The following is a 115,019-nucleotide window of genomic DNA, read 5'->3' on the forward strand; positions in this document are numbered from 1 at the left end:
CTCGTGAAACCTAGATGCACTCGTTGCGGCATTGGTTTATCTTCTCTGAAATGGAGAATGACAGATCTCAGAGGGCGTGATTCTACCGCTCCATCTTCTTGGCGATTGTAGCGTGCCTGACGACGGGCAGATGTCACGCCAAAGTCCTTCAGGAAGTCAACCAGTTGTTCTTCTGTATACTCAACTGGCACATGGCGTATCTTGCCGACATTCTTGGTATAAGATGCCGGAATGAATGGCTTGACTCCCAAACCAGCCACTTCGCTCATCGACAGAAGATGTCTTGCAGATGAGACTGAAGTAACGTTGACAGCAAAACTTCCATCTCTGTTCACGCGGAATGACTGTACTTTTTCCTTTGCCGCGGAGACAATTTCCGACGCAGCGCGGTTCGGATTCACTTGCCAGAAGTTGCGCCCTTCCTGTGAGGGTCGAAAAACAACTGGAATTCCCTCAGGCCGCTTCTTTTTATACGATACCAAGGAGAACGGTGTGTCATCGCAGTCTATGTCTTCATCTTCACTTAGCTCATAGGTAGATGTCTTGTCGTCGTCAACCCGTGGTTTCTTGGCCTCACTTTCGCTTGTCTCAGCCATATTCACTGAAGGTGTGCTGGAAGGTAGGGCAGCGTTGAAAACTAGCGTCGCCGGCTTGATGACATTAGGCGCGTGGTGTGGCCCTTCCGAGTGCGGCGCCGATTCTGCGGCACTCATGCGCCTAGGAATGCGCTGTCGGACATATGGCTCGTGCCGGTGTTCTTTGCCGCCCACCGCCGTGGCAGGCGTAGATGGGCTGCGGAGCGCAGCAAAACCACGCGATACTGTGCGCGATCTCCAGCACACAGGTATCCCACGGGATGTTCGTTCTCTCTGGACAACAGCGAAGTCTCAACACAGCACTAATTCTTGAAGAAAACAGAAAACAATATCTCACCGAAGAAGCAGCGGCCGCTCGGAGGGACTTCTTCTTATCTCCGCGAAGGAGGTTTCTTGGTGGTGCTTTTACGCATACTTCACAATGCTTGTCCTATCCACTTTTTGCTGCTACGTCAGTATTCACCCCGGACCTCGCGCACCTGCTGACTTCGACAGAATATGGCTGATATACCTAAACTATCGTTTTGTGAACTCGACCATAAGTTGTACGCGTACTTTTGATAGCCGTGGCAGACAATTCTGCAGGGTGTCCCAGCTAACCTTGGCGGAGCTCTTAAAAATAAACTACTGGATGCAGGAGGACACAACCAATGGTATTCTGTCAGCAGTGATGTAGCGCACCCGAAGGATCTTTTTTTTTCATAATTGAAGTCTCGATAATTAAATAAGTATCACATTGTATCAAGTTTTCATTTTGCGTGTCTGTTTGGTTGTGCTTTGAAATGTTGTCCTATCCTGCTAACTTGGGATTATATTTATGTATTAGGGTGTGTTGTACCGTTTCACTATGTTTTCTTGTGTTTGTGTTTTTTTAATGTTTTTCTTTGTCAACTGCTTTTGTTACGCCCCCCTGCTTGGTCTTTCGACCGCAGTATTTTGTAAATAAATAAATAAAATAATTAATGAACCTTTTTATTACTGAATCGAGGGAGCAAATTTGGATAGAAAAGCAATAATTTTGTTTTAAAACACTCGACTCAGTTGTTTTCGGTGTGCTATGTCTCGCGCAATTATTTTCCCTCGTTCTAAAAAAATCGCGCGAAATATGAAAATAGCCCCATCATTGCGCCTCCACGTGCGGTGACACCAGCGGTCCCAGGCGTTACTCGGAAGAATTAACTCGGCTCAATACCTTTGCCCTCCTCCTCAATGCCGCTGGGCACTCCATTGGCTGCGCGCTTCACGAGGGAAAGGTAGCTCGCAGTTTGTGGTGACCAACGCCAAAACGATGCCACACCACTTACACGTGGCAGCTGAGCCAGGCCCCCTCATGGGGGCTTAGTGCCTGGATCAGCTTGTGTGCTCATAATGAGGAAGCGCACCACAACAAAGTAACACCTTCGTCTTACCTCGCACGGCGCGTCCGCTATAATTTGTAATAATGCTATTCTAGCAAATGCAGGACCACTTGCTCCGTTTTACCATTGGCACGACTATTTTTACGTAGCCGAAACATTTTCGCTAGCGCTAATCAAGTGGCCCATCCACATTAAATTGCATTGTTCGCTATTTTAATAAGATCCTTCGCCGCCTGAAGGTACATGCGCGAATGTAGAAAGATTGACAAACAAAAGCAGCTCTCACAGGGCAGCACACATGTCTCTGTATCACCCTTCCTTCAAAAAATGAAACTTCGCATTTAACTGAACGAGCTACTTTGACGGAGTAAATAGATACTCACAAGAGTAACTTGGTCTTTCTAACGTGACCATGCTGCCTCTAATTACTTATATTAAATTTTTTAATCCCCTCTATAGCTTTGAGATAATATGGTGCCCAGTACACTCTGTCCATTCAGGACGCGGAAACAACCAAATAAAGCTCACTCACTCACTCACTCACTCACTCACTCACTCACTCACTCACTCACTCACTCACTCACTCACTCACTCACTCACTCACTCACTCACTCACTCACTCACTCACTCAGATTACTTGTCAGCACATCAAAACCGGTTCATTTTTGCGGTGTACTGTAATTATCAATGGTGAAACGCATACCCTTTGTCATTATGAAGATTATTTCTGCTTTGCAAAACATGTCAGTAAATGCTGCTCCTTGCCGTGGAGTATTGCACAGGAAGAATGATTACATTAAAGGCTCCAGCTGTCTCTGGCGATATTAGCTGCTATTCAATTTATTGCAGAGTGAATGTAGCCATCACCTGCTTCAACGCAGTACAGATAGTTTCGTTCTCTTATCCACGCACAAGACTCCGTTTCCCTTTTCATTTGTGTAGCTTAATGAACCATGTTTATAGGCTATCATGGCCATTCGGACCTCTTCCGCTTAATGTCATTATTTGTGAATGAGTAATTGACACAAGTTAAAAAAATATATTTTTATTTCCTTTCCACAAGCGGTGTTTCTTTGGCTAAGTACGTCGATTCAGAAGTAAGCCTACATTTTTCAAACGACCACCTTTGTCTTGACCCCAGAGCTATGGCTTGAGGCTTCTGAGCCGGCGGCCTGCTTGTTGAAGGCGCTTCCGTGGCTACCCTGACCTCGAGCACGGTTCAAACCTTCATTGGAGCTCAGGCCGAAGCTCTTCGAGTCACCATAAGAACTGCTGTGGCCGTACGAGTTGCTGTCTGAGCCACCCACATTGTAGGCGAAGCTTCCCTGCCCAGCTTTGTGCCCACCGGCCTTGTTGGCGAATCCGGAGCCAGTCTGAAAGCCCGAGTAGCCGGAAGCCGCTGACTGATGGCCAGCCCCAGTGCCAGCCCCGATGCCTGGACCAGGGACGACAGGAGTTCCAACGACGCCAGCACCCCCTACGGGTCCAACCGCAGGTCCTGCGCCTACTCCTGCCCCAGCTCCAACGACTTTAGAACCTACGCCAGCGCCAGGAGTGAGCACGGGGCTGGACCCGCCGATGAGACCAATTCCTGCGTCTCCGAGGCCACCTGATGCATCGCCGGCTTCTGGAGTAATGCTGACACCGTGGGTTCCTCTGGCTGCTCCGTGCTGAAGTCCGAGCCCGGAACCGGCGCTTACTCCTGCAGCTCCATGACCGGCCTCGACACCATGACCAAGCCCTGCTACTCCGGCCGCGGGACCGTCTCCGAGACCAGAACCGAGACCTACTGCTCCGACTCCGTGGCCGACGCCGGCACCAGAGCCTAAGGCAACTCCTGAACCAAGGCCTGCAGCAGGTCCGGCCCCCTGACCGAGACCAACACTATAGCCGCCAAGACCTGCCAAGCCTCCGGTACCGCCACCGTACCCGCACGGGCATGGTGGACAGCCAGGGAATCCATTGTTGCTACCCAAGAAGAGGCCTCGCCCTTCCACTGCGGTCTCGTTTTTCTTCGCTGCCTTTTTGCTGTCTTCAGCCAGCGCTGAACAGGCCAGTACTGCAAACACAATAAACTGCACAGAGAATATGCCCGTTATTATTTAGGATTTTACAGACCAAATAAAATACATATTTCGTTTAAGTGAATAAAATGGGGTTACACGATTGTACAGAAGCACAATGAAGGAGAAAGGCACATAAGCTTGTAGCCGCTGTAGCTTCAAGTCTGCTGGATAACCAGTTTGTCTTGATCCATTCTGAAGAAAGCACACCTTACATATTTTACCAGCCTCATTACGCTTGATCTTCTATTGAAATCGTTACACAGTAAGCATATCTCGAAACCTAGCATTTCCACTGGCCTGTTGTTTCCAAAACTTTCTGGTGGCCTGGTATAAACCACATTAGTGTAAATAAACTGTTTTTAAGGACACAGTACCGGGGGCACTAAAGAACAGCACTAGCGAGAACATTTTTCGAACGTAGGATCTAAGACTCACTGCGGTCTTCATGGTTGCTCCTGTCTGGTGGCTGGTGCTATCTGAGCTGCTTCCCATTCGGTCCTTAAATATACAACCCGTCTTATACGTGCTTCTTGGTTGCGGTCAGTCTTCTAGCATTGTGTTTCACTTTCAATTCGTAGAACGATTACTGCTGGTTTCGTGCGCCATTGCGCGGCAATACCCTAGCTTATGTACACATTTCTGGCTCTGCATGCACACGAACGCCGCGTTTCGAAACCTTTGCTCGGCAACGCTTCTCTCGTCCATCGGACGTGTAAAGCGGAGCGGAGGAGACGTCAGCCGGAATTTAGATGAGGCTGCGTAGGAAGAAATAATGGAGGCGGATGCGTAGCATAGGTTTCAGCCTTTGAAACAAACACAAGCTCCACGAACTGATATTCCATTCAATTGCGCGCAAGCGTTTCTTCCCCACATATTCCGTGAATTGGCTTTCTTCGCTACTAAGGGCGCAGCTGTGTTTTTTTAATTATTATTCTTAAAGAAACGCTTCGGTGATAATTGCTGGTGTGATATGTCAGACTTAACCATCCTGAGGCAACGTCACCACCCCTACAGAATTGATCTCGTTATAATTGCTGATTTGTTCTCAGCAGAGGGGGATAAGGGATATGGGTTTTTCTGGAATCTTATGTCAGTGGCAACGCCAAAGTTCTGCAAGTTATCCCGCTAAAAAAACACAAGAAACACAGGACCACTCTTACCGAACGACCAATTATTTGCACTCTTCCGTTATTGCCATTGCAATAATGCGCTACTTTATTGTTTTTGTCGCGATGCCTTCTTGTTTAGGTTTTTCCATTTTCTGATTGAGCATTGGTGAGTAAAATGACAAATGAGCTTGCAAAGGATGAAGAAAGCAGCTTAAGGCGGAACTTATCCAATTCATAGAAGAACTAAAGACAACGCGGAAATCATTGGAGAGAGGTTTGTTAAGCAATATTCGCTATCTGTGTAACGATAAAAAAAAAATGACACATGGCATTGATTGTCCACACGGTGCTAAAAAGATCTTGAAAAGGAGAGCGGAAATGACTTTTGCAAAAAAATTCGAAGTTTATAAACGAGAATAAGGCTTTTCAAAAAATTGTCCAAACCTTGAAAAAGCTTGCTAATGATCTCAAGAAATGCGCCAGTTATCTAGAGCAGCGTTATAAAAACTAATATATAAATATATTAAGGCACTGAGAAGTGCTAGAGCGAATGCGTCGTCTATATTCTTTCACAGATTGGTGCTGCCATCGACGACCAAGAATCGCAACAAAAAAAAAAGGGTGAATAAAAAACGTTAGCGAAAATTCTCTATACCAAAAGCGTACACACATTGCTACGTGATGTCGCAACGCACTTTAATCGACAGTACATAAATGTGAATCCCGAAAACTGCTGCATGATGTGTTCGCACACTATATTTGAACTCAATAGGATCTCTACACGTGCTACAATAACGTGTGTGTGTGCGCGCCCTCATATCCTTCCCTACACTTTCGGTGGGCTCGAGTTGGTATCAGGCGAGTCAATCTATTGCTTAAAAATTCACCTTCCGGCCCCCCGGTGACGTGCAGTCTGAAAGAATAGAGATTCAAAATACTGGGATTACTTTCGCTGCTTGGTCAATACGTGGCGAACAGCGATATTCACCGCCATGATAAGACTTATAAACGTTAAATAACTCCTATGATGCAAGAAGTGACATCACTGTGCTCGACCAATCGGTGAAATTAAGCTGAACCGTGGCGAAGAACTATACATGAGCGGCGTCGAAATTGAACCGTAGAACTGACATTCAAAAAAACCTTGCTTCATTGCTACAACTGCGGGTAGGAAAACGCTGGAGCCGCATCTAGACTGTGGAAATTTCTAGGCTTGGGCGAGTTTAAATCTTCATATCCGTTATATTGTACAAGCCAGCAAAAATGCCTTCCGGGAATAATTTTTTTTTTTACTTCACCGATACGCTGTTCGCACATCCGCAATAAAAAAGGCAAGTCGTTAAACTATTCATAAACACTTCTACATTCTAATCTATGGCTTAAATTTCTTTGAAGTCACCTTTTCCTGTGCAGAATTGAGTAATTTCTGCATTCGCCCAGTTCAAGCTGCATTTTTGTTTTGTCAAATTGTCTTGCTAAAGAAAAGAGAAAAAAAACGAAGCAGTAGATCAACATGCATGGTTAGTCGGCTGGGAATGTAGAATCAATGTATGCTCTGGTAGGTTTCAGTTTTGTTACTGTGTAATTAGACATTCTCAAAAAAATGCATTTCAGCGTCTGTGGCCAGCTCTTGGCCTCTAGAGGTGGTATTCATGTGCAAATTTCTGTTTATGAATTAGGAAAAAAAGTTCTTTATGGTTCGCCACTCGAGCGCCTATCCAAGACCCGACCGGGCAGACACGTGCTCGAAAAGCTCGGCATCACATACCACTCGCAGCATGGCATCAAAGTAGAAATTCCAAGAACCATACTGCGAGCAACGTTGCCTCGCAATATGCACCCCCAGCACCACACGGGAAGACAGACGTAAAGCCAGGCCACAACACATGAACCAAAGTTGCTCCAACGACAAGGAGGCGGTCTTCACCGACGCAGCCCGTTATCGAGAACGGAAGAGTTTCATGGCGGCAGTTACTAGCCACCAAGGCAACCACCTCACGAGCGTCACCGTGAACACGGCACATGCCGAAGCGACAGAGGAAGGGGCCATAGCACTGGCCCTCACACAAACCAAAGCTACATACGTGATGTGCGATTCGCAAACGGCAATTCAGAATTTTGCAAATGGCCGCATCTCGCAAGAGGCGTATCCACACTCCAGCGACTTCCCATACACCAGGGAGAGGCCGACTTCGATAACCGAAGGCATTTGCTATGGATCCCGGCACACACTGGATTGAGCACCCCCAAGAGAAGCGGCTCAGCGCGTTGCTCGAGGCCTCACTCACCGAGCATCATCGGAGAGCCCTCGCGGGGTACTGCAAATGTCTGGGCGTGTGAGGACTGTATGACCAGGTTCCACGACATCGCGACACACTACCAGTTACAAAGACGCGTATACCCATTCCCTCACGCTAGGTTAAACAGGACGCAAGCAGTACACTACAGACAATTACAATCGGATTCTTACAGAAACCCCAGACTCATGCACGCCATGTACCCAGACATGTACACTACAAACAGATGCACATCGTGTGGCGAGGTTGCCACACTTAATCACATGTTATGGAAGCGTCGGGACTTAGCAAACAAGTCGGGCAGTGCCGAACCCTCTGTCGCTTCCACCGCCAGCCTCCGCTCGCGCTGGAACACCGTACTGCTCAGCTGGAACCTGACAGCACAACTCTGGGCCGTCCAGCGAGCCTAGGAAACAGCTTCGAGACAAGGTCTCGGAACCGCGTCCGCGGCGGGTGCCAAGGCCCACTACAAAGACGCCGGACTCAAATCATTGATTTGAAAATAAAGTTTACGTTCTTCTTCTTCGCCACTCCCCATGGTTGGTGGACCTAGTGAAATGCATTTGACAGCGCCATAGTTAAGAAAAAGCGCGAAACAAAATGCCGATGGCAATCTTTATTATTGTGATCATATTATTTGCGATTTTTTTTCAGCAACAAATGAAAGCTTCACAGGGGAAAGGCCTCCATTTGTTAACTTAGGTTCTGAATGAGCACAGCCTGCCGCAGGTCGCATAAAGTGCACCAACACTCCGCACACACAAAAAAAAAAGAAAAAAAAGAAAAGAACGCAAACGACAATGCCGGGCTTTGTATTATGCCAATCCTAATAATTTTAGTTTTGTTCGTTACGTCCAGCTCATAATCTGATTGTCTCTAAAGGTTATTTTTATTATGTGGATGACTTCATTACGCGATTCTCTAGAAATATTGCGCTGCTTTTAAAGAGTTCAAATAGCTTAGGAAGGTAGGATTGTGACTTCTGGCTTCTTAAAATGATTGCTGAGGCGGTTGCCGTAATTAAAATTGAATGTATTTTTAAATTGTTTCCACCGCTGATCAGCGGCGAATTGGCGAACACTGAAAAGACTACCAGCAGGCTTGAGTTTCGGCACGAATATATCAAAATAATTAGAGGTGTACACGCAGCCGGTTAGCAAAATACTGCCCGAGTAGGGCACAGGTGGCCTCAGATGTTACACGACATAATTTCGACATCAACGACGTAAATGAAAGCTTTAGTCACAGTTGTGTGTTATCACGAGCTTTTGTGGACAGCTTTTGCTGGGAAGACCATTCAAGTAAACCAGCGAAGGACGCGGCGAAGAACGGAACTGGTGCAAGAAATGTTCCCTTCGTATCCTGTCATCGAGTGCTTAAGATGAAACTTCACCTTGTATCTAAATAGACTGAAAGGAAAAAGATGTTTCGCTCAGCATACACTGCACCTAATTTGATAAGGTTTGTTGCATTTAACAGAAAAGGAGATAAAATATACGGATTGTAGGGAGCGGATAATCTTATTTAGGTCGTCCATTTGTTTTTACCAGAACACCTGAAAATTGCCGCGCGCGCGCGCGCGCGCGCGCGCGCGCGCGCGCACACGCACACACACACACACACACACACATACACACACACACACACACACACACACACACACACACACACACACACACACACACACACACACACACACACACACACACACACACACACACACACACACGCGCACACACACACACACACACACACACACACACACACACACACACACACACACACACACACACACACACACACACACTGCATCGAGTTTACGTTTCGGTAACTCGGCAATAAAAGAAACGATATAATTTCGTAAACTGCTTCGTTTGGGGAATGCATTCAGAGATAGCTTGTGAGCGATGGAATGCATAAACAGCAACAGCAAAACAAGTACTGGCCTGCGCGGTGCATGCGCAAACATTGTTTTAAATTTGTTTGTATGGGATGAAAATAAACAAAACTGTAGCATCGCATTTAGTTTTCGCCGCTTAACCATTTCACATAGATTTCAACACGTTCGTCGGGTCTGCATTTCTTTTACCACGAAGAAACAGACAGACCAACATCTTCAGCAGGTACTAGGTTGGCAATCCCATAAATGGTTGTCACCACTAAAATAAAACCATGCGTGTGACTCTTTAATGCTTCGCGCTATGATGGTACACTGGCGTTTTTGGGCATTCAGTTTAAGGAAAGCAGTGCGTGCCCCCCACCAGGATACTGGATCGTGAACTGGAACGATTGCGTCCAAGAGTTGTGTGCCCACGTCGAGACCTGGCACTCTGTGACACGCATACGATGATCTGCCATGACCATCTTCGGATGATACAGCTATCCGTTCATAGCCACTTGTGTTACTGCCCACCAGCAGCTCTCGGACACCTTTACTGCCGGCACTTGCGTTCTTCTAGGCGCGAGATGGTCAAGTCCTTGCTTGTTGCCCCATCTGTGAGTAAGGAACCAGGGGCCCTATAACGTAAAACTATTCCAATATGTTTCTATTCCAATCTCCTGACGTCAAATTTGCGTAACCACCAACGCAAGCACCGGGCAGTCACCCGCAGGGTTGTCTGAACAGACCAATCAAACGCTCTCCTCGTTCATAGGAGGTCACTTTTGTTTGCTTGAAAAACGAATAACATTCCCTACACTGAGCGGCTTGTCGTATCTAATTGGCTGACAAGAGGCGAGGAGAACGCTCAAGTGGAGAGGGATTCGATGGGGCCGAGCCACTGCACTGAAAGTCGATAACAGGATGAAGAGGATGGTGCCGGCGTCTACGATTGGTCGGCTTTCCCTTACTTAGCTTGCGGTGGCTGGTCGAAAATCGCGGCGGCATGCAACGGAAGCTCAAGAATGACGCTAAAACGGACCCTCAGCAAAGAGTTGGCAGACGAGAGGGTAAACGTGCCGAAAGTGCTCGAAAACGTTACACAGCCACGCAAGAAGTTTTATTATACGCAAATACACCCATGCTCTCCGGCAGGTGCGAGTAGCCAGCGTCTGAGCGATCGGCGGCAGCCATCTTCTATTCCTTTCGGAACGGGGCAGCCTGCGGCTATTCCGAAGAAAATTCAGTTTTGTTCGGCATATTAATGCATCTGTATTGCGTACACGTCACTTTGACGCGGTGAGTTCTTGCGGTTTTGTGACGTCGCGTGACAGGCAGGTGAAGTGGGTGCAGCCGGAAAACTTTTTACCAATAGCCGAGGGCTAATGGCGAAAAGGGGTCGAATCAGAAATAACTGTTTTTCTTTTTTCTGTCAAATCATGCATAATCAGTGGGTACACATCATATCAGATGGGGAGGTATCGCGGTTTTCGTGACGTCGCGTGACAGACAGGTGAAGTGGGGGTGGTCGAAAAAAGTTTTTGACCAATCGTGGAGGGCTGATAGCAGAATTGGAATAGAAAAGTTTGGAATAGTTTTACGTTATAGCGCCCCTGAGCTTGGTACAAACTTTAACAACGTGATTTATACGAATAAGCAAACGAATGTTCGCTTTCTTTTATCATGCCCTACGCGTGTAAAGGCACAGATGGACGTACAACTGATCTCACAAGTGTGTCCATGGTAGCGCACATTAATAAAAGCTGTCGGCGAAGTCCATAAAGTTATCAGTGGCACTATTAACCAATATTACAATGTGGACACACTTACTTAGCGACGTTTATAATAAACTGTGTTTAGAACTTTTTAGAAAGGTGCTTTTTAACAATAATTTTGGACCCCGAACCACAAAAATATGCACAGCTTCAAAATTAAAAAAAAATCATCGCATCAAGTGTCCAGTGTATACGTTCCTCGGCGACCACCACATATTACTCATATTTTCAGACTAAGCGTGGTAGTCGGAAGGAAAATAAACTTTTTTGCTGGAAAAACATTTGCAGGTAAGCTGCACATGCACTCTAACACTCTAAAGCGACGCCACAATGTTAAAAACTGGAGGCGAGAGAAGGCGTTTACTTCCAACCCGTATTTTACTTAATATGGCGCGTGGGCATCAGTATTTGAGGTATGCGTACGCCAACCAAAAGCGATATTATGCATAAGAGCTGAATTTCATCCATATATATATATATATATATATCATAGAAATGAAATTCAGTTTATGATTGGCATGCAGCAGTCTTTGATGTGATGCCGCATAATGATTTTTTCTTTTGCGTAATACGCTGTTTTGCAAAATAGCCATGCCAGAAGTAATACGGGAGGAAAGATAGGCCTGTTAAGCAATCTGATCCTGGTTTGCTACCTTGAATATGGGAAAGGAAGAGAGGGAGGAATAAAGGTGAGAATAAGGATGCTCGAAATAGGTAGTTCACAGGGAATGAGCGGGACAAATAAAGTGATGATGATTTATTTACCATAAAATGCTCTCTGGACAACGTCCACTCATGAAGATTATTCGAACATTGTTTCGCTACAAGCCGAGAATTCAAAGTAAAGATACGTCACAAAGTACTATTCTCCAGCATAATTTAAAAAAAAATTTGTTTCAGCGTGAAAAATGATTATATTGCTATGGGTGATTGTGTGTTTCTTTACAGACGAAGGCTGGTAGAGCCATTGAAAATGCTGCCGCTTGCCCCATGGACCTTCGTCGTCCTCTTCTTTTTCAACCTCTTTTTCTCGCCATGTGACATTCCCGTTTCGCAGACGAAGCCCACTGGGAGAGTAATTGTTCAGTGACGGAATAATAGCAGCACTTCAGACACTCAGCATGTGCACATTGGGCTTTGCTATAGCGCTGCCCTGTAGACAAGGGGCGTGCAACCAGCTGGGTCAATCAAGCGCTCTAAAACGGCGAACGGGACACTAAAGTGACAGAAACTTGCGGCACAAGCCTCGCCTGCACTGACTGGTCCAAAGTCATAGTAAATCATCTTCTTCAAAAGAAACTGGTTGATGAGTGCTGTAGTACCGCTGGTTCGAGCGGATTTGCGATACGACCGGGCGAAAACGCGCTGTCCAGTCGGCTTCTTCGCCAAAGAAGAGGGTCTTGGTGATTGAATCTTCGGTATACAGAGAACACGGTAGGATGGTGTCAAGGAAGATCTGTGGTGATCGAGCATAAAGAAGGTAGAAAGGGTTGTAGTCAATTGTTTCATGATTTGCTGTGTTGTAGACACATGCGATGAATGGTGAGACGTCATCACAGTTCTTGTGGTCAGAGGACACGTGTATGGCCAGCATGTTCGTTAGCGTTCGGTTCGTCCGTTCAACAAGATTGTTGGTATGTCGACAATACGACGTTTAATGCCGGATATGTGCACTACACAGACGAAGCAAGTCTTCTACAGCGTCGGCGACGAGCTGCCGACCACGGTCACTTATGATCACGCGAGCTGAGCCATGAGGTAGAATAACGAAACGCAACAATAAATCTGCAACGCAAGCAGCGGTGGGCGAGGGTATTGCTGCTGTTTCTGCGTACGGAGTACTACGGGCGACATAGACGATGACCCATCAGTTGTTCGATAATCGCAGAAAGAGGCCCAGGAAGTCGATACCAATTTGTTGAAAGGGTGTATGCGGAGGAATCAGTGGGTGGAGGATGCCTTATGGTACGCTTAAATGTCCCTTGTGGCATTGAAATTGATCGCAGCTGACCACGTATTGCTTTGTTGTGTGACGCCGCTGTGGCCAGTAAAAGCGCTCCTGGAAACGCTGCAGCGTAGTGGCGATTCCCAGATGACTGTAGCAACGGCACGTAGCACGTCACTTAGTAGACTTTCTCGCACAACAATATATAGAAATTGTTGTACTTTGAATAGAACTTTACCTGATACCACCGCCCTTCTCTGAAAGTCTTCAGAGAAGGGCGGTGGTATGAGATCTTGCGTGATGTCTGCAATAATTGTGTGATAGTTTTGTTGCTATACGTGGAGCACATCTGTTCTTGACATTGAGGATGCGTAGAAAACATCTTAGGTATGTTGAAAATATTGTTTATTTTCAAAAACACTCAATTGAGGGGACTCGCTTTGAGTTGTGGAAGCTTCACGTTCATGTGGGGACCAAAGCACCATTACGAAATAAAAGTAAAACTGATATTTTAACAGAACTTTCCATAACACCACAGCAAAACACAAGCTTGCTGGATGCATTCACCAAGGGTTAGTGGAAAAATGTTTTTAAAAACGTGGATTTCACGTATACCTTGGCAACTCCAAGAGCTTCGAAAAAGGAAGACTCTATGATGTGCTTAGAGTCTGCCGATGAGAAAGACTGTACTCATGTGGTGAGTGCACTATTCATATCAAAACAATCTGTCAGAGGGGGCCACCCGAACTTTTGTTTTCAGCTTTCTAGAAGATATTGTTTTAGAAGTTGGGCTGCGAGGGACCTAGAAAGAAGACTGACACCGAAATGAATGGATGGAGTGGTGGTATGTGGCCATGGCAAAGCAGTTCCCACAGTCCGAAAATGTAGCGGCGAAATTCTGCCATCACTGTGTTTTTTTACTGCGAAAGCTGCTAATGTGATGAAAACGTGTCTAATATGCTAAACAATTATTCAGGTCCAACGCACATGTTGGAATCTCTGTGACGCGAAGCTTTAGTGAAGCTGTTAATTAAGTGCTAGAAAACGAATGGCCATATACACCATTGTGCTCATTTTCATGCTATGCAAAGTGTGACTTCATGCAATGTTTATTTTTATCCACCATATAGGTCACAACTTTATTCTCGTGTATTTTGTATCTTTATGTTCGAACCTACTCGCAAGCTATGCAGAAATGCAAACATCAAATCAGGTGGATGCACACTGTCACACATCCCTGCAGTCGTATCACGAGGACGAAGGAAATGCATGCGGCTTGTCAATCGGGAAATATGGCGGTGACAGGCATATGCACAAAGAAGCACGTACATATCTAGCTGCATTTAAGGATTCTGCACCTCTTGTGTCTCAGTGGCATATAACTATTCTGGATGATTCGCAAAAGAATCTGCATTCACCCAGTGTCCGCTTACGAATCAATATATTGTCACGGTGCCACGAGAGCGACAAAGACAACGATCACCAACAAGACGAAAGAGACGATGTAGTGGGACTAACCTAACGTTCAGCCATACTGCTTCTACCGGCCATATCTTCTGCAGAGTAAACACGGTCCCATTTAACCTTATATCTCTGCCCGTTTCATTTTTGGTGGAGGTGCTGGGTATTGCCCAAGACGGAACTCCGCAGCGGGCTCGTCCTCGGCAGTCCTACCATGTGCTGACAGACAACCAGGCCACTGGGTTAAGCACGGCGTCAGCACCTGACGCACCCGGGCCATCAGCATCCACGACACCGAAACCGTCAGTCGTCTTGACACATCCGAGCGACCCCGGCACCTTCTCTAGTAACGGCACCGACAAAGTCGACATCGAAGAATGGCTTGGCATATGCGAACGCGTCGCTGCACACAACCGATGGGACCCGACAGTGATGCTCGAAAATCTTGTCTTCTACCTCCAGGTTCCAGCACGCACCTAGTATGACACACAAAGAATAGTTGACCAGCTGGGACGTATGCGAGCAAAAACTTCGCGACTTCTTCGGCAAGCTCTCTGGTCGCAAATGCGCTGCTGTGAAAGACCTATCCTGTCGGGCTCAGACTGCTACCGAGTCGTACGTTGCGTACATCCTTGATGTCCTAGCTCTTTGCCGCCGCGTTGATGCCAGTATGCCCGAGGCTGACAAACTCAGGCACATATTGAAAGGCATCGCTGATGATGCGTTTACCTTGCTCGTTTTTAAAGATTGCTCAACGGTAGACGAAATTATCTGTGAGTGCGGACGTTTCGAAGACGCAAAGAGCCGTCGCATTGCAGGACAGTTCGTACGGCTTCCCAACACCGCCGCTACGTCATCGTGCGAAAACGCTCATTCGGCTCTTCAATCGTCCACTACAGATGGCGTTGTCCGAATTGTGCGGCACGAAATCGAGCCTGCATCACCATCTTTATTCATGCACCCTTCTGAGGATACGCAAGCGACGATCTCCCTCATCCATGCAGTTGTCCGCGAAGAACTGGTCAACGCAGGAATTCAACCCGTGTGCTTTATCACAGACCCTCCGGTTAGCCCTGCCCCTCTTGATGGACCTCCACCGACGTTACGACGCTATTGAGATCCAGCCCAATGGCGAACGCCGGATGACAAGCCCATATGCTTCCATTGTAGTGGCGTGGGGCACATTTCTCACTATTGCCGTTATCGTCAGCCCTCGTTTTCACGCTCCTCGTTCTCCTACCGCCACAATGACAACCAGCGCCAGCCATTCCATGCTCCAAATGACTCGACATACCATGACCGCGGCATTTCTGCGTCCCTGAGACGCTCGAGCCGTTCGCCCTCGCCGCACGATTGTCGGTCACGCTCGCCCTTGCCCCGTCGTCGTTCATCGGCTCACCCTTCTGTACGCTCATCCCCAGAAAACTGACAGATGCAGCTCCCGGAGGTGACGCTGCATTGGACTCTCGACCTGCAAATCCTCTCCTTACTTTGCCGACAGATCAGAACCTAATCGCCGTGGAAGTTGATGCCCTACCTGTCACTGCCCTGATCGACACCGGCGCGCACATCTCAGTCATTAGCGCTCATCTCGGGAAGCGGCTCAACAAATTGCTCACTCCTGCCGAATCCCGCGTCGTACGAGTCGCTGATGGGGGAACTCGCCGCTTTGCTGGGAATGTGTGCCGCTCGCGTCAGCGTCGCCGGTCGCCACACATCTATATTGTTCCCTATACTTGAACATTGCCCTCACGACGTGATCCTTGGCCTTGATTTTTTTATCTGCCCATTCAGCTATAATTGACTGCACGGCTGGTGTAGTCCAACTTGATTTCCCTGATGTTACCGACCTTAACGACACTGTAGTGATCCAGCTCTGTTACGCCGACTTTGTTCGTCTATCTCCGCAGGGACTGACCTGTATCACTGCTGTGCCCAACCCCCGTGTGTCGGATGGTGACTATGTCGTCACTTCCTGTGTCAGTGGTTTACTTTCGCACGGCGTATCGTTTCCTCACGCCGTAGTGACCGTATCGGTTAACAAAACTTACCTTCCGCTCCTGAATTTTAGGTTCTGCCCTCAGGCACTCCCCAAAGGGATCTCTCTCGCCACACTGTCGCCGTCGCACGAGTACGACCTTTCTTCCCTCTCGCCTCTTCCGCCACCTGCAATTCTCGTTCTGCCACGTCGCCTCCAGCACACGAACAACATTACCAAGATGATAGCCCTGGAACTTACCCCCACACAAACCGACGATCTTCGTCATCTGGTCACATCTTATTCCGACATTTTTGGCCTTGACGGTCGGCCTTTGGAACAAACCTCCCTATTTCGGCATCGCATACATACCGGTGATGCACCGCCTATTCAGAGACGGCCCTATCGCGTGTCGCACGCCGAGCGCCGAGTAATACAACAGGAGGTTAATAAGACGCTTACCAATGGCATTATTGAACCATTGTCGAGCCCGTGGGCTTCTCCTGTTGTCTTGATAAAGAAGGACAACTGGCGATTCTGCGTAGATTACCGTCATCTAAACTAAATAACAAAGAAAAATGTCTATGCACTGCCACGCATAGACGACGCATTGGGTTGCCTACACGGTGCGACGTATTTTTCATCGATAGACCTGCGCTCCGGTTACTGGCAGATTGCCGTCGATGACATGGACCGTGAGAAGACCGCATTTGTTACGCCAGATGGCCTTTACCAGTTTCGAGTCATGCCATTCGGCTTGTGCAACGCTCCAGCCACCTTCGAGCGTATAATGGACATGCTCTTGCATAGCTTTAAGTGGTCTATGTGCCTTTGTTACCTCGACGACGTCGTCGTGCTCTCGCCGACCTTCACGACACACCTGGAACGCATTTCGTCTATTCTTTTCGTCTTCCGCGCTGCTGGACTAAATTAAATTCTTCGAAGTGCCACTTTGGTCACCACCAAATTACTATCCTAGCTCATCTCGTCTACTCACTGGCGTCCGCCCCGATCTCGCAAAAGTTCGTGCTGTTCTCAATTTTCCTGGGCCGACCTGTGCCAAAAACGCCCGCAGCTTTGTAGGCTTATGCTCTTGTTTCCGCCAATTTGTCCGAAGTTTTCCGTACATTGCTCGGCCTCTGACTGAACTTCAGAAGACAGACGCCTCCTTTCGATAGGGTCCTCCCCAAGCTGCTGCCTTCTACAGCCTTATCACCCTGCTCACTACTTCGCCAATTCTTGCTCAGAATCGCTCATCTGCCCCTACAGAGGTCCGTGGCTATGAATTTGGCACGGTTTTATCTCAGTGTCAACGTGGGCGTGACAAAGTTATTGCGTACGCAAGTCGCCTGCTTTCCCACGCTTAACGCAGTTACTCCATTACAGAGCGCGAGTGCCTCGCACTTGTATGGACAGTGAGCAAATTCCGGCCGTACTTATACGGTCGACCTTTCACTGTTACAACGGACCATCATGCTCTCTGTTGGCTCTCGACACTTAAGGATCCGACAGGTCGTCTAGGTCGCTGGGAACTACGTCTTCAAGAATTCACCCACAAAGTTCGTTACAAGTCCGATAGGCTACACCAGCATGCCGATTGTTCGTCTCGGGACCGCGTCGACGCTCCTGACTCCAGTGATGCAACTGCTGGAATATTCACTCTCTCTGCCTTCCACCACAACGGCGAGGAGCAAGCACGTGATACATATCTGCGCGACCTCATCAGCCGCCTGAGTTCTGACCCGTCAGACCCCTCACTTAGCTTGTTCCCACCGAAATATGCGCACAGAAGGACATGAACTGCTGATAGTCGTTCCTTCTCATCTCCGGGCAACTGTACTCGCGAAACTCCATGATGTCCCCACCGCTGGCCACATGGGTGTTTCCAGGACCATGTCCGGCGACAATTTTCCTGGCCTGGACTCTACCGTACCGTGCGACGTTATGTCGCTGCTTGCGAACAATGCTAACGTCGTAAGAAGCCTGCTTTGCTTCCGGCTGGAAGCCTCCAGCCACTTGATATACCTACCGAACCGTTTTATCGTTTTGGCCTCGACCTGTTGGGCCCTTTGCCTACCTCCAGAGCTTGCAATAAGTACATCGCCGTTGCAACGGATAATTCAGCCCTCTATGCCGTCACACGAACCATCCAGACCAGTTATGCTACCGACGTCGCAAACTTCTGCTCCAAGACGTCATCTTACACCACGGAGCTCCTCGCCAGCTTCTCACAGGCAGGGGCCGCTACTTTTTATCTCGGGTTATTGAAGATCTACTTCGCTCTTGTGCCTCGAAACACAAGTTCACGACAGCATACCACCCTCAAAGGAACGGCCTCACTGAACGCCTGAACCGAACCCTTATGGATACGCTCTCGATGTATGCCTCCTCACATCATCGTGACTTGGACACCGTGCTTCCATTTGTGACGTTTGCGTACAACTCGTCACGCCACGACACCGCTCTCTACTCCCCCTTCTATCTCCTCTTTGGTCGTGACCCAACATTGCATTTCGACACACTCCTGCCAACTGCTCTCGAGTCCCTGTCTGAGTACGCTCGCGACGCTATAGCTGCAGCCGCCCAGGCAGGCCAGATTGCCCACCGTCGCCTTTGTGAGTCGCCGGCAATACAGAAGTCTCTTTATGACAACCATCATCGGGATGTCCGGTTCTCTGCCGGCGACCCCGTCCTCCTTTGGACTGAGTTCTTCGTGGCGTGTGGCCCTATTGGAAAAACTGCTCTCCCGGTATTCTGGCCCTTACCGTGTCGTCCAACAGCTCAGTGATGTGACTTATGAAGTAGGTCCACCCGATGCTTCCCCGTCGTCCACGTCAGCTGATATCCTTCACGTGGGTCGTCTCAAGCCCTATCATGAGTCCGCCATCTAGAAGGCGCCGGGTCGGCGCTTTCGCCGCCGGGGGTTATGTCATGGTGCCACGAGAGGGACAAAGACGACGATCACAAACAGGACGAAAGAGACGACGCAGTGGGGCTAACATGACGTTCGGCCATACTGGTTATACCGGCCATATCTTGTGCAGAGTAAACACGGTTCATTTAACCTCATGTCTCTGCCGGTTTCGATATCAAAGAAAATCAAGTAAATGACAAATTCTGTTGAATATGATTTGATGTTGAATTAACAGGTCGGTGCTCTTTATAGATACCTATGAGCCGACATTATACCTTCAGGTTTTATGTAGGACTTTTTTTTACTACGAAAAACAGAGGTGCATTTAGTGGGGCTACTTTATTGGGCAGCGTAAAGGGGTTACATAAGCCCATCTGCTGGCACTTGCATTCGGCGCACATACAACCTGCGTATATATCATCATCATCATCATAATCATCAGCCTGTCTACGCCCACTGCAGGGCAAAGACCTCACCCATACTTCTCCAACTACCCCGGTCATGTGCTAATTGTGGCCATGTTGTCCCTTCAAACTTCTTAATCTCATCCGCCCACCTAACTTTTTTGCCACCCCCCCCCCTGCTACGCTTCTCTTCTCTTGGAACCTAGTCGGTAACCCTCAATGACCATCGGTTATCTTCCCTCCTCATTACATGCCCTGATCATGCCCATTTCTTTTTCTTGATTTCAACTAAGATGTCATTAACTCGCGTTTGTTCCCTCAGCCAATCTGCTCTCTTCTTATTTGATTTGATTTGATTTATTGATTTCCATTTACACACACACATGTACAGAGGAGTGGTAAATGGAGGTGGATGAGGGAAAAAAGCCGCACAGACGCGGCTTGAGGTAACCTCACCCCCTTAGGTACAATATGGCTGCATGGGGTAACACATCAAGCGCCATATAAATTACATTTATCTAGTGGCCATAAAACATTGCAGTTATACAATATATGAAAGAACAGTGAAATATTTCCACAATAACAATGCAAAACACACTGCGGCATTGAAATAAATAAATGATATACACTTGGTAACATAGACAAAAAAGAGGAACATAACACACATTATTAATCATTAACAAACGTGCTCTAAAGAAGTGAAAGCAATGGAGTTTTAAATTCTGACAGTGATAAATCCTGTAAATTGAAGCCTGCTCTGTCGTATAAGTTCAGTAATCTTGGAAGGTTGTTACACAACATTTGACAACCGTAGTTAGTTCTAGAGCGCGGAACCTTCCAGACTTCAGGTGTACGAGTTGAATAACGGTATGAATTGACGGATAGATTTGCAAGTTCTACAAGTAAAGTATTGTTACGTTTGGTATTAAAGTAATACTCGCGTAATAATCTGCAGTCATAGATCTTATGGGCTGTCGCAATGTTGTATTTCTTGAACAGGTTTTCAGTATGGGCGGCAAACGGTACATTAGCGATGACACGTATTATTTTCTTCTGCATACGAAATAATTTACTCAAGTTACATTCAGTTGTGGTGCCCCATACAAGATGCCCATAATGTATGTGAGACACGAATAAGGCATTATACATTAATAATTTTACAGAGACGGGTAAGGTATATCTGTAGCGATTTAAAACACCTGTTATGCGGCTAAGTTTTTGGAGTACAAAGCTTACATGGTCGTCCCATTGCATGGTACTCGTGAAGTGTACCCCTAACACCTTTGCAGAAAGAGTGAGTTCTATATTTGTGCATCTATACACTAATGTTAGATCTGGAGGAAGAAGACTCATGCCTTTGGTATGAAAAATTACGGCCTTTGTTTTCGCCGTATTTACTTTTAGACAGTTCTCAGTGGACGAATAGGATAGGCTGCGCAAGAAGTCATTTGCCATACTAATTAAATTGGTACAAGAAACGGACGAGATGAAGACACTTGTGTCATCTGCGTAAATTATAAATTTCGCCTTTTCGTAGATAGAAGTAATATCGTTAGCATATAAGTTAAACAGCAACGGGCCCAAAATGCTACATTGTGGGACGCCACAAAGTATTTCTTTGGTTACCGATGTATTGTGGCCTACAGAAACAAACTGGCGTCTGTTATTAAGATAAGATTTTAATAATTGAAGTGGAATGCCTCTAATCCCATATTTCTCTAGTTTGTAGAATAAAATGTTGTGAATAATATGATCAAATGCCTGTGTAAAGTCGACAAATATGCCTATTGTTAATAGCTTATGTTCGAAATTCTGCAATATAAATTCCTTTTGATCGAGAAGAGCTAATTCAGTCGACCTGTTTTTACGGAAACCGTATTGAGCATTTGAAATTATCTTGTACTTTTCACAGAACGAAGACAACTGACTTAGAATAATTTTTTCAAGACCTTTTGAAAAAACAGGGAGGATCGAGATCGGGCGATAATTTTTTATATCTAATTTATTTCCCTTTTTAAATAATACTACTACCTTAGCAACCTTCATATTTTCTGGAAATACGCCTGTGGAAATGTACAAATTATAAATATGTGTCAAAATAGGGGCTATATGATATATAACAAATTTTATGGGTAGAATCTGAAGACCATCGGCATCGCAGCTGCGAGATGTCTTGAGTCTTAGGTACACAGAACAAACATCCGAAGGCATGAGTGGCTGAAAAAATATTGTGTTTGCGTTTGGAGTAATGTGCACATAGTGCGGCATGGGATGATTGAGGTCAACGTCTCTGTGTACAAAATAATCATTGAAAGCGTTTGCCAAATCCTCTTTTACCAACAATCTACCGTTTAAACTAATTTGTTCAATTGGATCACTCCTCTGATTTCTGTTCATAAGAGCATTTAGTCTATTCCATAGTTTCTTTGAGTCATTCATACAAGACGAAAACATCTGCAGAAAATAAGCATCATGTGCTTTCCGTAGCTCCTTGCTTAATTTGTTACGAAACATTTTAAATGTTTTTAAATCCAGAGGCTCTCGAGTTTTGATGAATTTAGCATATAGTTTGTCACGCTTCTTCATTCTTTTACAAAGAGCATTCGTTAACCATGGCTTTCTGAGGCATTTTTTTCTCCTGCTAACTTTGTAAACAAAATGCTTTTTATACACGGTAACAAACCTGCTAAGAAAAATATTGTACGCTAATTCAGCATCATGTTCCTGTAAAACGTCATCCCAGTTAATTTGCTTCAGCTCTGTTTGAAAAGATGTTAGGGTATCCTCGGTTACTTTCTGGAAGGTTCCGCTTGTGTCTCTGTGCGAGGTGCTAGCTATTCTAGTTTTGACAAACATGCAAATAGGCATATGGTCACTTATAGCACTACTCAAAACAGCACTTACGATACACTGAGGAGAGTAATTCGTTATAAACAAATCAAGCGTAGTTTCCGTATTTTCTGTTATTCTAGTGCTAGAGTGAATTGTATTTAAACAACCATTTGAAATTAATACCCTTTCAAAATCGGACCGGCGTACTGTATCCGTGCCAATGTTTACATTAAAATCTCCTCCAATAATTATGTTTAGGCGGTTTTCATTAGCAAATGATAACAGATCATCAAAAAAATCAAGAAAATGGGCAAGAACACCATCAGGAGGGCGGTAGCATACAGCAAAAAGGTCTTTCTCTGAATGAACACATAACACTTCGTAATCACTCGTTGTACGCGAAAAATTAGGAAGTATATCACAAGGTATAAGGTCAGACATTAATAGGGACACACCACCCCCGCGTCTTGTTAATCTGTTAAGGTAAAATGTTTTCATGTGCGGAAGTTCTAAAATGTGACTGTCATTCGTATACCAGGTTTCGCTTATCATAACAACGTCACACAGCTTATCTATCCCCACAAAAAAGCTTTCCAGTTCTTCTATTTTGCTAGAAACGGATTGAGCGTTAATATGAACACAACTAATTCCCTTTTGTTCAGCTTCTATGTGGGCAAACCATTCTTGTTTAGAAACCGACCCTAAGTGATTCATGGTGCTGAAAAAGAAATAAGATCAACAGCAAGGAACATTAGCAAGAAATACTAAGTAAGAGTCGAAAGCTCATCCTCGTGCTTAATGACAACAGCCTGGGCACCATTTTCTTTGCGTACAAGCACATGCCCATTCGCGTGCCATGCATACTTATACCCGGAATGTTTTGCCCATTCCTTAGCGGCAGCCAGAAGCTTTCTAGATCAAGTTGTCATGTTCTCGGCAATAAAAATTTTCATGGAACTATCTCTGAGTGATTGTTTCTTAGCCAGCCAGGCATTTCGCAGTTCCTGACGCGCGAAGCGCACAATTATGCCACGGGTCCTGCCCGACCTAGCTGGCAGCCTGTGTATAGCCACAACGTCCTGCTCCGATAGACATTCGATGTTAAGTTGTTGTGCTATTTCGTTCACCTGAGATAACAAGTTCTCACCCTCAGTCTCAGGAACTTCATGAATTTCAAGGTTCAAGCGCCTGCTGTGCCATTCAAGGGCGTCAATGCCATCCCTAAGTTTAATAAGGTCCTCAAGGGCTCGAGCACCTTCCATCTTTTCCACCCTACGCTTTACATTGCTGATGTCTTTTTCGTGACAGTCCAGACGTCTCTTAATTTCATCAAATTGGTCAGACAGCATTTGGATAGAGTGCTCAATGCCACTTACTTTACTTGGCAAGTCCAAAAGCAAATTAAGCTTCTTATCCAATTCTACCAGCTTCATGATTTCCGGATCTTTTACCTGACCCTGTACAGGCGCAACATTTTTGCTTCCTTTCCCTTGACATGTCTCACACTTCCAATTTTTCTTGAAGGCTCCTCGTTTGGCCTCATTCACGCCCGAACACTGACCAATATGAAAAAGAAATCCGCAGTCGGAGCACGTCAGAACTGAGTCATGCTCGCCGATAACTAAACGGCACGTGCAACATCGGGACATTGTAGGCAGCTTTTACGTACAACCACAATCACCAGCACATGTAAGAAATGGTAGAGCTACAGTGGCTAAAACGCATTAAGGATCAACGCAGACAATCAGTTTGGCAGCAGACACAGACAAGCAGTTTGGCAGCGGCAGCGGCGGAGCGCAAAAATAGGAAGGTTCAAATTACAGAGATAGACCAACCTGTAAAACAGAAGACCGTTCAGGCTTTCGTGCACGATGCGCTCCACCGCTGCAGCCGAAATGACGCGAGACGCCCCCCGCTGAGCTGGCCGTGTTATCCCCCCCCCCTTAACGCTACACCCATCATTCTTTCCATAGCTCGTTGCGCCGTCCTCAATTTAAGTAGAACCCTTTTCGTAAGCCTCCAGGTTTCTGCCCCGTAAGTGACCTGCCGTTCATTATCTGAGAATGCCTACCAAACGCACGTATATATATATACATATATATATCGATATATATACATACATACATACATATATATATATATATATATATATATATATATATATATATATATATATATATATATATATATATATATATATATATATATATATATATATATATATATATATATATATATATATATGTACGCTCGCTTAGGAAGGTATAGGCCAAGAAAGCTTCGCTTTAATACAAGCGTGAGTGTTGAAAGCGCCCAACGATTGTGAAGTGAACAGTGGGTCTTGCTTACAATCATGTGCACTAGAATTTACAACCGATATTAGTGAGTGTCAAGGAGCCTGCACGGTGATATTAAAAGGAGAAAGTTCCCACTTGCCCTGCTACTATAACCTTTTCATGAACATGTATGTATTTACCTGGGGGTACGTTTCAGGATATCTACTATGAAACCACCATTTTTTTCTTTTGCTTTTTTGCCCTACCGCGCCATTCGAACACCAGCACCAGCAGCATACCGGGAGCAGGTACGCCCGGGGTGGTCGCTGCCGCTTTGCCTTGCGCACAGGTTTCCTAAAAGTACACAAATATTCGAAGTTTTCTTTTTTTTCAAAAATATTTATTATGTCATGCAGGAGGTTTCTTTGGCTATGTTGTTTCTGACTTTCCAGAAATAAGATAATGCTCAACTTTTCAGCCGACAACTTTAGTGTTGGTCCCAGAGCTGTGGCTGGACGATTGATCCCGCTGCCTGCTTGTTAAACGCACTTCCGTGACTTCCTTGTCTCTGAGCGTGGCTAGAACCCTCGCTTGCACTCCCCCCGAAGTTCTTGGAGTCACCATACGAACTTCTGTGGCCGAGCGAACTGCTGTCTGAGTCACCGACATTGTAGGCGAAGCTAGCTTGGCCTGCTTTATGACCTCCGGCCTTGTTGACGAATCCAGAGGCAGTTTGGGAACCAGAGTGACCGGTAGCTACTGCGGCTTGACTAGCGCCGACGCCAGCTCCGATGCCCGGAGTGCTAACAATGGAAATACCCAACAAGCCGGCGCCTCCACCAGTGACTAGACCTTTACCCCCGACGGCGCCTGGAGCAACGTGACGTATCTCGGGAGTAACGCTTGCACCACACGCTACAACCGGCGTTCCGTGTCCAACGTTCAAACCAGATTCGAGCCCATGGTTATGCAAAACTGCACCAGAAATACCAGTGCCAGAAGTGTGTACAGCTGTGTCTGACAGACCACCAGCTTTCTCGCCGTGCTCTTGACCTGCACCGGAGCCCAGAACGGCCCCACTGCCTATCGCTGGGCCTACTGTGTTGACACCAATGCTGCCGTAACCACATGGACAAGGCGGGCAGCTGCCAATGCCGCTGATGGCGCTAAGCGGAAAGCTGCGCCCTTCAATATTTGTGCCATTCTTCTTGACCACGTTGTTCTCAGTCGAGGGGGTGGCTGAGCAGAGCGCCAGAGCAGCGATGAAGGTGACCTGTAAGAGCGCGAAAATGTGTATACTCTGAATGCCGCCACCATTTCAAAGCTAGGAATACTCGTATTTTCTGCAGTGGGCATTCGATGCTTTCGTGTCTCTGACCGAATTGAAAGGTTATGAAGGTGAAAGGTTATGGATTCAACGTTGCCACTGATAGAAAGCGATAGCAAAAAGAAAAAAAGAAAGAAACATTTGGATTCATGCTGTTTTCCTTTTCGGAGAAATAAAGAGCGTTTGAAAGAAACTGTTTTCCAATTCGTGCAGCAGGAGCAGTCCCAACAAATATTTTTATCCAACACGGCACGTAAATATATAAAGAAATGTCTCGCGCAAAGGTAGGGGCTCCTGGTTAATATTATTTGTTGAGTCTTTAGAAACAACTGTAATGTTAAAGTGAAGCAACAGGAAGAATTGTGCTTACATAAGCAAAATTATTCTGAATTCTTTTACATGAATAACTTGGCCTAACACTGGCAAGTTGCGTGATATTTTCGCGATTGAAAGACATGCTGTAAACTAAGTAAAATGAACAGTATTCGAACATGGGGTGAATTGGTGCCCCATACAAACGTTTTCAGCCATTCTGAAAAGTGCAGATAACTTTTTTTTTAAATTTTTTTGGTAACATATGTGAAACTGATGAACAGAGATATAAACTTCATGCGCGCTGGCTGTCACAGATGTTCATGTGCCTGTTTTATAAAGGTAGGATTCCTATAACTAGGCCTCGTCACATGATCTATGCACAGTCAGAAAATTATTAACAGGTTTTGAGCAGAAGCGCCTACGCTGAATTAGATTGACCGGTGATCATAAGTGCATGTATTCAATAATAAATGGCGAAGAACTCGGCGTAACAATAACTATAATGCGTCGCCAAAGTGATTAAAAGTGTACTTACGAAAATGTGCATCTTTCCACTGCACGAAGGGGTAACTATGGCTGTTCACTGTTTTATTGGGTTTATATAGCGAAATGCTGCTCTGCGTCTATAGCCTTTGCGAGCGGTTGCAAAGAGCAGTGAATCTATTTTGTTGGTTTCCTTCTCAGAACCTGCACTCTTTCCCATTCCAGATATTTATCGGTGTGCCCGATTGCAATTAGTCGCTGTGCCATGAGATATTTCAAATGTCTTCTTATTGAGGGCCGCGTGCTTCGCAAGAAGTGGCGAGAATTTATTTCATACGGCAGCAGCGCGTGGTGCAACGTTTGCTGGTGTACTATGGTTCATGGAAAATGCTGTACATGACCAGACTGCGACGGCGGTCCACATTTCTCTCAGGCTGCGGCATTTACGTTAACGAACGCAAGACTTCCGCGTGGGAAAAGGCTATTACTTTGCTTGCTTACGTGGTGGCGCATGGTGGCGGTGTGTGTGTGGGCGCGCGTTTCTGTGCGTGGGTGTGTGCGCGTGTGCGCGCGTGCATATGTGTGTGTGCGTGTGTGTGTGTGTGCGTGTGTATGCGTGCGCGCGCCCTTGTGTTTGCATTCGGTGGCGTGACTTGTTATGCCTCAGCCATTTACCTTAGAGACGTAGGTAAACGTACTCCCTCAGACACTCTAGAGGCTGACTGGCGATCCTGAATACTTGTTCCTTTGCCCGGCTATTCATCGTTATCTTTGTGTTCTGCATATTAATCTTCAATCCCACCCTTACACTCTCTCTGTTAAGGCCCTCAATCATTTGTTGTAACTCGTCTGCGTTGTTTCTGAATAGAACAATGTCATCGGCAAACCAAAGGTTGCTTAGATTGCTTAGATATTCGCCGTCGATCCTTACTCCCAAGGCCTTCCCAGTTTAATAGCTTGAATACTTCTTCCAAGGACGCAGTGAATAGCATTGGAGAGATTGTGTCTGCTTGTGTGACCCCTTTGTTTATAGGGATCTTCCTGCTTTTCATGTGTAGAATTAAGGTAGCTGTAGAACGTCTGTAGATATTTTCCAAGTTATTTACGTATGCTTTCTGTACTCCTTGATTATGTAATGCCGCTATGACTGCGGGTATCTCTACTGAATCAAATACCTTTTCGGAATCTATGGAAGCCATACAGAGAGGCTTATTGTACTCTGCGGATTTCTCGATAACCTGAATAGTGACATGACTGTGATCCATTGTAGAGTATCCCTTCCTGAATCCAGCCTGTTCCCTTGGTTGACTAAAGTCCAGTATTGCCCTTATTGTATTGGAGATTATTTTGGTAAATATTTTATATAATATTGGGAGGAAGCTAATGGGCCTATAATTTTTCAATTCCTTAACGTCTCCCATTTTGTTGATTAGTATAATGTTTGCATTCTTCCAGTTTTCTGGGACCCTTGCAGCCGATAGACACTTCATATAGAGACTCGCCAGTTTTCCAATCATTGTCTCCACCATCTTTGATTAAATCGACTGTTATTCCATCTTCCCCTGCCGCTCTTCCTTGTTTCATGTCTTGCGAGGCCGTTCTGACCTCATCACTAGTTAGAGGAGGAGTTTCTGTATCCTGTTCATTACTGTTTCTAACGGAAGTATCCTGACTCCTCTGGGTAATGTACAGGTCAGTATAGAATTCTTCCGGTTCTTTTACTATATCTTAGAGATTGCTGACGACATTACCCTGCTTATATTTCAGCGCATACATCTTGGTTTGTCCTATGCCTAGTTTATCTTTTCCCCACTTTTGCATTGAAGTCGCCTATTATTACAGTATACTGAGTTTGCACTTTTGTCATCGCTATTTATTACGTGACAAGTATTGTCGCTATGATTTGGAGTGACATTAAACTACCTTTATTTATGCAACCAGAAACATAATGATGTACTTTAATCGAGTTATTCAACTCACAACTGATGCTTACTCTTATAATTGCGCTTCCTCATAACGCAAGAGCAGGACACTTTGCAGAGTCTGCAGTCCACGGACTTAAGCTCAGCTGCATCAATGCAGACATTTCTGACACATATTGCATCTCTTCTCGCTGTACGAATAGAGTAGCCACTTTCTTTAACGTTGCTTTAGCTTGTGCGTTTTGGAAATGTTCCTCGTTTAGTCCTATTTGTTCCGAGGAAGATGATACCTAAATAGTGATGTTGTGTTTTGAACGTTCACACGAGGATGATGGTGAGTGAGTAGATTGAGTCAGTCTTTTTTTTTTCAGAGGTGGGTGTCGCCTTCAGCTCTGCTCATTATCTTAATAGAGTTAATAAAGAAAATACAATGATATAATTTTTTCAGGACACAGGCATTAAATGATGCGTCAACAATTAATTTTTGGTTCACAAATAGCTACAGCAGAAGTTGCCTGTTCGCAGAATATCTTTGAACCGTCGTCGATCTGTGTGGCTGAGCAATTTTCAGAAGCCTGACTTTTCACGATATACGTTCGCTGATTTCTTTCTACACGAGGCGCTCAAAGCTGTCCTGAAATTGTTGTCAACTTCGTCGCCTCGCATGAATAGCCCAGGGAGCCGTAAATGCCATTCAGGACCCTTTTACAACGCTCGGCGTATCACTATCAGCAGGGAAACCATCATTCATACATCTTCTGGCATTAAAAGATCTACACCATTGAAGCTGAATTTTTACGGGTACCAGGTTCGACAAGTCACCAACGTCCGATTTCTGGCATTACTTTGGACTACTGTTGGACCACTGGACCGCTGTTGACCACGTTGTAGCGTCATCGTCACGGAGGCTTCATGGGCTCAAGCGAGTCGCTGGCATACGCTGGGGAAACCACCCGACATCGATGCTAGGGCTACATACAGCGTTGGTTACAAATTGGATTCTATACCAGCTGCCTCTGATGTCACCCTCAGATAGCCCATACGAGCGCTTAGAAAGTATACACAAAAAATGTCTTCGGCTGTGCTTGGGAGTCCCTCAGCTGGCATCGAACAAAATAATGCTGTACGAAGCTCAGTCACGACCTCTGCGACATCAGGCTTCCCATACTCTCATGCCGCTGCTACTACGCTTGAGTGAGTCTTCGCCCTGCAAAGCCATCTTAAGACGTGTAGTAACAAGGCCGCGCTCATATTTTTATGGCGCACTGAACACGTTTCGAGTCTTTGTATTGCGCTGCTCGAAACAGAGGGCAAAGGGTAAACCCACCCTGGATATTCGAAGATATCGCATGCAACTTAAATGTACCTCGACTTAAGTCATAAAGCGGCATTCCAGCTGCAGAAGCGAAGTCACTAGTTCTGGAACATTTGAAGACGACTTACTAGAATTACCTCCAAGCAGTCCAGCAGTCCTTGGTATAGTTATTCTGGCGGCTAGCTTCCCACGCTATGCGTGCCGCCATCGCACCTGGTTAAGCTTTTCCTAGACGCTAGAGTTATGCTTTGTCCGCGCAACCTTGAGCGATCGGAAAGCGCGTTTTCCCCTCTTGGCCGGCGGAGAGAAGAGGCTTCGTTCCGGCCGCGAAGCTCTCCACATCTCTGTAAGGTGCCTTGTAATGGTCTCGTGCTGACGATGCCCTCTCGGTGAGCGCATATTTCCCCCCTCATCTTTTAAGAGGTTCAATACATACAAGCATTTGTCTCGCAAACCAGATTTTTGTCAAGGGAATTTTCCACGTCTCAGTAATTTCTCTCGTCGTATTCGAGTGCTGATTGCCGTGTTATAGTTTGTTAACGAAGCTTTCCCTCAAGTCTAAATATTTTAAGGCAGTTTTCCTAGCCTCTAAAGCCGCTCGAGTTCGCTCTTCTCCTCGAGCGGCCATTTTTCCTAGAAAGTATGCCTTCCAACCACTCCAGTCTCTTTCCACGTAAGTGTGAGGCTCGGAGCAGGAGCTGTGGCGCTTGAAAGTAGCCTTGGGCCTGACGAACCAACCGACTGAGCTATCTTTCCGGGCAACATCGAAGGGTCACGAGTTCAAATCACCTGTTATGTTCTTTTTTTTTTTTCGCCCCTTTTTCTTTCTTTTTTTTTCTTTCTTTTAATGTCTTTTCCTTTATTTTATCACTGTACGGGAACCCTCCTAAAAAAAAAAGAAAGAAAGATATATATCTTCAAATATGTATGGCCTCACATGTGCAGGTCATAAATACCAGGTTCTCTAGCCGAGTGCCATCCATGCGGTATAACCGAGCTCAGATTGGTCCACCTTGACTGATCAAATAGGGCACCGCTGTAGGTTAAATGAGGCGTACAACTCCTGCGGGACCCGCCGTGGTTGCTCAGTGGTTATGGTGTTAGACTGCTGAGCACGAGGTCGCGGGATCGGACCCCGACCACGGCGGCCGCATTTCGATGGGGGCGAAATGCGAAAACACCCGTGTACTTAGAATTAGGTGCACGTTAAAGAACCCCAGGTGGTCGAAATTTTCGGAGTCCTCCACTACGGCGTGCATAATCAGAAAGTGGTTTTGTCACGTAAAACCCCATAAATTAATTTTTAATTTAACTCCTACGGGGACGGTAGAGTATCCGTCTCCAGTGCAAGAGGACCGTGATCCAAATCCCGGTGCCGCGCAATTCTCCACCGGAAAATACAAAAAAAAAAAACCGTGTGTTGAGAAAATTGCACAAACAGGCCTGAGTGCGGCCTGATCCCGGTGACCAGAACCGGTAACGCACTCTCTCACCAGAGCAGGATTGGCCACCCTGGTGCAGTACTTGGCCACAACCTCCTATATGAATACAACAATCGAACCCCGGCCCTCAGTCCCCAGCAGCCGCGAAGCAACTGACCACGGCGGCGGTCAGATCTGTGACGCTGCAGAGGGTGCTAAGAATACCTGGCTCCGGACAGGCCGCCATTGGAATCTGAACCTGGCAACGTTTAACGTTAGAACGCTATCTAGTGAGGCGAGTCTAGCAGTGTTATTGGAGGAATTAGAGGGTAGTAAATGGGATATAATAGGGCTCAGTGAGGTTAGGAGGACAAAAGAAGCATATACAGTGCTAAAAAGCGGGCATGTACTGTGTTACCGGGGCTTAGCGGAGAGACGAGAACTAGGAGTCGGATTCCTGATTAATAAGGAAATAGCTGGTAACATACAGGAATTCTATAGCATTAACGAGAGGGTGGCATGTCTTGTTGTGAAACTTAATAAGAGGTACAAAATGAAGGTTGTACAGGTCTACGCTCCTACATCTAGTCATGATGACCAGGAAGTCGAAAGCTTTTATGAAGACGTAGAATCGGCGATGGGTAAAGTCAAAACAAAATACACTATACTGATGGGCGACTTCAATGCCAGGGTAGGCAAGAAGCAGGCTGGAGACAAGTCAGTGGGGGAATATGGCATAGGCTCTAGGAATAGCAGAGGAGAATTATTAGTAGAGTTTGCAGAACAGAATAATATGCGGATAATGAATACCTTTTTCCGCAAGCGGGTTAGTCGAAAGTGGACGTGGAGGAGCCCGAATGGTGAGACTAGAAATGAAATCGACTTCATACTCTGCGCGAACCCTGGCATCATTCAAGATGTAGACGTGCTCGGCAAGGTACGCTGCAGTGACCACAGGATGGTAAGAACTCGAATTAGCCTAGACTTGAGCAGGGAACGAAAGAAACTGGTACACAAGAAGCCAATCAATGAGTTAGCGGTAAGAGGGAAACTAGAGGAATTCCGGATCAAACTACAGAACAGGTATTCGGCTTTAACTCAGGAAGAGGACCTTAGTGTTGAAGCAATGAACGACAATCTCATGGGCATCATTAAGGAGTGCGCAATAGAAGTCGGTGGTAACGCCGTTAGACAGGAAACCAGTAAGCTATCGCAGGAGACGAAAGATCTGATCAAGAAACGCCAATGTATGAAAGCCTCTAATCCTACCGCTAGAATAGAACTGGCGGAACTTTCTAAGTTAATCAACAAGCGTAAGACAGCGGACATCAGAAACTATAATATGGATAGAATTGAACAGGCTCTCAGGAACGGAGGAAGCCTAAAAACAGTGAAGAAGAAACTAGGAATAGGCAAGAATCAGATGTGTGCGTTAAAAGACAAAGCCAGCAATATCGTTACTAATATGGATGAGATAGTTCAAGTGGCTGAGGAGTTCTATAGAGATTTATACAGTACCAGTGGCACCCACGACGATAGTGGAAGAGAGAATAGCCTAGAGGAATTCGAAATCCCACAGGTAACGCCAGAAGAAGTAAAGAAAGCCTTAGGAGCTATGCAAAGGGGGAAGGCAGCTGGGGAGGATCAGGCAACAGCAGATTTGTTGAAGGATGGTGGTCAGATTGTTCTAGAGAAACTGGCCACCCTGTATACGCAATGCCTCATAACCTCGAGCGTACCGGAATCTTGGAAGAACGCTAACATAATCCTAATCCATAAGAAAGGGGACGCCAAAGACTTGAAAAATTATAGACCGATCAGCTTACTGTCCATTGCCTACAAAGTATTTACTAAGGTAATCGCAAATAGAATCAGGAACACCTTAGACTTCTGTCAACCAAAGGACCAGGCAGGATTCCGTAAAGGCTACTCAACAATAGACCATATTCACACTATCGATCAAGTGATAGAGAAATGTGCAGAATATAACCAACCCTTATATATAGCTTTCATTGATTACGAGAAAGCGTTTGATTCAGTCGAAACCTCAGCAGTCATGGAGGCATTACGGAATCAGGGTGTAGATGAGCCATATGTAAAAATACTGGAAGATATCTATAGCGGCTCCACAGCCACCGTAGTCTTCCACAAAGAAAGCAACAAAATCCCTATAAAGAAAGGCGTCAGACAGGGAGATACGATATCTCCAATGCTATTCACAGCATGTTTACAGGAGGTATTCAGAGGCCTGGAGTGGGAAGAATTGGGGATAAAAGTTGATGGAGAATACCTTAACAACTTGCGATTCGCTGATGATATTGCCTTGCTTAGTAATTCAGGAGACCAATTGCAATGCATGCTCACTGACCTGGAGAGGAAAAGCAGAAGGGTGGGTCTGAAAATTAATCTGCAGAAAACTAAAGTATTGTTTAACAGTCTCAGAAGAGAACAGCAGTTTACGATAGGTAGCGAAGCACTGGAAGTGGTAAGGGAATACATCTACTTAGGGCAGGTAGTGACCACGGATCCGGATCATGAGACTGAAATAACCAGAAGAATAAGAATGGGTTGGGGTGCGTTTGGCAGGCATTCTCAAATCATGAACAGCAGGTTGCCACTATCCCTCAAAAGGAAAGTGTACAACAGCTGTGTGTTACCAGTACTCACATATGGGGCAGAAACCTGGAGGCTTACGAAAAGGGTCCTGCTGAAATTGAGGACGACGCAACGAGCTATGGAAAGAAGAATGATGGGTGTAACGTTAAGGGATAAGAAAAGAGCAGATTGGGTGAGGCAACAAACGCGGCTAAACGACATCTTAGTTGAAATCAAGAAAAAGAAATGGGCATGGGCCGGACATGTAATGAGGAGGGAAGATAACCGATGGTCACTAAGAGTTACGGACTGGATTCCAAGGGAAGGGAAGCGTAGCAGGGGGCGGCAGAAAGTTAGGTGGGCGGATGACATTAAGACGTTTGCAGGGACAACATGGCCACAATTAGTACATGACCGGGGTAGTTGGAGAAGTATGGGAGAGGCCTTTGCCCTGCAGTGGGCGCAACTAGGCTGATGATGATGATGATGCACAGATGGCTCTGTCAAAGTAGACGGAGATCGCTGCGCCGCGGCATTGTATATTCCCTCTCTGAGATATGCATGGTCTGGCCATCTGTACTGTATAGCTTCGTCGACAGTGGTGGAAGGCGTGGCAATAGCTACTGTTCTGCTCAAACTAAAGACACAGCCTTCACAGAACGTGGTCCTCCTTACGGACTCAAAGGCCGTGTTGCAACAACTATACCGTGGCCTACCATCCATCAAGTTCCCACAGAAATAACTCGCCCTCGTAAAAGGACTTGATAAGAAAGGCTTCACAGTAAAGTTTCAATGGATTCGCTCCCACGCTGGCATTGCTGGCAAAGAAAAAGCTGATGCTCTTGCATTCGCAGTGCTCCTTCATCCTCCCAAAGTCAAGGGCCCAAAGAGTAATCAAGTTAAGAAATCTGACATTCGAAATCACTTTGGGTCACTTTGGCTTCCACCACATATGTCATGCGTAAGGAAAATATTTCGTCAAGAGGAAGCCTCGCTTCTATATTGAATATGGACAGGATCTGCTAGTACACCAGCATGGTTATTTAAGCTGTGGCGCACTAATTCTCCGAACTGTGCGACATGCGACGAGACAGGAGACATTTAACACTTTCTGTGGTCGTGCCCAAAATTCCAGAAGGAAGGGGCGCTCTCCTGGAAAATCTGCAACAAAAGGACCTTCCGCATACGTGCCTGCAACACCTTGTGTTTCCCGAAGGACCAATTATAGCCGGCAGAGAAACTTCCCGCCTCCTTATCGCATTCTTAAGAGAGGCTGATCTGATGGACATGTGTTCAAACATCACAGTTATTCTATAAGAGATGCTCGGGCGAACCAATTGCCGGCCTTACTCGCCAGGCTAAACGAAGCTTTTGCTATAACTCACGACCACTACCACCGCGGCACTTCGATTTTGTCTGTAAAGCTCATGCTGCATTTGTGTCAACCGTAATGAGCTACCTGTTCGCCCTGGCTCGTCCCTTTCTTTATTCCTGCTCTTCAAGCGGGTGGGCGTGTCAGACTCGGAAAGCAATTGCTGGTCTGCTTCTACGCTTCTCTGTGAGGTGTTTATGCATTTATTATTACTATTAATACTAATACTACTGCTACTACTACTAATAATAATTATCAGTCGATCTACCGATTGATTATTTAACGTGCCCAGTAACAACCCTAAGGTCTGAATACTGGCGCAGGGGTACAGGAACACAAAAATTGAATCTGACAACTTCAAGATAATGTAAAAAACAACGAGAGCAAACTTACTGGGAAAACAAAAACGAGCAAAAAATTTAAGCATGTGAAAAAATTCACCGATGATTACGATACTCCCTAATTCGAAAGTATAGCGCAGCTATATACGTGTTTTGATTTAGCGATGTAAAGGCTGGCGTGGGCAATCTGGCTCGTGCGGCACGCTGCAAACGGAGAGAAGTGGGGCGCGACTTCATTGTTAATCGGGAGATCGCGAGAGGCAGCGCATGGGTGACGTGTGGGTGCGATTTACAGCAGCCGCCGCAGACAGCCATCCTCTCATGCAGCGCTTCGTTTCCATATATGGTATCGGTGGATGCGCTCGCCGCATGCCATCGGTTGTCGTCGCAGAGTCGCAGCGGTTGTCGTCGCAGAGTCCGTCTTGCGCGGCACCATGCTCTTCATCTCACGCTTTCGCCAAACCCTCCTCCTCCGCTTTCCGCCTCATGGTTCTGTTGCACCCGTCTCCTCCGGTTCCTCGTCGCGCTGTCTTCGCTATCGCCGTCTTTCATCTCCCGCGGCCTCTCCGCGTTTGCTGTTTGGTCCTTCGCTGTGAACATCCCTCTGTTACGCAGAGGGACGACACCGACGCACAGCGCAGGAACCGGAGCCTAAGAGCCGCTATCTAAAATATTAAAAGTTACAGAACATTAATGAAAGGCCACTGATAACATTCAGCTGAGCGGAAGGAAGATTCACAACAAGAAGACGCAGGAAAAGCTTTTTATGTTCTCAGGAAATAATTATATACAACGCAACAATACGAAAGTGCGAACAAATAATTTCTGTCGTTTTAAAATCATGATATGATTACCAAGCACGTCGCAGTGGAGGACTCCAGATTTAGCTTTGCCTGCGCTACCTGTGTCTCGTTGTTTCTTTTGTCCACGTCTCTTAATCGCATTTACACGTTGGCAATGTTAAGGGAAAACAACCAACTAGCTTGGCTGACTAATTATGAGCAGCCGGGGTTCTTTTACGTGCACATATAGACTAACTACAAGAGCGTCCTTGCATTCCGCCCCCATCGAGACGCGGCCGCCGCGGCTTTAATCGATCTCGGGACCTCGAGCTCGGCAGGGCAACGCCATAGCCGCTAAGCGGGCTAAGCCACCACGGCGGGTGGAACAGGGGAAAAAAAAACAACCGCAGCAACATATGGAAACTATGTGATCATCGCAATAAGTGTTATACAGACTTTGCGTTCTATAGTATGGGCAGGTGAGCGTCGGCTATGACAGGCAACAAAGCGCGAGAGGGGTTGAGCCGAGAAGGATGGCGGCTTGGTGGTCTTCCCGCTCGCCCAGAGCTGTGCGTGAAGGGGAGGGGGGATGTTAGCGGGCTTCAATGTGGATGAAGCGAAGCAGAAGAGCAGGCTATCATGTCCGTGCTGCTCGGGGCGGCCACGCAAGGCCTATCTAACGAAGCTATCTAACCAAGCCAATCTATCGAAGCCACCAGCCATCTCGGCTACAAGAGCCGAGATGGCTTGTGGCTTCGTGTGCGCTACGTTCTGGAGTACCTATTGTTGGAGAGCGCGTAATTACAAGTTTCGAAGAGGCGTTGAAACTAAAGAGAGCACGAAGCGTTTCGCAGGCTGCTGCGGCCTGTTAAGAATGGCGAACTGCAAGGAAAAATTGCCACCCAATTACGACTGGGGGACAAGGCGCGCATCCCCCACTCTTCTCCTTTCTCCTTCCCGTTCTTCCCAAAGAGAAGAACGGGAAGGAGAAAGAGAAGAACGGGAAAGAGGAGAACGGAACAGGGAGAGAGAGCAACGCGATAAAGATCGCGAGTTAACAAAAATGCAACTTGAACTTGAAAGCAAACGTTTGGAGTTGTCTCAAGGAAGTGAAGGCGCTCTGGGACGATCAAGTGAGGCAGAATCGTACCGCATGGACAGGCTATTAAAGCTATTTGAGGTCGGGACCGACATAGGCTTGTTCCTAAGCAATTTTGAAAGGACTTGCGAGAAGATGAACTTCGGCCCGAATACATGGCCACAGCGGTTGCTGTCTATGTTGCCGTGTGAGGCGGCGGAAGTAATCGCCAGATTGAGTGCACAGGATGCATATGATTATGCAAAAGTTAAGGCGAGTCTCCTGAAGAAATACCGCCTTTCAGCCGAAGCTTTTCGGCAAAGGTTTAGGAGCACAGGCAAGAAAGATAGCGAGGGATATCCGGAGTTTGCATATAGCTTAAAGGCCAACCTAGTCGAGTGGCTTAAAAGCGCGGAAGCGTATGACAGCAGAGACATGATCATTGAATGCATGTGTCTAGAACAGTTTTACAAAACCATCCCCCAAGCTGTGAAACTGTGGGTGCAAGACAGAGGTAATGTAAACACTGTGGAAAGGGCGGCTGAATTAGCCGAAGAGTACGCAACCCGTAGAAAGTTGAACGCCGAGGAGGGAAACTGGGACGGTCGAAATGGACCGCGGAAACCATTTCCGTTCAAAAAGGGTGCGCAGACTAGACGATCGGAGCCTGTAGACATGGCGGAAAAGCCCGCAGAAAAGAGCGAGGAGAAACTTAACGGAGAAACCGCACAAAAAGAACAGAAAAGAAAATTCGAATCTTTTAGACCAATGCGCTGTTACAAATGCCACAAACTGGGACATATAGCTGTAAACTGCGAGAAGTCTAGCGTAGTTTTCTCCTACGTGGAGGAAAAAGATGAGAATATGGAACTTTTAAGTCCATATCTTCACGACCTGCAAGTTAATGGAAAACCATGCCGAGTGCTAAGAGACAGTGCCGCCACGATGGACATTGTCCATCCGTCTTACGTGACGGTAGATGACTTCACCGGAGAAGTAGCATGGATAAAACAGGTTGTAGAAGAACACAGCGTGTGTCTGCCCATGGCCAAAGTCAAAATCAATGGACCATTCGGGGAGCTAGAGACTGAGGCTGCAGTTTCCAAATCTTTGTCACTGCAGTATCCTTACATCTTTTCGAATCGTTCGAATCAGTTACTGTGTGACAAAGGGCTCAAACTGGGAGAGGGCATAGTACAAGCATTGACCCGAGGCCAAGCTCGTAAGATCGCGGCGCTTTCGGTGGAAAATGCACACGCTCCTCCAGCGGAAGCAGAAAAGGGGATAACTTCAATACCCGAATCCGAGCTAGGCCCGAGGGACAAAAGAACAGTTTAGGAGAGCCTGCCAGCTGACCAGCTCAATGAGAGCGTAGCACTTGAGTGTCAAAGTTCTAGCCTGCAGGAAGAGCAAGCTGACGCACTCACAAGCGAGACAGGGTCGTTATTATCACCGGCCTCAAAGAACTTTGATCAGCTCTTACGTGTGGATAAAGAGTCACTGGCAGCTGAGCAAAAGAATGATGAGAGCTTAGCTAAATTACATGCCACAGCTAAAGAAGGCATTCCTAGGCGAAATGTGACGATACATGAGAGAGGAGGTTTGTTGTATCGGCACTACAGAGATCGAAAGGGTAGGATTTTAGATCAGTTAGTCGTACCTACTAAGTATAGGGAGGACCTTTTGAGTCTCTGTCATGGAAATGGGTGGTCCGGCCACCTAGGCATAAACAAATCAAAGGAAAGATTGCTTATGGAATACTACTGGCCTGGCTGTTTCAAAGACGTAGAAAACTTTGTAAGATCATGCGACGCCTGCCAGCGTTCGGGTAAACCAGGAGAGACATGGAAAGCTCCACTGAAGGTAGTGCCCTTAATAACAGAGCCTTTCAGACGACTTGTAATAGACACGGTAGGGCCTCTTCCAAAAACAAAATCGGGCTACAGCTACTTGTTTACCATGCTGTGTCCGGCTACCAAGTTTCCAGAAGCAATCCCTTTGAAAGAGCTCAGTTCCACCGAAGTAGTAGACGCGCTTTTAACAGTGTTTGCACGAGTTGGGTTTCCAGCCGAAATTCAGGCAGATCAAGGGTCAGTATTCACGAGCGCACTGACTTCCACATTCTTGCAAAAGTGCGGGGTAAAGTTAATACACAGTTCTGTCTATCACCCTCAGTCAAACAGTGTAGAGAGGTGGCATTCGGTGCTTAAGCGAGTTTTGCGTGCGCTCTGTTACGAGCATAAGGAGGACTGGGAGAACTGTCTGCCGGCAACTTTGTTTGCTTTGCGAACGGTTCCACATGAAGCGACAGGGTTCTCACCAGCAGAACTAGTGTATGGGAGGACACTCCGTTCTCCACTCAGAATGTTAAGAGAGATGTGGGAGGAAAGAGGTGAGAGTCCAACAGTGGTTGAATACGTGCTAACTTTACTGGAACGGCTAAGCGCAACCCAAGAACTAGTCGGAAAGAACATGGGAGTAGCTCAAAAGAACGCCAAATTCTATTACGACAAGAATGCGAGGCTTCGTACGTTTAACGCCGGAGACCAGGTAATGATCCTCAAACCTTCAAGAAAGAACAAGCTTGAAGTTCACTGGGACGGGCCCGTTAAAGTGTTGCACAAACTTTCAGATACTAACTATGCTGTGAGAATGCCCGGTCGCAGGAAGGAAGTGAGGATATATCACTGTAATTTGATGAAGCCGTATGTAGAGCGGAGTCGTTAACTATACCATCAAAGAGCCGGATGGCATTGATACCAAGTTTAAGGAGTATAGGGCGACCTCCAACTCTGAAATCGGTCTAGAAGAAGTAGTCGAGCACTCGGTAAGCTCGCACGCTCTAAGACCCGAGCAGCTAGATGAGCTAAAAGAGGTGTTAGGGGAATATCTCGACAGATTCAGCGATCGGCCGGGTAGAACCGAACTGATAACGCATGAAATTGAGCTGACATCAACCGAACCAGTAAGATCAAAGCCTTACAGGGTGTCTCCAAGACAGAGAGAGATTATGGAGGCAGAGATACAGCGCATGCTAGAGTTGGGAGTTATTGAGCCCGCTGAGAGTGACTACACGTCACCGCTAATACTGGTAGAAACCCCTAACAAGGACCCTCGTCCGTGTGTTGACTACAGGAAGTTAAATGCCATCACTAGGGATCAGCTGTACCCGATACCCAAAATTGAGGAACGAATTGAAAGAGTTAGCGCTGCTAAATACATTTCAACTATAGATCTCGTGCGGGGGTACTGGCAAGTTCCCCTTTCAGAAAGTGCCAGCCGCTATGCAGCATTCATCTCGCCTGTAGGCACTTTTCGCCCTCTCGCACTCAGCTTCGGGCTGAAGAACGCGCCGTTTAGCTTCTCTAAGTTAATGGATATTGTCCTAAAAGACTTGCAGGAGTTCGCCTTGGCCTATCTTGATGATGTGGCAATTTTTTCGGACAGCTGGGAACAACACGTATCGCACCTCAAACAGGTGTTGAGGGAAGCCGGCTTGACGATGAAAGCGGAAAAGTGTAGGTTTGGTTGTTCGCAGGTTACTTATCTGGGCCATGTTGTCGGTCAGGGCATGAGACGGCCGGCGGAGCTGAAAATAGCTACGATTGGAGGATTTTCTCAGCCGCGCACGAAAACGGACCTTCGTTCATTTTTGGGACTTGTGGGGTACTATCAACGGTACATTCCGAATTACTCGCAAATGGCAAGTCCATTAACAGACGCCCTCCGAAAGGGAGCACCGAGTAACGTACACTGGGGTAAGGACAAAGAGAACGCTTTCCAAAGTTTGAAAACGCTATTGGTTTCTCGCCCTGTGCTTCGCGCGCCAGACTACACAAAGGAATTCATAGTTCAGTGCGACGCAAGCGACAGAGGTATAGGCAGGTTGCGAACGTAGTTCCCGCGCCTACTAGAGCGCCCCACGCGGCGGCGAGCGCGGAACCGGCAGGATACGACCGGCCCGCTTGCGTTCGGAAAGCCTGTATGTGCACTGTTTAGCGCGTAGCTGTTGCCTTTTCTGAGCAATGCCGAAGTGCAACCCGAGCTGTTGAGTAGTGGGCTGCAACAGCACGTACACCAACTCATGAGGAACAAAGTTTTACAGGTTTCCAAGCCGACCGTATGAAGCAGAACGGCGTCAACACTGGATAGCGCTCGTCCGACGGCATAAGCTGTTTTATGTTCCGGCGTTATGCCAAGTGTGTTATAACGCCTAATTCTTTGCTTTTACAGCAATGATGGCAGCAACGGGACACCTGCAGTCAGTGGCGTAGCAAGGTCGTCTGGCACCCGGGGCCCATAGGTCTTCTGTCCCCCCCCCTCCCCCGGGTTTATTTGAGGAAGGCGAGGATATTAACAATTTCCGTGTGTCTCCAGACGTATATGACCCCCCCCCCCCCACTGGCCCCTTGCACCCGGAGCCCACGCCCCCCCCCCCCCCCCCCCTTTGCTACGCCACTGCCTGCAGTGCGTACCAGGATATGCAGCAAACAAAGTAGTTTCTTCCCACACTGTACCGCAGTAAAACTGTGGAACTCTTTCCCAATCCTCTCCCATTCAAACAGCGCTAGGGCTTGCTGAGAGATTTGAGGAGGGGTTGCAGCCGGCTGAGCTGGCATACACCCTTCTGCGCCCAGCATATCAACAAAGGGGCAGTTGAGATCACCAAAATTTTTGACAACGTGGTTTATTGGAACCTCCTTTGTACGCACTAAAAAATCGCAACATAACAGTATCGCACTTCCAGTAACTTGGGCTAAAATATTTTCCCAGCGAAGTCTAACACAACTGGTAAGTTCATCCCCTTTTTTTGTGTTTGGGGAGAGCAACGTTCGAATACCTCTGGTAGGTCTTACGAGTCGTTCGTACGCCCCACGTTCTTGGATGAGATGTTTTGGATTCGTATTTGGCGTCCTGTATATACAGGGAAACTACCGCGGCGTCCTTGCACTTTCCTGCGATGCCAGTACGGCAATCGCAGCTCCTCGCTAGGATTTGTCTGCTGTCGCCGATCTTCAAGAATCAATGTCGCCTATAATTTCATGCGTCCACACCGTAGATAATGAAGTAACTTACGCATCTCGCTGGTGCATTATTTTTCGTTTGCGGAATAAACCTAGCAGTCACTTCCGATCAGTGCGAGTTCAACACTTCCCACACGTCGTGGACGTGCCCCACTTCAAATAGACGACTTCCTTTCTCTAAATTCTTTTCACGAAAAAAGCTATGAATATCTTGTAATTCCCGAAACCCGGTTAAAATTAATATCGGCACGCTGTTTCGCGCCATCGCTACCGTTTGACAGGACGCCAAACACGCAGCGCGGGCAGCTGACGCCGTGAGTAATCCTACCACATTCGCGCAACTACTCGTCAGATGGCGCTAGGGGTCGGAAAGACAGGGCGCCGCCTAGCACTTGCAACGTGCCCATGGGCGTGGTACTTAGTCAGGTCGGCGACGATAACGAGGAGCATCCTATCCTCTATGCCAGCCGTAAACTAAATGTAAGAGAGGAAGCCTACAGCGCTTCAGAGAAGGAATGTGCTTGTTTAGTTTGGGCCGCACAGAAGTTGTCGTGTTACTTGTACGGAGCGAAGTTCATCTTCGAGACCGACCACTGTCCTCTGACATGGCTCAATCAAATGTCACACAAAAATGGCCGCTTGCTCCGATGGAGCCTCACTCTCCAAGAGTACAACTTCTCCGTTAAATATAAGAAGGGAAAGTTGCATAGCAATGCGGATGGTTTGAGCAGGCTAATTTGAATTCTGCGTTTGAGGGTCCCGCCTAAATTTTAGTGTTACTAGTGCTAATTTTATTAAGCGAAGAAGATCCCCTCTCATTTAGCAGGATTCCCTCCATGATTGCTGAATTCGTCAGCAGGAATTTGCTTCAGAAATTGGCATAGCGAAATGCAGCATTTTTTGTTTCTGCACTTCTGTTGTTTTTTTTGAAGCCTAGCTAGTCTAAAGTGAGAGCCAATGCACGTCATCTCGGCGCAGAGCCGTGTTGTGGGGTTCATTTTGCAGTTGCCTGTCCTTGTTGGATGTTTTGGGGCGGTGACATCAATACACAAGTGGTCGCTGCCAGCCAAGACATCAATCCCCCCCTGACCACCTGCCGTTCTCTTCCTGCCTAGCGGTTGTCAGCGCTAGACAGTCGAGATTTTTCGGGCCATGGAGGCGCTGTTAAGAATGGCGAACTGCAAGGAAAAATTGCCACCCAATTACGACTGGGGGACAAGGCGCGCATCCCCCCCTCTCCGTCGCTGCAGCAAGACTGCGTTCGAAGAAGCGGGCTTTGTGCTGAAAACCGCCCCCATCCACGAGCCCCATCTCCGTTGTGACGAAACGGGTTCGACGGACGAACTATTGTGCCCGAGGTCCCCCAGCGCGAACCTGATTTTGCTACGCATGAGCAAGCCGCGGCGGGACAACGAGCTACCCAGAATGTCTCCGAGCTTCCCGGAACGACTCCCCTCTGTCGTCGGCTCCAGTCCTTCGCACCTGTGTGTTTGCGTGTGTGTGTGCGTCACCTTGTCGCGGGAGGCGGCTAGTTTTGCGATGACGAAACCAACATTTGCTGCCTTGTATCGCCGAAGGACCGAGCGTTTAAAAACGGCTGTTGGGCGGAGGCTCGACACACTTCTCTCGTGCAGTCAGGTTGGACTGACACACTTCTCTCGTGCAGTCAGGTTGGACTGACACTCTTTTCTTAAGCAGTCATGTTAGACTGATTTAATTTCTGTAAATAAACCCATTTTCCTCGTTCTCGATGAGAAGCAGTTCTTCCCATCATCAACGTCCTCAGCGTGTTTAAGTTGGACGACGGCATGGGCCAGCTACCTTCGAATTCATGCCGGACTCCAATCTTGGCAACGGATCTCGAGCGATAGGATTGAGCCCCCAATCCTGACAGGCCACACTTCATCACGCCAGCGTTCTGACAGCGAGTGGCCAGAGCGATTGAATGAAATCGGTTCAGGTTTGTCTGTGAGTGCACGGCACAATGCTTGTTAATTCAGTTAGTAAGCGCGTTCTTGCTGCAATTTATACAGCCAATAAAGCTACTATTCTCACTTCGTACAGCTATTTAATGATTTCCTTTCTCAATCAAAGCTCCGCCTTTTCGGCGAAACTGAGACTTTTTTTACAGCACTGATTTTCTGATTGTATTATTCCAAAAGCCCATGATTTTAACGGCTTATCACTTAAAACAACAAGGTATCTTTTGAACACGTTCAGGACAGTTATACCATGCGTGCCATGTTACCATGTGTACCATGTGTTACCATGTAACCATGTTACCATGTGTACCATGCGTACGAGCGTCAAATATTTTAAAACATCCCCTTGCCTGTGTGCCTTAAAAGAACTACAGTTGGAAATGTTTCATTACTGTATTTTATTTCATTGGAAACAGGTAGCACGTAATTATTACACTTAAGTGGAATTTGACGTCTTTTTACATTATAGTTGATGAATATGCTCTGTACAGTGTTGAAGGAAGTTGGCTGTAGAGGTAAATGTAGGATGGCCCTGGTTCACCGGTACAAGCCTTAGGACGCCTTGGATTTTCAGTCCTGGGTAGGAAAAAATGAAAACAGGGAGATAATGAGTATATGTATATGAAGCCCAATTTTTGGAGGTGATTCAGTGCAGGAAGACTTCTAAACGTGTCTTCCAAGCGTCTAGTTCATATTCAGTTATGAATATCATATTCATTTTAAGCCTCATTGCATACATGGGTTATTCAGTGCTAATTTTTGTTGCTTTTTTAATTAAAATTAAAGTATGGGGTTTTACGTGCCGAAACCACTTTATGATTATGAGGCACACCGTAGTGGGGGACTCCGGAAATTTAGACCACCTGGGGTTCTTTAACGTGCACCTAAATCTAAGTACACGGGTGTTTTCGCATTTCGCCCCCATCGAAATGCGGCCGCCGTGGCCGGGATTTGATCCCGCGACCTCGTGCTCGGCAGCCCAACACCATAGCTTTTTTTTTCAATTTTGTGCAGCTTAATTCTAGTTACATATCTTTTACTGAAAATATTGCTTCGAGAAAAAGCTAACTGCAACATGACGTGTTCACATTGCGATGAAAAGGAATACGACTAGTCAACTTAAAAAAAGCTTGCTTGGAAATTTGAACATGCGTCCCGCTAACTGTCAATGTAACACTGATGGTTCTACAAATATTATAACTATGATTTCAGGTGTCCATAACTCACAGGAGTGGCTAGCATTGAAAATGGTGTGGTAAACGCGAAGGAGGCTTTAATAAACTAGTTTTTCTGCAATTAACGTTTAATTATCGAGTTGGAATGTCAATAGAAATCTACATTCTAAGTTGACATTGGAATGGTCGAAATAATGGTTGAAATCATGACATGTCTACTCAGCAGACATAATGACATAAATGCAGACAATAAACTCTTCGAATAATCCTGCCGTTAGTTTAACCACTGCTGAAGGAGACAGTGCTCATGTTGGTCAATGTGCCCAAATTTTCAATAACGCATTCACAGCATTTTTTATCTCAGAAGAGGGCTTTGTAGCTCCTATTAATATGCATTATTCTAACACCTCAAATCCGAAATAATTAATAATGAGAACGGTATCTTATGGAAACTAAGGAAACTTAAACCCTCATCAGCGTTGGATCACCTTGGCTTTAATAACAAAATACTCAAGAACTCATTTGAAGGTATTCATCGCATCTTGTTTGCTATTTTTAAGCAGTCTCTTTCATCTGGTTCAGTTCCACGTGACTGGCGGTTGGCCAAGGTTGTACCAATATTCAAATCTGGCGATCGTTCATCACCGCTCAATTATCGACCCATTTCACTAACTAGACCAGTTTTAAACTCCTTGAACACGGGATTCATTCACAAGTGTTTAACTATTTATAAGAACACAAAATCATCTTTAAATACCAACATGGCTTCCGTAAGGGCCACTCGTGCGAAACGCAACTCGCTGGATTCATTCCCGATCTGCATTCATCTGTCGATGCTGGTATTCAAGTCCACTCTATATTTCTAGATTTTTCCAAAGCTTTCGCTGCATTACCTCACAATCAGTTATTACGCAAATTAACACTGCTTATCAGACTTTTCGCTGACGATTGTGTAATTTACCGCAAAATTCATTTTAACGATGACCGCTTAACCATACAATCTCACAACGATTCAGTAACAGCATGGTGCTCTGCCTGGCTCATGCAACTTAACCTTTCGAAAACAAAATTTGTGTCTTTTACCAACCGGCAGTCTTGAACTGAAACCGCGTATACCTTAAATAATGCTATAGTCGAATTGGTAACTACCTATAAGTACCTGGGTCTTCACGTTCATCCAGACCTAACATGGAACAACCATATTAAGCTTATTCTTACATCCGCTAATAGATCATTAGTTCTCCTAGAACATAACTTGAAGAATGCTGTTTCTCACCTCCGATTGAATACGCTTCTGCTATTTATGACCATCATCAAACTTACTTAATAAATAACATTGAATGATTGCAGAACCGCGCAGTTCGTTTTATAAACTATGTTTACTCACGTCATATTAGCATCGCAGCATTAAAGAAACGCGCAGGCCTGCAAGAACTATGTCACCGCCGAAAAGCTGCACGTCTATCACTTTTTCATAAGCTGCATCATCAGTCAACACTTCATAATGACTTTTTTCGTTTACCTTCTCCCATCTTTGACCGACGCGACCATCCGTTTAAAGTTCAGCGCTTCTCATGTCGTACATTTGACTACGCACATTCTTTCATACCACGCACCATAACTGACTGGAATGCTGTGCCTCCACGTGTTGCTACTGGCATCGATCCCGATAAGTTTTGCAATCTGTTCTCTGCCTTAACTACTACTTGACATGATGTATATATTATTATCTCATGTTTGAACTGTTTCTTTTTACTTTGTATTTCTAATAATGTAGGTCTTGCTGTTTCATTTCATCTTACGCTGTTGTTTGGAAGATGTAAAATTGGCATAATTTTTTACTACTGCCCTGTTCATGTTAATGCTTCTTTTGTTTTTCTTTGTGCTTGTCGGAATTAACAGAATTCGGTACTTATATTCTAATGTCACATGATGTGTGCTTAAAATATTTTTTCACGATGAATTTGGGGTGTATTCTATTTTTTATAAGTTACCTGTACACCCTCCCCCCCCCCCCCCCTATGTTATACCCTCAGCCGTTAGGACCTTTAGGGATATTTTGTATAAATATAAATAAATATAAAATTCAACCTTCAAGATATCTGTGACTTGCGGTGAAATCCATTGGCACATATCATTTACTCATAAAGCCATACTTGTAGGGAAGAACAGATAATACATTTGTCTTTCACTCTAGGGAATGATATTTCAAAACTATTGGTATCCTGAGGATACGAACAAAGGGGGTGCGCTTTAAGCAAGCACGGGCAGCAATTCCACAATTTCAATACCTGCGTAGGGGCTAACCAGATAATTTTAGTTAATTGAAAAGCTCATTTACAATTGTCACCTACATTTTGATGGTCACAGCTCCTTTCAATATTAGCCAGCAGAAATTATCCTTCATTGTTTCAAGAACCACGTTGTTAATAATTAATACCGGCACCCGTATAACAAGGAATTGAAAATTACATGAACGACATACATAGCATAATAGTAAGCTGTAGAAAGCCATGATTTGATCGTATTTCTAGGATTTACGATTTATAATATATTGATATGTTACAGAATTCTACACTCCCTAAATTTAAATAAAAAACATAGCGGCCCTTATTCATTGATGGTGAGTTGGCACCACTGACGCAAAGCAAATTTTGCACGAAAATTGGCATTAGGAAACTGCACAGTGTAATTGTAGCCATACATACGAAATCACATGAGATCAATTTCTGAATACTCAATCGCAATACACAGAGGCACCGAATGACATCGGCTGTATAATGGCATTATATCGCAGTGCCTTTCAGTCTGAAGGTATTATTGGGCTCATGGCTCAGAAGCGTCCTGCAAAACTGGCACTAGATGCTTTTTGACAAATTCTAGTGGAAGGTGATGTTATTGGGGTGGCTATTATAATGGATTCACACACACTATACGTTGACCTCGTGTAAGTCTAAATGCGTCCGTTTTACTTGTACTGCTTCCTCGTAGTAGATTATGTGCTAGGGTCGTTGCACATTATATCCATGTTATCGTTCGCAATTTTGCTGGAGTGTTAGGTTTGAATGTAGTCATGTGTGCATGTATTGTAAAGAAACTTATTTTCCAACAAAAACCTATTGATAAATTGCATAAATGCATAAGTGCATGAGAGTACAACACCATCGCGAAACGAGCAGATACAGGTGCCTTAATCGCACGTCCCATCTGTTTCTTTCCACGTCCAAATAAATGAAGACAGAAGAGCCTATGCTCTTCTTTTCTCTCGATCAGTATTTTTTTGCCCAATATAAACCGGCTGCAAATAAGTGTTGGTGTAGGTGCTCCATAGATCTTCGCTTGGAATCATAGCACAGAAACAAAACCAATGGAAGAAATAGAAGAAATAAGTATCTAAAATTGTTACGCAGTCATCGGAAAACGTAGTCGATATTATATGAGTTGAATCGTCTCTATTTTGCCGAGAGCGCAGTTGAAATAAATGAAAGCTGTACCAGTGGCCTCCTCTGATTTCTATCGTGCGTTTGACAATCCATGTCTCTTAACGCAAGAACATTGGTTGATATATGGGCACTTCCACGAAATAGCACCTGTGGCATCAATGTGTTCTATACGTGATGCAAAACCAAAGAACAAAGATACCTATGCGCAACTGCAAATGATGTAGTCTTAGCCGACAACCTTGGCGCCGGCACTTGCCGCCGCTCCGCCAGCTCCCGCAGCGTGCGATTTAAAGGCGCCTCCTTGGCTACCTTGTCCCTGGGCCCTGTTAAAGCCTTCACTGGAGCTCATGCCGAAGCTCTTGGAGTCACCATAAGAGCTGCTGTGGCCGTACTCCATCTTGTCCGACCCTCCGACGTTATAGGCGAAGCTGCCCTGGCCAGCCTGCTGGCCTGCGGCACCACCCTTGAATCCGGCACCACCCTTGAACCCAGAGGCGGCCGCCGCTCCACCAACGAGACCGGCGCCTCCAGCACCCCCGGCCACACCGCGGCCGCCACCCACTCCACCGGCAGCTCCACCGGCTGCGTAGCCACCTGCTGCTCCGCCGGCCGCTACTCCGCCGGCAGCACCACCGGCAGCACCCCCGGCAGCTCCGCCGTAGCCGCCTGCTGCTCCACCGGCTGCTCCACCGGCTGCTCCAGCGGCTGCTCCACCGCCAGCTCCACCGTAGCCGCCTCCTACTCCACCCGCAGCTCCACCCGCAGCTCCACCCGCAGCTCCACCACCGGCTCCGCCGTAGCCGCCGGCTACTCCACCGGCAGCTCCGCGGTAGCCACCTCCTACTCCGCCGGCTCCTGCGCCATAGCCAGCTCCATAGCCACCTCCTACTCCACCGGCTCCTGCGCCATAGCCGCCTCCATAGCCACCTCCTATACCACCAACAGCACCGCCGTAGCCGCAAGGGCACGGTGGACAGACTCCAGGGAAGCCAGGAAAGACTACTGCGCCAGCGCCGGGATGAAGCAGTCCACGGCCCTCTATTTTGCCGTCATCCTTCTTGTCGTTTTTCTTTTTTGTCTCCGCAGCAGCAGATACAGCTCCCGCGAGAAGTACAGCAGCCAGAAGACGAAGCTGCGCCCAGACCAGTGTGTTATTGTACGTAACGAGCCAGCGTTCGTAAAGGCTGTTAATCAAGCCACTTTTGCGGTGGCAGCTAGGGTGTGAAGCTTGTTTTGATGAAAAATTAATTCATGTAAATGACAATACAAAGTTTTTAGTGGGCATGATGACGCCGAAATACCACCAAGATGATACAATGCCAAGAACTGTGCGCTATATACCGGGCTGGCCTAAGACCCCTGAAACGTGGAAGTCCATGTGAGTGGTAAAGTATGCTCTATTATAGGGTGTACTGTTTCTTAAAGAGACGAAATTTCAGCCATTCGTGTAAGTGCTCTCGTGAGTACGACTGATCATAGACGCCACTAGATGTACACTTATACGAGGTGTGTCGCAAGCTACCGCCTTTACAGGCTTCATCTTTTTGTGATCATTTGAAATATCGCTTCAGAAGATAAGATAACAGCAATGCCGATGTAGCTTTGACAACGAGATTTGATGGAACGTACTGTGGTGCAATAAATCACTGCCGCATCTGCAAAGAATCCAAGGGCTCCTAGTTGCCTTGTAAACGTGTAAGCTACAATTGTTGTTAATGTAGACCCATTAAAACAAACAGAGGTGAAAAAATGGAGCAAAAAAGACTCACAAACGCTTCTTAGTCTTTGTGCTTTCTATGTTCCGCGATTCTACATTTGTGATCGTGCGCAGGCTCAGCTCGACCCAGCCCTTGCACTTCATTCCTCCGATACCTTGAGCTAAGTGATAAAATTCCCGAGACCATAGCTATGGAAGGTCTTGGGAAGAAGTATTCAAACAACATGTTGGTGAATTTGAGAATTGAACCACGTGGTAAAAAAATGTTGCTAGGCTCGCATTTGCTAACAGATCTTTTAACTTTTTGTTCGTTTCACCATTCGAAATTGGCTCTCGCTCAGCAACATTCCGTTATCGCTGGGAGTAGTCACTCGACGGGCCGAATGAGAACAAATGAATAGAAGTTGTCAAAATATTCTTTATATATTACGGCTCATAGTCATTCGCGTAGCCACTACAATACCGGCGCAAGTGTGAGCGAGTGGTGTCGTGTTGTATGAATCACAGTGATCGGCTACTACGTGCCCATTTGAGCTGTTTTCTATTTCAGATATCTCAGCTGTTGGCTGTAATTGAATGTCAACTTAAAAAACTCAATATATCCCTAAAGAGAATAGAAAGCTGAACATGCTAACCTAAATTGATTAACAAGCCTTAAATCCAAAATGTGACATTTATTGCTAATGTTCAGCAGCCCCCCCCCCCCCCCCTTTCTTTCTTTAAGGAAATTATGGCACCTTACCATATTCACGGCAACATAAACAACAGGTTGTTACGACAATATCGAGGTTTTCAAGTGAAAGTTGCAGGTAAATGTTACACTAAATTCATTAATAGGTTCTTTTACATAATTAAACATTGTAAGTGAATGTAATTACGACGAAAGATCACTTTATAAACTCGTTTTGCATGCATTTACTATATTCCTACCCGTATAGCTAGCAGGCCTAGCAATTTTAAACATTGCCCCTTTGGCAATTTGCTAAACTTCACTTCAATACACCGATGAAGCTCAATGGGCGGTATTTTCAAAAATGTATGTTTCAAAACATCAGCAGAGTTGCAGCAAGTCTCAAGCAGCAACGTCGAGAGGATACTTCTTTCTAATACCATGTGCATTTACGGCACTTAGTCGGCACTTAGTGCTGTATTATGGCAGTGTTTTTGTCAGGAAAAGAAAGGTGCCATAACGCTGCACTAAGCTCCGAATAAGTAGCGTAAATGCGCTTGTTTTTTGAAGAAAGTACCTTCTCGACGTTGCTAACAAAGACTCGCTGAAACTTAGCCGATCTTTTGAAATATATACAGGATGTTTCAGCTAACACTTTAAAAAATGTTTAAATGTTGCCTGTGGCAAATATCACAATTCTAGTTCATGAGCTAGTCTACTCGAAGCGGCGGACAATACTTGCGCGAAAACTTGGGATGCGAAATTGCCTAATTATTAAAAATTAGCTAATTACGTTTTTACCTAATTACATCATGGCCCACATTGCAATTTACAAAATATAGTCGTGGAGTTCGCAAGGCCGATCCACTTGAAGCGAATTTTTAAGGTCAGACCAGTTTCGATATATGAATTCCCGAACTTTGCGGAGAAATGCATTGGCGTTCCGGTTAATTTGTTAAGAAAACGGCGTTTGATACACTGAAGCAAACAAGTAACTGGAACGCAAATTCATTTCTCCGCAAAGTTCGGGAACTTATATCCCGAAACTGGTGTCGTCCTGGGAATTCGTTCCAAGTGGGTCCGCCTTGCGAAGTCCAATGCTAGAATTTTTAAGTTGCAATATGGGTCATAAAATAATTAGCTGAAAAGCTCATTAGTGAACCCTTGTTAATTAGTCGATTTCGCATTGCAATTTTTTGTTCAAGTAGTGTCCGCCGCTTCGAGTAGACCGGCTTGTAAACTAGAATTGAGCTATCTGCCACAGGCAAACTTTAAAGTATTTTGAAAGTGTTCACTGAAACACCGTGCGATATTGACACGTGAACTTGTTTATCGGGTGACCACGTTTCACCACCTAACAAATGTTATCGCACTGCGCAGGACGCGCCTGCATGTACCGAAAGTTTCTAGAATGTTATCGATGGTTCTATCCGCTGTCTGTTGTCACCGAACCTTGTTTAATATGATTTCATGTATGCGCGACGCGAATGGTGTTGAACTTTCTGGAAGACACGCGGGCACCCGCGATTACTGTGGAACGTTCGATGACTCATGTAGAAAAGCTGACGCGCTTGACCCACTGATCAGATTTTCGACGATCGCCGAATGTGTTCGCCGCTGTCGCCGTTGTTTGAGCGTAGCCTGCTTTTGAGGGCACAAGTTCGCCCTATAGAATGCTAGCTTCGTCATTCCGAGTTTTTCTGCTTTCTTCACCGTCACTACTACGTGAAAATATATTTGTTAAATGCTGCCCATTGAGTTACGCTGGTGTACCGTGAATTTCAACAAATTGCCAAAGGAGTTATGTTCCAAATTCCTGGGCATGCGCCACTAATTGCCACCAGAGGGCAATACCCACATGAAAAGTGAGAAAGGGTGAGAAAGCGGGGAGAGATTGATAAGACCGTGTCCGTTGCAGGTATAGGTAACTGTACGAGGTAGATATAGAAGCTTTAAGGAAGAAAGAAAAGATTAAGAAGATGTAGTCAAAATGCTAGAACAATAAGAATGTATTAGTACTTTATTAACTCAAGCAGGCGAGGTGAATATTTGTCACCGATCCGTTTCAAACGGGATGCCAATTAATCATCATCGTCATCATCAGGCGCCATGTGCCTACGGTGTGCCATGCGTGCGCTTTGTCTGAAACTAGTGTACGAGTTTTCGAGCAGCTACCTGTTGTTGACAATTTTTTATGCAAATTTTTTATACACAGTGACTGTATCAAGAAAAGGCGGCGGCATAGGCATGCTCATTAGGGGAGGTATGAAATGGCTAAAGGTGAAAGGGAGCCTTTATGGATTAGCGGGACATGGGAATATACATTTGCACAGGTATACTGATAGCAGAGGTCAAAGAAAGGAATTGATTGATTGCATTATAGTTTTATTTATGGGGTCTTATGTGCCAAAATCACGATATAATTATGAGGCCCGCCATAGTGAGGGACTCCGGAATAATTTTGACCGCCTGGGGTCGTTGCCTGTATAAAAACTGATATTAGTGATTTCAGGAAGTAAAGGCAAGTTATATGAGTAGGAGATATGAATAATGGAGGATCTAGGCGGATACACTGATTAGAACGGTTTTCTAGTGGTGGATCTGTGCGAAGAACAGAACATTATAGTAGTTAACAGGGATAATAAGTGTCATAGACAAGAAACGTGGCAATGCGGAAAAAGTCAGCCAAACATTCACTACGCCTGATTCTCAGAAACGGTCTACAAATTACTAGACCAAATGACGATGGACGAACATAGAAAAGGTAGCCTTGGTAACGATCCTAAACGTATAACCTTAAGCTTTCGGAGAGATACCAAAGCAAAACCCTAAACAATAGCTGAAGGAGGCTTTGAAATAATGAAAAGCAAATGGCAGAGATAGCAAAAGCATAAAGAAGAAAATGGAGGCGTTTTATACAGCTGTCTGGGATTACAAGGAAGTGGTAGATGTCATGCTGCAGGAGGTCAGACACACAGAACTGAAAAATTCTTGGAGTGGAAAGAGGAAACCATGTAAATGGTAGAACAAGGAAATAAAACAAGCTATAGAAGAGCGTAAGCAGGCGTCTCGACGTGAGAGACAAGTTGGAATTATACGGTGAAGAGGTACTGTTAGATGGAACAAGTACTGGGAAAAGAAAAGTGCAGCGAGTGAATAATTGTGTAGCGCCCGGATCTGCTACGAAGCCAGGGGGCGCTCCCGTCGAGAACAGCGAATGAAATAAAGATAGTAGTGGGTCTTGGGCTCCAGTGTCAGGTCTGCAGCTTACGTGTCGGTCGTTTTTCCTTGCGCGTTCTACAGTGGTGACCCGGATGTGATTCGAACACGTGACCTTCTGATCTGGAGCCTACGCCCCACTACCATCTTTATTTCATTCGTTGTTCTTGCTGTAAGCGCCCCTAGCATTGTAGCAAGAAAAATTGCAAGAAATAATTATTGTGCAAGTGAACGTTCGGTGCATGACATTCGCAAAAGACATTATGGAACCATGTAACGACCCTAGGAGCACCAACTAAAGATTCGCAAACGTTTTTATAAGGGATGAAGACGGTATTGTCGAAGGAGACCATGCGCGTCGGTAAACGAGAGATACGTTATTACTGATAACTCCGGCAAGAAAGAAAGCGTAGTCCAGACTCAACCTGATCTAGTAGCAGAGAAGCCTGAGAGGTTAAAATTTTAGGTATAAAGCTTTTATTAGAAAAAAACGAAAGAAAATTGTCCTTAAGGACAGGGAAGAAGGACCAGATGAAATCCCAATGCAGCATCAAACAGCTGGGTCCAAAGAGCACGGTAGAGCTGACTAGTACCGTAGAGCAAGTGATTAAAACACATGAAATACCGATTGAGTAGCGTGAAAGCAAGATGAACCTCACCTACAAATGCAAAAGTGATAAGGACAAGACAACCTCGTACAGACCAGTTAAACTACCGTCGGCGATATTTATAATAGCCATGCAATCATAAAATTACCTCTGTTGAAGTGGGTGAAGAAAAATGGTATGGCAGGGGAACTATAGCGGGTGCAGTATGGGTTAAGACCAGGCAGTGCTCAGAAAATAACATTTTTGCATTAACTAGGCTTCAATAGCTCGGAATAGACCTTTGTGTATAACATTTCTTGATATTAAGGAAGGTTGTGGCAACGCAGATAACCCGTTGTAGTGGCTCAGCGCCTATGGTGTTGCGCTGCTAAGCACGAGGTCGAGGGATCGAATCCCGGCCGCGGCGGGCGCATCTCGATGGGTGGCGAAATACAAAAGGCCGTGTCCCGTGCACTGCGAGCACGTTAAATATCGCCAGGTGGTCAAAATTAATCTGAAGTCCCCCGCTACGGCGTGCCTCATAATCAAATAATGATTTTTGGCATGTTTTCATTCATTTGAACGACGTCATGGGGGGGATTACTACGGAATATTATCAAGCACGAGGGCATAGACGACAATTTCGGGGCATTGTTGAGGAAGATATATGAGGACAACCATGTATACAAATTGTATGGGAAGGCCAGAGATGCAAAGATATAGTAGAAATTCACCGAGGACTGAAGCAAGTAAGCTCTTTGTTTCCATTTTTGGGCATGCTTTGTTATGGGCTTAGAACATGCGTTTATCTTACAGTTTATCTTACAATCGTAACGTGCAAAAGCTGGTAGAGGAGGTGCTTGGGCTGATAAAAGCGCATGACGTAGTGCAAGTGAACGTTTGGTTCACTTGTACAATAATTTTTTCTTGCACTTTTTTCTTGCCACAATGCTAGGGGACGCTTACAGCAAGAACAACGGATGAATTAAAGATGGTAGTGGGGCGTAGGCTCCAGATCAGAAGGTCGCGTGTTCGAATCACATCCGGGTCACCACTGTAGAGCGCGAAAGGAAATACGTACGGCATTACGCATGACTAGCGAACAATACAAGGTGCTTAGAGAGACTTGCGAATATGTGTGGCGATTCAGTGACAAATCTATGCCTTTAGTTTAGTACAGAGAAATCGGGAATTATGATATCTAATGAAAAGACAAGAAATGGCATGGTATTATTTCAACAGCAAGTCATACCCAGAGTAAATCAATATAAAGACATAGATGTGTACATAAACGAAGGAAAGATCTACTCAAGCGTCCAACGAGATAATCTAAGAATGAAGGTGAAGCGAAATGCTGCAATAAGAAACATAGAGCTCTTCGGAGGTACAATACCACGAGATGGTACGAGGAATTTGGAAAGGAGTAATGCTACTAGCGCTAACGATCGGAACTGCCATTATAAGCTTAAAATCAGACGCTTTCGCGGGGTTGGAAATAAAGCAAAGACTGGTAGGCCGGTTGGCTTTGCGGTAAAGCCACAAATGAGGCAGAGCAGGGCGACATGGGCTGAGCGTTGTTTGAAGTCAGAGAACAGCAGAGCAAAATTACTTTTGAAGAAAGGCTCAGGAGCATGGATGAAAATAAATGGGCTGCTAAAGTGCACAAATATCTGTACCAAAAGTATGGGAACAAGATGGAGGAATAGGTCAAGAAAGTTAGCAACCAGGTACAAGGTAATTGAAAGTGTACCTATACAACCAGGAGTCATCAAAAAGAAAGTGAGAGTAACAGAGAGCTTAAATTGTATGGAAATGATCGCAACAAAAAGAAAGACCATGGAAATTTACAAGATGGCAAGCAAGAAATCAGAAAGGAAAATCTGTACGATAACACAAAGAGCACTGCCTTGCAATAGTCGAGGCCCGAGCAGGTTGGATAAAAACAAAATCATGCCGGAGCAAATATTCGCAGCAGGATGAGGCTTGTGTCTGCTGCGTCAAAAATCAGTAGAAAACCCAGCACACGCTGATTAAATGCGAAGGCATTCACACAGCGACACCTGTAGTTAACGTAAACCTTCCAGAAGCACTGGGATTCAAAGCGCATGGAAGTATTAACCGTTCAGCAGTCGGAGATAAGCAAGAGATGCTTAGAGTATTGGTAGTAAAATAAAATAGGAAATAGACTGATAGTACCGGATCGAATGGAGGTGTAGGTAACTGTACAGAGCAGACGCAGACGTTTTATGAAAGAAAGAAAAGATTAAGGAGAAAGAGGCAAAATGCTAGACTGATAAGCATGCATGAATTACCTGATTAGTTCACGCAGGATCGGTGACTATTTGTCACTCCACTTAGAAGATCATGCCACTAAATCATCATCATCATCAGTCACTGTAAGTTAGGTAGATGTCGCTGGCGATAAATGATATAAATGCTGTTTTGAAAACGTTTGACCAATTTCGATGCGTAACATAGGAAAATACCCACCCGCCGTGGTTGCTTAGTGGCTGTGATGTTGGGATGCTAAACACGAGGTCGCGGGCCGCATTACGATGAGGGCGGCCACATTACGATGAGGGTGAAATGCGAAGACACCCGTGCACATAGGTTTAGGTGCACGTTATAGAACTCCAGGTGGTCGAAATTTTCTGAAGTCCCCCACTACGGCGTGCCTCATAATGAGATTGTGGTTTTGGCACATAAAACCCCATAATTTAATTTAAGATAGCCAATAGACATATTACGATGGAACCGACCGCAGCAGTGTACGCATGTGCATAGTGAAACATGAGGATACATTTTAGGCGTGATATGAGGTCAAAATCCCCGTGAGAAATTTATCAAAAAAATAGGTTTTCCATGTAAATAGAGAATCTTTGATTCCCTATTTGCATGGAAAACCTACGGAATCATTGATTCCATCAAACCTAGGAACAGTGGCAACGTGAGACAATTTCCGAATACATTCGCAGCTTATTCCTTTTTGACGGCTGATCTAAGATTTAGATCCAATTAAGTTGCACTACACCTAAGCGCATAAGGTCCCTCTACAAAGCGTGTTGTGTGGACGCCGTAGTAAATATGGGGTGACCACAACTCACACGTTTGTAACGTAACGCCTTCCCTAAAAACTTTACACGATGCATTCACTTACGATGGCTTTCATGGTGCGCAGTGGCTCGTTGCTTGACCGCAACTCTTCGCTAAGGAGGCGGAGAACGCTGTGCTTTATATTCAGGCAGCTGCCCACGTTTATCGCAAGTGCCCGAGTTCCTCTCGCCGTTGCCGTAAGAGGAAACCGTGCCTTGGCTACTTTGCCCTATCTGGTTGCAGTTATGTATTGGTCTCTCTTTCTTCAGCACGCGCCGCAACCTTCGAAGTTTGCACGCCTTCATTCGTCTTTGAATCTCATTTTTTATTCCCTGTATGCAGAAATCCCAAGTCATTTCGCAACACCCGCCGAGATCCTGCTCGTCGCTTAACAGTTCAAGCACGTAAGATGAAGTGTAGCAAGCCTTCATTGAACAACGCGCATGAAGTGGAGAAGCAGCCGCAAGCATACGCAACCAAAAATATTGCGAGAGATCCTGCCAATGCAAGAACCGCACCGCGGCATTTCCACTCGTCGTGGCGACAGAGTTAGCTTTCTGTTGCCTTTCCTTGGAAAGGAGCATGATCTTCGGTTAAGGCTTTAAAGGAAACTTTGGTGCTCGGCGCTTATGAGAGCTCACACAGCAGCGGGACCACTAAATTTTCGAAGTTTTGCAGCATCTTCACGCTTATGCAGTTTCTCAACAATGAGAGTTCCTGTGCAAGTTCGCATGAGTGTTGTCAGTCTAAACAAAATGACATATTTCAACCGATAAAATCTAAGCATTTTCTTGAAATTTGCCGTTCAAGAGATTGTCGCGAACGGCGAAACATTAAACGCGCTATCTATTTCACAATAAAAACAATTCATATCATCTATTACATCTACTAAACTCTGGAAGACAGTGGATATTGTGAAAATAGAAGAAACTACTGTAGTAAGGATTACAGCTGGTCCATGTAACTCTGACCACAAGATAATCTATATGTGTACGCTAACATAAAAGCCAGATGCAGTAAAATTTCAGTCCGACTGAATTGGTTATAAATCAATAGTATGGGCTATAGATGCATACTTGGTAAAGCTGCAGTCCTGGTAATTGAATAATTATTTGTTAAAAGCATTCAGCACGCAGCTTGCAGATATAATGAAAATCCCGCAGCACGGCATCATAAACCTTCAGCGTATCGTGGCTGACGCCATATCTCTGACGTCCATGCCTTGGACCCGCGCTATAGCGTTCGCAAGGTTCTCGGTTCTCCATTGTTTTCGGTGAGTGGTAATGGCAGCGTTTTCGTTAATTCTTTTCTTTAATTTACGATATCAAAGCCTCATATATATGTGAGCTTTTCGTGATATTAGCATCCATTCTTATCTCAAACGTAATGTGTTACACGGTGGGTAAAACCTGCGTGTAAACTGTCTTAGACTAGGCTTTTAACGCGCTGGGAAATTTGGTTCTAGTTTGCTTTTAACATACTGCATGTTTAGCAGGCATCCGTGGGATATTAATGAACGTTGTGACAAATAGCGAAAATTGGAGGCAAGAACGGCAGAAAATGTTAAAATTTCGGAATCGAAAATTTGGGCTTTCAGTGAGGATAGAGGGGCAAGAAGATAATGCGCATAATTCTGGGAAGCTGTACGCGACTTCATAGTAATAAAAAGGAAAGTAATGATTGAGCACTAGCGTACTAATGTGTGCCAAGACACGCTACAAGTACTGCGAGAAGCACTTGGGCAAGTACTAACGCACCTATAAAAATATATATACTGTTGACTGAAAGCAGGTCACAGTGACAGTGAACGCTAAGAAATATCTAGAAAATAACAAAAAACAATAATAATGAAATATTAATAACAATATAATTGTTCATAATTAAAGTAGACTGCGCTAACATGCCAAAAGCATTATTGCTCTCCGTAAAGCCCTTTGCTCTGGTAGGCCATTCCATAGCAAAGCTTACTTATCCAACATTTCGAGAACGGCGAATGGCGTCATGCAGCAGGAACAAAGACGGCTTCCGAGTAGACACGCAACTCTGTGTGACTCAGCTAAAAAGCGTAGCCGCACAGAATGTATATTTGTACATGATATCCCGACTGACTAGCCTGCTAACAAAGCAGAGTTTACTGGCATGTGACAGTAGGAGCTCTCGTGTTTTTATTGAAATGAAGAAGACGACGAAGTTCTTGCGTTCAGTTGGTGGTTTCTTTTGATGTTGAAGTTCTTTCTAATTTTGTGCTTCATCGTCCATCAGCAGCACGCAGTGCTGTTTGTACTGGCCCTCAAGACTCCTGCTTTGCTGGGAGGCCCTCAATGCAAAGCTTGCTATGGAGGAAATGGTGTTGGAACCGTATGGCGGCAGGGACAGGCCTTCCGCTGCAAGGAAGCACCTCAGCTTTTCAGTGGCATGAGAGGCTGGCGATTCCGAGTCTGATACAAGGTGGAATGGCTCGGATACCTTCATACCTGCTAAGCATCGGCGTTCAAGACGGAAGTCCTAGACATCGTCTTCAAGTGAAGCGACCATCATATACAACAGCATCGTGACTACGACAGTAGCCTTCGTGCCGGTAGACGTCGTGGTAAGCTTGAATGACATCTCCAAACAGAAACTTCAAGACTTTTTCTTCAAACTGGCCCCTGGTCTTATTCAAGTTGTTCGAGTGAACTAATGGAAAAATATCATTGTCGTCGACACAACAGATGAGAAGACGGTGCAAACTCTACTTGGCCTGTCTCAACTCTGTGGTGTGAACACACGGTTTTATATACCACAGGGAGCGAATGTAACAGCTGGTGTCATATCTAATATTGACCTAGAACTTAAAGACGACGTTTTGAAAGCATGATCGTTTGCACGCCACCATTCAAAATCACCAGCGCTCGAAGGCTCGGCTCGTCAAAGTGTGTGAAGACACTCTTTGACTGTGAAAAGCTAGCTAGCCATATGAAGGCTGGACTGGTGCAATACCCAATTCGACCTTTTGTACCAAGGTATTTACAGAGCCCTAAATCTCTGAAGATTGTTCATGTACAGGGTTAACTGCAAAAAGTGTTGTGGTCTGTGCTGAATGTGGCAACAATCACGGCGTAAATTCTTGCGACAGTCCCACATATCGCTGCCCTAACTGCGAAGGTGAACACTTGGCAACAGACAAAGAGTGTTCCACATTGAGGGAAAAACTAAAAGCTCTGAAAAAGAAAGCTAAAAAGAAGGCATCAGGAGAGAAGACTCGTAGCCATAGCGCCTGTCCAGCGGCTGCAAATGCCACAGCTGAGTACGTACCCGCACGTTCGAAGAATAGCGCAGACACCGTGCATCAGAAGGAAGGAGGGAGGCGAAACTTCTGCCTCTCAGCGAAATCGTGGCCGGCGCTTCCATCGAAAGCATCAGAACCTGTCTCTACAGAGATCATGCCTCCGAAAGCGTCCGCACGAGCTTCTACCAAGGCCCCGTCTACAGCAGAAAACACTCTAAATAGGGTGCCACAAATGGTCTCAGTCAACGATTATGCCCAGCTTATCAACTTTCTTAAGGTTCTTGTCAACATCATTAGGTCTCTGATTGCCGGTCGCCAGACACCAGCAACTTCTCGTAGCTCTCGTTCCAGTTCTCGACGGTCTTCACTAGAAACAATATGAACACTTGTCGAAAGCGTCGTCCATTTTTTCTGCAGTGGAATGTCAGGTCCCTACAACCGCGGCATGCTGATCTAGTCTTTCGTCTTCTCGCAATGAACACTCCGCCAGATGTTATAGCGCTTCAAGCAACTAATGTAAGAAAAGAAGAGTTCAGACTTGCAGGCTTCGTAGGTGTCCACAGCAACACTCGATGCACATTGCTGGCATGCGGTACTTTCCAGTGCACGGACGTTACACATCCACGAAATGCTTCAAAAGCATCGTTATACGTACGAGCTGATCCACATTTCGGAGTTATTAACACAGGTGACATCTGTAACGCCGATTTTGAATGTTCCGCTGTTGCTGTAAGTCTCAGAGATACAACGACGACTATGGCAAGCATATACTATCGACCGACGCGGTCTTCAGACACCACCTTACTGGAGTGCTTAGTCTCTCGTTGCGGCCCATCATCTGTGCTGTGCGGAGACTTGAATACTCACCATCCTCGCTGAGGTTCTCGTCTACAAGAGAGTCGTGGCGTGGAGATCAATGATAGACATGATCTACAAACCCTCAGTGACGGCTCACCTACATTTGTCGGCAGAGGAAAGCAACAATCCGCCATCGACCTTGCGATATCAACGAGAGATGTGCGCCTGGCCTGGTCATGTACATCGGACTCATGGGGCTCAGATCACCTACCGATTTGGTTGGCTCCAGAAAATGTTCCTAGCCGCCAGACTGCCGCCTACGCTGTGACAAATTGGGACAAGTTCCGTCAGCTGATTTCAAAGGCGCCATCACACGACAAACTATTCAAACTGGTGAGTGAGTGTCTACAACAAGGTACGGTACGACGACGACGGCGCATAGATAAACCAAACCCTGATCGTAAGCTCTTGAGTGTACGCGTCTGTCGACGCGCGCTTACAGGAGGGCGCAGCGTTCTAAACGAAGCTCTGATTGGAGGTATAGCTGCCTAGATGCAGCTATACGGCGGCACACAAAACAACTCCGTCGATAGAGCTGGGCCGCACTTTGTAGTTCGCTGCATACGGCAAGCGGTTTCGGAAGTTTATAGCGCATACTGAAGGCTCTCCAAACTCCTGAGATCTGCACGAATCCAACTGCTGCTTTGTGCATAACGAACGGCCGGTCGCCGAAAATTCTCGTGGAAGCATTTGCCAAACTTTTCGTATCTGCTATTCAAGAGACAACAGAAACGGCGACCTTAATTCGCTGACAAGTCACGGTATCATAACCTCTTGCTATGGTCCTGCTTGCGAGATGGATGAGCAGACTTAACTCTCGAGGAGCTAAGCTGTGCGCTTAGCCTTTCGAAACGCCGCACTGCGCCAGGCGAAGACGGTGTCACATACCAAGCCTTACGAAACATCAATGAGGACTGTCATAAGCTCATCTTGGACGAATATAGTGGAGTGTGGCGAACGAGTCAGATGCCCAAAGAATGAAAATAATCTGTGGAGATACCTATTTTAAAGCCCGGGCGTCCTGCAAAACACCTCAAGTCATACCGGCCAATATCACGAACATCTAATGTTATCAAGCTGATGGAACGAAGGGTACTGTTTCGTCTAGATAGCAGGGGCCGTATAACGTAAAACTATTCCAATATGTTTTTATTCCAATCTCGTGACGTCAAATTTGCGTAACCGCCAACGCGGGCGGTCACCCGCAGGGTTGTCTGAACAAACCAATTAAATGCTCCCCTCGTTCATAGGAGGTCACTTTTGTTTCCTTGAAAAAACGAATAGCATTGCTTGCACTGAGTGGCTTGTCTTATCTAATTGACTCACAAGAGGTGAGAAGCACGCTCAAGTGGAGTGGGATTCGATGGGGCCGAGCCACTGCACCGAATATCGATAACCGGATGAAGAGGGTGGTGCCGGCGTCTGTGATTGGTCCGCTTTCTCTTACTTAGCTTGCAGTGGCTCGTCGACAATCCCGGCGGCATGCAACGGAAGCTGAAGAATGACGCTAAAACGGACCCTCAGCAAAGAAGAGTTGGCAGAACGAGGTCGCAAACGTGCCTAAAGTTCTCGATAACGTTACACGGCCTCGCAAAAAGTTTTATTACACGCAAATAAATCCACGCTCTCCGTGCCGAAGCGATCGGCGGCAGCCATATTTATTCCTTTCGAAACGGTGCAGCCTGCGGCTATTCAGAAGAAAATTCAGTTTTGTTCGGCCTATTAAGGCATGTTTAACGCGTACCCGTCACACTGACGTGGTAAGCTTTTGCGGTTTTGTGACGTCGCGTGAGAGGCAGGTGAAGTGGATGCCGCCCGAAACCTTTTGACCAATAACCGAGAGCTAATGGCAAAAAGGCGTCGAATCAGAAATAACTATTATTGTTTGGTTCGGTCAAATTATGCATAATCGGTGTGTACACGTCATATAAGATGAGGAGATATCATGGTTTTCGTGACGTCGCGTGGCAGACAGGTGAAGGGGGGGAGTCCAAAAAGTTTTTGGCCGATCGCGGTGGGCTGATTGCAGAATTGGAATAGAAAACTATGGAATAGATTTACGCTATAGCGCCCCAGATTACAGGAACTGAATTTTTCCCTGATGTCATGAGCGGCTTTCATCGCTGTCGCTCAGCCCTTGACAGCATTGCAGACCTCGTATCATCGCTTGAATCTGCTCGAGAAAACAAGCACTCTGCATACATACCATTCTTAGACATACAGCAAACATTTGATTCGGTACACCATAGCGCGACTGTTTTCGCACTTATGACTGCAGGAAATTCGGGTCTTTTGCTTCATTTTATGAGCATTTTCTATCGGAGCGCGAAATGAAAGTGCGCGTTGGAGGAGCAACAAGTGAATTTCGCACTGTTAAGTGTGGTGTCCCGTAAGGCAGCGTCTTATCGCCGCTTTTCTTCAACAGCGTACTTGCTGGACTTCCAAGCCGATTGCCTCAAGAATGTGACTTTCGAATAGGCATAGAAATCCATGCTGATGACATCACATTATGGATCAGTGGTCCTTCGCACCACGGTCTACGTCTTCGTGGAATCTTGCAGAGAGCTCTGAATGTCACATCAGAGTACATGGATGAAGTTGGTCCGCAGATTTCACCCGCTAAGTCCGCCCCAATTGCGTATCATCCTAGATAACGCGCTCGTCGAACCATGAGCCGGCTATACCTCGGAGATACACCGATAGATTGGGTACAGCAACACAGCTACCTGGGCGTAGTTATCAATGGTCGCCTATCATGGCGCCCTGCCGTCACCTCTGTGCGACGCAGATCACAGTCCCTACTCGGATATGCGGCCGCCTTGACAGCTAGGGGTGACGGCTGTGACCAGATGACAGCATTACAGGTATACCAATCATCTGTACTTTCTGGCATGATCTATGCCTTGCCAGTGTTGAACTTACCGCCTAGTTTGACGTCTAAATTGGTACGCTACCATCGTGTTGCTCTCCGAATCATTCTTGGCTTACCTCGTGAAGCGCAGTCTGTTCTATTACTCACTGAAGCATACCAGCTGCCCCTGAGGCTGCAAGCAGAGCAGAGAGCGTTATATCATGTAGAATGTCTGCACCGAGCATCAGATGGACAAGCACTTATTAAACGGCTGGTTCAGCGACCATTCTCCCGCATGGGGAAAATGGCGGCAGTGTTCGTTGCCATTGCAGGCAGTTCACAAGATACTACCTCACTCACAACTCCGAAGGAACACAACAACAAATGCCCCTTCCCTATTCATGTTTCGATTCCCGAGATACACAAAAAGTCTGACCAGCCTGTATGGCACTATTCTAGTTGGGCCAGCTGCACTTCTTGGAAAAATATGGAAATCACCTTTAAATACTTTAGTATTCGCGGACGCATCGGTAAGCAGCGATGCCCAAGGCGCTGCAGCAGCTTTCTTATACCCTTCGACTGACGTAAGAAGGGTGTTTCGAATACCTCATCGATCATTAGCAACAACTGCGGAGCTGGCAGCGATTGATGTTGCTCTAAAGTACGTACACGAAGAAATACGCACATCGAAGGTCGTCATCTAGGCACGTATCCAGGAATTTTTTTCGGGGGGAGGGGCAATCTAAGGTAACTTTTCTATGCAGGTGAAAGGGGGGGGGGTTACCTTTACTGGCTCGAATGTGAATAACTCCTAGCATTCGTCATAAAGACACGTAAACCCGCAAAATAGATATGAAATAAGGTGTATCTCACAGGCGTTGCTGGGAGATACACCCTATCTCCTTTACTTGGCAAACAAGGAACCACATCAAATGGACTCGCGCTGGAAAGAAGCGCAGCAAGAACACTGCCAAGCGCAAGTAAACAAGCGAAAGTGTAAAATAAAGATTTCTGTAGTAGCATACAACATTAAAAAACAGCAGTTAGCAACCAAGGCCCACGGACCGCGCGGGGTATTGTTACTCCGCCAGTCAATCACAGAAGCAAACAAAATCGTCGTCATGCGGCCTTTTCAAAATGGCATCGTACTTGATACCTCCGGAGCGTTTGCTGTTCTTGAAGAGTCTTTTCATCGACGGAAGCAATGAGGTGTGTAACAAACGTGGAAAAAGTGTATGAAGTCTGAGCATTTCACTCTTCAAAAGTCTACCTGCCGCGGTTGCTTAGTGGAAATGGTGTTAGGCTGCTAAGCACTAGGTCGCGATGGAATCCCGGCCACGGTGGCCACATTTTCGATGAAGGCGAAATGCGAAAACACCCGTGTACTTAGATTTAGGTGCACCTTAAAGAACCCCAGGTGGTCCAAATTTACAGAGTCCCCCACTACGGCGTACCTCATAATCAGTTCGTGGGTTTTGCACGTAAAACTCCATAACTAATTAATTAAATCTTCAAAAGTCTGCGGTACAGTTCATTTCACTGATGAGCCCGTTTTACTCATGAAACTTCACTGCCAACTGAAGTGAAACTTGACAATAAATAGTTGCTGCGAATAAAGCATTTTATTTCAGTTCAATAAAGAATTAGGCTTTCGCCATTCCACTACAACAGACGAGGGAAAACGTACAAAATTACGCGCTAATAACTTTATTTTTGTGGTTACCACCTTAATTGGGTAACAGGAAAAGCCTGAAGTATGAATTATTTGCAGTATCACGGAGGAACAGTGGCTGGCGGTTTGAAGGCATGGGCGGGGCTTCCCTGCAGACTTAAAGGGACACTAAAGCGAAACAATAAATCAGTTTAGACTAATGAAGAATTGTTTGAGATACCTGCAGGCAGTCATTTCAAAAAAATAGTTTGGTTATTAGATGACAAAATCAAGGTCCAAGTATCAGTATTTGAATTTCGCGCCGAAACCCCAGCGCCGGTACGTCAGCGTGACGTCAGGGATTCCAAAGTATGTTTTCGCATTTGGGCAGCGTTGGCTGAATAAAGGTTCCCGAAACTTGGTATGTTTAATATCTGGTTCCTTTAGAGCACAATGTAGTCAATCTGTACCGCTATATATAATTAGTAGGCCCTAGAAGATGCCATCAAAATCCAAGACGTCACAGCCCCCAGGTGCGGGAACTTAAGTAGGCGTCGCCACCCGTATTTCGTTCTTGCGCTTTTTCTGGCTTACCAAACGTCTTATCGTTGTAAGAGTGGTGTTTTTGGTGTTGTAGAACGGTAATTTACTGACGCAGAAGAAATCATTTTTCACTTTAGTGTCCCTCTAAGTTGTATCCGACTATAGCAGCGTTTTTCGAATTAGGCTTGGTAGAATTATAGAGAAATGTATATTTGCGGAACAATCGCAGTTCTTTTCGATCCTTCGTTTACTGCTATACTAAGGTAAGTGCCAAAACCGACTCGTATTGTTATTTGGGCTGTTGCGTAACGATGCGTGGCAGTCAGTCCCGTACAGCCGCGTAGAGCGCAGGACGCTGAGGTTGTCGACGTACTACGCCCACCGTGGAAGGTTAGAAAAACATTCACATAAGCATAACAGAGAAGTGGCTACGTCCGGCGACTCGAATGATAACTGTAGAAGCGTCTTCAAGGGGTGTACGGTAGCGCGTTTAAAAGACGGGACAAAAGAAGACACACAGGGACACACACAGCGCTAACTTCCAACAATGTTTATTATCGAAAACAAGGTCGTACTTATACACTCAGCCAACATAAGTCACTGCCACGTGAACAGATAAACATTCAGAGCGAAACATTTTTATAAGTGATATGTTAAGCCATACGCATAAATTTCAGTTCTTTTTCAGAGAGAGCTAATGACGGTTTGCTGATACAGGAATCCCCTAGGGCATCAATCTGCTCGCCTTCTATTATAAGCCTAGCCAATTCGCACTTATTTCTACCAGTAATGGTTGTTGATTCGAAGAGAGGAGAGCACTTATGTTGCTTACAATGAAGGGAGAGAAGCCCATCTGATGCAACTTTGTCGACATTATTTTTGTGTTCGCGCAGTATATCATTAATGCATCTGCCCGACTGTCCGACGTAATACTTTCCACACGATAAGGGTATACGATATATAAGATATCTTACAATCTCTAAACTTCTTCCTGTGTTTAATTTGGCAGCTAGGAGCACTTTCTTTCCTTTCTGGTCTTGTTTTCCTGCACAAGCTGATTAGCTTGTTAGGTGCAGAAAAATCCACATCAGTGTTACCTCGGCGGGCAACTTTCTTAGGTTGTGCGACAACCTGTGGATATAAGGTATCACTACTGTTTTTTTTTTCTCACGGTTACTATTTCCTTCCGCAAGTTAAGCAGTCCCAGATGGCGGCACTTGCCTAAGTATTCCCTCTGCAACTGATGCCAGAACATGACTATGGATACCTTGCTTCATGTAGCCGCATGGCCTGTTGCGTGAACGCTTCGTCAGTGCAATGATGGCATGATTTAGGAAGTGCGCTAGTAAAACACATTTTCGTAACTCCTCTTTTTACAAGTTTAGAATGGGCTGAATGATACGACAACAACGGTTTATTTGTCCGGGGAGTGTCGCACCAGCATTTTAGATCATCACCGAAGGTAAATTTAACATCAAGAAACTTGATCTTTTGTTCTATGGTCACTTTGAACCTAACTTGAGATGGACAAAGGTACTCGCGTATAATACTATTAACAGCGGAACACTCTGTCTCAAAGTTGTCTAGGTTAACTTTAACAAACACTAAAAAATCACCAACAAATCTACATATTTTAAGTAATTTTGTTACATTGACGCGTGATTTTTTTGCACAGATGTTGACTTCATGTACAAGTCTAAAAGTTCTGAAAAATATTGAATGGTTGTGCCCGATTTTGTACTAACTCTTACAGCCCCAAATTCCTCTATGACATTCATCTATGACAAATGACATTCCGTACCTTCAAAAACAAGGGGTCTGTATAGGATTCGGCTTAGCGCCTGTTTTAAGCAATCTGTAGTTAGCTAAGCTAGGCAGAGATCTGTATTCACGCGTCAATGATAGAAAAGTTGTTAAAATATTTAGATTTGTTGGTGATTTTTTACTGTTTGTCAATGTTAAGGCTAGACAACTTTGACAGAGTGTGTTCAGCTGTTAGTAATATTATACGCGAGTGCCTTTGTCCATTGGAAGTTAGGTTCGAAGTGCCCATAGAACAAAAGATGAAGTTTCTTGATGTTAAACTTACCTTCGGTGATGATCTAAAATGCCGGTGCTACAGTCCCAGGACTGTAGCACCAGCAGCAACGGTTGTAGCGACAACCGTTGTTGTCGTATCATTTAGCCCATTCTAAACTTGTAAAAAGAGGAATTGCGAAAATGTGTTTTACTAACGCACTTACTAAATCATGCCATCATTGCACTGACGAAGCATTCACACAACAGGCAATGCGGCTACATGAAGCAGGTTATCCCAATCATGTAGTGGCATCAGTTGCAGAGGGAATACTTAGACAACTGCAGCAATCTGGGACTTCTGAACGTGCGGAAGGAAATACTAACCGTGAGAAAAAAAGACCGACAGTGATACCTTATATCCATCGGTTGTCGCACAATCTAAAGAAAATTGTCCACCAAGGTAACAATCATGTGTTTTTTTTCTGCACCTAACAAAGTAATCAGCTTGTGCAGGAAAACAAGACCAGAAAGGAAAGAAGGTGCTCCTAGCTGCCAAGTTAAACACAGGAAGAAGTTTAGAGATTGTAAGATATCAATTATATATCGTATACCCTTATCGTGTGGAAAGTATTACGTCGGACAGTCGGGCAGATGCATTAATGATATACTGCGCTAACACAAAAATAAAGTCGACAAAGTTGCATCAGATGGGTTTCTCTCCCTTCATTATAAGCAACATAAGTGATCCCCTCTCTTCGAATCAACAACAATTACTGGTAGAAATAAGTGTGAATTGACTAGACTTATAAGAGAAGCCGAGCAGATTGATGCCCTAGGAGATTCCTGCATCAGCAAACTGTCATTGGCTCTCTTTGAAGAAGAACTGAAATTTATGTGTATGGCTTACATATCACTTATAAATATGTTTTGCTCTGAATGTTTATCTGTTCACGTGGCAGTGACTTATGTTGGCTGAGTGTATAAGTACGGCCTGGTTTTCGATAATAAACATTGTTGGAAGTTAGCGCTGTGTGTGTCCCTATGTGACTTCTTTTGTGCCGTCTTTTAATCGCGCTACCGTACACCCCTTGAAGATGCATTACCAACAAGCCCACATTGCAACCCTGTAGAAGCGTCATCTAAAACACACGGTATAGTTCTCCACATCCGGCGGCGTTTTTTCTACTTCCTGTTTAAATAAAAAAGACGTTGATCTATAAATATCTTCATAAACCATACTAAAATTAGTTAATTTTCGCTTTTTCTTCCTGCTTGGGTGTTGCCTAGGCCCTCTCCCTTAGTATGTCGCTTCATTTCTCAACTACTTGCGACTCTTGTTTCCAATTGCCAGTTTTGCACGAAAAGGGCTGTACATACAATTCGGGAAATATCGTGTGAGGTAACGGGTTACATTCATATTGCTTATGCGTTTAACGGTTACTGCAGGGTTTGACGATGGTTGCTGTTTCGCATGGTTTTATTTTCCACCTTTTCTAACCAATATCGCGAATATATGGTTCCGAGGATCTGCCAGCTCGCGGCGAGCCATCACTCGAGGAAATAATGAAGGAAAAAGAAAAGTTAAACGCAACTGGCGTTTTCTCCGGCCGCAGCGCGTTCCACGAGCATACAGACCAGCTGACTGCGAACCAAATCCCTTTCCTGCCCCCTGGATCAGTCTAAGCAAGGGTCGAACTAACGAAGCAACAGCGATGCGCGTGACCGTTGAATAGATGGTGACAACTGAACGCAGCTCGAGTTAGTTGGGCGCGCATCGAATCGATGAGAAAACTGGCCTTCACACCCCAGGAGATGCCGATAACTACCGTCATCCAAAAGGAGTGAAAAAGGCAGCAAAATGTTGACCGCCGAGCACCTGTCAAGTCTCAACATTGATTTGGCGGCGCTTTAGCACTGTGTGTGAGGAGTGGTGGCGTAGGGTGCGTGGGGTGCGTGGGGGGGGGGGGGGCTGCACCCCCCCCCCCCGGGGTACGTGCCTGTCGTCATCCTTACAGACTCCCATGCTGCCCTTAGCAGGCTGTTGAGAAATGATGCCAATAGCCCAATTCTACGCAGTATAATAGAATCCGCCGATAAAATCACTTCTCGTGGGGTGTCCCTCATTGCCCAGGGGATACCTTCGCACGTGGGTATTGCTAGAAATGAAGAAGCTGATTGCCTCGCTTCAATCTGTGCTCACAACGATAGTGACTGCCCTGAAATTTCTTGTATGATTGACAACGCCCGTGTGTTAATCCGCCGATAGCTCCAAAAGCAGGACCCAGACCAGCGTGTTGCAAGCGGCTCGTTCCCTCTCCGTGTTCATGGTCGTGGCTCGCCTCGTAGTGCCAGAGCACTATCAGTGAAATTAAGAGTTGGATCTATGTTGGTGCGCGAACGTTTGTTAAGTCAAGGACGTGCGGACAATCCGTCGTGTACGTCCCGTGGCTCCTGTGAGACACTTGAACATATTATATTGGAGTGCCCCGCATTCGTCACACAACGTCCACTGCTAATTAAGGAATGTGGACTGATTGGACTCAAGTGTGCGGCCCTTGACGTTTGCCTCTTTCCGAGGTGGAGTGGTACTCAACGCGACCAGGCCCATAGAGCCTTGCTAAGTTTCTTGCAGAAAACTGATTTGGCCTCCCGTTTATAGACATTTTTTCCCTGTGCCTACTTTCTTTTGTTCGTGTCTCTGTCATTTGTTTATTTCGTATTTTCTTTCCTATTTCTTTGTTTCCTCTCTTCTTCTCCTCTTCTCTTTTCATTCCCTCCTCCCAAAAGAGTAAGCAGGTGTTGAGCCCCTCTCGGTGGCAGTTGTCAGCTTGCCCCCTCCCTGTTTCTTTTGTGTGCTTGTATGTTTCCTTAAATAATAATAATAATAATAATAATAATAATAATAATAAATATATGTCCGCGTTATCAGGCCCTAGATGGAGGCTTAGAAAAGACTTTTTACTACGAGTGAAGTTAAGTTCGGCACCTTGAACTGCAGTTATGCCATTAGGCACGTTGCGCTGAACAGAATGCAAAGCCTAGCCAGGGGTCGAAGTGAAATAACGGAGACGCGACACCAAGTTTGCAGTGACACTTCCGTTCGCTTATGACGAGGCAAGAGTGTCCGAGATCTGAAATTGTAGAAATGTGCATGCTTTGCATATGACTTGGTGTCGTCGCACTCGATATCAGGAGTGCAAACACGATTGAGCTCGGCAAAGCTCAGCTGGCTCAGCGCGTATCGGACGATCACTTAAGCGTGAGTGCTTGTCTTGTAGTTTGGCGTATAGACTTTTCTTTGCTGCCCTAACGGCAGGCGGCGGGGATGCTGCAGATAAATGAAAGCGTCGCAGCGTCATTTGGCTCGTGCAAGGCCCAAAGTTTCTTGCAGAAACTACTAGAGGGAACTCTGGCGCTAGTTTTTACGGACGCTGCAAGCAGGGTGGTTCAGTCAGCATTGGAAGGACGATTACCACATAAACTTGTCTAGTCTTCGTTCTTCTTCCTTATAGCAGCTTTGTGACATTACGCATCTATTAGTTTCAAGAAAATATTGCGTTACAAATGCAACAAACAGCAATCCTGCAGTCCTGTTGACTGCAGCATTTGTAAAGTAATAGGATTGCTTCGAAATTTAACAATAAAGAGAGGGTTCTGACTTATTTATCACGCCACGCATTTGACGCGTACACCTTATGTGTGACGCCTCCTTGCGCTCGCACCCTCCCCGACTTCCTCCCTAGCAAGCGCGACCGAGGAAGGCAAGAGAGAAAGGGGGAAGGCGCCTTCTTCCCTTGCTCCCTTTCACAATCTTTCACAATACAGCATATTGCGCGTGGCCGCGATGTCTTTGCACTTGGACTTTATACGGTACATCATGGCGACTTCGTCACCGACGGCGACGGCGACGGCGGAAATTCGCCGGAGTGTCCATATAATAGCTATCGCAATAATAATGAAACCTTCGCGCTTTTTTATCAGCAGGTTTGCGTTTGAGAGGTAGTGATGAAACAATTAGATATACTCAGGGATCATGTTCCGATTTATTGTTGGGTCACGCTAAAGAGAGATGCACTGACTGGCACGATAATGCTCAAAAGGCCGCGCTATACAGGGTGTTTCAAGTAACATAAAGAAAAGTAAAACAAAGTGGTTAACCGCGGCTGAATGAAACCAACGACTTATGGTTTGCCGTCATGGGGGGCTCCTTAGAGTGTTATTTTTGCATTCCATTTAATAAATTAGTTAACTAAGGTCAATTATGAATACTGTTTAAGTTCACTTTAGAGCCAAGTGCGCTTCGTTACGTTGTAGAGGAGGTTCAGAAACGACCGATCCAATTTTTTGTGGCAACGTACGTGCTGTGTGGTGACTTTTTTGGTGTTTCAAGGAAGCCCGCGAAATACGAAATAATGCCACGTGACTGCGCTCATGCGCTATTGTATTGCAGCGCACTCAACCCTGCTTCGTGCGAAAGAACCGTGCCCGCGGACCATGGCGAAGTGAGAGGCCGCGGCTGTAGGCATCAACTTCGCAGTGCGTCAGCATCTTTGCCGGTGGCACATGGAAATGAAGCGTCGTCGTCTCTGATAAGCGATATGCTCGAAGCACGGTTGAGAGGGCTGCGACATGTACGTATGGTGCTTATGTTAGAGGTACTACCTATGTTTGTAATACTGTGTAGAAACATGCTCTGCTAATGCAGTACACGAGACCCCCCCCCCCCCCCCCCCACGTCCTTGCGATCGCAATCTCACGCTTCACACATTCAGCTGATAAATGTCATTTTTTTTTTCGTTTGCCGCTTTTCACCGGCTCACGTCACGCACGTCAGACCTCCCTGACCGTCAGAAGAGCACAAGCTAGCCGAATAGGACGATAGTGAAATAAGTAATTAATTAATTAAGTAAGTAAGTAATTAGGTGTTTGATTAATTAACTAATTAATTAATCAATCAATCGATAATTAATGAATAATTAATGAATTAATTAATTACGCGCATGGTTTGTCAATCAGAGTTAATTCTAACAATATAGTTTAGGTTGTTGCGCCTGATTTATTTAGCTTATGCTAATAGCCGCGCTTACGCGGTGTTGTTATGCGACGCTTTCGCAAGATTCTTGACACAGCTTCAACCTCATCTTTGTCTTACCATCCTGCCAAAGAGTTTTACTATCATTGATACTCGGAAAAAGGTGCAGTGTTACCCGTTACAGGAGCGTTATCGCCGGAAGTAAAGAAACTGAAAGCACTGTCGAACTTTATGAAGATACCTTTATTGCAGATACTTCTGTGCAGGATAGCTTCGTTTTTTGGCACTCGCTTCTGCAATGTTTGGCATATGTGGGTATTCCCATTGAGGAAACAAAATATATATTGCGTTGTAGTTCTTCGAAGTGGTACCGTGTTATTAATTAGTGTGTAGTGTAGAAGTATCGCTTCTTACTGCACGAAGCTCCGAAGACTATGGCACAGGCGGAATATAGTTGCGAGCTTCATTGTACTAATGGAAAACTGCGTTGGTGACCAGCACACAAACCTAGAAGAAAGAAAAAAAGACGAGAACAATGATTTGTTAAGGAGTTGTGTGACAGATTTCGTCAAAAATACCCCGTAATGTAAAAAGCATTCAATTCGTTTACTCGGTAATACTACCGGTTCACCCAAATTATTTGTTTTGCAAATGTTTATGCTTAAATATTCTCTAAAAAATTTCGCCGTCCAGTCATTATCCAAAATTGCGGTAATCAAGTCTAGCGTGAAAAGGATAGAAAAAATGCTTTAGAACAGTTGCTATTGAGGCTACTCTATGCGTAATACTTCATATACGCTCCATCCTTCTGAGTGGTTAAGTGTTTAAGCACAGAAAAAACTTGGGACAAGGTGCATACAACTCCGGTTTTAATTTAAAATACTAAATTACCCTTTTTTCGCGCATTTTACTTGAATGTGGCACAATGTTTTCGACTCCTGCTATTGAGCAATCATTTACTTTATAAAGACCATTCGGGGCGTCTCAACGATCATGTCCATTGTTTGGCTACCTCACATATACAAACACGACTTTCCTGCTTGCACCGCTTTTTATTATGTAGTTCGCACTAGCACATCTAACTTTTAAAAATTTCCTCTACAGTATTTACCGATCTGTTATCTAAACATGCGCGAATGGGAATAGCAGTGACAAAGCTTTCTGACCTTAGATGCGCGGCAAACTCAGCTATTGTATACTTACAGACATCCATAAAAATAATTCAGCCGACGACCACCTCCTTTCCAGAGCTTTGGGACACGGATCCAGACCCGGCAGCCTCCTTGCCGAAGGCACTACCATGGCTTGACTGACCTTCGCCTCGGTTGAAGCCCTCGCTTTCACTCAGGCCGAAGCTTTTCGAATCTCCGTAGGACGAGCTGTGCCCGAAGACCTTCTTGTCCGAGCCTCCAAGATTGTAGGCAAAGCTTCCCTGGCCAGCTTCCTGCCCAGCGGCCTTATTAGCAAAACCTCCGGCACTCTCATAGCCCGAACTCGCAGCAGCCGCACCACCGACGCCGCCTCCGTAGCCTCCGCCGATTCCGCCAACTCCCGGCCCAACACCCACGCCGGGTTCGCCAACGCCACCAACTCCGGGACCAACACCGAGAGCACCTCCGACAGGTCCTCCGACGGGTCCTCCAACGACTCCCTTGCCGAGGCCGGGACCGACCCCAACAGCGCCTCCAACAGGTCCTCCAATGGGTCCTCCAACGGGTCCTCCGACTACTCCCTTACCGATACCGGGACCGACGCCCACACCAGGACCACCAACAGGACCAACAGGTCCTCCAGGACCAACACCAACACCGGGAGCGACTCCTCCTCCGTAGCCAGAACCGACTCCACCTCCGTAACCAGCGCCTCCAATGCCCACACCCGGACGAACGCCTCCACCGTAACTAGCGCCTCCGATGCCTACACCTGGACGAACGCCTCCACCGTAGCCACCTCCATAGGAACCACCGTAGCCACCGCGGTAGCCTCCGCCGTAACCTCCTCCGTAGGCACCTCCTCCGGCACCGTAGCTACCACCCAAGCTGGAACCGTAGCCTGCTCCACCATATCCGCCGCTCACTCCCGGTCCGTAGCCACAGGGGCATGGTGGGCAGCCGCCGAGGCCACCGCCGAGCCCACCGCCGCTCAGGAAGAGCCCGCGACCTTCGATCTTCTCATCGCCTTCCTTCTTGTCATCGTCAGCGGATGCCACTGTTGTTGTTTCAGCTGGTTTCTCATCGGCCGGCTTGTCTTCGGCAAGCACAAGGAGGCACAGGGGAAGCAGACACGATAAAACTAGCTGCAAATCATACAAATCGCGAATTAGCACACAAGAAGAAAAAATGGAACAGAGTGCTGTTTAACTTCATGCACACAATACGGGTCTTAAATTATGTAACAATTCGTTTCGCTTCCCATTATGTCTGCCCTTCGTTAATGGTCCTCGCGGAGCCACGCCTCAGCTATCGCAGAGGTCAACCACTCAGCGGGACTGTTACGAAATTAATAAAATCGCTCGAAATAATCCTTACATATTTCGGCCTTCTGATCATCGGTAATGTAACTCTCACAGCAGCAGGACACGTGTATATATGGTATTTGGTTTCAGGGGTGCACTGCTTTAAAATTGCAAAGAATCTTCTTCGTGAGCCATACCTGAGATGATAAAGCTTGTGTGTTCCAGATACGACACTCATCATGTCAAATATGGCGTCACATGATACGGTTATCCAAAAACATCATAAAACACCATTACTAAATAAATGGCTCACAAAAGCACTGTTACCACGTTACAGGCACAGAAAATACATGACGCCAAAAAAGCCGGCTACTGTACAAGCAGGCTTCTTTGTGAACGTCGTAATTCACTGCGCTCTACAGGGAACCTCGTTTCTAACACTACAACTACGCAGTAAGCGCATATAGCCCTGAATATTTCACTGAGAGGTTAGCATGACAAGGTTCTATTAAAAGAGGAGGAAAATTTTCGAGCGTTGAAAGGAAGCGCCACAAACAAACCGAATGAAGCATTTGTGCATGAAAAACGCAAAGCGGGGCCAGCATGCTTACAATGGTCCTCATGGCTCTGAAGCTTTTGGTTGACTGATCCCAGTCGCTGCCATGGGGCGCGCTGTTTTATATTCACGCGTCTCCTCTCTGGCTTCAAGGACCCGTAGGCGTTGGACAGGCCATCGTTGGCTTCCTTCTCGGAAGGCATTTCTCCAGCTACACGTCTAGTTCCTCGTGCCTGACAATGAAGCGGCGCCGGCAATCGCCTTCGACGCGACGCCGGTTTACTCTCGCCGGTCAGAGGTTTCCTGGCCATCTTTCTCAATCAACGGGCCCACCTGGGCACTTTTCCGCGCTCATACGCACAGACAGCGCGGGCTGCGCAACACCCGTGTGCCAAGGGGGCGCCGCCGCCTGCCGCAGTTCGCATGCATGTTGCTTGTAACGCTAGGGCGTAGGCGATTACGTTCGCCGGCTGTGAGTCGAGTTTGTATATAGACGCGTTCGGGCTTTTTCGTGACTCCACGTTAACCTTGCGGGCATGCGCATGACGTTGTAGCCGCCTAGAATTAACGACATGTCTCATGCAATTATTAATGAGGCACGTCGGCTTTTCCTACATTGTCTCGCACTTCTGTCTCAAGAAAGTAAAATAGAAATGAAGCCAGGTGATGAGATCTGTGTGTCTTTTTTTTTTTTTTTTAATCGTTGCATATATAGGAGGTGGAAAGGCGGTTGTAAGGTAGGTAACATGCGAGGTGTGATGGCAACGTGAGTTGAATTATTGAGAATTTTGACGGAACAACTGGAAAAGAGAGCGTATGGAGGGGACAGGTCAGTTTCCACAGAAGCTAGAACTTCATAGATTGCGCAGCTATTTTGTAAGCTTGTGATTAATGAGTACCTTAAGTTTTGTAAGTGGGCTGTTGAAATTTAAATCGCTTGATTGCGTCATGCATCCAAGAGGTACTCCCAAATCTTGGCAATTATCGTTGGTCTCGCTTAACAGTTGGCTGGCGCGGCCAGAAATCTTCCGAATTCTTCGTAGAGGGCTGTTGTAATTGTTATCCGTTGGCTCCCTGTAGACATGCTTAAATAAGAATGAATTTACATTTTCAACGTAAGCAGCGTCACTTCTAAAACATCGCTACCGGACTATGCCATCATGTTCTGCATCATTCTTTGGTGCAGCAATCACAGAGCCACGAAATTTGATAACAGAATTTTTTATCTAAATGCTTAATCCTTGAACAGCACTTCAAATGTATTCAAGAGCTTATCAAATGTGATCAAGAATACTGCATCTTCTGTTAATAGAGGAGCAATAAGTTTGCTTTCACTACTAATCGCATCCTTAGCGCGGGCTTATACACTGAGGGGTCAACAGCGATGAGATAGAAGGAAATATGGATCGAATTTCTGTCACGTTCTTTTCTAATTCCATATATCCGGGGTTTTTTGTTGTTTTTTGTTTTGACGAATGCGTAAGGTTCTTTTTATACGAAGGCTTTTCAAAACTAGTTGTGCCGATGGTGTTCCGCCGCGAAGGGCATGAGATTTACAGAAAATTTGTAGCACAATTTCAGAGTTCGCACACTAGGGAATGCTTAGTAATTGAATATCCGGAGTTCTCACATTTACATTCGACAAAGACGTGAACATGGCAATTCGTATCCCAAAGCGCTTGAAAGTGCATAGCTAGTCGAAGCAATTTCAGTTCATTACTCACCCCGAGCCGCCAAGAAACGCACTCTTCAGCGTTGCGTCCGTAAATAGGTGAATCAAAATTCGTGTGCAATGTAAGTGCCAATGCTTCGCCTGATATATTTCATTGTTCATTCAAATAATAATATAAATTAATCTTATATACAATCACACGGTGGTGACTGATATTCGTCTTTAAATCAGTACGTGATGAACTCAGGCTATGAATAAAAATAAGAACGCACAATCTCACTGAAAGCAAACACGAGGTTTTATGATGTGATGCCTGGCGAAGTTGTTCGAAATGTGACAATTAACATGCAATGATTTTCGTGTGCAGATAAGTCATTTTGCTATTTTCAGCCTGTAGTTATAGTCAAACAACAATAATAGTGCGGATGAGTACATTGTTCATGAAATGTAGTATTTTATGAAGCTAGTATTCCGATAAATTGATTTAGAAAGCCTTTTTTTTGTCTACTATGGCATATTACAAGTGTGCAAAACATAACAATGTCGTCGACACTGGCCACTGCAACGTGTAAAGTCAAGGCGCGAAATCGTAAAAAAAAACAACTATGAGTCTTTCAGTTATCGCAACCGTCCTTGAGCCATCGCTGACCGTCCGAGCGGTTATGGAAGCCTTAGTGCCCGCTTGCACGAGCTGGAGTATGCCAAGCGCAAGCGACGGTACGGGAAACGTTAGGACGCCGCATGACACCAGATTCAACGTTGCTGCACGAGCGAGACAGTCCGCTTACACGCCAGGCAAATGACGTGTATTCTCTTTTTCCTGACAAGAAGCAGCGAGTCACTTGGATATTCCGGCGCGATGCGCCATACACGCGTTCTGAAGCGTCCTTTATTTGACGAGGGAAAAATCTAACTCCCACGTGAATATTCAGAAGCTATCAGGTGTCAGAGCGTGCCGAATCAAACGCGCAAGAGAGAATAGCTAATAAACACTGGCAGTACAACTCAAATGACATCGTTTTTATTTTCTCCCGAATGTCGCAGAACATCTAAAGCAGGTGTTATAGCGAAAATTACTGCGCAGTAGCTTTAATGTCAATGTTGTCACTTTTACAAGCTGAAATTATGGGTCGAATTCTTATTAGTAGGCGTTTATGTTAAATCTTGTAAAAGCACACTTTCAGAAATTTCTTTCCAGTGCATTATTGTTAACAGGCCTCAGATAACATATGGGTTTAGGTTCTTAATAAGCTCCGTCCAACAAGCCTGAAAGTTTCCGGTTATTTCTGTAGGGTGTCCCAGCTAACGCTATCCAATCTGTTCATCGAAAAAAAAAATATTTAAGAAACACTGCGCTATATACAGTTTTAATACCCACAGTGTCGGGTCGCCAGACCTCTGACGATCGAACACCGTAGGTCTCATAATTGTATCTTGCACCATGTTTTCTTCATTTTTTTTTTTTTCGTTGAACAGATTGGATAGCGTTAGCTGGGTAACACGTTAGGTCAATTTCATTGTACATGCGCCTGATTCGCTGCCTAATTTCTAATTTTATGCCAATAATTAGTATTATTGTAATTTTTATAGAACCTAATGTGCGGCCCTACCTTCGTAGTCAGTTGCGAAGGCGGCAGCAGAAGAATGCTTGTGAACCGATCAAAACATTATCAAAATTATTCCAGAACCTTCTGCTATGGTGCCTGTGTGCTTGTGCGCGTGAGCGCGTTTTCGTGCGTATGTGTGCCCTGGTCGCGGTCGCGTGAATGGTTTTGTTTTGCATGATCGGTGAGATAATGTACAAAAAAAGGCAGGAAGCTTAACCAGTGGTGATTGTAGTTCTTCATTCTGCATGGAGTGAAGGAAAATATGGACTAAAGCGCGAAAGGGAGGAGGAATAATTGGCGCAACCTGGACACACACTCAGATAACTGTGGCTATACACTGCGTTCCATCTGCGTCACTTCTAACACGTGCAGGCTGTATGAGTCATCTGGGTTCTTTTATTGAGCGTTGACACGAGTTTAGCACTGGTCAAATGAGTATTTTTTTTTTTTCTATCAGCCGCTAGGCCTCTGAGATTGAAACAACCTGGGACATAATATTGTGCTTTGTCAATACACTAACAAGAGCATATTATGCAAGCAAACATTTTTTATGACGAAAACAATGACTGTAGACATCAGATAAACAGATCGCCCTTATGTGAATTCAGCGTATGCATTCGGCACCAAACGACGAATTTTAAAGCTTTTTGTTCGTAAATTACGCTGCTGATTGACCGCTGCCCTTTTCATTTAACTTAGTGACCGCAATACTGGTTCAAGCCCGTGAGTGATTTTTGCATACAAATACCTGTCAATCTGGGTCAAAGTATTTATTTACGTTAGTTCCGCTTTTTGTTGGCTTAGTCCATAACGGCGGCGCTACAAACGACTAGTTAAAGGCAAGTCATTTTCGCAATTCACGCATACATATCCATGAGTGTAGCTTCCGTGTCCCTGTTTAGCAATCTTTTGCGGGAAAAGAACGCGAGGGGAGTCGTTGCGGAGATAATTGCGCCCCTAGTACCTCGTATTTCTCACCACCCGGTAAAATAATTTCTTGGTAGACGGTTCAGCTACGTGCATCCGCGGGAAATATTCTACAGAATATGGTGATCGCTACCTGTGTATTGCAACACGTCATGTGTCGAAGGGAACATCTCATGTTTTCTGTCCTAAACGGCCTCAAGATCATTAAGTTCTCGTAAGGAGTGTTGTGTAAGAGGTATGGAAGCTTCGGACGCTGCGTATAAAAGAGCTCTGTTTGAGTCGTTACAGAGCTTGATGATTGTTGTGCTGAAATAGTAAAATGGAGGTTCATTCGTGTGGTTTGAATTAAAAGTGAGGCTTTAGAATAAAATTTACACTTTGAATGTAAAATATGACTCCTAAATCAACGAACGTAACAATAATAAAATATACCGCAAAGATGAGCAATGCAGGAAGAAACTATTTTCTTACCATTCATTTGCAAGTTTGTTTACATGAAGGGCTCAGTTGAGTTGTCTTAGTGTTCTTTAGTAAGGATCTAGGGATGTTAATTTTACTCTTTCAATGTGGACTCTTATTATCGGCGAACGCTTTGTTTAAGTAAACTTTACGTCTTTAGAAAGCTATGCGGAATTCTTAATCATTACTAAGGAATCTTGCGCAGGAACAGTAATGAGCGAAATAGAGAAAAAAGAGATTCGTTGCATGCGCGAGTCAACAATGGAGGCTGCGATGCGAGGAACAAATATTGTTCAAAACAACAACAACGAAAAAAAAGACAATCCGTATGCTGTCGTGCATTATGCAGACACGCGCAGCAAGTAGAACTCTGTTCTTCATTAATTGCTTTAGTAAACAACAGAAGTAAAACGCAGCCGAATGTATTTTTAATTGGCCCTGCGATCTGTCAGTACCTCTCCCTCGTGTAAACAAACAAACGTCGTTGTTCTTCGACTGAGGGCTTTAAGTTCATTAGGCCTTGCTACTCTGCAGGAGTTCAGGTCGCGCACTGTGATGGTTTATTCTGAACAACTGCTGCGCTTGATATGAGCGTGTTTGCACAATTGCGCTACTTTTCAAGCAACATAGCCGTTCCAGAATGTTCAGTACACTACTGCCATCATCACTCGAACGTAACTGTTGTAACCGCCTTGGAATGTGCCTTCTGGTGTTGATTGAGTGGCCCTCCAGTGCACGGGTGGGGCACGTATTATGGTGAATTGCTGAGATTGCTCAGAGACAAATCGGTCACTCGGATACAAACTGCTTCGCACCGGATGGCCACGGAAGTTGCCACGTACTGCTGGTTCTAGATATGGTGTCGATATTTCACTCGCTCTCTTCTTTAAAGGTATACTACTCTATGATGTAAATTTTGCAATGTGTTGGCGCTGCTGTCAATGGTGGTGAAACGGCGGAGCGTCCGCCTCGTGTGCGGTATAGACGCTGGGTCCGAATCCGGGTGCCGCCGGAAACCCAGTGGCCTGTATAATGGGTAGAGATGTACCACGGCCTGGCGCTTACTTGTTTATTTCAGTTCTCATTTCGAAAGAAGGCCTTATAATTATTTTCGAGAGTCTCTAAGCGTCCCCCCCCCCCCCCCCGTGTCCCCACCCCAGCTTTGGCCCTGTGGGAGGCAGACGAGCGCTGCCATATGGGTTCCTACCGGTGAAATAGGTAGAGATGCGCTCCCGGCCTGACGCTCCCGGCCTGACGTTCAAGACGCTTGAAAGGACACCCACCTATTGGGAAGTTGACGCCATGGGACCGCTGAACTCCCTTTTGTGCTTGATTAAGGGTGCTCCTGCACCGCTAATAAACGCGATGCTTCGCGTTTCCAAAAACTCCCACGCTATGCAATGCCATAACTGCTCTCTTCTGTCAGTATTTTGACGCCAGACGATATTGAACAGGACTTTACATCTTGTCTGTAAAATCCTTACGTTAATCCAGATTACATCTCTACGCGCATTACACGGCAAAATTTTCAGCACAAACTGCTTTCATTTCAACCATTTCGAACGCATGATGAGTTCCATCGCCAGTTACAAAGCACCTATAATTAAAATATCCCCTTTTCCAGAGTCACCTGGGCTTTCGCGGTCGGTCTTGCCAGAAGCAAATATTCTAATTTTAACCAATATTAATTTAGCTCCATATAATATTTTTTATTTAAACCAGTGCTTATCAGCTTAAGGACTATCTACAATATACTCGCATTCGCCCGTTGAAAACAAACAGGTTCATTAGTAAAACATAATAATAATGGTAATAAAACGCATTATTAGTTCACAAACTGGTTGCTCCATTTACTTTTGTGATGCACATTGATCTTAGCACACTCAGTGATCAAAGCGAGCGATCGAATTTTTGTGGGGTTCACTAGAATGAGTGAAATCATGAACTCTAGTGAGGCATAAACAGAAATGTTAAATCAGTTTACGCCGGCAAATTATTTCTGTAACACTTGATTTTCATTCATCAGAAATGAAAATTTTAGTTATAACTAAAGACCAAACTTCGTCATGTTATTATTATTATTTTTTTTTTTTTGCCGGAAGCTTAGTGCTGGTACATCAGTGTGACGTCATGGATCTCAAAGTAATTTCTCGCACGGGGATTCTTATGGCGCAAAGAAGATTCTCAAAACCTGCAAGGCTTAGTTTATAGTTTTTTAGAACACAATGTTGCTCTTATTTGCCGATAATAAAACAACTAAACGTGACTACACGTAAAAATCTATGGCGTCAAAGCGAGCTATTGCAGAAACTTCATGACGCGTAGCAACCACTTTTTCGTTCTCACGTTCTGTGCGGGTCGCGAACCCACACCTCTTGATAGGACTGGCCGCTTCGCGTAATAAGCGTAATTTATTGATACAGCTTAAGTTAATGCTCCACTTAAGCGTGTTCCTAATGACTATTTGCTATATTAGTCCATGGCGATGCCTGAATGCACTGATAATTTAACAGTGATTTTAGCTGAGCATTATCCCGCAGGATTGGCAAATGGTAATTAACATATTTGAAATAAACGCAGTATCGTACACAAAAATAAACAAAAATAATACCATGTTTACACCAGACTTGTACGTGACAAATGACATGTAATAATTTACTTTTAATCTATCAAACCTTTTGGAAAAACACGGGGAAGGCGGGAGATGGAAATTCAAGACGATGAGCATAACGAGAACAAGGTAAAAGCAGGAGCCAATGTTTTGACAAATGGACTTGTCTTCTTGAAGGCGACATAAGCATATGTAGCCTTGAAAAAGACAAGTCCACTTGTCAAAACGTTGATTGCCGCTTTTACCTCGTTCTCGTTTTGCTCATCGTATTGAATCGTTTCGTAATATTGTAATTTGGTGATGGCATTCCTTACTCGGTAACGCTCACTTAATTCAATAAAATATTTTTCATTAATCAATTAAATGTATTTAGTTACTTTATTGATCAGACAAGCTGCAATAAGTGACGCAATTTGGGGAACCTGAATTTGGTGGGAACTGCAGCAGAGGGCCCGAGATCATGCTGCGCGGCATCCCCGCGAATGCCTATGTTCAGACGGGCAAACTCGGGAGCTCAATATTTGTTTCCTCATGTTAACGCTACCACTAGACGTTGGCCGACGAATTAAATCCCTTCTTCTTGTATGGCTCGATAACGAAGGACACTTAGGACGTTAACGCCAAGACGTCACCTACGGACGATATTACAGCTTTTCACTGGCCCTACTGGGAAGGCCTTCTTCAAGTCCCAGCGAGAATGAAACGTTGCGCCTCACAGAGCAACGAGATGCTGAGTAACAAGAATCTTGTGCGCAAGATGACCGTAAATTGAACACCGCCCTCCTTCTCAGCCCGCACATGGAGCGAGTTTTCAGTGCCGCCGCCGCTGAATTCAGGAAGAAAAACGAGGGAACATGACTCATGAAATTTTTGAAAAGCAGTTGTTTGTAAAGATAAGCAATGTATGAAGCGCTGCAAACGACGCACTAAATCTGCCATGCCAGCTCGTTCTGTTTAAGTGCCTGTTCATTGTTATTAAAATTTCGGCGAAAAGAAACGTAGAAGTAACCGATTATTTTTTTTAATAATTCCTCATTTACTTTCGTAAAGCAGTAACTGGCAACTGCAACCAATCACAGTCTTAAACGAAGTAATTGTAATTGTAATCGGTTACTTTTTCTGTAAGGTGCACAAGTCTGGCTTATACACATATCGCTTACTTGTGTGAAGGCGCTTAAAGAACCTGTAGGCAGCGTATAGAATTATTTAGCGTTATTTTCCCATTTTCTAGAAATTACGTGACCAAATTTTTTAATGTTTGATGGCTGCTATTTTTTCTTTTTTTTCCTTTCGTAAATGTGTACAGAGGCGAACCTGTTGCGGCTATGCTATCATACTGTTTTTTTCTTAAGCTCGCCACAACACAAAAGTCTTGAAAAGAACTCTAAGGTCGTAGGCATATAATATTGCTGAAATATTGTGTAGGCTACTGCAAGCACTTCGACTGCATTACTTTTTATTCCATTAAAGATGATCGAGATTGTGTGCTTTTTTTGTGCTCTGCCAAGAGAAGTATCACGATAATAAAAAAAGAAGCGTTCAACCCCATGTCGGTGGTTTACGACAGTAAATTTCTGTGAGTAACTATGAAGCGAAGTGATAATGTCAAATGAATAACATCAAGAACTGAGTTCATGTACTGAGATATTTGCTGATATTTGCACCAGCAAGCATTTATTAACGACCGTTCCTGTTTCTATTTTCTCGTTGACACTGCATCAACAGTAGAAATCCAGCAGCTGTAAAGAGATTGCATTTAATTAGAGCTATTCATAGTATGCAGCGTTGGTTCAATTTGTTTAATTTTTTTTTGGCTGCGCCATAATTTGTAGAACAGGTCATCAGCGTGTGCTCACCGAAACGCCCAAAGTGCCACTGGCACAGCACAGAATGTGGCGTAGAATTGGTAACTACCTTTACATATTGGCTTCAAGACCTGTACCCATGTTTTTTTTTAAATATTGTTTGAAACAAATTAAAAAAAAAAAACCTTGTTTTGAAGCTCACACTAGATTCTTAGGTGGCGCTCTGCTCGAGTGCCCGCAGTAAGCATCGTTCAACTGCCGCGGTGTACGCAGGTCTAGTTCAAAAACACACAAGCAATGCTCCTTTTTAATAGGAACATATGGCTCTTTATTGATGCAGGGCAGTAGTTGATCGGATGAACAAACTCCCTTACATAAAAAGAAGGTATTACTATGCAGTACATCCTATCACTTCTGCTGCATCTAAACTTGAAATATTCAAGCCGTTGTCCAGCCGTTCAGCAACCATCTGAGTGTTAAGGAGGGGCCTGCAAAGATCAAGGACAATTCTTAAGTCAGTGGAATCACTATGCATTTCAAGATTTCGGTGAAGAGGGAACGAAAAATAAATTAATTGTAAAGGCTACTGCCCATATTTTATTGAAATATGTGCACTTCTCTGAGAACTCATCAGAAGAATCTCAAAGTACTAGCGCGCGATCATAACACAGTATTTCCTGAGCGAAAGAGGTGGCAACGTTATTCAACACGTCATCTAAAGTGTTTGTTGTTAACGTATAAATTCACAATTCCTCATCCTAATTGTGGCCTGCATGCCCTACATTTTTAGGGCTCTTGTTTCGTAGTTTCTTCTCCCAAACAGGAAACAAAGTCATGGCCTGCAATTTTTTTCCTAAGAGAGCTTTCCCCGATTGGTGTTGAACCGAATGACACACCGCAATGCACCCTACATGTAGTCACTTGAATAACGGCTGAAAGTTGCAAAGTATATCAAAGCAGAGCGTTACTTACACAAGAATCACAGGCGTCGTTTGTAGCGCTTAACCGGAAACAACCTTGCTGCCGGAGCTGGAGCTCTGGGCTCCGGATCCCGCGGCGGCCTTGTTGAACGAGCTACCATGGCTTCCTTGGCCCGAGGCGCGGTTGAAGCCCTCGCTTGCGCTCTTGCCGAAGCTCTTGGAGTCTCCGTACGTGGAACTGTGGCCGTACTTGTTGCTATCCGAGCCGCCGACGTTGTAGGCGAAGCTTCCCTGACCGGCCTTGTTTGCTCCTGCCTGGTTGTTGAATCCAGAGCCCTGCTTGAAGCCCGAGTAGCCCGAGGATGATCCGAAACCACCTCCAAGGCCACCACCAAGGCCACCTCCAAGACCAACTCCGCCAACGCCAACCCCTACTCCGGGGCTGGCCAGAGGGACGCCAGCTCCAACGCCGACTCCTCCTACTCCGAGGCCAGCACCGGCAGCCCCAGCACCGAGTCCGGCGCCTGAGGCAAGTCCGGCACCTTTGGCAAGTCCGGCACCTGAGGCAAGTCCGGCACCTGAGGCAAGTCCGGCACCTGAGGCAAGTCCGGCACCTGAGGCAAGTCCGGCACCCGAGGCAAGTCCAGAACCTGAGGAAAGTCCGGCACCAGAAGCAAGGCCTGCACCCGAAGCAAGTCCAGCACCGGAGGAAAGTCCAGCACCTGAGGCAAGTCCAGCGCCCGAGGCAAGTCCAGCACCTGAGGCCAATCCTGCACCCGCGCCAACACCAGAGCCATAGCCCGAGCCAGAGCTGTAGCTACCGCTGTTGTAGCTGCTGCCTCCACCGAGGCCGGTGCCTAGGCCCACGCCACCGACTCCAAGGCCACCAGTGCAGGGGCAGCAGCCGCCCGCTCCAGCTCCGAGTAGGGCCCCACGGCCCTCGACCTTCTCCTTCTTGGCAGAGGCGATGGCGCACAGCGCCAGCAAGACGACAACGCACTGCAGAACCGTTCAAATAGTTCACGTATGCTTTTGAACTATTTTTTGTCTACGTGATTTCACCTGGAACGATTACTTAGAGGACTGGGCATGAAAAGCACCGAAACTTGCCCCAAATAGTGGCCTATCCGAAATTACCTGTATTTAGCCTTGAATGTACGTGATAAAAAAAGAACATTAGTGACAGCTCGATTGGTATCTAACACCTTGTCAAAGCGTTATGTTATTTTGAGGTTATAACGAATATTTGGCTTATGGTATTCAATATTGCGAGGCGGCTTTCTGTCCATCATAATCAGAACATTAAGAACACGTACGGGCACTTGAAGCAAATGACCACTTTCTGGTATGAAGAGAGGTTATTGTTTACTCAATGCAGTCGCACTGGTGATGAACATTGATGGACAAACCCATTCTAAATGTGTATTTTTGCTAGAAGTCCCGTTTAACTTTTGCATGGATGAAGGCGTTTATGAATTGTGCTCTTTTTCATAGAAAATATTTTAAACCAGTGCTTACAAGGGTGCGTACAGTTACAAAAAACTCCTGCGATTCGATAGATACCAACCAAAATAATCGTGGCACGAATCATCCGTAGGGATATGCCAATATTGTTAAATATATAATCCAATGGTGTAGAAATCAACGAAGGAGCAACAGCAGACGAAACTGCGCTTTTTGATCACGATAATGAAGCTATTATGCCATCAAAAAACATTTTACAATATTTTCAGGAACTGCTCCAAACTCACTCCAATGCACTCACTTTTGGCTCCTTGAACGTTTTACCCTTTTGTACGTCCGCTTTGGTTCGAAAGACATAAACCCTGAAGTATTTACTTGTTTGGAACCATAGACACCGTGCAGCTGTAATAAATGTAGATTACTCTAAAATTTTGACTACCTGTTTTGCTGCTAGCTTTTTTCTGCCAAAACATGGTTTCTGGCACGAATGCTAGAAGCCAGGTTCGGAGAAACGTCACTTGCAGCAGCTTTGCAGGCCGCACACGAATTAAAGTAAGTCATATTTACCAAGAAAGGAGCAAATTAATTTCGAGAAGTAACAATGCTCTTCGCGCAAGATATCGGATGCAGAAGGCTTTTCACTCACCAGCGGCTTCATGGCGGTGACGGCTCTAGGAGGACTGGTGACCAGAGGGCAAATGCGGCCTTATTTTATATGCATACGCCTCCTTTGTCGCGCAGTGAGGTAGAAGGTGTGCCGGGCAGATTTGGGCCCACGTGTACCCTTCACCTTCCTAGATGACCCTCTCTTACTTTTTCTTCATAACCTAGGTACAGGGCTTAAATCACTCTTTCCACCGCTGTAGATATCAGACCACCGCGGTATGCACAGGGAGTCCACAGAGGCGCATGCAATGGTGGGCCTCCCAGATTTCGTCACGCCAAAGGTGCGTTGTAGCGGACGGAACCGTCTAGACCGTGGCAGATAAAGAAATCAGAAAATAAAAAAACAAAAGCTCGCGGAGGGAAGCGGACGTAACAAGCCCTCACTGCCTGCTCAGCACGACCGGTAGGACAGCCGACACCGTGTGGCACCTACAGACAACGACGTCTGGCTGTGGCCGACAGCGATAAGTGCGCTCGCGGCTTCCTGCACCGGCCTTAAGGAAGCACCGGAACTGGAAGAGAGCCACTATCGAGCGGCCCAACTCCGTCCGGTATATGTCCACGTGAGGTCGTATTACGCCAACCAGGCAAAAGATCAATCAGAAGGCTGGTCATGTGCTGAATATCAGAACTGATGATGAAAGTAATTTATGACCTTCACTATGTGGGCAAAACCAAAGCTCTGATGATTCACTATTCTAACAAATATTTAATGGGATGCAGGTGGTTTTCAAAGTTTCCTCTGGCAGTTTTTGATATTGAGGTTTCACGTAGCGACTGCGGGCACACTAGGTGCATTTAGAACGATAGAATAATAAAGGACACTTTGCAGATTTCTGCGGTTTTGGATTCTTGACGGTACTGGACGTATGGATCGAATATTGTACGGATTTTTTTCCCCGTGCATTTATTTCTATTTATCATCCGTTGCCATGAGTGACCAAATCAAGAGACATGGCTGCACGCAAGTCGATAAATAAAAGAAAAAGATATTCTTACTAAAAAGATATGCTACAGAACACTGTCCCGGATCGTCAGGTGGGGGGTGTGAGAATGATCCCAGTTGTCGTGCGTGTGACAGAGATCTAAATAAATGTAGTTAGCTTCTCAAATATACCTCAGCGGATGAAATTCCTTTCACCCCAGTTTCTTTCTCTCTTTCAATTTCTGCCATAAATTAAGCAGTGATCCGTACGCAAACCATCTCGAGTTGATGTGCACAAAGGTGCATCATTATACCACAGAAAAGCTTTTTCTTTCACCGAGTGTGGAAACTCCTGGAGGCCGCACTAAATCACCGTGTGATGCAGTTATTTACAACAACCACGTTTAATTCATCTCATATTTCTGGAATGGGCGAACAGCACTCGCGCAGTTCGTACGTAAACTATGAGTTATGTGCACGACTATCTTGCCATAACTTTTCAACGTTTATTTTACCTTTCGCACATATATATCTGAGGAAACGCTACCGATGTGAAGTGGCATTACGTTTCGAAATGAGATGTATCTTTTTTTGGATCTAAACAATATGAACACACCCATTCCAGGACGTCGACTGTCGTTCGTAATGACTGAGAGTTAACATTTGTGCAGCCGTTATGCTTAGTTCTGCGAAGTTTCTCTTAAATGTTGAAAACTTGCTTCATCGATATGTTATGTTACTGGTACTACACTCTGACCTTAATAAAATTGAACTGTGCTCCCATTTGTAGCATCTATGCCTAATTTAATCATTGAGTAACTCCCAATGGACTGTATTCCTCACAGTAAAAATTTTCTTTCTTTTTTGAATCTAATAAATCTTTCATTCACTCAACGTGTGGCTAGCAGTAGATGGTAATATTTCGTGCAAACTACAACAGGTCACATTTTGACGAGCGTGAAGATTGACATGACGATAACATTCAGTAACAAAAGAAAAATACGGTACATCTTAAGTGAAAAAAACAACCATGAAATCAATATATAACGAGAAAAGTAAATCCTTCCTTTTGCACTATTGGTGAGTTTCACCAAACGTTGGAGTTCGTAGATGGTGGATACGATTAAGAAATGGTTACTTCAATGACTTCTGTAAAATATGGTTAAAAAATATCTGCTTCACCGTTTTTTGTGTTCAGATCTCTGTACTGAAGAATGTGTGTTCCTTTGACATGAACTCTACCTTCACAGTGAAATTGGCACTGTCAAGCGAATCTAGCAGTTTTCCCATCGTGCCTTGATCAAATGTCGACATATAGTTCACTCACTATGTACTTTTTATTTTAAAACAAACTTTACATCAATGCGCGAGCGAGACATTGCGTAAGTGGACGTTTCATTCCACGTGTGTCATGTCGACACAGTTCACATGAAGGCAATGAAAATCACATATAATCATTAAATGTAAAACTGCAGTAAGGAAAAAGAATGACTTTTTCCCGTTTGATGACATACGCCTCAACCGCTTCATGGCGATAATAAGGTTATCGCAATTAAAACAATAATGGAATTATTGCAAGGTTAACCGATGACTCACATAGCCCTGCTGCTCTGCAAGTTCGTTTTGATGTGCCAATGCTCAATAACTTCGGGGAATAAATATTACCTCTTGAAATTCTTTCCGATAGTAATAATGAGCCACATTCATAAAACACAGCAATATATGTTTGAGAAATTTATATCGCATATTTATTTCTATTCGCTGTAAGCGTTACACAGATTTCTGAACTACAATACCATGACGTCGAACTTCATATTGGAGCTCCTTTTTCAGTCAGTGAGTCACACACAATTCCTGCCATTGCTTGCATCTTATGCGTCCGACGTCAGTGAAGCGCAATCGAGCAAGAGCAGGATGAAAAGCGCATTTGCACAGGCAGTCTAATAACAAAGCAACGCCACATCGACTCTGTGACCTTGCTAGCGATTAATTTCCCTTTGTAACCAGGCGTGGTGCCAAGTCATGTAGCAACACGTACATGCGCTTCACGCTCCCATTACGAATTCTCGAAAGCGGCATGTGTGATCAGCTCCCAATAATCGTTTCTTTTTTTAGTTTCCCTTTTTTGTTATCAGCACGCCACTATGTCGTCTTTCTATTTGGGAATTGATGTTATATATAATACGAATGCCTTCTTCTCAACAAACAGTGCCAGGCAGACACGTTTCTACATTGAAATATCTGGCATTACTATTTCTGAGCAGCACTGAGACGTTCCTTGACACTTGCTGCTCTCTTACGGGAGCTGGTAGTACAAATTATGAAATCAATATTTTCGTCGTGCTTTGAAATTGTTTTAATTTTTCACTGTACGTGTACACTTGCCGAAAGTAGTCGGTATCATTCGGGACCTACAAGTGTCTCGTAGAATGATCAGCCGTACCGCTATGTAGGAACTTAATTCTTTCTTTTATCATTTCTCTCTTTCTTTTCCTTAATTTCTTTAATTCTTCTTTTTTTTTACAACCAATGAACCAGTCTTCAATTGCCCGTATGATAGATTTATTGCCTGTTTAATGTAGACATATTAGGCTGCACTATTGCTGAGGTCTTACTTTGCGAAGTCCTAGGTAGACAGAGAAAGAGAAATAGGGTGATAACGATAGGGAGGTTAACAGGAAGAGCTCCAGGTTTGCTACCCTGCACTGAGGCAAGAGTAAAGAAAAAAGAGTAACGGAAGGAACTGCGGAGAAATAAAGCAAATGCACAAAAAAATGAGGAAGTGGGAAACGTCTGTGAGAACTGAAATTTATCTGATAGGCTGGTCGAAAGTCAAAACACCAAGAGCGCCTTGGACGACTTGAGGTGGGACGACTGTGCAGTGCGAAGTGATAAATTCATCATCACCACCATCATCATCATCAGCCTATTTTATGTCCACTGCAAGACGAAGGCCTCTCCTAGCGAACTCCAATTACCCCTGTCCTGCGCCAACCGATCCCAATTAGCACCCGCAAATTTGCTAATTTCGTCACACCACTTAGTCTTCTGCCGTCTTCTACTGCGCTTCCCTTCTCTTGGTACCCAGTGTCACCCTAATGGTCGAACGGTTGTCTAATCTGCGCATTACATGACCTGCCCAGCACCATTTCTTTCTTTTAATGTCAATTAGAATATCATCTATACCAGTTTGCTCTCTGATCCAAACCGCTCTCTTTCTGTCTCTTAAAGTTATGCCTAGCATTATTCGTTCCATCGCTTTTTGCGCGGTCCTTAACCTGTTCTCAAGCTTCTTTCTCAGTCTCCAAGGCTCTGCGCCCTTATGTCAGCACCGGTAAAATGCACTGATTGTATATCTTCCCTTTCAATGATAACGGTACGCTTCCAGTCAGGAGCTCACGATTTCTGCCGTATGCGATCAAACTCATTTTTATTCTATGAATTTACTTCTAATGGTCAGGGTTCCCTGTCATTAGTTTACCTAGGTAACCGTACTCCTTCGCAGACTCTCGAGGCTGACTTGCGTTCCTGAACTCTTGTTCCCTTGCCGGGTGAATCATCATGATCTTTGTCTTCTGCATATTAATCTTCAACCCCACTCTTACACTCTCCCTGTTAAGGTCCTTAATCATTTGTTGTAACTCGTCTGCAGTGTTGCTGAATATAACAATGTCATCGGCAAACCGAAGGTTGCTGAGGTATTCGCCGTCGATCCTTACTCCTAAACCCTCCCAGTTTAATAGCTTGAATACTTCTTCCAAGCCCACAGTGAATAGCATTGGAGAGATTGTGTCTCCTTGTGTGAGCCCTTTCTTTTTAGGTATCTTCCTACTTTTCTTGTGTAGAATTAAGATGCCTGTGGAATCTGTGGATATTTTCCAGGGCATTTACGTAAGCGGTTTGTACTCCTTGATTACGCAATACCTCTATGACTGCTGGTATCTCTACTGAATCAAATGCTTTTTCGTAATCTATGAAATCTATATAGAGAGGCTTATTGTACTCTGCGGATTTCTCGATAATCTGATTAGTCACATGGACGTGATCCACTGTAGAGTATCCCTTCCTGAAGCCAGCCTGTTCCCTTGGTTGACTAAAGTCCAGTGTTGCCTTTTTCTATTGGAGATTATTTTGGTAAATATTTTCTATAATAGTGGAAGTAAGCAAATGGGCCTATAATATTTCAGTTCTATAACGTCTTTCCTTTTGGTGAATTAGTATACTGTTTGCATTCTTCCAGTTTTCCGGGACCCTTGCAGTCGATAGACACTTCGTATAGAGAGCCGCCAGTTTCTCTAGCATTATGCCTCCTCCATATTTGAATAAATCGACTGTTATTTCATCTTCTCCTGCCGCTTTTCCCCGTTTCATGTCATGCCTGCCTTTCTGGCCTCATCTCTAGTTATAGGAGGAGTTTTTGTATGCAGTTCATTATTGTTTCGAATGGAGTACTGCTGAGTCCTCTGGGAACTGTACAGGTCAGTATAGAATTCTTCCGCTGCTTTTATTATACCTTCGAGATCGCTGATGATATTGCTCTGCTTATCCTTCAGTGCATACATCTTGGTTTGTCCTACACCAAGTTTCCTTCTCACTGATTTCAGGCTGCGTTCACTTTTTACCGCTTCTTAAGTTTTTCACGTGTTATAATTTCGACTATCCCTGATTTTCGCTTTGTTGATCAGTTTTGACAGTTCGACGAATTTTTTTTTTATGGGGTTTTACGTGCCAATACCACTTTCTCATTATGAGGCACGCCGTAGTGAAGGACTCCGGAAATTTCGACCACTTGGGGTTCTTTAACGTGCACCTAACTCTAAGTACACGGGTGTTTTCGCATTTCGCCCCCATCGAAATGCGGCCGTCGTGGCCGGGACCACGAATTTTAACTTATATATTGAATTGGACACTTTCATTCTTTGTCGTTTCTTAATTAGGTCCTTTGTTACTTGGGAGAGCTTGCCTACTGGTTGCCTTGGTGCCTTGCCTCCCACTTCAATTGCTGCCTTTGAAGCCATCCTAGTTACCGTTTGATTCATTAGCTCTATGTCATCATCATCTCTCTGTTCTAAGGCAGCAAGTTTGTTTGCATGTACCAGCCTGAATTTGTCTGCTTTTACCCTTACTGCCTCTAGGTTGACGTATTTATTCTTGACCAATTTAGCTCTTTCTCTCTTCAAATTGAGGTGAATCCTAGTCCTCACTAACCTATGATCACTGCACTTTACCCTACCTATCATATCTACATCCTTCACTATGCTGGGATCAACAGAAAGTACGAAGTCAATTTCATTTCTTGTTTCAGCATTAGGGCTTTTCCAGGTCCACTTTCTGTTGCTACGCTTCCTGAAGAAGGCGTTCATTATTCGAAGCTTATTCCTTTCTACGAATTCTACCAGCATCTCTCCTCTAGCCTTCCTAGAATCGACGCCGTAGTTGCCAATTGCTTGTTCACCAGCCTCCTTTTTCCACACTTTTTCATTGAAGTCGCCAATTACTACAGTATATTGAGTTTGCACTTTTCTCATCGCTAATTCAACATCTTCATAAAACTGATCTACTTCCTCATCATCGTGACTGGATGTTGGAGAATAGGCTTGTACTACCTTTAATCTATACCTCTTATTAAGTTTGATTACGACTACAGCTTCCCTCTCATTAATGCTGTAGAATTTGTCCATGTTGCCCGCTATGTCCTTGTGGATAGGAATCCTACCCCGTATTGCTTCTTTTCTAGGAGACCTCTATAGCAGATGACATGTCCGTTATTCAGCAATGTATAAGCCTCACCAGTTCTAATTTCACTAAGGCCAATAATATCCCAAACAACGTCTGATAGGTCCTTAAAGAGTCCTGCTAAGCTAGCTTCACTCGACAGGGTTCGGCTGTTAAAGGTGTGCAGGCTCATTTTCCATTGGCGGCCTGTCCAGACCCAGAGATTTTTAGCCCCGTCTGCTGCGTTACAGGTCTGACCGCCGCCTTGGTCACGTGCTCCACAGCTGCTGGAGACTGAGGGCCGTGGATTAATTGTAGATATCATCAGGGAGGTTGTGGCCGAATACTGCACCAGGGAGGCCAATTCCTGTTCTGGTGAGCGAGTGTCTTTGGTCAAGCCTAGTTGGCCTTCCTAATTTGGTTATACCAGGATTAGTATAGCGCCACTCGCTCTCGCATTCGGCATCTTTCGCCGGTGTCAGGCGTCACTCCATGCCTGCAGATGTAGTGCACTGGAGAATGTCAAATTCAGATACACCAGCGTAAAAAACGTGGGCGCGGGGGGGGGGGGGGGGAGAGATTTGAAATTCCGAATACCAGAACGGAGCATTCGACATGGCTCAGTAAGAAAATCCCGCGAGCGGCAAGGCTACCTTGTCGCCGAAAATCATGGCCCAGAGGGCCCAACATGCTTAACAGATCCGCTGATTTGTCCACCCTTCGCGGGTCCGCCCTTTGCCTCTGCTTGTTCCTTGGCGTTCAAAAACTAGCACCTTGACAGCTTCCAAGTGATAAATTACTAGTGTGTAAATGGTTCTTAGCACACATCTTTGCCGAGCATGAACATTGTTCATACAGTAGTTTTTAACTTTGAAGAGTACCTTGAATATTATGAACGCTGGATTTTTTCTCCCAAATGCTACCGCAAACACACAGAAAAAGTGAGCAAGCGTTGTGATTTCGTATCACAGAATGCACGGACCACAGATTACACCACTACCACTTGACTGCCTCTGTGGCTCATTGGATATAGCGTTTTGCAGCTTGGCACGAAGTCGTGGTCTCAATTCTGTACAAACATGCATACAGCGTTCTGTACACAAACCTACTGCATTCCTGTCCAATCAAATGCGACCACTCAATCGAACCGAACCTATGAAGACTGTCAAATTTGAAAACAGCTGTTGTTATTCATGCCAGAAGATAATTCAGAAATATTGTTTACAGATAGATTCTCAGTGCGTGCTGCTTTCGTGGCAGCACATTTTTCTGGACGTCGTTCTTGACCAGCGGTTTTCATGTGCTTCGCAGGTAAAAGCACGAGAGGAGAAAGTCACTTTCTATATGAATGTTCTTTGTCGTTTAGCCGCAATCACGTGGGGCTGCACAACATTATCCATAATACGGGTTCACTGTGTCATTGTCAGTCAAATGAGTATAATCTGCTATGGTATTTCATGGGTCCTGTCACATATTTTAGAAGGAACCCTTCAACGACTACTCGCCAGAAGCCTTCGCATGTCTGGGTGTACCTCAGGCATCTGCCAACTCTTTGGCTGCTGCTGAGTTTTTCCAGACACCTTCTCAGATTATAATATTTCTAGAAACAAGTCGTCACTAGTTTGATTTGGCAATTAAGCTTGCCAATTATTATTTTAGTCAAGCAATTCAAAATCAAAACACGGCCCACTTCCGTAAGGTTACAGTACAGTGGAGAAGCGGCATGTTCACGAATTTTGACCTACACATGCGCTGCACTCTTTATACATGGCCGCTTCAAGTTCCACATTTCATCCCTTCCATTCTCGATCCACCTATTAGTGCGACATGCCAGTGATTGCAATCAAAGTATTAAATATATTCCACCTCTGCAATGCATGCCGGGATAATATTAATTTCTAAGCAGATTTTTCGTGTAAGAAGGGAAGCTCTACATCGCTGTTATTTATAGAGGCATGTCAAAATGAAGGACATTTAGACTTACTTTACGACATCCACAATCGCAGAGCTCTATGCAATTTTTTCCGCATTGCGCTCCATACATTCAAAGCGAGAAACTTTGCTAGGGGTAATTCTGAGCGATTTGCAAGTTTCATGTTGCACATAAAATAAACCAGGTTGGGAAAGCAAACAGTACATTATTATACGAAATACAAAAGGCTTACACTGCAGCAATGAGGTTTCTTCATGACGTCATATTTCAGTGAATTCCAACACATTGCGACGGTACTGTAATGTAAATATCGCTGCAGATGCCAGGGCGCGTGCTACTCGTGGAAATAGTGTACTATTTCGTGCTACCCTTAGCGGCTAGTGACACACGTTGTTTTTTAAACAAACTTCGTGGTCGAATGTCCGGAGAAACTTGATTCCGAAATAGTGCGGAAAGCTGCAGTTTGCGAGGTAGTCCCCAACATGCAATTCACCACATATATAAAAACCAGCCGTTCAATAGAAACAATAGATAGACTTCGGACTGGCAGAGCATATATACCAAATGTTTCTTGTACCAGATAGAAAGAAACCTCCAGGACTTTGTGTTCTTCTGGGGAGGCTGTTGAAGCCATAGAACATCTCTTACTACACTGGAAAATTAGTGCACTCACCATAAGCGGCTTTTCGCGAACATACTTGCATGCTCTTTATAGGATATCGATACACAGATAAAATCGTGGGTGCATGGCCATCAGAAAACCTGAAAGACAGTGCGGCACGCGCATTAGTGCAGTTTTCTGATGAATCAAGTATATCTAAAAGCTAGTAAATCTTATTATTGTAACCTTGATCACGGCGTTGTATGTCTGCAAGTGATTCATCTTTTTTTTACTTTTCACATATTTGGGTTTCCTTAATCGCTCTTGTTATCGTGTTATCGTGACTCTTCTGTGTGAGTGTTGGGCGTACTGACGACGACGGACGTAATTCGCGCTTCAACATAAACATTCGAATTTTGGGAACTGCTCATAAAGATTTGTTTTTCTGGTGTGTATGGAAATTTTATAGCTGTTGTTACTATGACATTTTATGTGTTCTTCCTTTGAGGCTTTGTCCTAAAACATGTATGAATGAAGAGTAAAGAAATAGCCGACCCCTTCTAACAGGCACCCACATCTCATTGAATCCAGTTAAGAAAATCATACGCTTTGGAATTTGGTAAGTCAATGGAAGTATTTCAGTTCGTTGAAGGGAAAAGCCACTCAGAAGCTTCGTTCTCAGTATACAAACCCAGAAGAAGGGAAATGACGGCAACAGGGAGATGTTTAGCAGAATATCGCTTCATGAGAAATCACAAAACGGGGTTTTCTTGTTGAGCCTAAGTATGACGCTGCCGATTTACAGCCTGGATAGCCTCTTATGGGATCTTTACAGCATTTCTTCTGGTTGTGTCCGTGTGCAGCCGATATCGCCATACTTAGAGCTGGATCGGCACAGCCGTCAGGACAGTGAACTGTGTGTCGATGGCACGCGACGAACCGAGTGAGATCTTAAAATGGCACTTGGTTGAAAAGATTCCTTCTCAAGCCACTTTGAGAAACAAGTGCCGGTTCTGCACGAAGGCTCGCGATCCTGATCCACTACGGGGATGACATTCTTTTTTCCTTCCGCGGGACGTGCAAGTGAGATGCCTCATTCCCGATTATTATTATTAATATCATTAAATTATTACTAATTTATTATTATTATTATTATTATTATTATTATTATTATTATTATTATTATTATTATTATTATTATTATTATTATTATTATTATTATTATTATTATTATTATTCCTTTCTTATAGAAAATCCTTCATGGAATTATTAGATGCACGGATATACAAGTTCCAGCTTCACGGCAGTTTCCGCATAAGATCACCAGGGAACACAGGCCCTTCCACATTCCTGACTCGGCAGACATTCAGCCGACACTCGTCTTTCGGCACAATGCGAAGTCTCTACAACTGTAATTTCCTCCTAATATTTAAAACGTCCTGTCTCCTTTCAGTTCCGAGTTTCGCTCTTTCTCTTGAACCTTCTTTTAAGCTACACTCATTTCCTGTCTTCTCATGTTTTTTCTTTCCTTCCGTACATGTTATTCGCCTCTCTATGTGTATTATTGCTGTATTCTTGCTCATTATGTAGATGTTCATGCAGTTATTTCTTGTTTTGTCTTTTCAGTCTATTTTTATTCGATAACTTCTGATTGTATTTGTTTTAGATTTTTGTCTTCCTTGTTTTAGTTTTTTTTCAGCACCAGCACCCAGACCTCGGTGTTGTTCCAGGGCATGTTAAATAAGTTGATTGATTATTTCATCAACTCTGAAACGGTGATGGTGACACATGCCACCACGCTCGCTCTTTCTACATTTGCGCTATATTTAATGTTTACTGCTTAGGGAAATATGTGCACTTTGTTATTTAATGCAGAAAATTCCCTTTAGTGTCCGTTTCCTTTTCTTTTACGCCACCAGCGTTTCGCCCGTCTGCAACTTACCTACAGCGTTCATTCACGTTTCGTCTACCGAACTTAAAACCCAGGTCTCCAAGCAGTCTAAATGCATGTACATTAATCCTTTGATGGATACTGTAACATCACATGATAATAAAGCTTTGTAATGACAATGACTGCATATTAGTCTCAGAAAGAAGGAATTATTACTCTGTCAGCAATAATGCTTAGGGACCTATGTGCACGATTAATGCCAGTGCCCTGTCGAGAGCGTCTGCTCGTACAGACCTGTCCGTGCTGGGACCTGTGCTATTGTGTCTGTGTTTCTTATACACACACATGCCAGAGATCATACAGTTCCAGATGGCATACAGTTAACTAGAGGCTATACAGTTTACGAGAGAAAGGGAAGAGGAAATTGAAGCCGAGTGCGTATGCTGAGTTAAAAAACCAAAACGGAGAAACACATACAATTCGCAATTAAGAGTTTTGACACACCGCTATCACAGCGCGTGGTCGAAAAGACCTGGGAATCTTGCTCTTGGCGCGGCTTATAGCTAACACACACTAAGCTGGCGGGCGCGAAGAAAGCGTCTGTTTCTTCTGTCTAATTGCCCTATGTGCTTCTTCAGATATCGGGTGAATCTCTTATGTTGTTCGGGAGTGGTGAGGTGTTGTTATAGTGGCGCTGGTGTTATCCCACTGCTTTCCAGTAGTACTCCAGAAGATCACGTGGGATTATGTAAGTGAATGAAGAAGTTTGTTTTTTCGCAGAAATTGAGATAAAAGGATCAAATGATCGAGCCGCGTGCACATTTATAGCGTTTCATTAGGACTACGACAATTATTACATGACCTTGGAGATAATCAACTTTCCTTTTTCTCTTTATAACTCTCTCCATGCCAAATTATCTCTGCTTATTCCTCTTAGCCAACGAGAACAAATTTTAATTGTGCAATGAGTGCTTGTTTTTCGGCGCTATAGAGAGATCTGGAGTCGCGCTTTATATTCAGATTGGTCGAAAGAACAGATTCGTCTTGTTCTTCCAGAGCTCCGCGCCCCAGCTCAGTGCGCACAGAGCGCAACATATGTCTCATTCGAGAGCAGAGCGGGAGCGAGATCCAAACGATATCCTTGGCCTTGAGAGCATTTGAATGTTTCGACAGCTTCGAATGTAAGACAGTCGAATGTATCATGAGTGTACACTGTTAGCATCGTACAAAACCCCATGACTCTTGCCCGTGGCATGGCTCTGCTAGCACGTCCAAAGCTGACAAATTAGTGAGACAGAATCAATCGCGATAAAAAAGAAGCCCGTGTGCTAAAACTCTCTCATTAATTTGCCGTCAACACGCTTTTCAGCGGCTTATATTACTCGGCGTGTAGAGGGAACAGTGTAGCCACAATGCTTACAATAATGTTGTCAAACAATTTTCCAGCATCTCAAATTTAGTACACTTTTTCTCATCCACTGATATTGTGCAATTTGTTTTTTTTTTTTTGTTTTTTTTTTTTTGCGAAAACCCGCAGTGCTAAAGAGAAAGGGGTGGTACGAAGCTGCGTATTATTGTTCTGGGTCCCGCATATAAAAGCACCGCACTATGCAATTACTGCGGCCGGATGACGGAGCATATAAGTGGGAGTCGCTTGATGGTAACGTAGAAAGACAGCTTGCATCAGTATTGTTGAGTCGAAAAACTTGGCAACGTGCTGTGATGCATATAACCTGAAAACATGGATACACTTCCTCCTTTTACAAACTGTCCATCTATGAGTAAAAACACCCGCACACCGAAAAGGCTGCACTGCGCTATCGTCCACCTTATAATATCTGTTTCAGTGTAATACTATACATGGCCTATATATTGAAGAAAGGTTCTGCTTCGTGTTAACTGGGTGATGTTACTGAACATCAACATGGTATCCGGTATCTACCAATTTAGTTTCGCCACAACTGTTACCGCGTGCGATGAAAAAGAAATGCAAGTAATAGTAAACAGGAAACCAGACAAAGGATTGCAGTGTTATTTTTGTCTGATGACTCACAGCCTTGACATGCCGCGCGGCCGGCGTTTCACGTCCCCGTCGATTACGACTAATATTCGGCCATGATTTCTTCAATAAACCTACCATCTTCTTCTTTCTGGCACACTGCTGATAAAACAAAATATATGTATATATTCTTTGTCGTTACGTATATTCGCTAAAACAAGCTGTAATATCTCGTCATGGGTCGTAGCTTAGCTAAATGCGAAGAAACAGCGTGCTGACGCTGGAACCAAATTTTAATCTTTTACGTCACTAAAACTTCGGCAATTAGGTATAATTTTGTTGACCCCAACTGTATGCCCAGGTCACTAGGCAATATTTGACATCATGCTTAATCGCAGAGCTTTGAGTGGCAGGCTTTTGCGAAGCAAAAACGAGATAGGAAAGAGGTTGAAGAAAAAGTCCTGTCTGCGCGTTCCTCCCCCACAGGGTAGCGACATCTCAAAAAACGAAGCCGACCTGGACTAGACTGATAAGTTCATGAGAACTTATCACTCTGAACACGATGGCTCGTGACGCTGTGGGCAAGCAAATTAGAGAAGACCGCCAGAGCAGTCTTAAAATGTGCCCACCAATGCTGGACAACACCAATGGCTCCCAGTCATACACTTTGGTACAAGACCACCAGATTGTCAGACTCAAGCACTACAGAAAGAATCTGCTACGGGAGTGTATTCCTAGTATCCTCCCTCTCATTTTCACTGGCCTTCCCACAGGTGCCCAGGTTGGTGTCCTCAAAGCAAGAGCTAAGGCAGCCATCACACCGGATATCTAGAGCAGGTGGAGAGGAACACAAAATACTCCAACTACCCTGCGATCGCCAGAGTCAGTTTCAAGCATCTGATGTGGTGCTGTTCCGCCACAGTGAGCCACAGGGACAAGCACACCCTACTCCTAAGTGTCGCGTCATACGAAGACTGGGTAGCACCGCAAGGAGAGGTCACTAGAAAAAAAATCATGCTTTGATTGCCTTCGCTGAGGAGGCGCAAACGTCCTTCCCTTCACCTGATTCTTTTCCCCCACCTTAGACCACAGGTGATTATTTCCAATGTAGCTTTCAATTATTCGATCAACCAATCAATTTATAATTTGTTTTTTCTGCTTCTTTAAATAACGTTCGTCTCGCACATCTGAGATTGTTAGCATCAACCAATTCCGCAAGAAGCAGTGCAATACTTACTGCACTAGCTCGTCACTGACACGCGTAAAGTACAAAGCCACAGGTGTTTTCTTTTTTTCTCATATTTCATTGCTTTGGTTTATTTAATTGACAAATGTGGCTAATTCGTTGCAGCTTCTCTTCAAAACGGTGAACTGTTGAATGAAAAAAACATTACGTCATTTGTAATGAAAACAACAGAGAAATATAAAACATAATGAAGACAAGGAGAAATGAAAGTGGACGAAGAGGGAAACTTCTCGGTTCGCACCAGTCCCCACAGGTCCCCACTGGTGACAAGTATTTAATCAAGGACGTCAAACCTGTTCAGAATGCTGTTTACGTCATAAGAACAGTTGGCGAGCTGATCAAAGAGGCGCTGCCTGCACATGATATTGATCCATATCACAAGATATCGACACGCATGCCTGGTAAGCGCAATATCATTGTTCACTTGTGAGGCCCGATAAGCGGCAAGTATTCCTTGCGAAGGCTATAAAAGCTTGCAAATGATATGCTCGGGCTCAGTGGGAGTGATGTGGTGCACGTGAATGAGCACTTCACCCAGTCCAACCAGCAGTTGCTGGGTGCTGCTGTTTCACGCAAAAAGCAAATGTGCTGAATATTTGTGCGTACGAGTGGTGGTACAATTTTTACTCGGAAGGATGAGCAAAGCGATGCCATCAGAATTCAAACTAAGGATTACCTGAGCAACATATCGAAATAACAATGTAACTACCACTTCTACAACTTACCTGACCATAGATATAAATGTAATGCAGAGTTGTTCCTCTTGTACTGTTGAAAGTTATTACGCCAAATTGACTCGCTCAGAGTCTGGACTTTCTGCTAAACACTTTAACTCCTTAATGCGTAGCTCAACAATATTGTTGACCTAACAAAAACATCTACAAAAACGGGACAAATCAATATTTTAGTCTGTGCCTCTAAATTTACGTCTATTTATGTGCCTGCTCAACATCTGCATTCACAAAAGTGTCAACTGTGAGCAGCAGTCGATATTTTGATGACAAAACTGGAGGACTTTGTCATTCTCTTATTAGCGCACATGATGGTCGTATTCTCGTCAAGGCATTTTTTTTCTTTTGTTTAGGCAAGATGATATTTTTTATCCCAATAGAGGTGCATCTCAAGAACGCGCATTGACTATGCCAAAGCAATTATCAAATATCAGTTTTTGACCATGCACTGACCTTCAACCAGCTGGTCAACTATATTTTTGACCTACTCTATCTCGTTTAGTTTTTAGGCAAACTATGCAATATTCCAGGTGCTGTATGTTTGAGCAATATAATGAAGAAATAAAGCAATAAAAATCTTCTAGGCCAAGCCTTTCTTATCTTCCCAGTTAAAGGGCTAACATTCGCAGTACGAGAAACCAAGGTGATCGCCTTTATACATATTTTTTACTCGTTGTCTACGCAGTTCGATGTACTGGATTTTACGGAAACGTGGTTGATTGCGCACAATGATAAGCTTAGCTTCACCAATTATTCATATAAGGGTTTGCTCACGACACATAGCACAGGAGGTAGGCTAGCTGTATATGTAAAAAGTTGCTATCCACATTCAGTTATGCATAAATTATCAACCATGAATCCGAATGTGTAATGTTTGGCTCTAACTCTGTCTACCATGATGGCAAATGCAATTTATAGGAACCTATTCTTTTCGTAAGACGTCAGATAAACATGAGTACATCAGGTACATGCAGAACACGAAAAATTAGTCCCATAAATCTGAGTAAGTTTAAAGCGCTCATCGAAAATGCACGCTGGAAAGTGTCTATTGCGTCAATAATGTAAACAAATCATACTTATTATTTAGCACAAACAATTTGAAAAGAAATGTCATAGAAAGAAGTTCAAGAAACCATGGACGAATAAGGAGTTATAAGGAGTTATGAAACAAAATACGCATCAAAAAGTAAAAGGTTTGACAATTTTCTTAAAAGCAGTGATTAAAATGTTCTTGCTGCATGCAAGAAATACAGGAATAGGTCAACTAAAAAACAAAAACAGCAAAAATAAATTACTTTACGGAGCGCTTTACTAGAATTCAGAGCGGTTTGAGTAAAGTGTAAAGGGTGTTTCACTCAACTTGAGCCAGATTTTAAATATAAGCAAATGCCACGTAGCTGGACAAAATGAAGGTAATGGTATTTGCCGTCACTTCGAGGTACTCATTATTTTTCGCATGTCTCCTAATTAGATAATTAGTCTTAATTATTTAACCAAATTCTCAAATAATATTTTCGATGAAAGGTGTAAATGAAAAAAATTGTAGAGCAAGCAACATGATAAACTCCCCATATAGCGTTCGGTTGCTCAATGCCTGCTGCATAAAAGTGTTTTTCCGAGCGTGAAAGAACCCCGAAAATAAAAGCAATGTTCCTCGAGTGGCCAATCGCACGGCGATCTCTTTCACAAACACGGTGCAGGCCCTGTGTAGACTCTTACAATTATTTGTTTTCAATTTTTTTTAATATGGTAATGCCACCTCCTGCTTGCAATATATGTGTCAATTGATAGATCTGTGTATAACGTATGGCCTACACGTAATATTTACTAACCTGGTGTTACAGTGCACGTATTATTATGTGTTATTTTGTATGCACTTCTGCACTGTACCAAACACATTGAGAGCCATGACCCCATCAAGCTTGCTAGTCTTTTGTCCCGACTCCCGCCTTTCGGAAACGGAAGACAAACTTCACATTTGAAGTCAAGTTTGTCTTCTGTTTGTCTTCGTATGCGAAGCGCGGGGAAGGTGCACGAAAAGTAATAAAGTGCAAAATAAATAGGTCTGCAAATATTTAAAGAAGCATGCTTTTTCAACGCCTTAATCTCCTATAAATGCGCAAACTAAAGACGACGAGAGCATTGGTCCCACAATTAATGCTCCCTTAATTACAAAGGGAAAGAACTTGTTGCAAAGGAGTTGGAAAGACGCTCGTCAACCTTTTCAGGCGAGTGCTAACAGACACATAGAATATCCACACACAGTAAACAGACCGGAATTGCTTGCATTATCACCGAGAGTAAATACTTTTTCGAAGGTATAGATGTCCCGTGAGTAAATACCTATAAAGGGTGGAAAAGAGAGGGCAGAGCTTAACACCATCCAGAAAATCGGAGGAAATACCCTGCAGAAATGGGGAGGCGGACTATGCCTAAAGATAATTTTTGTTGGTGGTGAATAGTTTCCTGTTAGAGCCAGTGGGCCAGTTTATACATTCTGGGTGTCTCCGCAATCATGCCTGCACGTGCGGCCACTCCCTGCGCGGCGAAGGAAATGAGTGGCCATATGTTAAAGGGACACTAGAGCGAAACAATCAATCAGTTTGGACTAATGAAGTGTTGTTTGAGAATCCTGCAGGCAGTCATTTCAAAAAAATAGTTTGATTATTAGATGAGAAAATGAAGATACAAGTATCAGTATTTGAATTTCGCGCCGAAACCCCAGCGCCAGGACGTCAGCGTGACGTCAGAGTTTCAAAGTATGTTTTCACATTTGTGCCGCGTTGGCTAAATAAAGGTTCCCGAAACTTGCCATGTTTAATATTTGGTTCCTTTAGAACACAATGTACGTATTCTGAAAGGGGTCTCTGTCTGTTCAATGTATTGAATGCTGTAAATTGTGCACTCGAGTAGGCAGACGACATTAAACGACATTATAATTACATTTCCTAGAATTACACTGTCATTGTGTCTGCTAGTACCTCCTGACGATGGTGCCTTGGCTCACGAGGAAGTTGCAGCGTACTGTATGTCCTGACGTTTCATTTTGTAATTATGCTTACAATTAACTTACTTTCTTCTTTGTAAACTATTAGTATTGCAGCAACATTCTACCCGAAGTGTATAAACGAGCTGGAATACGCGTGTAAAACCCCGCATGATAAAGGCTGGTCCCCGAAACGTCGAAGTAAACAAGCTTTCTCAACGTGGATTTGCTCAAATAGTGATATATATGTCTATATTCCGAATAATTTTGACCACCTGAGATTGCTTAACACGCCCTGAATGCACGGTACACGTGTACCATGTACCCGTGTACCGTATATTCGGCGCGCGTTAAGTAACCTCAGGCGGTCCAAATTAATCTGGGATGCCCCACTACTGCGTTCTTCTAAGTTATATCGTTCTTTTGGCACGTAATATCCCAGAACATATCTTACTATAATCCAACTTATGCAGCTAACTCTTTATCAATCCCAAAATTTATTTATGAATGTCACTTGCTATAATCCTCGTGAATGTTGGCCGATCCCACATAGTTTGTATCCACATATTTCTTGAACTACAACAGTAACAACTCGCCCGAACTGTTTCTATGCCTTCCATTTGGCCCAGCGGTAAACACCTGTGCCTTATTTGCTTTGTAAAGCAGACCAGTGGCAAAGGAGCGGACAGAAGATAAAAAGATTTGGCTTATTTTTGTCAAGAAATGGGCTAAAATGGTAGGGCCTGGGAATTGTGGAACACTGCAAGGGTTATTGCCGTCAAGAAAATAGGAATTTCATTCCGTGATTCAGTTTCAATTGTGCTTAGTAGTGCGAAGCGGTTATCTGCTACAGAGAACGATATCATAGCATACTTGACTACTACTATATGGAGAAAAAATGGGAGAATCACTTTAGCTAGCCCACCCACAACTCTGTGGTACATCTATTTTAGTATCCTTTATGCATCGAATGTCCCATCAGGGGCGGAAATAACTTCAGTGTCAACAGTTCAGTAGTGCAGAAAGCCTACTTTAAAACATTAAGCACGTCGTCATCGACAGTACCTATGGAGATATGCAACGAGCGCGCTTCCTGTTCACTGCTCTATGCAACGGTCATGGTACAGCATCTCGGAAGAGCTCTCGAAGTCCGCCTTAGTGGCACTTTGGTGAGCCCACCTGAAATTAGCTTAAACCCCCATAAGGCAAGAGCGCTATCTACTTTATTTGTACATCACGCGCGAAAGAAAATCAATCAACCAGTCGGAGATGTTCTAGTTAATATGTGCATTTGCCTGCTTGATAAATGCACATTTAATGGGAATAAATGAACTGCCTAGAACTAAAGGGGTCGAGTTTTAGAGTTATTACCGGAACACGCACCTTTCTTTAGCACCTGGCGGCAGTCAGCAAGGCATTTCAAGGTTAAGCATCGACTCCCGAACTATTGTAATGAGTGATGCTAAATTTAACTTCCTACTTTACCGGCCGACCGTGAAGCACTTCAATTTTCAAACACTTCAATCAAAGAGTGATGGATATCATTAATCATCAAGAGCCCAACACCAGGTAAGAGGGACTGAGCTTGAGGTGCTTAAGTACAAAGCACAAAGATTCTTAAAAAGCCAAAGATATATCAAGGGCTTACACAGATTTGTGGCGGCGTCGGCGTTTATTCGCCAGCTAATTCTGTCGTCATTGAAACATTCAAGTTTCAACACACTAAAATTGTACGAAAACAAGAAGTACACTGTGTTTTGCATGACAAAAAAATAAAAAGACCTGGCAGACTCCAATGAGTCTTCGATTCCACTAACTTAATTACTGCGAAAAGGAGTTTGAAGCGTTTTCTATAGCGCTCTTTTTCTTTCCCCGTTCTCTAATTTTCGCTCCTGCACCGCCTGACAGACATGGTAAGCTGCCTAAGCGCTGGTTTCATTCTACATACCCCCACACGAAAAAAAGAATGCACTCATTCAAACTATTTAGGAAGGTACACGTTCACGGCATTCCCCAAATGCTAACTGCTGTTCGCCGTAAAACATGGCTTCGACACGAGCTCGCCGTGGGAATAATCAGTCCGTCAACGTCAGCATTCACTTTCCCACAGCAGTTTTTCCTCGTGTTGCCGTACCCCCTGTTTCGGAATGCTTGAGAAGATACATCATGTCTTCCAGTTACTTTATGGTTGCAGAAAGCATTGAGAGTAAGAATATATCTGCATATTTCTCATGTTCTCTTTCTCACGACATAAGAAAGCAGGGAGTCAATAGGGGCCCAACGTTGTGTTTACGACTGAGAATAAGTTAGGAAAGGTATGCGCCGCCCGGTGCTGAAAAAGACTAGTTTAATTGCAAGAGAAGACCTGACAGGCGTTAAGTAAAGCATACCAACAAGTTCGCAGCATGCCGAATGGGCAATTTATGAAGTTCGTTTTAGCTGTGGTCGCTTCTATGTGGGGCAGACAAGGCGTTTCATCAATAAGAGATTAATTGAGCATAAACGTTAGTTGACCGGTGAAACACCGTCTAACATTTCGTTACACTGTCGCGATTGCAAGTGTACTCCAAGATTTGCTGGCACAGTGTACTCCGAAATGCGTTGACCGAAGGGCACCTTACCGCGCGGTAGTCAGGAATCTATTGTCTTGGCAAAAAAACAATTGATGTATAAATGTTCCTGTCTTGTTTATACAAAGCAAACTATATTAAAATGTCGACAAGAGATCTTTTTCTAATTGGTTCCTAACGAGTGTAAATATCGGCAGGAGATATCAAAGTGCGGGGAGGTCATGTTGCTAAGTTAAGTTGCTTGAAATATACAGGCGTAACTTGCTTATTGCTTCACGACTGTGGTGTGCTTTGCCAAAGATGTTGTTGATGGCAGGTTATATAGAACGTCACCGAGGGCCTTGCCTCGATTCCTTAGCTAACAGTCCGGAATCCGTGCTAGAAGCCATTCGTAAATCAGATGCTCGACAGCAAGCAACTGCTGAGCTGCTCCCTGCTCTTTGATTCAAGTGTCAGGTCTTCCTGCTTTGAGATATTAATCATCAACTGCTTCAAGGTCGCCCTGAAAAGTAGGAAGTTAAATTCAGCATCACTATTTGAAATAGCATCACTGCTAAACACAATTGAAACTGAATCACGAAATAACTTCCTCTTCTATTGACTGCAATAGTCATTCCAGTGTTATACAATTCCCAGATACTGCCACTTTCGCGGATTGCTTGTCCATACTAAGGGAAATTTTTTCATCTCGCTCCTTCTCTCCCATTCGTTTCTCAACAACAGTTCGAAAGCCGGCGTTTAGCCCTGAAATGTCTTGGTGATTGTCACCAGGTTATGAAAAAGAAGTGCGTGTTCCGGTAGTAAGTCTAAAGCTCGGTAACTTTGGTACTATGCGCTTCACCCTTTACCGTTAAATGTACACTTATCAAGCACGCAAATGCACATCATCTACGATTTATACATTGATTTGTGCGCGCGCGTGTGTGTGTGTGTGCGTGCGTGTGCGTGTTCGCGTGCGCGTGTGCATGTGTGTGTGTGTGCGCGTGTGTGTGTGTGTGTTGTGTGTGTGTGCTGAACTAAAACTCGCAGTCAGTATTTGTTAAAATGATTGTGTTTTTGAGTTCTATGTTAATATGTGGCGAATGTCCAGTTACTTTACAGTTCAAACAGCTTTTACATCCCTCAGTATATGTATGTATGTTTACACCTGTGTTTCGAACCGAAACTGTGACAGTCCGTACTTGAGAAAAAAATCGTGTAATTGAGTTCTATGTTAAAATGTAGCGAATGTCCACATACGTACAGTTCACGAAAGGATTTTACGTTCCACGGTATATCTCTACATATATGTTCTTTGATACAGTCAGTGCATGTGAACGCCGATGACATTTCTACGCGTTTATTTGGAATAAAAATATCACTGATCTTAGGAGCGTCATAGAGAATACAATGAACTTGCAGTCACGTGTTTCACTACCTTTCCTCTGGCCCCGTTTAAGTTCACTGCCACCCGATGCTTGTTCTTGAGGAAAAGGCAACCCCTGCTTCAGGTTAATGTGTGCCCTGTTTGTTAAAGAAAGCGTAGATAAAACCGCAGCTTAGCATGGCAGTGCACGCAGTCGACGTTAAAAACCATCTGTCGGCACGGCGCTCGCCCGCAATGGCTTCATGAGATACAATGTCAAAGTCAGAAAGCGTAGACGCTTCTACACACTCGAAGCGAGCCTTATTCGAAATGGATAGCTCAATGTTCAATACAAGACCCAACCTCGGTCGCTGTGGGCTATGCATTTTTTTTAACAGGAAGCGCGCCTGCACAGGATGCCCAAGGACAGCACAGTATCAGTTTCCGAGAATTCATAATTGCGATACATACAATTTCCAACTTCTTCCCCCCGCCCTGCCCTCGTATAACAAATCAAACTTCTTTCAGACAGGTAATTGTCTGGTTTCCGGAACTCATCGAATAATTTCTTCTTGTCATTCTAAACTAGATATCGGCCTCATGGCTTTACACCGGAGTTGTCTTTTTACGTAGAACTCCAGGTCGACCGCAATAGCACAATTTTCTTGATGAGAACTTGGCACAAATTGAAAAAGAAATAATGGGACTTTCGGTTTGGTTGGCATGAAAAGGAACACAAGTGATTGCCCCTATAGAAGACGCAATACGGATCTTTGTGGCACGCATGACAGCCTCTCTATTTTATTATACTTTTTTGTCGTTCCGGCAAAAGTTAAGTATGCGTCCCAGGCTGACAGAAGCAAACTTGTTATTCTTCCAGAAAACCATTGCGACATAATAGAACGATCTATCTTCCGCCGTCGAACTGTCTACAGAGGTGATCTGAAGGTCGCTGTTACCACCTTCTTACTACATCAGATATCAGAGCATAAAAGCAGGAAAAAAAGGAATGTCGCAGACCTTCTGGGAAAAACACAGAGAGCGAGTACGAAAGGTTTCATTCTTGTGAAAAAGAGTGGAGACGTTGGCGTCTCCAAAGAGTGAGTGCCGACTACTAAGCAAGCACTGAAAAGTGAAAAACGAGGAATGTCATAATGGAAGTGCAGAATGCTATGGGCATTGACTAATACAAGGTGTACATGAGAAAGTTTTTAGTTTTTGAATGATACTAATTTCTCCGCCTCTTTACTTTTCTACCTTTCAATTTGTCAAGGTCATTCATACGTATACGCCACATTTGCTTCAGCCTGAGATGTTACTTTATTTTCCGTATTTTGTTTCCCGGCTCTTTCAACGCTTATGTCTCTTAAACTTATGAGTAGTTATGCAATGGCTCTGTATCTATACGTGGATAATGTTGTTTTTATTACTTAATAGTATCGTAAATATTTGCAAATATTTGTGCGTGCGTGTAGAAATCAGGCTGTTTCCTGCCATGTAGAGGAGAGAGAAAGTCGGAAAGCGGGCAGGTCAACAATACGCAGCGGGAAGGAGGTTAATGGATGATAAGAAAGAAATAAAAAGAGAGAGAGGGAGTCACGAGCACTACGCGTACATTGGGCTGCCTATCGCACCTAACATTAATTGGTCGTTGAGGCCAGTCGGTTTGAGAAGGTGACGCCCGCCTTGCTTTTTGTAAGCCTGCGTCACATGGGGACATGGTCCAAGAAGATTTGTCTCGGAAAATATTCTGGGATCTAACCCGTTTCAACCAGTCCCAAGAATATCGCGTTCGGCGTTATAACAATGACGAAAACACAATGCGTGTTCGGTTGTCTTTTCAGAGCTGCACGAGTAACACATGGTTGAATCTGTCATTCCAATACGAAATGAGTAGGCTGCTGTAAAAGCATCCTTTACCCGAGGCGACGGAGTAATGTTGCGTCACTACTGGAAGTGTGCGATGGCGCTTGCAGCTTCAGTGAAGGGTGCAGTCTGTGGAGGTGACAGCTCGAAATATTCAGGTGTTCCAAGAAGCTTGCGTCTTGGTTTGATCAAACAAAGACCCCTTGTTGCGTCCGTTCTGAAGAAGAGTAGGGGAATTGTTTGCGTTCCTTCTTGCAGAAACATTTAAAATGTCGATGGCCACTTGCACAACCACCCTTGACAGAAACACTGATAAACATTGCCTGGGGTTCAACGTTGCTTGAACCTATAGTTATACGGACGAAAGCTCTGTTAAGCATGGTTAGACACAGTTCTTCAGTGCTTGTTCACTGCGAGCTATATCGGCAGGGTGCTCAGACTGAGCCTGGCATCTGCGGCGAAGAGTTGACGCGCTTGCAACGGCGCGTGCTTCATCCTTGGCGAGACTGAGTGACCACGCGCCACCGAAGCCGCTGTTAAAAAAAACTTCGCCTAGTCACGTGGTACACAACGGCGAGGCTCGATCACGTTCCGTTGTGCAGCGCTGTTACTCCTTCTCTTCAAACATTACTTTGGTTATGTCCAGTTACGTGGCATTTGCATATTTTGAAGGTTACCTGGGACACCTTATATATTACACTACGTTTCACAGAGAAACACTAGTTTGAGACTCACTTGTTTGCATGATCGAAGAAACGTATACTGTCACGACAGATGCATATCGTGTTGCGTGTGCGCAGAAAATTACCTCTTCTAATACATGTACCCTAGTGATCCGCAAATCGGTCAGTAAAGGCACTTAGTACTTACAGGGGAGTCCTTCTTTTGCACGTCTTCTTTGGCACCAAAAAATAATGTTCAAATTTGTCTTCTCGTCAGTACTCAGTTGAATCAGGAGAAATGCGAGGCAAGTCTAATGGGGGTTACAGAATATGCCAATACCTGACGAAGCAGGTGAGAAGTAATTGTTCCTTCCACTTTCCACTCCTTCATCAGAATGTAAGTTAAGCACAACAATGAACGCCCCCACAAATAA

General features: G+C 44.9%; 4 protein-coding genes across 4 annotated transcripts; all 4 read right to left on the minus strand.

The window, feature by feature from the left end:
* Positions 1–3,012: 3,012 nt before the first annotated feature.
* On the minus strand, positions 3,013–4,473 carry LOC126547644 (uncharacterized). The gene is made up of 2 exons (XM_050195560.3): positions 4,456–4,473; positions 3,013–4,029 (listed from the first exon to the last, which is right to left on the minus strand). Exons 1-2 carry the CDS (start codon positions 4,465–4,467, stop codon positions 3,067–3,069), a joined length of 975 nt encoding a protein of 324 aa, XP_050051517.2. The 5' UTR covers positions 4,468–4,473; the 3' UTR covers positions 3,013–3,066.
* A 40,753-nt stretch (positions 4,474–45,226) lies between these two features.
* On the minus strand, positions 45,227–58,895 carry LOC126547648 (uncharacterized). Its single transcript, XM_055063551.2, has 3 exons — positions 58,816–58,895; positions 49,665–50,597; positions 45,227–45,423 (listed from the first exon to the last, which is right to left on the minus strand). Exons 1-2 carry the CDS (start codon positions 58,825–58,827, stop codon positions 49,692–49,694), a joined length of 918 nt encoding a protein of 305 aa, XP_054919526.1. The 5' UTR covers positions 58,828–58,895; the 3' UTR covers positions 45,227–45,423; positions 49,665–49,691.
* Positions 58,896–75,195: 16,300 nt separating this feature from the next.
* LOC126548312 (uncharacterized) lies at positions 75,196–78,138 on the minus strand. The gene is made up of 3 exons (XM_072284769.1): positions 78,040–78,138; positions 76,177–77,269; positions 75,196–75,480 (listed from the first exon to the last, which is right to left on the minus strand). The coding sequence occupies exons 1-2, from the start codon at positions 78,049–78,051 to the stop codon at positions 76,196–76,198; spliced, it is 1,086 nt and encodes a 361-aa protein (XP_072140870.1). The 5' UTR covers positions 78,052–78,138; the 3' UTR covers positions 75,196–75,480; positions 76,177–76,195.
* A 9,231-nt stretch (positions 78,139–87,369) lies between these two features.
* LOC126547646 (uncharacterized) lies at positions 87,370–90,253 on the minus strand. The gene is made up of 3 exons (XM_050195565.3): positions 90,096–90,253; positions 88,038–88,984; positions 87,370–87,553 (listed from the first exon to the last, which is right to left on the minus strand). Exons 1-2 carry the CDS (start codon positions 90,105–90,107, stop codon positions 88,067–88,069), a joined length of 930 nt encoding a protein of 309 aa, XP_050051522.1. The 5' UTR covers positions 90,108–90,253; the 3' UTR covers positions 87,370–87,553; positions 88,038–88,066.
* Between the last annotated feature and the right edge of the window lie 24,766 nt (positions 90,254–115,019).

The sequence above is a fragment of the Dermacentor andersoni genome, chromosome 1, assembly GCF_023375885.2.
Source record: "Dermacentor andersoni chromosome 1, qqDerAnde1_hic_scaffold, whole genome shotgun sequence".
NCBI lineage: Eukaryota > Metazoa > Arthropoda > Arachnida > Ixodida > Ixodidae > Dermacentor > Dermacentor andersoni.